This window comes from Tachypleus tridentatus, chromosome 7 (genome assembly GCF_004210375.1).
Source record: "Tachypleus tridentatus isolate NWPU-2018 chromosome 7, ASM421037v1, whole genome shotgun sequence".
NCBI lineage: Eukaryota > Metazoa > Arthropoda > Merostomata > Xiphosura > Limulidae > Tachypleus > Tachypleus tridentatus.
In genome coordinates this window covers 146,344,668-146,488,846 of record NC_134831.1, presented here as the reverse complement: position 1 = coordinate 146,488,846, position 144,179 = coordinate 146,344,668, and the positions used below count along the sequence as shown (strand labels likewise).

At 34.5% G+C, this 144,179-nt stretch overlaps 1 protein-coding gene and 1 long non-coding RNA gene across 4 annotated transcripts; both read right to left on the bottom strand.

Moving 5' to 3' along the window:
• Positions 1–22,471: 22,471 nt before the first annotated feature.
• On the bottom strand, positions 22,472–30,245 carry LOC143258159 (uncharacterized). Its single transcript, XR_013032167.1, has 3 exons — positions 29,916–30,245; positions 27,429–27,532; positions 22,472–22,707 (listed from the first exon to the last, which is right to left on the bottom strand). It is a non-coding gene; the product is annotated as an uncharacterized LOC143258159 (long non-coding RNA).
• A 48,761-nt stretch (positions 30,246–79,006) lies between these two features.
• Positions 79,007–140,340, bottom strand: LOC143256847 (GDP-mannose 4,6 dehydratase-like). 3 transcript variants are annotated; one of them, XM_076514602.1, is made up of 11 exons: positions 140,173–140,312; positions 139,502–139,637; positions 120,075–120,207; positions 116,399–116,508; positions 110,684–110,876; positions 109,928–110,032; positions 108,585–108,712; positions 101,164–101,282; positions 99,179–99,275; positions 95,950–96,018; positions 79,007–81,424 (listed from the first exon to the last, which is right to left on the bottom strand). In XM_076514602.1, exons 4-11 carry the CDS (start codon positions 116,504–116,506, stop codon positions 81,362–81,364), a joined length of 882 nt encoding a protein of 293 aa, XP_076370717.1. In that variant the 5' UTR covers positions 116,507–116,508; positions 120,075–120,207; positions 139,502–139,637; positions 140,173–140,312; the 3' UTR covers positions 79,007–81,361. The 3 variants fall into 3 exon arrangements, with proteins under 3 accessions (XP_076370717.1, XP_076370715.1, XP_076370716.1); XM_076514600.1 differs by lacking the exon at positions 139,502–139,637 and having other exon boundaries at positions 140,173–140,340; XM_076514601.1 differs by lacking the exons at positions 79,007–81,424; positions 139,502–139,637 and adding an exon at positions 94,512–94,633 and having other exon boundaries at positions 140,173–140,340.
• Positions 140,341–144,179: the final 3,839 nt, after the last annotated feature.

Here is a 144,179-nt window from a genome sequence, read left to right as displayed (position 1 = left end):
TACGTCACATGTTTGGTGCTTCTCAGCAAAGTTTAACCGAACTGTTTTGTGGTGTGGAAGGAGGCGTGGCCTTTGAAGACGTTTACGGTTTTTTAAAACCTTTCTTTCGTAGATGTCGTTTTATTGTTCTCGAGCTGCATTCTGCGTCCGAAAGTGTCGACGAGCCGTCGAATCCTCCTGCTCAACGCCGGCGACATTTTCTTGGGCCGACCACTTGAATTTCTCGTTCCGTATTCTTCAGGTTCTTTTAAGAAATTTGCAACAGCAGTTTTACTACGTCAAATCTCACCAGCAATAGCACGTTAAGAGAGACCTTGCTTTTGCAGCTCAACAATTCTGCCAAGTTCAAACTCTGTCAACTTTTTAGCTTTTGCCATGTTTTTACCTAATGTAACGCAGGAGGTGTCAGTGGAAGATGTTGACAACGCTAATGTTAGAACACAAATTACTAAATTTCGTTACGTGTTTACCGATTAACGCTTCGTATCAGTATGGTCTTAAACTTTTTGACCAGCTAGTATTTAGGCTAATTTCATAGTGTTCATATTTTCAACAACGCAAAATGCATTTTTTTCTTTATGTTCATTGGCCTTAAGAATTTGGCCAACAGTGTATATTGAAACACTGCAAATATTTTCGGGAATCAATACTTTACAAAGTTCGAAAACTAGATAAAAACACTATACAGGCTTGAAAATTAACCAAAAGTATAATTTTACGAATGTGGAAAGATACATTTTTTAATTAAGAAACGATATGCAATAAAAATACTTTATATGTTACGGAATGAATATATGGGTAAACAGGTTAGTATTGAGATTCAGATGGTAAAACATGCTGAAGAAAGCTAAAGCTAAAAGAAAACTGTCCAAATACAGTTTTTATCTGAGAATTCTTTAATATTAAGTCATAAAAATGTTTCTACTGAACGGTTAAGAAAATGTTTGAATCGTAATAAAATATTAAGATATAATGGACCAAACTCCTTTGAAAAAAAAAAGAAATAGATTTGTACACTAACAAAAAATAGGCTTAAGAAACTGAGTGTAGACCTCTATATTGCAAGTATACTGTTGTGAAGCAATGAGTCTAAAGTATTTCACAAGACTCGAGCGGCTGACGTGATTTATAGACATTAATGATTTGTATATAATGTTATTTAGCTCCAGGCCTACGGTATGTATGTGTATATATACAATGTTATATAGTTACAGGCCTAAGAGTTAAAGTTTTTAATATAAACATCGCTAAATCTATAATATGCAGTTGTTCATTTTATTGTATTTACTAAAATGATTTTTAAAAGTAGATATTTATATAAATATATTAATTGAAATTATAAAGTAAACATGATTAACTGGTAATTCTAGGAAACGGCATGGAGAAGCAATATATGTATCACAAATACACCCTGTATTCTAAAACCCAAAGTAGTTTAAATATCAATGATTATAAAGCACTCCAATGGTGTTCACTCAGGTTCTGTGTTCTGAGCTGTACAATGTAATCCTCGAACTTAACACATAAAATAATTGTTAAATATGTAAAGAAGAAATTATAGTATTAGTCGTCTTTTGTTTTAGGCAAGGAAAATTTGCTATTTTGAAAAATCAGATTAGTTAGTTACATTTGTTTGTTTGTTTTTGAATTTCGCGTAAAGTTACACAAGGGCTCTCTGCGTTAGCCGTCCGCGATTTAGCAGTATAAGACTAAAGGAAAGGTAGCTAGTCATCAACGTCCACCGCCAACTCTTGAGCTACTCCTTTACCAAAGAATGGTGAGATTGATCGTCACTTTATAACTCCCCCACGGCTGAAAGGGCGAGCATGTTTGGTAGAGGAGGATTCGAACCTGCAACCCTTGGATTACGAGACCCTAACACATGGGCATGCCGGGCCAAATCAGATTAAACGTAAGTTTCATATTACTAACCCTAATATTCTATATCGTCAATTATCAATTTGCACATGTTTAAGTCAGAAGTTATACCTCCTAAACATTTCAATTCTAAATTACTCGTTACATTTTTCCGGTGAGAGATTTATTTTTATGAGTTTGTTCTCATTTTACGTAGTATACTTTTTTACAGATATTCAAGTTTTATTTTATAACATCTTCATCAGGAATAAAATGACAAAAAAAATCATGCCTCAGCTTCATATTTTTTATGTAGGTACTGCGCGTGTCTGAACAAAAACAACGATCGTTTTGGTATTTTGTACAGTTTACACGTTAAAATAAAACCACAAAACAAAGGCGAAAAGGGGCAGAGTACCCCATATCCAAGGGTAACTAACGTTAAGGATTCTGAGCGAGGTCTGTGAACTTGCCCCCATCTCACTAACTCTAAACTTAATTAAATTTGAAACGTATTTAGTTTTGATTTTTTGCGCATATTTTATAATTCTTCTGTCTACGAATTACATTTATTATGGCACTGTTTTTGTGACAGTCAGTCCCACCTCTCCCACTGAGTGTGAATCACATGGAACTTGGAACATATTTAACGTTTATTTTGTGCCTAAACATTTCAGAATTAATGACGCTCTACACCCATTAATTCCTTTTATAAATAGATAGACTCGCATTTCGAGGGTCGCGAGTTCGAAACCCGTCGCCAAACATGCCTGTTCTATATGGTTGCCAATTGGGCTAGCTACTCGGGTGTAACAATTTTTGGCTCGAAAAAAATACCAGCCGACACCAACGAATTGGAATTAAGGTCGTTACGGACATAATTATAATAATAGACTTTTATCATTCTTTAAATAAGTACAGGAATCTAGTACGAATCGATAAGATTATGTGAAACCCATAGGCAAGAAAATATCCAGCATTTTGTAATTTATTTATACAGATTAATTATAAAATGTAAATCAAGAATCAAATTGTAGTATCTTGAATACTTTTATCCGTTTAGTTCTACTCAGATTACTATTCAGACAAGAGGACATTCAAATGTAAAGTTACACAAGGGCTATCTGCGTTAGCCGTCCCTGATTTAGCACTATAAGGCTAAAGGCTAGTCATCACCGCCCACCGCCAACTCTCGGGCTACTTTTTTACTAACTATTAGTGGGATTGATCGACACAATATAACGCCCCCACGGCTGAAAGGGCTAAAATAATGTCTTAAACAATTAAAACGAAAATGTAGCTACTTAGTGCTTTGACGTTGACAGGTATCTGAAGAAAATAAGGTCATATTTTTATAGGTAATGGACATAAGACTCACGGAAAAGTTTGTTTGGAGTTTAAGCACAACGCTACACATTAGGCTATCTGCGCTCTTCCAGTCTCTCGTATCGAAACCAAATTTCTACTATCATAAGCCCTCAGACATACCGCTATGCCATAGGGGAAGTGGAGCTTACGGAAAAAAGAAGTGACACATGTATATCTTGTTTTTTTTCATCTGAAAATGAAAATATTTAACCAACTTGCACGAAATGAGGAACAAATTTACTAAATAGTTTCTACGTCGTTGATCGTGATGTTAGAATAAGTTATCATTTTACAAATAGTTTGGAACAGTTTGATGGATCGGAAGTAAAAGTAATTCCAATATATATACTGTAAATATTTTGATTCCCTATATTTAGCCCTAATTATACCAGATCCATTTAACTTAATCTGGATTAATCAAGTAAAACTTTCCTTAAAAACGCGATTAAGAATTAAAATTGTCACTAGATGAAGGGATATATACAGAAATACACAAAAACAACAGGGGTACCGTCATGCGTCACGTTTCACGTGTAGAGCATGTATGTATGTATGCGTGTGTGTCAATATTTATTTGCTATGCACTTTACCTGTGTGCAATCACAAACTAGTGGTAACGCAGCAAAAATTGATCTATGTTTCACTGGCATAATTTGTTCAAGGTTAAAACGGTGGTCAACGTCTTAATAAAACTGGAATTTATTGACATTTCCTGATATGTCTCTCTTAAAGACCGATATATTTCGCAAAAGTGTAGTTTCTAGTCGTGTTCGCATGTAAAGATATACGACATGTGTTGCCCAAGGTGTGGGTTAAAACTCATGTTCATATGTAGATGTATACGATCTGTCAGAGTTTTGTTGCTTGTAATAAATACCCATTATTTTATATCTTTTACAAAATGTATTAGCTCGAAAAACATAATGAACGTATTTTAAAGAAAAATCTTCTTTAATCCATCCTAAAGATTAATTTGATTGATTGTAAATAAGAACAAAGTTGCATAGATCGCTGTCTGTATTCTGTGCATCACGGGTATCGAAACCAAATTTCTCGCTGTGTAAGTCTGCAAACACACCGCTGTATCACTGGGGAGGGGGGTTAAATATAAGAAACCAAAAGTTTAAAAGATTACATAGTGAAATAATTTGTCATATATTTATTAACATATATACAATGTTAAGATTTAAGATGCTGCAATGATACTATGTGTTACAACTAGTCAAATGCAAATCGAGTAGGAACATTATCTGAGCTATTCATATTTGTTATTTTCCATGACAGGATCTAGTCTGACCGTTCATTCCCCATTGTGAAGAGACGCTATACTTATTTTTGGAAGGGAATATTAGTTAATTTCATGTTGGTATCGACACTGAATATTTTATCTTATTTCTACAAACTAGTCTATCTATATGTCAGTCTATTTATAATTTATATGTTCCACTGCATGTTTCTCACACATGCCTTCAGAACACTATGTACTGCATAGCTGTGCAAGCTTTGAACCTTACAAAGCTCCAAGCTGCCGCTTCCTGCCTTTTTTATGTGTAGTTATTTACGGGTCTCATTGTACAGCCCTTCTTCGTTCAGCCCCATTAAAATTTTGTCTTGGGTAATTCATTAAATCTAAATGGGTAGAATATTAAGTAACATAATCGAAGGTGCCGAATTTCTATTTCTTCTACGTGTACTTGTTGTTAAGGTCTCGAAGTAGAGAAAATATTTAAATATCGAGAACGAGCTACTCACCATATAATACGATAAAATATTGTTGTAAAGCACAAGGTGGGAATTTTAGTTGTGATTTTAACAATGGTTTTTAACGCCTCATCATTTTTCACATAGTTCCTCCACACACAGTGAAAGAAACAGATGTTTTTAAAACCCATTAAATTTTGAAATAACTTTTTGTAAACACGTTAACTCATTTACTTCACATTTCCATGTTAACTTATACCTTAACGTATTATTAGTATTGTAAGAATCAGATACTGTTTTTACGTTTGTTGATAAGTCTAAGATTACATCCAGGGTTTCGAAATAGAAACGTCACAGATAGCGGATGTTAGTTACACTAAAATACATACATTCCGTAAAGCGTCAAAGCGTTCATAAAACTAAAAAATTCTATATTTTCGTTGTTTGGGGGTTGTTAGCCGTCTCCATTAAAGCCTTGCTTGTGTGAAGAACACGTGTTATGTCTGTATTTGTTTTTGTTTTACAAGCTACCAACCGCCGTTTCTATAGTTAAGTATGCAGTTTTATTACCTTCAGTAAACAGTTTCGGTTTCAAATAGGAAGAAAGCTACAGGGTTCAAACCCGAGATTATGTGACAGAATATTAATGCCAGACATGTGCAGGCACCATAAGCAACAAAGCAGAACAAAGTCAACAGTTTATGCTACTTTACTGGTCCTTATTTAGAAATAAAACTTATTTTTGAACCTATACACATCTCAGCGTGTGATAACATTATTCTTCTAACTGAATATAATCCTGGTCTGAGAGCAAATAAGGAAAACAACGTTAGGTTTTCCCAATAAACAATATTTGTCAACTTTATATTGTGTGGTAGACAATCTTGTTTGTTTGTTTGTTTGTTTGTTTGTTTTGAATGTAGCACAAAGCTACTCAATTTTTGTAACCTTGAATGTTAAGTGCTTCCGTTATTCACTAAAGGTTGTTAAGTGTTAGAAGTATCTGTCTCTAATTTTTAATTATTAATGTATAAAAAGAAAGAACCAGCCAACAGAATCCATCACTACAAAGGCTTTGCCTTCAAATCAAATAACTGGAGTTACTGTTTTCACAACTAGCCTCAAACGGCAATGCGATGAGAACACACGACCTTCCGATACACATCCCAACACGTTAACCCCTATGTCACCCAGCCCTTTTTTGTAAGAAACAGCAGGATAGTTTTAAACAAGAAACAATTTGAAAGTGACAACTTGTTTTATGGAGTATTTTTTTCTTAATTGCAAATTTGCCTTAATACTTACCTCACCAGTGTAAGCACAGTTACGTACTTTTACGTTTGAAGAGTGTAATGACCCTTTGTTTCAACATGTTTTTGCCTGCATTTAATGATACAGTTACTGCCCTTTATTTTTTACTTGTCAAATGAATAAATGATTTATATCACGCAAGCTTATAAACATTTCATTTGGAACCTGAGCTAAACGGCCCTTACTGGAGAGTGTTTACATATGCGGTCGGTAACTAAGGGCATTATTTAATACTGCGAGGACGTTAGTTATTACTCAACATTTTTTGTTTATGACAGACATGAGTAGTAGAATCGGTTATAGAAAACTCATGGCAAGTAGTCTCGGCTAAACGGCACCAGTACCGTTGCTTGAACAGCCGGTAGATCACTAGACGACGCCGAAATGACAAACTAGCTCATTTGGTGGAGGTGTCAGAAAAAGAACCGATTGCCTCGATCGTCTTGTCGGCAATTTGTCAGCGGTTACCTCCTTCTACCTTCTGTACCAGCTGTGAGAATTTTGGTCGGCCTCAGTATACTGATATGTATTTCTTAACAGCGATCTTGAGAAAAACTCTTTTGATAAAGGAACATTTTTTATTTACTAATTACTTTTCTTTTGTAAAATACGATTTAATATACACAAAAATATTAATTAGACATGTATATTAAATTCAATCTTTGATTTCCTGTTTCATTAGGAGCAACTACGATCCTACAACCGGTTACAGGCAGTGAGTAATACTTTAAAAAGCGAAACGTTCTCAGCTTCAGCACCTATATCCGCTCCTAATATTTAGGTTTTTCTGTTTCGCATGTGAAGTCTTGATATAGAAACTAAATATAATAGGCAGGTGTTACACATTATAATTTCAAATAGCCTAAAACTGAGTTAAATTGTAATTTAGATTTAAAAATTAAATAAATGTCTATAAGTATCCAATTTAAGATACAGTGGAACCTCGGTTCTCGAACGACTCCCTTCTCGAACAACTCGGTTTTCGAACATATTGTTTGAGAAAAAAATATCTCGGTTGTCGAACATAAACTCGGTTCCGAAATCAAGCTATCGTGGCCCGAACCCTCGAAATAGTCCGACTGATGACCCGAACGACCCTTCGACCATTTTCGGCCCACACCAAGCTTGCCCTAAACATTTTACCCGCACCTGTCGCTCAGTCCACACCCCCACTAAAATCTGCTATGAACGTTCTCGTTTTTCTTTTTTGTTTTGTTTTCTGTTGTTTTCTAAATATTCTGATTAAATAAGCCACTATGGTGTCAAAGAAGGATAATGAAAGCAGCAAACCAAAAAGAAAAGTTAGAGCCACAACAGAGGTGAAAAAAGATCTCATAGCGAAGTATGAGAGTGGTGTTTGCATGTCTGACCTTGCTACACAGTTTGGTTTGGTGAAGTCTATAGTCTGTACCATACTGAAAAATAAAGAGGTCAGCAAAGGAGCTGATGTTGCAAAATGAGTGACAGTGCTTACAAAACAAAGATCACAAACAATGGAAGAGGTAGAAAAACTGTTGTTGATTTGGGTAAACGAAAAACAGTTAGCTGGTGATAACATTTCTGAGACCATCATTTGTAAGAAAGTAAAGCAGTTCCATGCTGACCTCCTGAAAAACACTCCTGTAACGAGTGCTGATACAAGTGATGCCTTTAAGGCTAGTATGGGTGGTTTGAAAAATTTAGGTAGAGAAGTGGCATACATAGTGTGGTGAGACATGGGGAGGGTGCCAGTTCTAACAAAGACGCTGCTGATAAATTTGTTAGGGAATTTAAGGACTATGTAGAATCTGAGGGTTTTATTCCCCAACAAGTGTTCAACTGTGATGAGACAGGCCTCTTTTAGAAGAAAATGCCAAAGAGGACCTACATCACCAAGGAGGAGAAGTCACTGCTCGGACATAAGCCAATGAAGGACAGGCTAACTCTATTGCTATGTAGTAATGCAAGTGGGGACTTTTGCTTGTGTACCATTCTGAGAACCCGAGGGTTTTTAAGAAAACTAAATGTCATGTGGAGGGCTAATAGTAAAGCATGGGTAACCAGGCGATTTTTTATGGAGTGGGTCCATGAAGTGTTTGCCCCAAGTGTAAAGAATTACCTGACGGAAAAACAGTTGCCACTCAAGGCCCTTCTTGTGATGGACAATGCACCTAACCCATCAGACTTGGAGGACGTGTTGGTGGAGGAGTACAGTTTCATTACGGTGAAGCTCTTGCCCCTTAACACGACTCCTCTCATTCAGCCCCTGGACCAGCAGGTCATATCGATCTTTAAGAAACTCTACACCAAAGCACTGTTTCAAAGGTGTTTTAAAGTGACCTCTGACACAGAATTAACCCTAAGAGAGTTATGGAAAAATCACTTTAATATCCTCCATTGCTCGAGAATCATAGAGGGAAGTGTCTTTGAGGACCATGAACTCAGCCTGAAAGAAATTGTGGCCAGACTCAGTAGCAGATATAGACTTTGAAGGCTTTGAGGCTGAGCCTGTTGTCGAGGATATTGTCTCACTAGGCAAGTGTATGGGCTTGAATGTGAGTGGTGATGATGTTGAGGAGTTGGTGGAAGACCACAACACTGAGGTCACCATGGAAGAACTCCAAGACCTTCAGAAGGAGCAGCAACAGAAGGGAACTGAGGAAGTGTCTTCAGATGAGGAGGAGGGAAGGTAGGATGTTTCTAGTTCACTAATCAAGGAAATGTGTGGAAAATTGGAAGAGTTACAAAGTTTTGTGGTAAAATTTCACCGTGACAAAGCTGTAGCAAACCGCAGCATAAACCTTTTCAATGTCAATGCCATGTCTTACTTCAGAAATATTTTTAAAATGCAGGCAGAAACAAACCTCATTGGACAAGTTTTTAGTGAGAAATAGGTCCAGTGAGTCTCAAGCAGGTTGTAGCGGTGCAAAAAGACAGAAAAGAGAAAGAACCCCAGAAGGAGAGTTACCTGATGTTTTATAGAAGGTGACTCCCCTTCCAAACAATAATAACCCTCCTACTCTCCACGTTCTTCACCACCTTTCACTTACGTCATCAGTTCTCCTCAGCACAGGTAAAGTGCAGTTAAATTTTCATTTATTGTTTTTTTATTGTGTTTATAGTTTTTATGGTTGACCTTATGCATGTAAGTATTATTATACAGGTATCAATAAGCAATATTTTTACTTAAAATGTTTCATAATGCGTAATGTTTGGAGGTCTGTAACGGATTAATTTAATTTACAGTATTTCTTATGGGAAAAATTGATTTGGTTTTCAAACAGCCTTCTGGAACGGATTAAGTTTGAGAACCGATATACCACTATATTTGCGAACAAGATTCATACACACGGTTTTTTAATACAAATATATTTTAATATACAAACAATAATACAATTTACAATAACCGTCATTACAAATAATGATTCATGTACAAATGTTTTTACAAATTTACAAACAGTATTGAGTGTTCGTTTTGGTCTGGAACTTCCTCGATGTCTTATCGTGAGTTTACGACAAGCGAATTAATTTCGAGTTGATGTAGATGCAATTCACTTAAAGGGGAGCTAGCCAGCTCTGTATTCTTCTCTTTTCGCCGGTCATACGTCGAGTTTTTCCACCATTTAAGTTATGTAATGTTTGTGTAAAAACACTAATGTCGGTTATGAATTCCCTAAAGTTAAGCGGTTTGTAAAGTTCGAAATTTATAAACGTTCCTGGTCAAAAATATGAAGTTCTCGATTAATAAGCTTTAATCACAATTGTAGCTTCCGAGGTTTATAATACACCAACTATAGCAAACCAATAATATATAATGTCTCTTGCCATGCCGTGTCGGTTACACTTATAGACGTAAGGAGAGTTTACAGACATTTCAGCCTCTGCAACAATATAGACGATACACTAGTGTTTAAATACACACATATGGAGATGCCAACCATTACGATTTGAGCGTAATCATTACGATTTTGGTGTATACATTACGACTATACGCTCATACAGACAAATATTACGACTTGTTGCAACTCCAAAATTATTATATATTATATAGGCCTATACAATAAGGTGACAAATTGTTCCCCCACAGCTTAAAAGGGGTGAAAAAAAAATTTCTAGTGAGATACAAATAAATTTTGATAATAAATAAATCCAAATGGCTACTTGCGATAATCATGTTTGTGCTTGAAATAATAAAAAAATATTTGTATCTCCGACGTCTACCAATAGTTTGAATGCGGTGCTTCTCCATATTGAGTACGTGGTGAATCCATAGTTACGTCATCAGTGCTTGTCAGCCAATCAGCGCTCGCGTAGATTGGCATTTCTCGTTTTCTAAGCGGCATAGAAACACCAATACGATCGTTCACAAGTTGGAAAAAAAAGAGGCCTCGTTCACCAGATTGTCTTGTTTCTGGCGAATCTAAAAGAACTAAAACTGTGAATCAAAAATTTAGGAAAGAGTATAGTGCAAAATATCCGGCCATTGCATCAAAAGTCAGTGACAGTCATGCGTTTTGTGCAGTTTGTCACATCGATTTTTCTGTGGCGCGTGGCGGGATAAACGATTGTTCCAGGCATACAAAATCGGCATCTCACCAACAAAAGGCTGAGGAGAAGACAAAAGGCCCGCCATGGCCAAGCGTGTTAAGGCGTGCGACTCGTAATCTGAAGGTCGCGGGTTCGCATCTCCGTCGCGCTAAACATGCTCGTCCTTTCAGCCGTGGGGGCATTATAATGTGACGGTCAATCCCACTATTTGTTGGTAAAAGAGTAGCCCAAGAGTTGGCGGTGGGTGGTAGTGACTAGCCGCCTTCCCTCTAGTCTTACACTGCTAAATTAGGGACGGCTAGCACAGATAGCCCTCGAGTAGCTTTGTGCGAAATTCAAAAAACAAACAAACGAAGACAAAAACGATGCAGATAACGACATTTATGAGTAAGAATTCAGAATATGAAACAATAAATGCAGAAGTGATGTTCACGCAATTCGTCATTGCTCATAATTTACCCCTAGCTGTAGCCGATCATACAGGACATCTATTCAGAAAAATGATCCCAGACTCTGATATAGTGAAAAAATATTGCTGTGCTAGAACCAAAACTACAGCCATTGTACAAATGTTGGGTTGTGAAGATGAGAAAATGATTTCAAGCATACTTACTAACAGTGCTTTCAGTTTAGCCACAGGTAGATCCACGGATATGGATGACTCGAAATTGTGGTTGTACGATATCTGTACGGGCTCTGTCTACAATCATTACGCTCAATCACTTGAAATAGTTAGCATCTCTGCACATATATTGTTGATTCTTCATTCGAGAATCTTCTACATCTTTAAGGAATAGGCGGGAATTTTGCAATGCAGATTTAACACTATAAGTTATGTACATTTCTAAATATAAAATTAACTTAAACGAACATCGATATTGAAATGGATATATAATAGTAAAATCAGCGCACAGTGTACCCCTACTGTTGCGGGTGTCCGAAGTTGTCAGATACCTATGTTTACTAAGATATTCTTCTTTTATTTGTATTTATTTTTAATGTCATTCAAATTAAGGAGATGTTTGTGTAATTCTGTTTCACTTTGGTGTTATAATTAGAATAATTATTGTATAAAGTAAATATATATTTATCTTTAAATGCGTAGTATATTGTTCGAAATACATATATGTGAATATATATATATATATGAAAGCATTTCTATGTATATATGTACTGATGAAACACAGTACACAGATGTGTAAATCTCCTAAAGTATTTATTTTACTAGCGTATGAACACCGTTTATTACATACCATAAATGCGTAAATACAACTAGGTAGATACATTGGTACTCAACTTGTAATGTTTAAGCACAGATTGGTGCATAACTTGTAATGTGTAAGAACAATTTGGTGCATATTACTGATGTTTAACGTTACAACGGTGTATTTTGTAACACTTTGTAAACACACCGAGAGACACTACAGGTGTACTGTCTGATCACTGACGCACAACCAACTGTTTTTAGCACTGCGCTCTCTGTAATGGTTTTGTTTGGGATTCTTTATAAAAAGTTCTCAAGTTCCAATTAAGAGAAAGAGAGAAAAGTGTTTTTGAGAAGTTTGATTTAGTTTAGTATGAGATGGTCATTTCAAACAGAGATTTTCTGTATTGAACTCGAAAGAGTTTTTGAACCTAGATATTAATCACAGGTTTTTTTTATAAGCTATCAATATTTTGTTGTTTACGATTCTGAATAGTTTGCGAGTTTAGAGCTAAGAATTAGGCTTAGCTTCTGTAAGCTTTATACTTTTTGAGAACTTTTGAAAACCGTTGGTGAAACTATCGACAGGTAGACACTAGAACAGTGAACTTTTGTAACTTTACATCTAACATGAATTTCAACGTTACCACGGTCTAAGTGATCACATTAAATTGGAGACAGTTCTTACGTGGATCTACCAAGAGCAAGTTTTTTTATTGTACACTTTTGTAAATTATTGTATATAACGTAATATTTGACGTTTTTGTTTTTCTTATGTAATAATATATAATATATTTATAGAACTACAAAACTATAGAGTTGTTATTTTTTATACGTATTATACAGTACGGTAATACGGGATAATAGCAGTAAGCACATCCTGACACGTACTTTAAATGCGTAAAAACAAATTGGTTCATACTACTCATGTGTAATTACATATTGGTACAGCCTACTAATGTAAAAGCACAGAGTGGTATACACTGTCGATATGAAACAAAAATGATTGCACACTATTGATGTGTAAATAGTCCGAAACAGTCAGAGGAAAAAAAGTTACTATTTTTACTTGGAAAAATACTCAAAGGTTTTTAATACCCAAATACAATGTAAAGTAATACAACAACAAAAACAGTTTTAAATTATTTATCTATTGTACGAATAGTACATTTCATACACACATTAATAATACAACGTACATAACTGTTGTACAAGGAATATTAATACTGAACAGTCAAGTAAAATAAAACAAAACCAAACGAACGAGCTGCGTTGACAACTGCAAATCCAAACTTCTGACTAGTGATAATTTGTTATAAACAAAAGGGAGCCCAAACAAAAATCAAAAACGCTGCCCCAATCGAAAGGATCCCTAGGGTACAGGCTATAATGTTGGATATAAAATATATCCTAGGTTCTGGAAGTGACTGAAGAAGTAGGGCTCATATTTCGGTGTGGATACGATGTCTATCAGTCTTAACCTCCGTAGAATAACTAAATAGTAAAATAATCAAATGAATAGAAATAGAAATTAGGAGAGCGAGATGTGAGTGCTTAAGCGGACAGTGGACTTAAAGTAAATGAAGAAAAAGGCCACTAGCCTGGCTTACCCCTACTTGAAGAACGTGATACTTAACCTGACATTACAAGAGATCAGTCTGGGTTAATATTCTGGATAGCTTCTCATATGTTTTGAACATTAGATATTGATATTACTAATACATAGTCTAATCCAGGCCCGGCACGGCCAAACTGGTTAAGGTACTCAACTCGTAATCCGAGGGTTGCGAATTCGAATTCCCGTCGCACTAAACATGCTCGCCCTTTCAGCCGTGGAGGCGTTATAATGTGACGTTCAATCCCACTATTCGTTGGTAAACAAGTATTCCAAAAGTTGGCGGTGGGTAATGATGACTAGCTGCCTTCCCTCTAGTCTTACACTGCTAAATTAGAGTTAGCTGACGCAAAGCTACAGAAAATTCAAAACAAACCATACCAAACTAATCTAATGCAAGCACTTCTTGAGGTTCATAGTATTATATTTTTTGATCCAAGAGCACTCTACAATCTGTTAACTTGACACTTTTCAGGCATATATTGGGGTTAATCATTACAAAAATGAGTGGAGTAATTAAATAATTTAACTTCTGTGAACTTAAAAAAAATTGTAAACATAAATATTTAAATTTTAATTTTTTACCTACATTCGATGTGTAAGCGTAACTATCGGCTTCATATATTTTTTAATATATAAACACAGCTTAACATGGCCTATTGATATGTAAAGACAGATTTGTCCATACTATTCATGTTTAAACACAAATTTGTTCACACTTTTCATGAAATATACATATATTTGCATTTTTAATGTATACATAATGTTGGCTTAGTCTCAGTATTAAAATACTAACAAGTCATTGTACAACGTATTCATATTACAAATATGTGTGAGGCATTATTTGTTAGACTTGACATAAAGATACTTGAAGGCTATCTCTGCTAGTCGTCCCCAATTGTGAAGGGATAAAACCCATTGCCAAGTTTTAAGGTACTCTTTTCAGACTGAATAGTCGTATTTGATCATCACTCTTATAACGCACTCACGCCCCTATTGTTTTATTTTGGTAGTAGCGGGACACTAGCCACAGAACTTAAGGTTCCGGCTGGCAAAATAATCAGTGTGCTGCGCTCGGCTATAAATAAACGTAAACACATGCACGGTAATCCGTACATCACAAACTATTATCGGGTAAATATACCATACTTTGATATATCTGTATACTAAAAACATAAATGGAGGCAGACTAGTTTTAGATATACTCTATAGATATACCGGTAAATTACGGTAACACATTACCTGCAGGTGTGTAACTATATGGGATAGTAATTTAGAATCAGACACATCCAAATAATACCCAACATATTAATGGTAAATAACACCAGATGGATCATGAATATACATTGCTGGCCAAAATCTTAAGGCCAGTGAACATAAAGAAAAAATATGCATTTTGCGTTGTTAGACTCAACCACTTATTTGAATAGAGCTTCGAAAGATAACAATAAGAAAAGGAAAAATAAAAATAAAAACCTTTTTAGCATTTAATAGGGAAAACGTAAACACTATCAAATTAGCCGAAATACTAGCTAGTCAAAAGTTTAAGACCATACCAAAAACACATAACAGACATAAAGTCCTAAACAGGGTAGGAAATGCCTAACAAGAGGTCTTAGTAGTGAGTTGCAGGCCGTCATTGTGAATAACTGCAAACATTCGCTTTGGCGTGGTCGGTATAAGCGTTTGCAGAAGACTGGCTGGAATGTTTTTCCAAGTGGTGAAGATGGCTTTACAAAGATCATGCACTGTTTCGAATTTACGTCCATTTCTATAGACTTCCCTTGCCATCCACCCTCAAACATTTTCAATGGGGTTCAGTCCGGGCGAATACGCTGGATGGTCCAAAAGAATCACGTTATTCGCCATGAAAATTCTTTTGTCCTGTGGGCATTGTAGATTGCAGCATTGTCCTGCTAAATGATCCAGTCATTTCCACACAAGCGAGGGCCTTCAGTCAATAAGGATGCTCTCTCCAACATGCCAATGTAGCCAGCTGCTGTTTCACGCCCTTGTATAACCTGAAGCTCCATTGTTCCATGGAAGGAGAAAGCACCCAGATCATGATGGAACCTCCTCCACTGTGTCGTGTAGAAAATGCCTCCGGTGGGATATCCTTATCGTGCCAGTAACGTTGGAAGCCATCTGGACCATCCAGGTTAATTTTTTTCTCATTAGAGAACAAAACCTTCTTCCACTTTTCTACGTCACATGTTTGATGGTTCTCAGCAAAGTTTAACTGAGCTGTTTCGTGGTGTGGAAGGAGGCGTGGCCTTTGAAGACGTTTACGGTTTTTAAAAATCTTTCTCTCGTAGATGCCGTCTTATTGTTCTTGAGCTGCATTCTGCGTCCGTAAGTTTCTTAATCTGGTTTGACGATCGGCTGATGTCTTGCCGGACAACCCGTTGAATCCTCCTGCTCAACGCCGTCGAAATTTTCTTGGGCCGACCACTTGAAATTCTTGTTCCGTATCCCTCAGGGTCTTTTAAGAAATTTGCAACAGCAGTTTTACTACGCCCAATCTCACCAGCAATAGCACGTTCAGTGAGACCTTGCTTTTGCAGCTCAACAATTCTGTCACGTTCAAACTCTGTCAACTTTTTAGCCTTTGCCATGTTTTTACCCAATGTAATACAGGAGATGTCAGTGGAAGATGTTGACAACACAAATGACTAAATTTCGTTACGTGTTTACCGATTAACGCTTCGTTTTAGTATGGTCTTAAACTTTTGACCAGCCGATATTTAGGCTAATTTCATAGTGTTCACATTTTCCCTATTAAATGCTAAATAAGTTTTTATTTTTATTTTTCCTTTTCTTATTTTCATCTTCTTTCGAAGCTCTACTCAAATAAGTGGTTGAGTCTAACAACGCAAAATGCATATTTTTCTTACGATTTTGGCCAGCAGTGTACGTATAAAACTATGTATATCACAGACCATTTTACATATTCTACATCAACAGAAGAAAAGGGTTTTCTCAAGATGATGACGATGACAATGAAAATGATCATAAAAAAGCATATCACAGAGAATTCATTTAATTAACAAGTGAAATGTTTCTAGGGCCCTAATTTTTGTTCTTAAATATTTATGCAAAACGTATCTGTGTAGTGGTCGTTTTCGGTGTTCAATTAATTTTACTGCACAGAATAATGCAGTTTTGGGGGTGACCAAGACTCTCAGAATTAAGTCAAAGAGAATATAATTGATTCTTGTGCAATTAATCAAATGAATATGACTAAACGAAATAAATAAATTACATATTCAGCACTTCTGATTCATTGTGAAAGAAATCTTTCAATGAAATACAAACAGTATATTTACTAAAGGTGATGGCTATGTCAATGCAGTTTTTTTATTTTAACCAGGAAACCGATCCAATAAATCAGTTCCACCGAGAGCCATGTTCAAATATGAAAAAAATGAAGTGGTTCTTCTTACTTTAAAAGTGTACAAACTGCAGGTTACAAATTAGGATGCACCACATGTTTTTGTATTGCTCTGATTATTGTTTGTACTTTTTTTGTCTACCGTTGCAGAAAGATTGTTTTGTTTGTTTGTTTTTGAATTTCGCACAAAGCTCTAGAGGGCTATCTGTGCTAGCCGTCCCTAATTTAGCAGTGTAAGACTAGAAGGAAGGCAGCTAGTCATCACCACCCATCGCCAACTCTTGGGCTATTCTTTTACCAACGAAAAGTGGGATTGACCGTCACATTATAACGCCCCCACGGCTGGGATGGCGAGCATGTTTGGCGCGAACCCGCGACCCTCGGATTACGAGTCGCACGCCTTACGCGCTTGGCCATGCCGGGCCGAATATACAAACAAGGTAGATAAGTAGGGTGCAAAGCTCCGCCAGGGAGCGGTTATTATATTCAGCCTTCATCAGAGGGCGCGACAGTATTATAGAGGAACGACATCATAGTTTGATACTACAGAGCCTGTTACTATAGACGGATAGTCTTACTAGACATAATGTGTGTATTTTATAAAGGCGGAGGGTTTTATCTATAGGCGGACAGTTTTGCTAGGTTTCCGAAAAACTGCATACATATATCAGCTCGACCTGAAACAGTGCGAGTTTTAAAATATTACTTTCTAGGAAATCAAATTAGAGAAAAGGAGAAAATCTTATATTGATAACCTCAAACGTTTTTGTCCCAGTGAAGAAAGCATTACTGCAAGAGAAGAAATAAGTTCAGAAATAGTAATTCTGAATATGCAAAACAAATCTTAACAATTAATCCACCCAAAGAAAAAGTATGCCACTCTGGTCAGATAGAAGAAAAACCATAGCAAAGGCATCAGCAGAAGCCAAGAACGTTCGAAATAGTTATAAGAAACGTACGAAGAAGATAGGCCTAGAGTCCAGTCACTCTTGAAATTTAATATCAAAAATAAAAACACAACAAATTATAAGACAACAGTAAGAATATTCAAATAAAAAGTAAAGTAGAAATGGAAGTACCGAAAGTACGGTAACAAAGTAGAATTCGTTTGGTTTTGAATTTCGCGCAAAGCTACACGAGGGCTAACTGCACTAGCTGTTCCTAATTTAGCAGTGCAAAACAAGAGGGAAAGCAGTTAGTCATCACCACCTACCGCCAACTGTTAAGCTACTCTTTTACCAACGAATAGTGGTAACATTATAACGTTCCCACGACTGAAAGGGCAAGCATGTTTGGTGTGACGGGGATTCGAACCTGCGATCCTCGGATTGCGTTCATCAAAATAATTAACAGTTATTTGAATAATTACCAAGTAACGAAATGCACATGAAGTAGGAATTGGCAGGATGATAATTACACTCACTTTGAGTGTCAATAACCACCATGTTGTAACGTTATCCCGCCCATTCCCATCTTATTATCTCACTTCTTGGTGCTCCCAATCCTGCTCCCCACTCATCTTTTGTTTAAAAATGTTTCACACTTGTACAAGTTACTATCACCCAATGAAATCAACAAAATATAAAAAATATAATATAATATGCTGTGAGTGACCCGTGAAAGTAAGGGGATGTTACGAAAAAAATCAGTATAAACAGAATATAACATGAAGCACCTGTTAGTAGCAATGGGTCTGATAAGCACCTGACCCTTCCTGGTCTTAACAATGGAACAAAGTCCTAAGGCAGAAACGATCGAAAACACAGAACAGAGAAGATGAAAATAGCTTAACACACGCATATACAAACAAAAGGGAATCTTCAATAGACGTGGCATTTAAAATTCGTTCAAGCAGGATTAGAGTAAATTAATCTATGAGACAATTTTAGCTGCGATATAGTGGCTTATAGAATGGCTGAGTTTTTGTTGTTATTGTTGTTGTTTTTAACTCATAGCTCCGTCATCTCTTGATCGATGTAAGATCTAGTTACAATTTTGAACTCTGGAGTTCAAACCCTTTCGACTAATGTATTTGACAACGCTCAAGATCTCATACATTAATTTACTGTAATTCCGACTATAATAATTTGAATTTGAGTGTAGACTGGTAGAGATTCTAATGAGTAATAAAATCGAATCGTGAATACGCGCGTCCTCTGCTTAATATTGCTCGCGCACAAAAATATCGAATATATAAAGCTAAATTTGTGTCTATTTGTTTGCACCTTTCAGTCACAATAATAGTAGACCTATAAAGATATGGAATTAGTGTATTCAGGTATACTTTCTGCAACGTCACCTTCATAGTGTCAATGACAACTTTTGTGATTTAATTTTTCCACAGTAAGAAAAGTAGACACACTGATACAGTACGACATGAGGAGGGTTGGACCACAATTTATATAAGTAAATGTCAGTGTCTATTTTTTCCTTAAACGTTTCCACAATCCTTAATCATCAGCAAACTTGATACAGTAAAACTAAGACACGAGGGGGAGTAAACCCCCATCTAATTCCATATATAATATAGGGAAAAAACTACCCCATCAACCAAACTAGATTCGCATTTTCTAGCTCAAATTTTGAAAACAATCATACAAACAAATGGTTATTATTCAGTGCTATATTTTGAGCACACATTTACTTAGTTCGATGAAATTCTCCTAATTCGCGTTTAGCGTCTCGTGATATTAGCTTAAGCAATGAGAACTAACAATAATGCTTGATAAGGCTGTACGGAGTTGTTGTTTGAATTAAGCACAAAGATACACAATGGGCTATCTGTGCTCTGCCCACCACGTGTATCGAAACCCGGTTTGTAGCGTTGTAAGTCCGCAGACATACCGCTGAGCCACTGGGGCGCTGTACGGAGTGCATGCAGGTGATGATAAAAACTGTTAATCTATATTGCACGCGGTTATTGTAAAGAAAGTTATTGACACTGTTTTAGAAAGGAAAACCAATCACCAAATATTTTTAAAAAGCTGTTTGGTTCTGTAAAATATAGTTTTGTTCTAAATAATAGGATTGCTATCCTAAAGCTAATGTTGGTTGCTTTCGAGTGCAACTTTCTTAATTTGTATACATAATAGTATAGTATTTAGAAGAAAATACACTTTAGCTAATTAATGAATGGATATTTGATATAAAACTCTTATTAAAGCTATAAGTGTAGCTACCAGTTTAGCCGCCAACTTTAACTTCATTCCTTCATGTTTCAGACGCTCAAACAGGCCCGGCTTAGCCAGGTGTTTAAGGCACTCGACTCGCAATCTGCGGGTAGCGGATTTGATTCCCCGTCCCACCAAACATGCTCGTTCTTTCAGCCGTGGGAGCGTCATAATGTAACGGCCCATCCCTTTATTCATTCGTAAAAGATTAGCCCAAGGGTTGGTGGTAGGTGGTGATGACTAGCTGCCTTCCTTTAAGTCTTGCAATGCTAAATTAGGGACGGCTAACGTATATAGCCCTTGTGTAGCTTTGCGCATAATTCATGATAAACAAGAACATATATTAAGAATACGCTGTTACAGACTGCCGAAATGTGTCTCAGATTTTATCGTACTAGTATAACCAATATAATAAGAATAAATTATCATAAATATTTTTACCTGGTGGTTAAGAGCTTGATTCGCAATTTGCGGGTCGCGTGTTCGAATACCATCATCGAAAATGCTCACCCTTTCAGTTGTGAGAGCATTATAATGTGAAGGCCAATCTCATTTTTCGTTGTTAAGAGAATGGCCCAATAGCTGGTAATAGGTAGTGTTGACAGTTGCTTTCTCTCTAGCCTATCACTTAGCACGGATAACCTTCACGATAACCTGCACAAAATTCAGAAATAAAAACAAACGACCCACAAACAACAATGGACCCACTTGAAATGTGTGTTTTGGATACCAGTTTGACCAGCAAGACTAAAATATGTGATATAATTTGCTATACCACTTCAAGATTTATAAGTATTCAGTGAAGTTTTTCATGCTAGTATGAACCCCTTAAGACTAATCTATGTCATATATAATTAGTTATCGCAGTTCATGAAGTGAAAAAGTTGAAACTGTGACTTGAATTTATATACACCTCTAGGAAGCTAAAAACACTGATATTTCTTAGCTTTTATATACTGGTATGAACAAATAATAACTGAATCATGTTTTACATGTTCTGAATTTAGTAAGACGGGGTTGATTCTTGATTGATTCGTTGCCAGTTCAACTTGTTAAAGACTGATCAACGTCATATTATATATTATTCAAGCAGCATGAACCAAGAATGTTCAGATTGTGTTAGACATTTTGTACTAGTATGAACTCATATGACAATAATAAACTGTCTTAAGATTTTTCATATGTAATAATATTGAATTTTAATATTGTTATACCAGTTTGAACTAAATAAGAGTGAAGTTTTCTTAGATTTATCTTATGTTTTAATGAATCTAATAAAACTAAACCCTTAATAGTATATCATTATATTAGACCGTTTCTGAAAAGATATACTGTATAAAGAGTGTGATTACACACATTTTTGGGTGTGAAATACTAACACATATTGAAGGCGCGGCATGGCCAGGTGGTTAGGACACTCGACTTGTAATCCGAGGGTCGCGGGCTGGAATCCCCGTCACAACAAGCATGCTCGTCCTTTCAGCCGTGGGGGCGTTATAAAGTGACGTTCAGTCCCACTATTTGTTGGTAAAAGAATAGCCTAAAAGTTGGCAGTGGGTGGTGATGACTAGCTGCCTTCTCTCTAGTTTTAAACTGCTAAATTAGGGACGGCTAGCAGATAGCCCTCGAGTAGCTTTGTGCGAAATTTAAAACAAACAAACTAAACACATATTGTAAATTCTCACACTTCGTCAGAAAGTTATTTCACACCCATATTAGAAATGTGAAATAGTGATATTTTTAAGGACTTATACTTCATAAAAGTGAGTTTAATTGTAAATGCTATATTGTGAAATGTTACAATAATCGTAAAATTATCTTAATGTAAGTGATTTTTAAGTCTTTTATTTCTGCATACTAATTACATAACTTTCTTTTCTGTTTATAAATTCAAACCTATACATATTCACAGTAGGAAGGTAAAACTTTTGTTTTCTGAATTTACATATTTAAAAAATTAAATACTCGCTTTGCAACTAATTAACATTGTGATGCCAAATAAGTTTAAATACTGGAGTGTAACACAATAAATGTATTTTTAATTAACTCATCCCAAGTGTATAAAATATAGCTACTACGTTGTAAAATAATAGTAAAAAGAAAAATCCTCAGTGTTATTATAGAAAATCGTTCGCGCCTAAATGATAAAAATCAGTCAGTCATTGGGGAAACATTCTCCTCACTCACAAACTGCCAAAAGCCGTCTTTCTGTAATACTTAAACATATGTAGGAGAAACGTCGATCATATAACAGCATCTTTACTGTTATATATATATATATATATACATCTTAATCGAACAAAAGTTTTGTTACTGATAGATGTAATTTGAAAGGTTTTACCTTCATGAACACATAGTATTGAAAGATATTTCTCCTTGTATTTAGTCGTTTATGTAACTCGCAGTAGGTGCTCTGTGAACTAAAGTGATAGTGCTGTATACAGATAATCGAGTACGTTTAGGTGCAGGTTTTCTACAAATGAATAGCGCTAAAATAAATCAGAATCATCTTTCGTAAGATTCTTCTCTGCACAATGAAACTTCTTGGGCATCTTGCAAGTTTCTGGAAACAAACATATCAAAAATTGAAAAAAATTCATTGTTTATAGTTGGAAGTTTAAACAATAATTTGCTGTTCATTTAGTAAACTTACAACAAAAAAGATAAAAAAATCATCCTATGACTAATATTTTTAACTGTCATTTAACGTTGGATTCATAAAATATAATAAACAATAGCAATTAATGATCACAAGACTTAAAATCTATGAAATCTCCCGGTGAGACAGCAGTAGGTTTATAGACTTACGACACTAACGGACACAGCGAACAGTCCAATATGGTTTTGCTTTCAAACAACTCAACTCGTGAAGTTTGTACTTGAACACAAAAGTTGTAACTTAAGTTATATTTAAATACAAAACCAAAAAACATAAGCTTTACCTTAAAAACTTTGTGTTTGTTGCGAGTTCAAACCTTTGAAAAACAAGTAACAAAAAAGTCGTATAAAGTGTTAAAAGTGGTGATTAAGGGAAGTTAAAGACCAATGTCTAAATGAAAACTGTTTATTAGAACTACGTTTTGGTAAATTGTCTAGAACAGTGATGGCGAACCTTTTAGAGATTGCGTGCCTCAATTGTGACCCAAAATTATTTTGTCTATCCGAACGTGCCAGGATTTTCATAAAAATGACAGTTACTTTCCAATAAAAAACCGACTTTTTGATGAGTATCTTTATTTTAAAAAAAAGTCGAATTACAAAAGTTTCAATGAAACTAATAAATAGCCTTGACTTAAAATTTGTATATTTTGTCTTTAATTTCATTAAATCAATGCGATCTCTGCTGTTGTGAACACTCGGATAACTTGTTAATTGATGATTCATATTTTGTTGATTTGAAAGCAACACATGCAGCACTCAGTTCATCTGTAAGCTTGTTTCTTCTGTCTGATTTGATGAAATTCAAAGTTGAAAACAGCTGCTCACAAGCGTAAGATGATCCAAACAAAGGAAGAAGAGCTATTCCAAGTAATTTCATTGACTTAAAATTAATTGGCAAAGAATTCCACACTTTAAGAATTTCATTTTCACAACTCTTTGCAACGTTTTTTTCCAAGATCCCTCCACACTCTATTTTCTCAAGTGTTTTACGCAGGGCACAGAATTTATTAGTCCAAGTATAGTTTTCCTGAAATTCTACATACTTCTTAGCAAAGATGCGGGAATCCTATCACGTGCCAGCAATCGTGGCCTTACGTGCCACCTCTGGCACGCGTGCCATAGGTTCGCCATCACTGGTCTAGTAGAACAATCGTACAATACTTACAGACCCTATTTTATACACGAAATACACGATAATATTCTGGTCCTTTCGCTTGACACAAAAAGAACGTTTTGTTCACTACGTTGAATCTTCTCGCTCATTAAATGAGAATACTACGCTAATATCATGTCCGAGTACAAGGTTTTTTTTAAGACATCAATGTTTACATTTCGAAACGTAAACTCACAACCAACACTCAATACTAGCCTACTGGGAGACATTCCTATTTAAACTACAACTAGTGCCATTCCACCGGTACTAAAACGTAATAGTTTTTCTTTATTTAACCAATGTCACAGAGGGACCACATACATGAAAACGGTTCAGATAAAACAAATAAATATAATACAGTAATATACTTAATTACATCAAACAAATTTAATAATAATAAAGACTAGAAAACAAAAACAAACATCTAAATGACACAAATCACATCCACACACTGAATACTGTTAAGTGAAACGTGGCACAAGATATATCCTTGATATCCACGCTCCACCAATTTACCAACAGTATTAAATAAAAATTAGAAACCACTAAAATTACGTTTTTTGCAAATGTTTACAAATATCAAAATCTATCTTCTTTTTTAATCTAGTCTTAAAATAACATAATTTTAAAAAATAATTCCTTGTGCATTGAAGTTTTAGGCATAAGGAAGTATCTTCTAAAATGACGCGAGTTCATTGTATGTAACCCAACGAAGTATGTGTGTGTCTTTTCTTATAGCAAAGCTTCATCGGGCTATCTGCTGAGTCTACCGATGAGAATCGAACCCCTGATTTTAGCGTTGTAGATCCGTGGATTTACTGTTGTATTAGTGGGGGGAGTAAGGAAGTAAGGCCTAATGACAAAACTCCGTTGGTCGTTCCGCACCACCCACTCAAAGACAGATTTACAGAATTGCCCAATACAACTTTACAGAAACACTCACGTCTTCATTACCTGTTCCCTAAATTCTTTCAAATTCAGAAATAACACGAAAAATTGCTCAATACATTGAAAATTTTAAACTGAACAAGCTTAGAGAAATCAACCTTGTAAATGGAGTTTACGTTTACGTACAACTACATCTCTGGCTGTCTTCGTTACAACTTTGAGTTCATTGATCACATGGCAACCACATCTCTGTTTTCAGTACAACGTTCAAGTCTCATATGAAATATCGTTTCACCAACACTTCGGAATGCAATATATAATGCATTTGTTATATACGACGTTACAAAATTTATACAAGTTAGGTGACACGTTTAAAGAACGCCTTCAACGTATACTGTTATGCAACACTGACCTATATATTCACAATCACTTTAAGTTCATAAATCAAAACTAAATCAAACATGAGTGTACTTTGCCTAAAATGTTACCTTATCATATATCTAAAAATATACGTACATTTAAATTGAATTCTCTGTCAATCCGTGGAGTAAACAAAATATTATTTTCAAGTAATTAAAACTTATTTTTGTAAATATTAACACCCTATCTTCCTTATTCCTTTCTCTTTAATTTTTTGGTTATTATATTTATCTCGGCTCTGTTTCACTTTGCCTTTTCAGCTAATCCTACAGTAAATTTTTTTATTTTTCTTTACCAGGAATTTAGTTTGAAGTACACATTTATTATACTTTTTTTTTGTTTTCTTTTCTTTTATATAATTCTGTTCTCATGTTACACTAATTGTTGACTCACGTCACACTAACATAACAAAGTTTTCTCTCATAGAGTCTAGTTGCTTTGCGCCGTAAAACACCAAATCTTTCATACAGATTTTTAAACGTGGCATAGCGGCTCATAGAATTGCTATGGGTTGTTTTTGTTTTCGCAAGTACAAGCGTTTAGCCCATAGCTTCGTGATGTCTTCATTGATTTGAGATCTAATTAGATTTTTGAACTCATGAGATCAAAAGCTTTGGAGTGATGTATTTGACCAGGCCAAAGATCTCATAGATTAATGTACTCTAATCCTGCCAAAAAGATTTTCAATTTGAGGGTAAGCTGGTAAAGAGCCTGATGAGTAATAAAATCGAATCGGGTCCTACAACTGGTGTTGAAATATAAAACGAATAAAATACGAAACAGGAGGATCCTCGATAGCCACGGCACTTGAAATCATTGTAAGCGGAATTAGAGTAAATTGATCTATGAAATCTCCTCTCCCTCATGGTTTTCATCGTGTCTTTCTGTATTACTGTGTCAAGTTTGGTGCGGATTGATTAAAAACATGGAAACGTATAAGGAACAGAACACTCAAACACACACACAAATATATTTATGTTTATTTTTATATAATAAAAAACACCTTAAGTGTGGAAAAAAAGGATTGAGCGTGTAGTTTGGGTTGTTTTGAATTTCGCGCAAAGCTACACGAGGGCTATCTGCGCTAGCCGTCTCAAATTTTGCAGTTTAAGACAAGTGGGAAAGCATGTAGTCATAACCACCTACCGCCAACTCTTGGGCTACCCTTTTACCAACGAATAGTGGGATTGACCGTCACATTATAACGCCCTCACGGCTGAAAGGGCGAGCATATTTGGTGTGATGGGGAATTGAACTTCCGACCCGCAGATTGCGAGTTGAGCGCCCTGACCACCGGACCATGCAAAGTCTTATATGTTCTTTCATGTGTAAGAAATTCTAACCACAGTTTAGTCTTATTGTATGCTTTCAGACTGGTACAACAAAACCTAAGATATAGCTCTGATTCACTAGGTTTCATACTAATTAATGTTATATGATTTAGACACACCTTACGTTTACAGACTATACTGTATAATATGAGACGTACTTCAGTCTTACTAAACACGTACTGAGATGTGCCATTAATTTAGACTTAGTTTCAACTTTATTGCGCTGATACAGATAGAATTTTATACACAGTTAACAACTAGTACACTCAAACCAATGTGGCTATTGCTTGTTTGTTTCGGATATTTGCGCAGAGCTATCTAAGTGTTACCTGCACTAGCCGTCCCTTCTTTTGAATCGATAGAATAGAAGAAGAACAGCTAGTCAACAGAGCCAACCGCCAACTTTTCCACGCCACAGTTCACCTCATCACTTGCACCTGGCTGTGCTGATTCTTCAGTGCTGAGGTTCTCATTTATGGCACAAAAAGCCCAACAAAAATTCAAAATATCATCAACATGGATGAGACATTATTCTCATTGCAGTCCTCCAAGCATACGTTCCATCAGTCTCTTGAAAGGAAAGGAATGCATTTCACACACAAAATGATATTAATTAAAATTCACACACTCCTTTCCTAGTGCAAAAAGTAGCTTTTGGTCTATTTTAATCACTCGTTTCAAGTGCCAGTAGCTTGAAAATAATTCTGGGATATAGAGCAAATGGGTGCCTCCAAAATGTCCAGGTATTCAATCCAAAAGAAAGACAACAAAACCTATCACTGTATCTACATGCATAACATGTATAATACGTCAGAAAGAGCCGGTACATACCCTTCCGAAAAGCAATCGATTTTCGGTGGCACTACTTTATGTAACTTCAAACAATGAGTTGTGGTTTATGCCGTCCCACCATGGTTGTGATGTCGCGTAGCTTTCTGTTTTGAATATACAAAATCATGATAATATAACGTACTGAACTTTCTGTTTAATCTACACTTTTAATTTCTATGACAAGAATAAGCGTAGCTTACATATTTCAACGAATATAAATTGTTAGCTTCAAAAATAAAAGATATTTGATGCTAATGATGTATTCTTAAGACCTGAAGATGACCTAAGAAGGTTGAAACGTTATTCTGTACTCCATTTTAATACCTATACCAGCCATCTTGAGAATACATTTTGACTTCAAGTGTGTTTCTCGTCATCATGAATTTATTATAATGGGTTGAGTTTGTAAGTTTCAATAAAACCTAACCGACGAGTACAATTCTTACATTTCCTGCGTATACTTTTATTTTAAATAATAAATTTGTTTTTTCTTCTTCTTTAATCGCGTATTTCAACACTATGACTTCAGTGTGCAAGGTAGTGCAAGAACAACTTTAAGTTATGGTATTTATTAAAACATGCAGTGAACTCAATAAACCAAGAGAGCATTCATCTTTGTTCAAACTGACAATAACGGTTCTGGTGATACTCAGTGAGAGTAAAAGGTGCTTTTGACTCATGTTACAAAACAAATGAAATGAGCAACTAAAATATTTGTAAAATATTGGAAAGATATCAGCATACATTTGTGTTGGTGAAAAATAAGTCAACAACTTTCTCATTAGTAGAAAAGTACTTTTTTAACATAATGTCCGATGATTAGTTTTAATTTTCTAGCTTTTATTTTTCCTGTGTGCTAACGATCAACTATAATAGAATCGCATAGTCACTTATAGCTCATCACTAAAATAAATTCCGAAAAAAATTGCGCACGGTTTTAAAGTCTATTTTGTTTATTTGTTTTTGAATTTCGCGCAAAGGTACTCGAGGGCTATCTGCATTAGCCGTCCCTAATTTAGCAGTGTAAGACTAGAGGGAAGGCAGCTAGTCATCACCACCCACCGCCAACTCTTGGATTACTCCTTTACCAACGAAGAGTGGGATTGGTCGAACATTATAACGCCCCCAAGGCTAAAAGGGCGAGCATGTTTGGTGCGACGAGGATTCCAAACCCGCAACCCTCAGATTACCAGTCGAACGCCTTAACCCATCTGGCCATGCCGGGCCTAAAGTCTATTAAGTGACAGTTTTCGTAAAACGTAACCAGTTACGGTAACTACTGGTTAAATAAAAAAAAATAACTGTAATACACTCGTATATTCTATACGTAATAACAGAAGTATACTTTCTAATTTAACTTTCTAACATATCACTGTAACGTTAAAAATGACGATAGGCCAATAGAACTTTTCAAAGGTAACCAAGCGTGCACATGGAAGCTATTTTTATATCATTTCAACTTCATAACTATGTACGAAACGTCATAATTATGTAAGGAGAGAGTCACATATGCACAAAAAAGATGGACCTGAATAAGCGCAAAACCGAATCAACAGAAGCAGCGGAAGTTTCACATATGGCGATAAGTAACCAATTAGTTCACATAACGTTCCGTTAAGTGACATGTTCTCTCAACATCCTACTTGTGCTTAAAAACTTAAACTGCTAAAACTGTAACCTCTGTTTATTACAATATTAGCCAATATGAGCCAATTTGTATTATAGAACACCTTACAGGTTCAACTGAGAAACTTCACGGAGAAACACGCCGCGTTTTGGATTGGCAAAAACGTTAGCGAGCAGTTCCATCAGAAATTCTTTTTCTTTAGTGGAAGAACACATGTTTGAATAAAGGGGTAAAATGCTAGAGAAAAAAATGTTCGTTTTTTTTACTGATTTCTCAAAATATTTTAAGTGCAGAGTGAAAGTTTGCTTTGTCTGTCCCTGGAAAGACTCTTAACTTCACTGCAACTATATAGTACGAAACAGATGATAAACGCTGGTAATATGGTGAGATATATATAAAGTCCCTCTAGAGAAGCCTCTTAGAGCTGTCGTTGGGTCTCTTCCCGTGAGGAATGAAACTTCCCGACAACGTTGAATGAATGGAGTATTCAGTGATCTGGTTATAAAAATGCTAGTGAATAGTGTGAGATTCCCCAAAAGAAATCATAACGATAGAATATATAATATATTGTTAAGAAATCCGGCAATTATCTTTCTCTACGTCTATTTGCCTTCTTTCCTTCATACGGGCATTTAAACAGCCGTTTAAAATACAATATCTTTATGAAAACAAAGCGGTACGTTTAAACACTCAGTTACTTCGGCGTTGAAGGTATATCATATATACTCTAGTTTCATTTATATATGATTTATTTATATATTTTGAGCTCAATTGGCTTATAGAAGGTAATAACAGGCATACGTATAAATTACTAAGTTCAATATGATGGGTATTTTGAAAGTAATAGTATCGCTACTTACAGAGCTCGGTAATTCCTACACCAACCCCATGACTCAGCGGCAAGTCTGTGGACTCGTAATACTAAAACTCAGGTTTTGATACTGGTGGTGGACATCTTTACGTTTAACTACACACAAACAAACAAAGGGCAGTTCTTCTTCGCTGTTGTATACCCTTACTTAAGAATAACTTGATCCTTTTAGTTATAAAAGAACATTAACAAAAATTATATTAGCAATACCAAACACATAATACCGTCCACGTGTAATAGCTGAGGAATTCCCTTTAACTCTTTTTTTTTTTTTTAAGTTAGAGTTTTTCTACCGCGAAACTGATTAGTGGCGGTAAATATAGTGCACGTTGCTTTAGCTGTCACTTGTACGTATATCACGTTTTTGTCTTTATCCGTAGAACTTGTCTATTACGTGTGCACGTGTGAAAGAAATCCCGCCACCTCTCGCTCTATATTTTCACGGGCCTCCTTACGAGTTCGGATAAGAAGGGCAGCCAAGACAGGCTCAGAGGTCATTTTGTGATTACCAGGTGTCGCAGCATGTCAACTTGCCAATAGTTTAAGCTGACACTTGGTGTTTTAAAGCACGTTAAGTTCTATATTACTTGTTACATATACAGCGGCAAATACTTTGAAACCTTTGTCGGTGTTTATGAAAAAATAAAATACAGACCAGCTTGAAAGTGTGCATTTTGACGTTAAAAAAACATTGGAAAAATACGCATTGAATAAGACTCTAAACTTTGATTACATGGTTTGAAAGCGATACAAATAAATAATCTTTAAGGTTACACCCGCTAGGGGAGAACAACTTTTTGCAACTTCAATATAGCGACTGTTTGAAGAGAATATGGAATTATTGTTACCGCTCAATACAAAGTTTAATATTACACATCTACAACATAATTTTAAAAGGTGGTATTGTTAGTTGCCATATTGTAAACACAATCATATAAGTAACTGTGCAATGTTTTAATCCAAATAATGTTATTTCGATATTTACGTGTAATGTTTTGATCCAACTAATATTATGTTTGTGTGTATTTTCCTGGTAACAAAGCCACATCGGGCTATCTGCTGAGTCCACCCAGTAAGGAATCGAACCCCTGATTTTAGCTTTATAAATCCGTGCACTCACCACTGTACCAGCGGGGAAGACTAATACGTACGTTTTAATCCAGGTTATGTTATTTGGATACTTATGTGCAATGTTTGAAATTCAAGTAATGTTATTTGGATACTTATGTGTTGTTGTCGTTTGTCTGGTGTTATGCCCAAAATTACACAATGGGCGATATATTCTGTATCCGTCACGAGTATAGAAACCTGTTTTTATTTTGTTAGAGTTATAAGTCTTTAGACTTACCTTGAGCCACTCGAATTGAGGGCGGATATTTATGGCTCACGGTGCCGTCTATATGCCGTATTGTATTATAGTTCAATTTCTGGTTTGCGATTATTGGCAAATTATGTAGATTGGTTTATAGTTTCAACACTATTATATTTTAGTTTTTAATAGGCGTGACAATAAAAATCAAACCCGCGACCAAGCATGCTCGCCCTTTCAGCCGTGGGGGCGTTATAATTTACGATCAATCCCACTATTCGTTGGTAAAAGAGTAGCTCAAAAGTTGGCGGTGGGTGATGACGACTAGCTGCCCTCCTACCAGTCTTACATAGCGAAATTAGGGACGTTTAGCGCAGATAGCCCTCGTGTAGCTTTGCGCAAAATTAAAAACAAACAAACAAACACTCGCTATACAAATTATTGTACACGAGATACCTTCTTTCTTGGATGTGAAAAAGTTGAAACCACGATAACCAATACGAAGTATTATGTAGACTTTAAATCACAATTTAAATAAAGAAATGACCAAATTAAAGGTGAGCGATTCCTCAGACTTCGAATTAGTAGTCAGAATTTTTTCATAGTATGCTTTGATCTTTACTAGGTTAACTTCAAGCAAATCTAAGCAGATTATTAGGGTTTATTCAATAAATGTGTTTTATTTCTTTAAACTGTATTATTTCGTTTCACATTTCTGCCAGATGTTCGGTGACGACATGTTCAGTATTGAATACTGACCCTGTGTGTTTGTCATTAAGCACAAAGCTACACAATGGGTTATCTGTGCTCTGGTCACTATGAGTAACGAAACCCGGATTCTGTCATTGTAAGTCCGCACTGGGAGGGGCTTGTCTGTTATTAAGAATAAAGCTACACAATAGCCTATCTGTACTGTGCCAACCACGGATATAAAAACTCGATTTTTAGCTTTATGTGTACTGTTTTCGGTGAAATATTTTTGTTGAACAAAAAGAAGCTATGAACTTTTATTTATTTAAATAGGATTGAACGTTTCTCCAAGTATTGACTGGAAAAGAATGTGTGTGTATGTCTGTCAGATGTTAATTTCTCCTAAAATACCTACGCCTGGCATGGCCAGATGGGACTCGTAATCTTACGGTCGCGGGTTCGAATCCCGATTCCACCAAACATGTTCGCCCTTTCAGCCGCGGGGTTGTTATTATGGTACGATCAATCCCACTATTCGTCGGTAAAAGAGTAGCCCAAGAGTTATCGGTGGGTGGTGATGACTAGTCGCCTTCCCTTTAATCTTACACTGCTAAATTAGGGACGGCTAGCGCAGATAGCCCTTGAGTAGCTTTGCGCGAAATTCAAAAAAAAAAAAACAACAAAACTAAAATACCTTAATAGGTATGAATATGTATAAAAATAAGTCTAGATAAATTACTTGTAAGTTTGTGAGATGAAGTATTCATTTACAATTATCGTTTTTCTCTGTAACCCAGGGGAAAAAAATGTTTAATTTAAAATAAAACAACGACATAACATGAAAGACTTAATAGGAAATATTACAGAAATAACTGACATAGACTCCGATACTCCACATAAAACTGAAATTTAGCAGAAGGGAAAAATAATGTAGACATAGAAATATTGAGAGAACTTTTTCTTGACTTAATAAAAATTTACAACTAAAGATTCCGCTGTTGTTGACATATTCCACTAATATTACACCAAGTACTTCACTGGACCTGCAGTAGTTTTGTGGCAAGCGTGCTGGACTGTAGATGTAAAAATTCATGATTACCGCAAAATCGTGTTACAAACTTCGAGACCGTGGGTGCGGTATAAGAGTAACTGTCAGATCTCACTGTTCGATTTGTGTAGCCCAAGAGTTGGCAGTAGGTACCGTCAACTAGCTGCCTACCCTTTACTCTATCAGTTCGTAGTTAGGGACAAAACAAACCAACCCTTTACATCACATTCAACTTCACAGTTCATCACCACCATTGCTGTAGACTTTTAGGCTTGAAACAAACGTTTTTCTGGACGTATGACGGTGATTTTGCTGTTCTTGAATTAAGTTATATTTTACGTAGCATACTATTTTTTATACCTAATTCACTTGCTCTCTCATAACATGTTTGTTCAGTTTACATGACCTTTGGTCTTTAACCTTACTTTCTGTAGTCTTAAATAAACTAGTGAAGCGTGGCATTATACTAGTTTTTCTACTTTATTAGAAGAAATCAAAACCTTTTGTTTGTTTAAAAAACATTTTCCCCTGCACAATGTTGAATTATCGAATAATATTATCTTTATTGTTATTTATCTTGAGTAAACAACCATAGGCTGAAAACGGATAACTATAGATGTAAAGTAGTTCGTTTCGCTTACTCGTGATATTTTTATCCAAAACTAAAACAAAACTATTGAAACATGTAAAACAAACATGATTGTATCTTAAGTTTCATGTAGCATCGACATCAGACCTTGTAAAAAGAACAATAACAAAACAAATGATCGTCCACGGAAAGTAGGAAAAATTAAAGTTAAAGTTTGATTAAAACGTTAGAGGTGCCAAAAAGGGGGAATATTTTGGAGGGAATAATATTTTTCTGAGAACGACGACGAAGAGTTTTGTAATTATATTAAATGTATACTTAGCGAACCTACAACAGATGGCACTATAAGCTTCGCGATCTTGGTACACATGTACAGCACATGTTTGTAACACAACAAAAAACAACAAATAATAAAATCTCTCAACTTAGTAACTAACAGAAACAAGTAAAGATCTTACGCATTCTAAAGTTAGAGATTTTTTTCTACAGAATGAAATAGCTCAAGCAGAACAGTTGTTACAATCGCCCTAGGGAGCACGAAGACAGTCGTTCCAGGCAAAAATGAAATAGAAATACAGATAGTCAGTTCCAGCAATTCTTTATTCTTTTCCTTATTTTATGTTTTGTACACTAGACTATATCTCTATAGTACTCTTTCTGTATTTTATATTTTTGTGTTGGTTCTTCTAAATCGGCTGACTAATCTCCAGTCTCTCTTCACATTTCAGATTGTTTAAAATTTCTTTCCGGTCATCTTTCTGCTTTCAGTCATCTTAATGGGAGCTCTTTCACGGATCACTCATGAGTAACAAATGGCCCACGCGTCACAAACAACGCAAACGCACTAACCATCCTACACGCATGCCAAATCTCGAGGTAAACTCCGGTCAAGACTTCTACTGAATCACAAAACTAAAGTGTTTTGGCGAAATCTAACACCATTTCCTGTCCAAAGTGTACTGTAATCTAAACACAGAGAATCTAAAATAGAAATGTCCTTTGTTTTATGCACAAGTCCCAGATAGACGATGTATTTAATATTACGCAATTCTATAACATATATACGAATAATGGATAAGTACAAAGCTTGTTTAAAATAAATAATTACAGCTGAAAAACGTTATTTTTCAGGTGATTTATCAGCAGAGAGGGTAGACTTTATCAATAGATAAACGGACAGAGGTACAGATGTAAGTATAAAATCAGACATACAATTAAATGATTTCATCATTTCGTGATATTTTGACCCCTGTTCTTGTTAACTTCAATATAATGTTCCATTTGATGGGTGTGAATTTTACTTTAGGATAACACCACCCTGTAATTTGACTAAACGGAAAAAGATGACGCCAGGATATCTTAAGGAATCTCTTCTAATAGGTCTGGAATTTATTATTGCTCTTGTCACGTCTTAATTGGTGTAAGGTAAACAAAGCAGGATACTTCTAATTTCGAAGTAATTAGCTATCTAAAACGAGCACGTGTCGCGCAAAATGTTATATATCAATAGCATCGTTAAAACCATCTGTCACATCAGGAGTAACTCGTAAGGTTGAAACCTGATACAGTAATTGCCAGCTTCAAAGAAAGGCCTATAAATGGGTGTTTAAAGATTGAAAGGAATTTTACTTACTGCCAGTGTATATTAATATATATATATAAATACACATTAAGAAAAAAATACTAAAATCACATTAAAAATTGTAAAACAGAATGAAACATTTATAATTAACTGTTGGAGAATTAAACAAAATAGTGTATTTATGAAATGTGCTGTAATGCTAAACACGTCTGTGTTAATTTCTACAGAGCAAATACAGAGCTCGGATATTGACTTACTTTTTAATCAGAGTAGTGGCTGTAACTCCATTAGTTTAACTAGGTAGGGAAAAAAAAAGAAAAACATGCTAACTAAATCGGAGATTTAAAATAAAAACCTTCGTAAGGTAAAGAAAGCAAAATAATATGTTATAATTACAGTAGTTCAATAACTATTTATTTGGTCGATGCGTAACTTATGCACACATGGAAATTACTAGAATATCTTATTTTTATGTGAAAATCGAAAGATATCGTTTGACCAAATTCCGATACAACCTCATATTTTCTTTTGTTATCAGCCCAGCATGGCCAGGTGGGTTAAGGCGTTCGAATCGTAATCCGAGGGTCGCGGGTTCGAATCCCGGTAGAACCAAACATGCTCGCCCTTTCAGCCGTGGGGGACGATCAACCCCACTATTCGGTGGTAAAAGAGTAGCCCAAGAGTTGACGCTGGGTGGTGATGACCAGCTGCCTTCCAGCTGTCTTACACTGCTAAATTAGGGATGGCTAGCGCAGATAGCCCTCGTGTAGCTTTGCACGAAATTCAAAACAAACAAACAATCTTTCAGTTATTTCGACATGCTTCATGAAACATCGAGTTATTTTAGTTTAGTAACAGTTTTGTTTTGCACTTTTTGGATTGTGGGATTCTAGATTCATTGTCCCACTATGAAGTTAGTCACCTGTACTAAATAGATACATGTGTTTCAAATACCCCTCTTTTTCAAATGTAACTTGGTACAGTTAAGTTTTCCGATTGAAAATTCTCTACTAAAATGTTGTTTTAGAAGTATTACAAAATAACATATAATTTAATGGAAAATAGGCTAGACAAGCATCTAAATTGTGCTCAAAAAGCCTCATAATACCTATTAAAACTTATATGAAAGTTGTTTCACATATTAAGTACAGTTTATATACCTACAAAGACGATGCTTGTTGTAATGGAAATATTTTGCTCGTTAACATTTTAAAGCTGTTGTTATTTGATTGTCAGCTACACACAAATTATTCATGTTTCTAACTATTTGCCTAGTTTTATTTCATTTTATATTGTTTTCACATAACTGTTCAGTAAGCGGTAACTTGGCATGGCCTGATGGTTAGAGAACTCCACTTACAATATGAGCGTCGAAGTTCGAATCACATCCCAAAACATGCTCGACTTTTAGGCGTAAGGGCATTATGATATAACGGTCAATCTTACTCTTCGTTGGCAAAGAGTGGAATAATAATTGAGAGTGGGTGGTGTGAAGTAACTATAGTCTCTCTATTTTATTACTTGAAAAGTCACGTGGTGTGCTAATGGTAAATTTACAGTTGCAACGTTAACACCCGGAGTTCGATTTTGGTGGTAGACAGAATGCAGATAGCCTATTGTGTAATTTTGGGGGGAAATCAGCAAATGAAACAATATAATAATCAAATTAGAGTGAATATCCCATAAATAACAATAAAAAATATTACAATAGATGGTAAGACTTAAACCATTACCTATCCCGATTACTTTGAAATATATTTATTTACGTATACGTGTGTGTTTTACAAGTGGTCAATGTTCCTCTATAAGCAACTGTTTACGAAGGCTATCCATTAAATATTAGGTAGCTTTAGTGGCTAAATTATTTGCATGCCCGAACGGTAAATCCCAAATTTTCGATTCGCGTTTTATTATAACAAAAATGCCCTCCGCACTTCGGGGCCGTGGATACGCTACAAGAGAGACAGTCAGCTCCCACTATTTGTTTGTAATGGGTTGTCGAAGAGTTAACATTTAGTGCTATTACGTAGCTGCCCTCCTTTTAGTCTATCAGTTCAAAATGAGAAATGACTGTATGCAGATAGCCCTAGTGTAGCTTTACGTAAAAACCTGAAATAGACAAACAAATTTTATTTTTCCCCACGTCCATTATTTAATTCTTTACCCAATGTATGGTAAGAAATAGCACTCAGATGGGACTATGATAGTGTTAAACAGAAGCATGTATTTCTTGAGTTCTAGATTATTTCAGTTTGAGATCTGGTGATTTGTACATTTAGAAAATATTAGCGTTTAAATGTCTTCAATATTTCTTTAAACTTTTACTGAACACAGAACTTAGTTCTGACATCTGGAATATGTTTCCGAAACGTTGCCTATACAAAGCTACGTAAATCATACTCTGCATTCAAACTATGTTGACTTTACCAAAGCTTCGCCTTATCCACTGTTCGTAAATTCAACATCGTCAATCTAATAAAACTGCTTCAATCTACTGATTCATTCTTGTTCTTGAATAGTTTAAAATTTAACATTGTCTACGTGTGAGATTCCTTAGGTAGTCGATGTAACCACAACACACACAAATAATAATTATTAAAAATAAATAAATTTTGTGTCACCACTGTAATCAATGAAGGTTACTTCTGCTAGACTCTTGTTGTTGTGATCAACAAATGGATTCCAAATGCCGGCGCCAGATTCGGGATCGTTTCTGAGAAATAAATCTCGTTGGTATAACAGCTTCATTAGCCAGCAAACGTAACTTTTGACTTGAGTAACTACACAAAACCCCTACTAATTCTGAGAAACAAATCTCGTTGGTATACTAACTTCAATAACCAGCATACGTAACTTTTGACTTGAATAACTACACAAAACCCCTACCAATTCTGAGAAACAAATCTCGTTGGTATACCAGCTTTACTAGCCAGCAAACGTAACTTTTGACTTGAATAACTACACAAAACCCCTACTAGTTTATTCTCCCTAATTTTATTTAATCGTTCTTTCTGAAATTAATCTCCCAAAGTATTCAAATCTGAAGCTCCTATTAAGGCCTAGTATCTCTTTCTTCATGATCCATTACTTGTTATCACTGTCATGTCAATGCTACGCCTGCAATATAGGACGGTAACACAAACTGACTCACTTGTTATTATACTTGTATCTAGTGTAGTCGACTGTCCCTTGTATAAACTGTCATAATTTATTTTTAAACAAACATGCTGTGACATGATTTGAAAGCCAAGACTCTGATCAGCTGCAGGTATGTTGCACTGATTATGAAAAAAACAAATATTAAAAATCAAAGGTATGGCTCCTCCGATCTCATCGTTGTAATAGAAAGTATTTAAGTATCTGGAAAACGTGATGTTTTACGTAAATCCGTCCCCTGTTGCTAAAACGAAAATTTACCTTATTTTTCTTTTATTTATAATGTACAATTTTTGTTTGTTTTTTTGGATTTCGCGCGGAGTTATACAAGGGCTATCTGTGCTAGTTGTCCCTAATTTAGTAGGTTAAGACTAGAGGGAAGGTAACTAGTCATCAGTGCCCTTCGCCAACTCTTGGGCTACTCTATTTTACCAACGAATAGTGGGATTGACCGTAACATTTAAAAACGTCCTCGCATGTTTGATGTGACGAGGATTCGAACACGCGACGACATTCAGATAACGAGTCGAGTGCCTTAACCCCCTGGCCAAGTTGGTAAATATACTGATGAGTAATAATATTGAATCCGGTATACTCGCATCCCTTACTTGTTACTGCTGGCACACAAAGGAATAGCTAATAAAAATGAAACAAAGAAGTATAATAAAAACATATTTAATTTTATTAAAACAAGTGATAATCAATGTATACATAACCTAGCTAGCTATCATTATCCCTACTTGTCTCTATAAAAATTAATTATTTTATTGTACTTGATACTAAGATGGTTCATTTACTGGTATAACTTGTGCGGGCCCGGCATGGCCAGATGGGTTAAGGCGTTCGACTGGTAATCTGAAGGTTGCGGGTTGGAATCCTCGTCGCACCAAACATGCTCGCCCTTTCAGCCGTGGGGGCGTTATAATGTTTCGACCAATCCCACTCTTCGTTGGTAAAAGAGTAGCCAAAGAGTTGGCGGTGGGTGGTGATGACTAGCTGCCTTCCCTCTAGTCTTACACTGCAAAATTAGGGACGGCTAGCACAGATAGCCCTTGAGTAGCTTTGTGCGAAATTCAAAACAAACAAACAAACAAACAATGACTTGTGCGTGAAACTGATGGAAATGTGCCACACCATAATTTACTACAAGTGGACCGAGGAAGCTTTTTGTGTTCCCATCTCCACTGTAATTTTAATTTGTTTCATATATTCACGAAAAGTTACACAAGTGCTATCTGTGCTAATTGTCAAATGTTAGACTGACAAAATTGAGGAAAAACAGATAGTCAATGGCATTCACTGTCAATTCTTTAGCTTTTCTAATTAAATAGTTGGACTCACCATCACTCATAACGTATTGAAAGACTCGAAAATCATCATAAAACCTGTAGATGTTCGGTATTTATAGCTCAAGATTTTGCTAGTGACCAAAGTGAAACTGAATTGATGTTGTTGTTAAATGTGTAACAATACGAAATATAAGTGATAACCGACTCATTTTGTCGAAAAAATGTAAAAGTTACATAAAACAATTTGTAGTAAAATAATATTTTAACGAACACTCTAGTTTACAAACGTAGTTTAAAATAAATCGTTGGAAGACATGTACTTCAACCGACTTCCGTAATTTGACACGCATTCTGGACATATATTTCTTAAACGGTCACTTTATGTAAATTCGTTTGCAACGTGGATGTTTGTTTCAGCTGGCAACTTATTTATTCTTTAGTCTCTCAGTAACGTTTTGCCAAGGGATTATTTAATAATGAATAGCAGAGCAACGTCATCAACTGTAAACTTCTATAATTCAGTAAAAGGTGTTACTTTCTGAAAAGTCAAGTTTCCCAAACCAAAGTATTTTGTTTTCTTTTATTTATTCAAATGAATCCTTATAAAGAGTCATACATCTATGAAATGTTAGTTTTATCTTATGTCTTCGTAAAACCGCTCTTGCTGCGAACACTTAATGATAAAGTGTAAGCCATAAGGCTTCTAGTTAAGACAGCAAAATGTCTTTGACTTTCAGCTTCAGATTTTCAACAAGAAGGAAAAGTGCTCTTTGTCAAGAGAATAAAAAAATCCACTAACAAAAAACCTCAGTGATGTGGATATTTTTGTCAGTCGTGTAACACACATCACACACACTTCTGCACCACACAAAAATTCAGCATGTGTTTGTGAAAGTATTGTTCAGTATCCACTGACGATAACAGGTTCAAAATCCTAGAAAATAAAGTTGTGTCTTATTTTGACAGGAGAGGATGCTCTATATGAAATATAGCTTTGTTTTTGAATTTCGCGCAAAACTATACGAGGGCTAGCCGCTCATAATTTAGCAGTGTAAGAGTAGAGGGAAGGCAGCTAGTTATCACCACCCACCGCCAACTCTTGGGCTACTCTTTTACCAACAAATAGTGGGATTGACCGTAACATAATAACGCCCCAATGGCTGAAAAGGAGAGAGTGTTTGGTGCGACTCGAACGCCTTGACCCACCTGGCCATGCCGAGCCATTTCATATAGCATCAATGGAGTATTTATAACATATCAAACAAGTCTTATGATGTTTTTCACCAAGATGACAATTTTGAGGTGAAGGAGGTCGTACTTTACTTTTAATGTACTTATTGCTAAATCTCAGCAGGTGCTATATTACAGATGATGTTCATAGGTGGTTTGTTCAATGAAAAAGGGAAATGGTGACAGTCTCTACAAAATACGCTGGAAACCACGGCAAGAAAGAGTAAACAAAGGTACAGGTTTTGGAACAAACGTGTTTGATTTTCTATTGTGGCTGATCTCTATCTATGGTCAAGAAAGGCAGACATGAAAATAATAAAGGAGTGGTATTTGATTGTAACAATGAAACAGAAGTTGGTCTTGAGAACAAACTTAGAAAAAAGTGCAAGTGAGTTGCCCTGTCAAAAAAATGAATAAATGGTATTTGGGATGTTTGGTAAAACTTGAAGACCCTAAATGAACATTTGTTTTTTGATATAAAAGTTGCAACTAAGAATGTTTGTTCTTTTTAAAATTATCCTGAATCTGATGACAACTTCTAGGATCCATTAGATATCCTGTTTGGTACAAAAGACTACAATACCCTCATCCAGACAGATTTCGTTTTTACTATCCAAAATAATGAAATATTATTTTCTTTTAACGTTGTTGCTACACCAAATGTTTGGCTTATTTAAGACCATTATCCATGTAAACCAGCGATAAAAAAGGACTTGTTTCTTTTAATGCAACTTAACAAAGTTGTGCATCATGTTAAAATTCCAAAACTATAGTCAAGGGCTAATTTCCATAGACTGTTATTGCAATGTACATTTTGAATACCAAAATGAAGCTGTGAGACTTTTAGCAGGATAATTTATAATGTAATTAGTTATACCTCTTATAGAAGTGTAAAAAACATGAATATACTATGTTTATTGCTTTTAAATAGACAAATAATTAATCATATGTCAAACAGCAATGTACCAAATAAATGTCTCCACTGAAATCAACAACATACCTATTTGAACACAGATTTAGAGCAAAGTTAGGTATAAACAAAGTGATAAGTTTGGTTTAAAGTTACCTAGCCTTCCAAATTAAGTCTCATGAGCCGTAGTTTATCAATATTTCGAGTCTTACTGTCTTAAAGCAACTCAGTCATTATGAAGCCTCTCGAAAGACAATCCTAAGAGAGTTGAAGGAATAATATCAAATAGGAACCAAAAAACTCAATGAAACCTGAAAGTTACAGAGAAACAAAGGCTTACTTATATCAGTTAAACAGAAGTTGATTGATTTCCTAACAGGTTGGGACTGGCGTACCAAGATCGGAGATGCACTTTGTGATTGGCCAGCAATAATTATGGTTGGGACATTTTATATAAAGAAAACTGTAACTCTAAGGGTCAACTTCACATGACTGGATGTAAAGATAGATATAGATTTAACATACCATATGGTATTTAGAAAAGAAAGTGCCACTAAACAGTTCCTTTCAATATGATTTATATTTAAAATTACCTTTAAGGCTGGCCCGTCATAGTCAGGTGGTTAAGACACTCAACTCGTAATCTGAGGGTCGCGGATTCGTATCCCTGTCACACTAAACATGCTCGCCCTTTCAGCCGTGGGGGTGTTATATTGTGACGGTCAATCCCACTATTCGCTGGTAAAAGAGTAGCCCAAGAATTGGTCGTGGGTGGTGATAACTAGCTGCCTTCCCTCTAGTCTTACACTGCTAAATTAGGAACAGCTAGCACAGATAGCCCTCGTGTAGCTTTGCGCGAAATTCAAAACAAACAAACTTTAAGGCTCAAGGAAATATTAACATTTTTACTGTGTTGTTTGTCCTATTTCTGTAAACCCTAAATTAAAGAAAATCGTTAATTTATACCTAAGTGTCACTGGGATATAAATGTGAGCCATAAAGGGCTCTATATCTTAAATAGTAAGCGACTCTTCAAAACGAAGAACTTTTCTTAAGTAAGACGCAACCCAAGAAGATCAGACTCTACATCAAAAATGGCAGCCCATACCTTTACAAATTTTGAATAATCATAGAACGTTTAAAAGAAAACAACAATAACAAACAAATAAAACTGACCTCTGTTACTGCTCTTTTTCTTTCCGTCTATTCAACATTCTGAATTTCTCTACATTTGTCTCTTTCAGTATGAAAATACATTATTACTTAATTAATATAAAAATAACGGGGCGCATGACTATTATACTCATTGCTTCAGACATCATGTCCAGTTAAATTGGTTCTTTGTCAATAGATGGCAGTAAAACCACTTTATATTTGTTTTTTACAAAATCATTATCATTGAATTCTATCAAACTGTTTTAATTTCTCATATAATTTATTGTGAAAAAGAAATGATATGAACGACGTTCCTTCGACCAAAATAAAGCATTTATTAAGAGCACTTACAACACTAAAACCGTTAACACAATTCGCAATAAAGTACGAATAAAAAGCTTTAACACAACTTCAATATAAGATGCTATAAAAATAAATTTTAAACAATTATAACAATAACTAAAAAATAGTGAAACATATTTGGAAAAGTTTGAATTTGTATATTTTAACTATTATTTGCGGGTACCCCTTTCGATAGGTGGCGTTAAGATATATGTACAAGCACATTAAAAATAACGGAAGTAACCTTTACATTCAGAAAATTTTCATTTAAATTCATGAGCATTGTTAATCTCTGGTAGTATTATGTGAGTTTGTCATATGCAGTGTACAGCTTTCAAACATTCCGCGCGCGTTTAGAGCAACCGCAATCAATGGGAATAGGTTAAGTGCATACAAAAAACAAAGATAATTTTTTGTTGTTTTAAACATATTTTTATATTTTGCTTTTGGATATACACAAAAGTTGTCAATCCTAACACAGTTCTAAAAATTACAACATTTATTTTTATTTGTTTATTGTATTTTGCGCAAATCAACTTGAGAACTATCTGTGTCAGTTGTTCCTAATTTTATAGACAATAAGTAAACCATCGCTCACCTCCAACTGTTGGACAACTCTTTACCAACAAATAATTAGATTGGTCATTACATTATAACACCCTCATGGCTGAAAGGACAAGCAGATTCACTGAGAGGATTCGGAATTTTTTTTCTTAATGAGATAAACCAAATAACTTTCATAGTTACTGCAGCATATCTAAAGGCTATCTGTGTTATACCCACCACGGGTATCGAAACCCAGTTTATAGCATTGTAAGTATGCAAACTTACCTCTGTGCCACTGGAGACGCCAAACAAACAAAAATAAGCCCTAGATTCGTCACAGAAAAGATAGTCATTGGACATGCTTCATCTTGAATACTTAATTTTACAGTCAGTAAGATTTATCACCCTGGAAAATACGCTATTTGAGTCTTGTAGCAAAAACAAACAAATATTGAAACACACAAGGGCAGGTTCACAAAATTTGAAATGTACGTCAATAATAATCGAATTAGTATTTTTTTCTGGAAATATCGAATAAAGACCACCTTCTCATAAAGACCACCTTTTTTTAAAGACCACCTTCTCATAAAGACCACCTTCTCATTAAGACCACCTTCTCATGAAGACCACCTTCTCATAAAGACCACCTTCTCATGAAGACCACCTCTCATAAAGACCACCTTCTCATATAAAAGCGATGAATGAAAAACTCCATCGAATATTAGCAATAAAGTGATTCAACAGTTTGCAGATCTTAAGTTTTTATCGATTGATATCTTTCACATTCCACGTCGTGTTTCAAAAGTAAATGTGTGTTTTCATAAAGAAGTGAAAAAAATTAAGAAAGAGATGTAAACCAATCGTTTGTTCTGTGTTTACTCCTCTTTATAATTTATGGATGGCTAATCGTTACATCCAAGAAATGTTTCGGCGACTTTTCCTTATTATTTTCGATACTTAACAGCCAACTTGTATTTCACATCTCGAATTCTTATCTGCTAATGTATGTTGCCTTTCTTAATGTTGAGAAATCTACCCTCATGAGAAGATAAATTATGTATAAAATTAGAAAATACATTTAGGGGACTTATGTATCTCTAATGTAAAAGTACATATCTTTGTTTGCAATAAATACTCTTTAGTCTGGCGTGACAGGATAATATATAAACTGTAAAATTCCAACATCTCTAAACTATTTGTAATATACTTCCGATTGTTTAAATAATTTATTTGTAAAAACTCAAAAAAGAACACTAGCGATTCTTTCCGATTGTTATGTCACAGTGCTTGAAGGCACCATTAACTGTACCCTCCTCTATATCCTAGTTTCCAGATGACTTTGCACTATGGTGCTTCTTAAGAATGTTCATTAGAGCAGCTAAATACTTATAACAAATAGAACTTGGAGATTAAGTTGCAGAATCGTACTTAACCCCAACAAAACTCATTTCACATATGTTTGTAGAAAACTACGCAAAGAAAGAAAAAATAAAAGAGGCTCACCTCAAAATATACAACAAAACAAAAGCAATGAAACTGCAAGACTTCTGGGCACTAATACAACAAAACATATGTGGAACAATCATAGCTATGATCATATCTCGAATTAATATATTAAAGGCCTTAAATACTAGTCATAACAGAACTACACAACAAACTCTATACAAAATATATCTCAAAATAACAGTCTAAAAACTTTAAATATGAGTCAAAACAAAACTATCAATATTTGTGCGCTACACCATAATTAGTACAGCTATGTAACGTTACTAAACACATCACATCAAACGTTACTCAAACTAGTGAGAATCCAAAACACGGCAATCTGAATAAACTAACAAGATATAACTTATCAAAGAGTTAAATAGGTACTTCATGCTAAGAAATATTTACTTTTAAAAAGCTGAATATCGAAACGAACTAACCTTTTCACTGAAAAGTGGCACAGAAACGTACCATAAATTATTACTAGTGTGGCAGCTGAGGCTTTCAACTACACCTAAATAAAATCACACTTCCCTGTTTCCAATGCAACATCAATACGTCATAATGCTGAAAGAGATAAAGTAAAACATCACTAATCGAGAAATACTTGATTGTTGTGGAACTACAACAGAAACATGCAAGAAGACGTTAATTTTAAGTATATTACAGCCTGACAAATAATAATAACACAACTACTCTAATGAGAAACTAATTCAAAACTGAGGTTTTAAACTAAAAATTATAAAAAAAATATTAATACATTTTCTCCGGGACTATAAAAGTCATGTCTTTAGCCTCATGAGTAGGTAGTACCCTAACACCAGGGTTGAGCAAAAACTGATGAAGTAATGTCAAATACCTCGACATCATATTATTGTTTTTGAATTTTGCGCAAAGCTACTCGAGAGCTATCTGCGCTAGCCGTCCCTTATCTAGCAGTGTAAGACTAGAGGGAAGGCAGCTAGTCATCATCACCCACCGCCAACTCTTGGGCTACTCTTTTATCAACGAATAGTGGGACTGACCGTCACATTATAACGCCCCTACGGCTGAAAGTGCGAGCATGTTTGATGCGACGGGGATTCGAACCTGCGACCCTCAGATTACGATCTCAACATCATATCACCAGAATTTTGAATAATATCAGTGTCAGAGGTCGCTCTAAATTTACTTCAAATATGTTAAAGAAAAATATAAAATTCGCCAGTCAGCATGGTCATGAAAAGATCATACAAAGGTTGCTCAACAGTCTGTATCGAACACTTCAAGAGAAGAAATAAGACAAGGTTTTTTATACATAAAAGTAACATATATATTCACAATCTCAGTTGATTTTTTAATCAAATTAATAAAACCATGAAGTGTTAAAGGTCAATTAAAAATATTATGTTAATTCTAATCGAGATACAAGTATGAATAAAAACCCTATAACAACAGAGCTTTAGAAAGGTGGACCTTTGATTTTCCAGAGCAATTTGTCAGTTTGGTTTACATTTTTGAAAACGTTCGGATTTTAGGGTTTTAATTCATTTCTATCAAAACTTCTTGAATCTCTGTTTTTTCTAACATCATCAAGACATAAATATAACATATAATACCAGCGAAATAATAGTCATTGATATTTTAATTTTAACCAAATAAACCATTTTTATTGTATGTATATATATTTCCAAAGACCACAGATCAAATCACCAATAATTCAAAGGTTTAATCTCTAGTAATTCGATTTAATAATTGATTACATTAAACATACGACCTTTGGGTGTAATGAATCAACAAAAACTGGAAATTCAATTTAATATTATTAGATGTTAATTATTAAAATTATGCAAATAAACTGATACCATGGTCCATGTCTTTATTACATCAAGTTTTAGCGCAATATAGGCCCCCTAGTGGCATAGCTGTATATCTGCGGACTCGCATCGCTAAAAACTGGATTTCAATTCCCGTAGTGGGTAGAGCACTAGTAACCCATAGTGTAGCTTTGTACTTAATTCCAAACAAACGAAACAAAGAGAGCAATACGGGAACGTTTATATTTGAACTAGCCCCCAGTGGCATAGCGGTATGTCTGCAGACTTACAAAAATTCGATACTTGTAGTGGAAAAAGCACAGATAGCCCATTATGTAACTTGGTGCTAAACTTCGAACACACATATTGATACTAATTTTAACAGCGACCAACTTTTTATAATCATTTTCTAAGCAATTTTATCAAAAACTACAAGTACCAGACACAATGAAAACATTTATTTCTAAAAGAAAACTGGGAAAATTACCATAAAATATTAGAACACAAACTAGCAAGCTGTGATTTGATTCTATATGAAAGTGGATAACAGCCAAACTGATTTTCCATCATAAATAACAGTATAAAGTTCAAGCAGCAAACTCCATTCACAGATATAAACCAAACAAGCTTAAACTGACCTTCACTTTAAAAAAAAATGCCACTTCAACCTTACATGAAAACCTACGTCCTATACACAACATGCTTAATAAACAAAAAAAAGTATAAACATAGTCTCTTAACGAAAAAGAAATAAAGAACTTGACTAGAAAGACATTACTGAAAATTCTTAAAACAAGATCTGAAATTATGTTAATGACAATAAAATAAAATAGTTACCATGAAAACGAATATACTTATAAATGAAAATCTCATAACACCTACTTTCTCTGTTAATATAACAAACAATATAATTATCCAAATACTTATAATCTTCTCATCTTTAACGGGTAAGTAATTACAATTTATGCAGTTAAAAATGCACTAAAATGTCACACTAGACTGTGAAAGGTCCCTATACTATGCTTAAGAAATCCTATGATTTTTACCATCCCATTCATTTTTATCCTTCATGTTGTTTAATTTCCTTATCCTCACAGTAATATTTATTTGTTTGTTTTTGGAATTTCGCGCACAGCTACTTTAGCACTATTTGTGCTAGCCGTCCCTAATTTAGAAATAATAGACTACAGGGAAGGCAACTATTCAACACCACCCACCTCCAATTCTTAGACTGTTCTTTTATAAAAAAGAATAGTGGGATTGACCGTACATGATAACCTTTCAATGATTAAAAGGGCGAGTCATGCGTAGTTACAGTATGTACATGATATATAATAATCTTGAGACCAGGTATTCAAAATAACACAAAATATTCATTTACGTTAACACTGTTTGAATGATGGCGTTAATGAGTAAGATTTATAAATAACCCCTCAAAAATAGTTTATAATTTTTTATACAAAACAAAAACAATACATAACTAATTAAAGGCAATATTAGAAACACAATACCCCGTCGGGACAGCGGTAAGTCTTTGAATTTACAACGGTAAAATCAGACGTTCGATTCCCGTCGGTGAACACAGCAGATAGTCCGATGTGGCTTTGTTATAAACACGCACACCCCAACTTAGAAATAAATAGTCCAATTAAATATATTAATTCAGCATTAATATATCGATATTATAAATTATACTGAAAAAGATTTATAAACATGTTATTTTTGTTTTGTTTTTTCTTGTTGCTAAGCACGAATCTAAACAATTGGATATCTGTGCTCTGCCCACTATGGGCATCAAAAAAGATTTGTAAAGTTACAATCCTTAGACCTATCACTGATCCACTAAAGAGGAAATTTTCTAATAAAAAATTACTTAACCAGAGTGACTGCTATTTGGAAAATTTCATTGAAATGTAGTGTATGTACCAGTATAACTATTTTAAAAGTATGTATAAGATTACATCATGTAACACAAGTTTTGTTCCTGGATAGTATGTGTTATTTCTTAATTGCTTATGTTGTAAAAGTACAGAAAATGACCATTATTCCCTTCAAACTGTGCTTTTGTAGCTTGGATAATAAAATTTAGAAAGTAACCTATTTTCTATGTAAAAAATGGGTAAATTTGCACATTTTCACTCACATAAGTTCTGAATAAAACAACATATGAATCAAGATTTACATGAATTTATACTAAAGTTATACAAAAATGTTTAGAAGTGAGTAGTTTTTCGAGATTTGCGACTGTAATGTAAATCACTTTCACGTATCAGCCCCCAAATATAGTATCCCATCATGTTTTCGTTATACGCTCCCAGGTCACAAAAGCAGAGTTCGAAGAAAAAAATAGGTCTTTTCCATTTACTTTAGGCATAAGAAATTGGGAAATAACACTTTCTGTCCAGGAACAAGAAAAAGTAAAAACTTTGTTACATAGTGTTATTTCTGTATACGCAGCAGCTATTGACCCCACACTTCAATACAGCCCTTAATTTTTAAGTTACTCAAAATACTGTTCTAAAACTAGTCGCAAAATGTTTATGCGATCCTCATGAAAATTCTACATTCAGGGAAACCAAAGCCATTTACAAAATATTTTTCAAAATGTAATTCGTCTTTCGATACATATCAGCAGGAGAACATAAACTTTGTGTTTATTTTATGTATAAAATATAACAATAAATTTTAAACCTTATCTCAAGTTATTACATAATCAGCATAATATAGAACATCATTTACGAATACAAATGAATTTACTAGAGTTAACTCCTGGAAACGTTTTAAAAATGTTTTCAGTTTCTCTTACTTTGTTTCCTTGGATATTTTCTTCATTTTTCGTATTTGTTATAAATAGGCAAACAGGTTAAATAAAATCAATCAATCATAAAGTACATATAATGATATTCATGTTTATGGTTTTCTCTGATGTATTATTTATTTGTTATATTTCAGTATTTTCATATATAGTACGTTTGTATCAATCTGTCACATTACCTTATTAAATAATATGAATTGATTCTATTTAAACGTTACAATTTCGATCTCTATCTAAATATTTTAAGGTTCGACTTTTTATTAAGGAAAGCGTGTATCAAAGTCTACATCTTTCATTCATTTTAAAATTTTAAGACTGCTGCTGCTCCAACCCATGACGTTGTTTAAAAACGTTGTGATTTTTATCGACATTACTACATTTCAGGATCACAAAGTCGCGAGGTGAAAGTTTTTTGGTTTTTTTTTCATCCACTGAAACGTCATCACGACGAAAAATAAACATTTCACATCTCTTGGATCGAAATTTCCTTGCAAAGAATAAATCAACAGCTATGTGGTTTTAAATTTGAGACTTTAGAGAGTGAGTTTGTTCTCGAGTCTGTTTAGTTGTTAGAATTGCGGTTTAGTTGACAGTTTTCATAAGAAAAGCTTTATTGTTTTTTAGAAAAAATGTAGACCCATCATTTTGCTCTCTCTCCTCTGTTTTGTTAAGAATTGTCAGAGTGTTCGGTGTTGATGGCCTCAACTGATCTAGTTCTTTACCTACTTATTAATTTGTTGATCTACTGTAACGTTTCTTTGTATACAGAGAAACAAATGAAGCTCTAAGAAGTTGAATATGGATAGACTGGTTGGAAGAAGACTACACACACTCAGAAGAAACGTAAAACATAAAACGTGAAGATCTTTTGATCACACATCACCAAAAAGAAACCGATCTTTTCCAATTGAGACCAACTGGTCGTCATGTTTTCCAAAAATTGCTATAGTGGTCAGTTTTGCCTCAAAACGGCCTCTGACGCCGCGACCACGCAGCCCATGTTACCTTCCGTACAAAGTTACATCTTTACCCCGAGTTTGGAGTTTGTTGCTTTAAAGATATGGCCGTGCATAACGAAGAAATGTACAGAGTTTGTTTGTTTGTAATTAAACACAAAGGGCTATATGTGCTCTGCCCACCATGGGTATCGAAACTGGGTTTGTAGGGTTGTAAGTCTGCAGACATGCTACTGTGCCAGTGAGAAAGAGGCCTTCGTCCTAATATATATAGTGTTTTTTCTTCAGGTACTTATAGAAGACTTAGTTTTTAAATGTAAACCTTTTGTTAAGAATTGATCCCTAAGTAGATTGTTAGATGCGTTTTTGGTTAAGTGTTTATAATGAACTGATAAGTTGATATTGGTATTGTCCATTTAGCGCAAGTACGCATACACAATAAACAATCTATGCTTTGCTCAACGCTATAAATCAGACCCCAGGTTTTACGTACGTCCTATAAATAAACAAAATGTTTATGATGTTTTTATCTGAACATGGGATCAAAATCTCTGACTTGAGGTTGAATAGCATTAACGAATGTAAAAAAGTATAATAATTACCAAACTGAAGCCAATCTTAAATGAGCAAGATTTGGTGATATAATTTAAACTGTAAGCTTCTTATAGTTTTCATTACTACAAAGTAACAGAATTGTGAGTTAAATCATTTTTGGCAGACTATGTCATATACTTTAAGGTTCAAAATAACCCATAACGAAGACAAATACAGTATTAAAAACCCAGAAGATAGCAACACAACAAAATATGCAATGTTTAATACACCTTTAAATGTTGGTAACTAAGGAATGTCTTTTTTTGTCAATCATTAGGCGAATCTGGTTTATATCTTGATGATGTTACCGCACTAAGTATTTACAGAATGCTCCTTTTCACACTTATAACGTAGAGTCATCACAGTGGAACTTTGTAGGTATAAGGAAAGTGAGTCCGAAATGATTATGTTTAGAACACATAACATGTACGAAAGAAAGTAAATTATATTTACTCAGCTGATGTCACTTGAAAGGTATATTAAGCTCGGTAAAAATACGACTACAATAAACTTCAATAGCAGATCTCTGTGTATCACGTTTATTTGTCTGTCTCAGCATTCTGAAGAACAAAGGTTTACCTTGATCTCTAAAGAAAGACAGACTGCGTTACTATTGTCCGACAAACTAGGAATATTCAAGTCTATAAACCTACAGCATTGTGGATAATGATCAGAACTCTTCACCGTGTTTTCACACACCTCACGTAACTGAAATAAATTACTCAGAGGTAAGCATCGAACATTGCTTTCAAAATCTTCACTTCTCATTATTACGAATACTAAGTAACTGAGTACCTTTAATAAAGTTTACCAGTATTCACCAAAACTATTGTACTTTTATCTAACCTTATTTAAAACTCACGGTCTTCAAAAGATCAAAAGTGTTACTTTACATTTAGAGAAGATACTTTCAGGAAAAACGTTTACTGAAACATGAACAACAGTTCCCTAAATTTTATAGTGGTGAGAGACTTAGATCGTAGCAGATGATATAAGTTTAATAGTGAAAGTGCTAGGTAAATAAACGTTATTTAACTTGCAATCAAACGCATCTCAAATTCAGTTAGAGACAGTGTGATTTAATTTGTTTTGAATTTCAAGCAAAGCTACAGAAGCGTCATCTGCGCTAGTTGTCCCTAATTTAGCAGTGTAAGGCTAGAGGGAAGACAGCTAGTCATCACCACTCACTGCTAACTCTTTGACTACTCTTTTACCAACGAATAATGGGATTAACTGTCACGTTATAACGCCCCCACGGCTGAAAAAACGAGCATGTTTAGTGCGACGGGGATTCAAACCCGTGACACTCAGATTAGGAGTCGAGCGCCTTAAGCACCTGGCCGTGTCGGGCCCCTAACAATGCTGACTTTAAAATGGTGTACAGCGCTATAAAGTCTAGTTACACATACAGTGAAGTAGAATAAGCTTTAAATTAATATGTTTCTATTAATACGGATTTAACATCCCTCTCGATCTGCTACCGATAGTCCTCTAATATATATATATTTATGTTTACATAAAGAAGACATACTGATAAATGACGAATATCGTGATTTGTTTTTTACTGGCAACTGACATAATTTCCAACAAACATGTCTTTCAAAATGGCAAGTTCTTACTTAATATTCTTCCCTGAGCTTAATCATGTACCAATATTTTAGTTTTTCTTGACAGTGGTGCGGTCAAAACAAATATAAGGCCGTAAACAGTTTTGAATACAAATTTCACATCATACATTTTAAAATGTTGCTTTAATTCCACTCACAAGCAATGTTATATGTACTACCATATAATAATACATAGATCTCAGGTGTGTGTTTGTGTTTTTCTTTCAGCAAAGCCACAAAGGCTATCTGCTCAGCCCACCGAGGGGAATCGAACCCCTGATTTTAGCGTTGTAAATCCGGAGACATACCGCTGTACTAGCGGGGGGCAGATCTCAAGGTAGGCCAGCAATACATTTCCGAAATTATGATGCTAAAATCCGGGGTTTGAGTCTCCGGGGTGGATAACCTATTATGTAGCTTTGCGTTAAATAAACAATAATACCTATAAAATGCAAATTACTCAATCTATATAAATCATTATGATCCCACTAGGGATCCCTTGGCGGGTCAGAAATAATAACTAACAACACTAAAATCTGGTGTCAGATTCTCCGTGGTGGACATAGCAGATAACCTGATGTGTCTGTGCGCTAATAAAAAAACTATATGTGTAAGCTGTTTGTACTTTCGAAGTGATGATGTAAGGAAAAGCAGTTAGTAAACACCGCCCACCGACAGCTCTTGGTCTATTCTTTAACAACGAATAGTGAAACTGAAAGAACATTATTATTCCCACAGCTGATCCAGAAGTTGCGAGTGGAGTGCCCTGACACCAAGCCGTAATTTGATTTGCCCTAGGTTTTGTCTGCTGTTGAGAGACAAATCGGAGCACGAAGGAGCAGGGAACCTTTACTAGGGTGGCATAACTAGTGGCGCTGCGCCTGTATTAAACAAATACTTGAGTAAAATTCCCTAAATAAGTACATAATAATTCATGTGAAATCATGTTACTCAAAATATTTTATCCGAGATTTATTGACCACAATACTTCCTTCGTTTCAGACGTTATTATATTTTATATCAAATTGTCTGTTTCAACACACATAATGTAAATAAAATGAAAACAAATAAATGGCACGTAACTAGAAAGTTAAAAAGAGACGGTCGTGTCATCATATCGATAACTTTAATTGGAAAGTACGCGTGTATCAAACCTTGATTATTACTTTTGAAGAAATTGATTGTTTATTTCCATAATCGACCTTTACCACAATATTTTCAAATGTACATGTTTCGGTAATAGACTGAAAGTCTATGAGATTCCTTTGAAGTGTATAATATACTTTTAAAGCGATATTGTAATTCAACGATTACACTCATAAATTATCGAAACTGTCTATAAATTTTAACTAGGTTTGTTTGGAATTTTGCGCAAAGCTACACGAGGGATATCTTCGCAAACTGTCCCTAATTTAGCAGTGTAAGACTAGAGGGAAGGCAGCTAGTCGTCGCCACCCACCACCAACTCTTGGGCTACTCTTTTACCAATATTTGTTTGTTTGTTTGTTTTGAAATTTCGCACAAAGCTACTCGAGGGCTATCTGTACTAGCCGTCCCTAATTTAGCAGTGCAGGACTAGAGGGAAGGCAGCTAGTCATCACCACCCGCCGTCAACTCTTGGACTACTCTTTTACCAATGAATAGTGGGATTGACCGTACCATAATAACGCCCCCGCGGCTGAAAGGGCGAGCATGTTTGGTGCGACCGGGATTCAAACCCGCGACTCTCAGATTGCGAGTCGAACGCCTTAACCCACCTGGCCATGCCAAGCCACTTTTACCAATGAAAAGTGGGATTAACCGCCACTTTATAACGCCCCCACAGCTGAAAGAGCGAGCATGTTTGGTGTAACGAGGATTCGAACTCGCGACCCTCGGATTACGAGTCCAGTGCCTTAACCACCTGGTCATACCGGATCGAATTTTAACTAAATAAATCATCATCAATAGGCCATACGTACGAACTAGACATTTTTATTTAATGTAATCACACGATTAAAATTTTTCAATTGACGTTTTTCTATAATGATTTACCGAAAACAGGACAATAATTTTTATTATATCATAAGAAAGAAAACAAATAATATAATTATAGGATGAAATACCACATTTATATCCATATACATAACTTAGCTAACTTGGCAAGAACGTTCTAGCGAAAGTACATATAGTATGCTTATTCTCTGAAAATGTTAACATTTTAACATTCACAACAAAGTTTATTACTCTGTTAAATCCATGCATACAATGTTCAAAACTCTCTAAAGCAATCACATTGGTAATCGAAATGTCTTTATTATTCTTAATAGTAAACTTTTTAAATTCTGATTGAAAGTGTGTTTGTTTGTTATCAAGCACACAGCTACACAAACGGATATCTTTGCTCTTCTCATCACGGGTATTGAAACCTGGTTTCTAGTGATGGAAGTCTGTAGACATACCGCTATGCCACTGAGGGGCCCGATCAAAAGAGTTAAGAGCTTTAATCAAATAGTTTTGTTCTCAGGTTTACGCCTATTTCCCTTATGATTGTAGCATTTCAATAACTACAGGATATATTTCAAGTGGTAATATCAAATAGACTTATAAACAAACTTTGTGAAATACGTGCAATAAAATTTATTGGACAAATGAAGGTGATACTTATTTGAAGCAAGCTTAATTTGTAACTTGATAAAGTAAATATTATACAAAAAATAAACGTATATATATATGTATAGATAAACATTTGTGTCCAAAAACACAAACAGGCCAAGCTCTCGTCATCTGAGAAAAATCCTCTCTGTTAATAATGTTTATAGATCCAATCCATTGTTCCAGTATTCGAAAGAAGGCACGGCTTGAGAGAGAAAGAGACGATCTTCTCAGTGATGAACATGCTAATGGATTATCTTTCAAACCTCTCAGAAGTTGATAACTCCCATGTTAAGGTAGATGCGAATTGTAGTTTAATAGGTATGGTAGAAACTCTGTTTAAGCTGATTCATGCAGATATTTCTGGAGAGAACAAAAGACTGGAGTCGAAGAATTCAATGCTTAGTGGTGCGAAACGAAAGGTGTGGGTAATGAACAATCTATATTATACGTTGCCTGAGACCTGATCGAAACAGTCATCACTCAAAATTCTTTCAATAGTGAAATAATTTTTCATATAATTGATTTTCGTAGAATTCGAAACTATACTTAAAACGTTGGAATTAGGCGCTTCTGTGCTTGTCACAATAGTGTCACATGATTCAGGCTTAGTTAAAGGACCGTCACAAGATACTCTTAACTAAATTTTCATATCTAATTTCTTGTTTGATAGCATCTTGTTTGCATCTTTTTCACGAATTGTTTTCACTTTTTATATGCTAATTTCTCTATTTCTTTGAACATTTTATCTTCCAATATTTTGTTCCATGGTAGATTCGTCTGAATTATGTCATTCTTCGGGCAACTACCAGTGGGTTTATAATAATTTTTTGTCTTTCGCTTACTCTTCCATAAATTCCTATTCATAAACATTTCATTGAAGGCTGGGTCAAGGGTCCAGTAGTTTCCCTTTCCAGGATTGTCTCTCTCTCGTGGGACTTTCATGAAATATTTATTGAGACTCAGATTGTGTCGAATACTGTACTGCCATTCTTGCTTGTTTTTATTGTAAAAGGGAAATCTATCCATGATAAACTTGTATATTTTATTGACAGTAACCTTGAGCTCTGGGGCACTCCGAATAGCCATTATTATTAAAGCAGTGTAGGAATAAGGAGGTTTTCGAGGTTGATCTTCCGTGTGGTAACTAAAGTTGGGAGGTATTACAGCCTGATTTACGGATGCGTTAAGTCCGAGACCAAAAGCGCTATTAGTAACGTATTCGGACCAAGACTGAAACACTACAAGTGAGAGCAGATGAGTATAAAAATCTCCAAAAATAGGGAAAATGTTATTCATTATCAGTATGAAACTTAGTTCAAACCAACGAATATTGTTTGTTAGATACTGGTATATATATATATATATATCTATGTGTGTAACTGTATAAATTAGACCACGATAAAAAAAACGTACTGACGAATCTGTAATGTCCAAGTTCCTCGAGTGTAGCACGTGTTATTACTGGTTGAAACGTTTTGGCTACTCTTCCTGAAATACTATAAAATCGGAAAGATAAAACACGTATGGAAAATAGGTATTCACAATTTTTTTTTTTTTTGTATATTCTGGAACTACAGGATAAAGTTCTAGTAGCAACATGTCCACGCGATCAGAAACAGAGAATACAGAAAATGTGTTGCAGAGTTCGACGCTACTGAGAAAGCTGAGCTAACAAGTGGAAGGCCTGACGTGAACTGCGCAAGTACTTGTTTTCCTCACTATCCACTGAGCAAATAATATAATATAATATTCAAGTATTCTCAGCTTCAGTTGAATAAATAAAAAGAACACTATTTAGTTTTTGTGACTATTCACTCTCTCCCTTCTATTTTGAAAGGATATACTGTTTATATTTTTCAAAGTCATCAAAACAATTGTGGTTTGACAAACAATCGACAAGTCAACATAAGCACCAATCTACTCCACTCTGATGTTTCACAAGTCATCTCGTCTAACGTAATTTATTTGTTTTCTTACAGCTTCTTAAACTCAAAATGGTCCTCTGTTCTCCTACCGGTAGCTTAAATGGAGAAAACTGACCGGAATAACCAACATGTAATATATCGACTCATTAACTTTCATTTGTTTCAAACTAAGAGTACCTTTCATGAATAGGTGGTTAGAACACTTGACACGCAATATAAGGGTATCGGGTTTGAATCCCTGTCACACTAAACATGCTCGACCTTTCAGCCGTAAATAAGTTATATGTGATGGTCAATCCCACTATTCGTTGGTAACAGAGTAACCCAAGAGTTGACGGTGGGTACTAATTACTAGTTGCCTTCTCTCTAATCTTAAACTGCTAAATTAGGGTCGAACAGCGAAATTCAACAAACAAATCAATTTAAACGCCAGTCACTGGAGGAAGGTTTATTCAAATGAATATAAAGTTTTAATGAAATAATTACCCACAAAAACGTAAAACTTTGAAATAAAAACAAAATAATAACGCCTTCTTAAAGCGAGTGCCTCAAACTAGGGAGCTGAATGAGAAGAATGGGTGCATCCACGAATGTATAACCTCCTCCTGAGGACGAAAACCAAACTGTGTCACGTAAGGACGTTGTACTGTTATCAGCACCAGGAAACTTCTAGAATTTGCCTGTTATTCATTCTTTTTAGTAGTTTATCATGTCTTTACAAAAGACATGCTGTTTTCCTATTGTTTCTTCCTCTTCCAAACACTTTTAATTAAGCTTCATTCTCGGGGGATTAACTTGAAACTTGAAAACTTTGGTCGAATATACATAGATATCTTTTCTCTTTAAGCTAGTTCCCTTTAAGGATTTTAAATGGTGAAAGGTCAAATGACTCAAAATGTATATTTTGGGCTCCTGTGCGATCATATTTAAGGCGTTCAAGATAAAAATTTGTGCAAATATAAATGTTCATGAGCCCAACACGTTGACATAGAAAAATACTGAATTTGAAGATTTAAAATCTTTTAAGAGGGTCAGATGTTACAAAAAAGCATAATTTGATCAATTTCTCGATGGCATTTTACATGGAATTTCGTACAACGATGCTCCTCTACAGATGTCATACGTACACATGCAAAATTATTATTTTATAGTAAGTAGGCAAAAGTTACAAAAAACATTATTTTAGAAGGTTTGACCCATTTTTGGCCATATTTTGACCAATTTATGTATAATTTAGTAGAAAGGTCCTAAACACAGTTATAGACAGTTTTGTAATTTTTGTTTTTTGCTTAACGTTTCAGCGAGGAAAGAAATATTTGGGATTTTCGTGAACTATTCATGGGTATGTCAGCCAACGTACATGGAATTTGGTACAAAGATACCTTCTTGCAGGTCCCAAAACGATTTTCGATTTTTCTGTGTTTTACACGATTTTGTCTGATCTCAGAATTGACAATGTTGGGATTGCCTGGCAGAAGCACGTAGCTAACCTCTTTAACATAAGCAATGAAATCCTACTGAAAACAGATTTGTTTTTGAAACGTTTAAATCTTTTGCAGCATATAATAATCTGGCCGGGTTTATTTTACACATTTTAAACTAAAGTTTTTTTTCATTCTGTTCTTCCTTTCTCTCTCTATTCTCTTACTTTCCCAAGCTTTTCATACCCGTACATACTATCTCACCACAACTTCAATTAAACATAAAAATGAACAAAGTAAGAAATTATCCATATACATTTAACACTCGCCCCCAGAATACGATCTCTAAGCATTTGTGTTACAAACTTATACAAAGACAAATAACGGTCTAAAAACACTATTAAACACTTGAAACTGTTAGGCTTAATGGCTCACCTGATATTCATGTAACTTCACCTTGTTTGTAACTTTGAATTCAGTTAAGAGTTAACTGTTTTAATCAACACATTTAGAATACAAAGTAAATAATGTAGTATGCAATCGTGCACCAAGAACTTGTACAATACTTCAGAAGTCTACAAATTTCAAAATTTACTTTGTCACTTCTTTTAAATGGTTAATTTAACACAGTGCGTACGCAAATCAATCACGGACCTTTTCCTAATAATCTATCATACATAGACAAAGGCTAACCATTTCTTATCTGCTTTACTTCCAGACACCAGGTCTTTCAACAATATTCTTACCAACTTTGAAGTAAAAATATAATTTGTATCTACCTTCAAGGAACACGTCTAACCAAAATTATAAAAACCGTTTACGTATCAAAAGCAACAATGCCTAAGATAATGGTAGCACAGACTGTGGGTGATAAAACATCAAGTGCAGAGACCAGCAGTTCCACAAGGATCACCATGAGTGCTCAGGACTGCCAAACATCGAGTCGCATTTTGATAGAGAAACAAGAATATAAGAAGTATATACAATATTATATACACACTAAGTCATATTTCAGTAAAGAAATAAAACATTGACCACTGCCAGAAAACAAAAGTATGACCCGGACGTAATCATATAAAATATCACCGTATATCTCTTAAATACAAACCATACGTCACTCAGAGAAACGTGAGTTTCTATATGTGCTGGAATAACAACCAGCAAATGTTGAAACAGTGGTGAGAGGCAAACCAGTCAAATGATTCGACATTCATCCTTTCCCAGTCAAACTGGAACTTGTTTATATATATCTAAGTCTGGAGAACTTTATATACATGTATCCTGACTCGGCTCCATTTCATGGTGAGCAACATTTTGTCATTGTGGACGTGATTGAGTCACTGAATTAAAAGGCAGTTACTGTAAAAAATTCTGAGGCTCGAGATTAACTTTTAAGGTAGCAGTTTTATCTAAATGTCATTATACATTTCCAAATGACAATTTGCCTTTTCACATTGCAAGAGCGGTTTCAATCTGTTTTGATGTTTTCTATCTTCTATACCTATATTACCAACTCCCAGATATTAGTTCCTTTGAAACTAAATTTTGAATTCAGTATCACTTTTTTACTCCGAAATGTTTGAAAAACTTAAGGAATGATAAATCTCTGTTAAAACATAGTAACTGTTATTTCATTACAAAGTCCAAGCCTCGAGTCCTACGTTATATCGATTGTTGTTTTAAGAAAATGTTAACTTTCCCCCAGCCCTGAAGATGTATCTTTGCAATGTCCTTTACTATAATAAAAACAATAAGCAGTATTTACTAAGAATTCAGTTAAAACAACGTTTAAAGGCATATAATAATATAAAATTGTTGAAGTTATTAGGCCTCATTAAAAATCTACGTTTCGGTGTATAGACTTGTCATTATCAGGAAGGTTAAATTTAGATTCTTAAATATTTCTGACGACTATATTCTATTTATTCCATATTTGTTATTAATAGATTTAATCAATTTGATATTATTCTAAACGACGCTACTGGAGTCTTATTCTTAGTTATATATTCTGCTAACGACGATTCGTTTATTTTTTGTTTTTCTATAGCTGATTTATGTACTTAGTTTAAATGTTAAATGTCTACATGTTCATCCTTCAGAGCAGAGTTACAAGGAGTTTTGTAATTGCCACACTTGTCTATCAATGTGATTTTATCTTTAAGACTAGCTTGAAAGTGATTATTAACTCGAAGTGAACACGCTACCTGATAATTAATATATTTCTTAAACACATTATCTTATATGGGATAGTCGTTTTAACATATGGTAGACAGACATTATTGCTGTCAAACTTAATAACCGTGAATCTAATAAACAGCAGAAATTTTAAATTGTCTGCCAATAGCGGCAAGTCTTGCAAACATTTAATTCTGATATGATCTCTTATGTTGAGGTAGAGCAACGGAAAACTGTGTTCTTTATAAACTAAAGTAACAATTACATTATTTTCTTTTAGATTAACATTTTTAAGAAATTTTAATTCTGTTCCATTTGTAACATAAACTGTATTACAGGATTTAACGAATTCACATACTTGTTGAATTCTAACATGTCACTGTCATGATGCCACACAAGGAAAGTACCATTAACGTTCCATATCCACACATCGGTTTGACCAAAGCAATGGTTCTAGCTTTGTTTAAATTCAAATATAAAATACCCACAAAAAAGTAATGTTTTGTTTTCTGTATATTTTTATTTCGCGCAGAGCTACACGAGGGCTATCTGCGCTAGCCTTCCTTAATTTAGCAAAGTAAGACTAGAGGGAAGGCAACTAGTCAGTACCACCCACCGCCAACTCTTGGGCTACTCTTTTACCAACAAATAGTGGGATTGACGGTCACATTATAACGCCCCTACAGCTGAAAGGGTGAGCATGTTTGGTGTGACGGGAATTCGAACCCGCGACCTTCGGATTACAAGTCGAGTGCCTTAACCGCCTGGCCATGCCAGGCTTAAAAGGTAATATAATGGGTCAGATGTTGTACCAGTGGTTAGTGTGGTTAGAATTCATAGTGTGTTATAAATATGGTTGTCAGATTCCGCTGTTATATTCAAGTAACTCAAGAATTATCAATGGATGTCTTTCCTCTACTTTTTCAGCTAAAAAGTAGACATGGTTACTACAAATATCTCTTGTACAGCTATGCGCGAATATAAAAAAATCAAATTTTTAGTATTGATGAGTTAATGTCCCTGCATCTGCATCGTGACAGTTTTATGTGGTGTTGCGGCTTTAGGAAGTTGTTTCGCTTCTTGAGTCAAACAAAAATCAAACACTTTTGAATGTTACGCCTCACTTTTTAGGACTTTCTATGTAAATGTTTTGTATTGGCTCAACCAGCTGTAAAGTATTTATTTAAAATGTCATTTATTTAGTATGAGAAATTTTTTGTCAGTTTGCTAAAGTTTTAAAGGAGATGTTCCTTATATCAACACGATATTTTGACTGCAAAGTTTAAGTAAGTCTGTCAACAGAAGATACTTATTTTCAGCTAGTTTAGACAATAAAAACTAAATTAGAGGCAAATGTTATGACAAGCTATCTTATAATCAAACACTCTGATTGGCCATTTAATATCGAGATGGATCACCATTCTCCACATCGTGCACTCAGGATTATGTATCCTTTGTCAGATGTCAGGAGGTATTTTGTTCGATTGTAGCTCATTCCCTAAGGAGTATGGTTTTGTAACTATTTCACAATCAGCATAAGAAGAAAATAAAGATGGTGAAAATGTCGTCCCAGAGATGTTCAGTTGGAACGAGCACGACTAATTTTAATGACTAAAAGAGGTGATCAAAATTAGTACCATGCTCTTTGAATCAATTACAAAAACACAAACGTTGTGGTTGATTGTTGCGTTACCATTTTGGAAGCGTTCTTATCCATCACCATGTACAATTTTGGGTTTAATAATCTTCATCAGTCATTCTGAAAGTTATTTTCCCATCTGAAGAAGTTAAAAACAAAATTCTTTTTATAAGATTGCTCACCTCACCATGACCTCACCTCATAAAGCTCACATTGACCACATTGACAAAACAACACAAACAGAAATAGGTGTCCCGTTAAAGTTTACTTCATCATTGCAGAAAACAACTTAAGTGACTAGACAACATCGAAATATCCCAGCCATTCAATGTCCGCAGTTAGCGCTTCTGTGAAGATGCACTTTTTGTCTTTATCTGATATAAATGCTTCTAAATTAGTTGCTGGCCGCCATGATTTAGGCTTTTATTTTATTTTTATAATGAATATAGCGTAAATTTCAGCACTAACACAAACATTTACGCCATCTATTAAAAAGCACCAGAAACAAATATCCATAAAAATTTCACACTTTGGATATTTAAGATTCTGACAATTAGAAAAACAACTGTAGTATGTGTAACAATAATTTTTAGTGATACAACTGAATTTTAAATAAAATTATTCTCCTCACAACAAGATCATGACTTGCAGTAGGATTGTATGTAAGGATATGATTATATCTTTATAGGTGTAACTTTTAAATGTAGTACTGAGAAACAGTTCTTAAAACTGTTATTTTTGTCAATAAATTATAACACTTTTAATTTATAACCAAATTATGGTTTATATCAGTAAAATTTATAAAAATTTTGAGCTCTATACATTAAATCATGTTGAGCCAATGAGTTGAAAATGACTAAACACTTTTTCTGTCGAGCACTTCCCAGAAAAAAAAAAAAATCCTTTTTTTAATAAAATGTTCACTTTTTCTAAATTTTTTCAATGAGTTATGAATACTACTATTAGTAATTACTTACACGAAAAGCTGCCTATTGGGCGGCATTTCTGCTAATTACCTCAATTCACCCATGATTACTCAAGATTTGTAATTAATCTTTCCTCAAACAATGAAAACAATGTATCTAAACGCACTGTTAATACATACGCAATCTACAATGGTGTAGGAAGGAGTTGCAAAATTGGGGTGTTTGGATAGACTTGCACAATTTATAATGAAAGATCGGAAGTACAAGGAGCTGCTAAAAGTTTCTGTATAGGTTTAATATGTAAACGTGGTGGCGCTACAACACTTCCGATTTTGTTAAACACGTGTGTTTTACTAATTTTTAAATACTTTTCTCAATAAATATATTCAACGAGGTTTGTTACGTTTACTTGTAATGTATTTTTACAACAATATGTTATGGTGGTAAAAACCAATAATAGTAAACCAAACAATTAAGAATAAGTGCGCTCTTACATGTTTTTAGAGTTTGTTACTGTAGTAACATATTTGTCCAAGTTATTAATCATTATTGACGGTTTTTATCTGGCTGTTTGTCTAAAATCACGAAAATGCAGATATCAACAAAATTATGAGTATTAGGAAAAAAAGAAAGACAATTAAACAAGGAATCCTGAAATGGTCTAAAAGTTCGAGATGTTTTTCTTGCTGGTAAGATATTTTGAATCAGTTTGTACATACTTAATAATAATTATTAAAAGTGTTCGTATTTAAAATAATTAAAGTGAAGCTAAAATTATAAGGTAGTAGAAAGTATATCTTAGAATTAATTTTCGTTTTATTGAGTTTCTTTTTTTCGCAAAAGAAGTACGAATGCAAAAAAAACGCTAACAATTATAATAAAAATTACGATTTTCTAATGCACGTTTCAAGTTTCACATCAGCTAGTGAAGAGAGTTTGCCTGTGGGGGATGTTCAACAAGAATATCAGTTAGCGAACAACACGTGTGTTACATCAGAAACTGAATGTTTATCGCAGGAGAATTTGCTTTTAGAAACCACGTGTAATCTTCCAGGAGAGGTAGAAAATACGCAATCTGATACTGAACAAGAAGAGGATTTCCCAATTAATTTAGAAGTTCATCAGTTTACGCAATATTCTACTAATAAATTTACACTGCCATCAGAGAGGACACCAGTATTTTTTGAGAACCCAAACCCTGAAGGGGAATACGTTATCTTTCCTGTGTGGTTTATAAGGAATGGCTTCGATGACCATTTGGAGTGAGTATATGGCTTCTTCACACAAAATGCGTGGCAACGATACATGTTGTTGCCACGTTAAAATGTGAAACTATAGTTACAGTCTGTACAAGTCGTTTAATTAAGGACTTTTGTTTTTTAGTGGGATTTTTTAAGCGCAATGGTACACAATAGTCTGTTTGTGCTCTGTCCACCTCCCTCGGTTTTTAACATTGGTTACAGATACCTTTAAACTCTAGCTAGTTATTTCATATCATAAATTTCCGTGTTTCGCAGAATTGTCAACTAGTCTTTACTTCCAATATACAAAAAAAAAAAAAACACAAACAAACTAGAATTGAAAGCCGAAGGAAACCTTTCATGCGTATTTTAACATAAAATGGTTTGTCTTACCTAACTAACAACTTGACTACAAAAAAATTGCATGTTGATCGCTTAGCAATACCAGACAGATAAAATGAAAACTAATAGAAACACCGAAAACAATTTGTTTTGTAAATATCTAATGTATATAAAAGCAAGTTTGAATCGATTAGGAATAAAACTAAGACCTTATATTATTGTCTTAAATATACATATAATACTTCTACTTTTCACGAAGACTGGCTTGAGTTCCAGTTCTTTAAATGGTATTATGTTTAAGTTTATGAATAGACTAAAGCATAATACGATCTAAAGAAATACGCCTAAAGTTTGTAATAAAAATTCCACCACAAAGTTTAAACCTAAAAATTAATTTAAAGTACCATCGTTACTTGAAACTAATGACAATAAGTTTGAGACAAAGAAAGAAGGTTTACTCAAAAATTAACAAGGAAAGTTTTAAAAATTTGTAAGTTAGTGACAACGATTCTCATGTTTTAATTTTTGAATAAACCTTCTTTCTTTGTCCCAAACTCATTGTCATTACTCTTAAGTAACAATGGTACTTTAAATTAAGTTTTAGGTTTAAATTTGTTATAGAATTTTTATGACAAACCTTAGGCTTATTTCTTGTATATGTTACATCTTCTTTCGGCGTTCAAACCATGATTTTTATACATGTGTGTATGGGTGTCACGCTGATATTATGAACCTTTTTTTTCATTTAAGTTACACCATTCTTACCAATTTTTAGCGTTCTTGAAAATATTTATTTTATCAACGTGTGATGTTTTTACGTTAAGCACAAAGCTACATAATGGGCTATCGGTGCTCTTCTCACCACAGGTATCGAAATCCGCTTTCTAGCATTGTAAGTCCACATACGTACCGCTGTGCCACTAGGGAGCTATTTTTATGATGAAAAGGAAAGCTTGGTGAATAAATCTTGCAAAAGGAAGGTCGGGATCCACTGATTGTTTTTTTTCAAAACACATACACATACACACACACACACATATATATATACACGACTGTAATTTTTATTACCTTCAAAGTCAAGTTCATTATTAAAACAGATGGACATCAGTAATACCGTGTTTCTCCAAAAATAAGACAGGGCTTATATTAATTTTCACTCCAAAATATGACACTAGGGCTTATTTTCGGGGGATGTCTTATTTTGATATATTAAAAAAATGAAGTTACAAAGTAAAACTATTAAACTAACCATTTAAAATAAACTATTATTAAACTATTAAACTAACTGATTAATACTTAAACAAAATAATTAACTAACTATTAAACTAATTAATAAATTAATTTTTTTTATTTCTTTCCTCTTCCTGCCACTCTTAACTAGGGCTTATTTTAAGGGTAGGGCTTATATTAAAACTATCCCCAAAAATCACACTAGGTCTTATTTTATGGGTAGGTCTTATTATCGGAGAAATACGGTATACTTCTGATAATTTGTACTGTGCAAAAATATTGGTATTTTTATTAAATAAGACAGCCAGCTAATTCAACTATTAATATTCGATGTCAAGATAATGCCATAAATAAGTAAATTTTGGCTTACATTTAGATACCAGTTCCTGAAAATATTTATAAAAACGTCATAAACTCACAATAAAAAACTCCATCTGCACCTATCCTCAAAACAAGCTTTTCATTTTTAAAGCAATTGTAGCCCTACCATGTTTGTTTTGTTTTTGAAATTCGCGCAAAGCTACAGGAGGGCTATCCGTACTAGCCGTCCCTAATTTAGCAATGTAAGACAAGAAAGAAGGCAGCTAGTCATCACCACCCACCGCCAACTCTTGGGCTACTCTTTTACCAACGAATAGTGGATTGATCATCACATTATACCGCCCCTACCCCGGCTAAAAGGGCGAACGTGTTTGATATGACGGAGGTTCGAACCCGCCGACCCTCGAATTATGAGTCGAGTACCTTAACCATCGGACCATGTCGGGCCCAGCCCTACCATATCGTGTTTATGTGCTTTTTACGTTAATTGAATCACATAATAATGTCCTTATCCCAACTAAAACTCATTAAAAGAGATCAAATATTTATAAACTTACTAACTAATTATCAATAAATAGATAATTTTTTCGTTTTTACACGCACACGGAGCTAATAAATTATTTATATTTCATTTTTTAGATATAACCATGTTTAAAATATGTTTTCACTCCTAATAGAAAGCTTGATACTAATAGTTAGCATATAAGTGTATTCAAAAATAGGCACAAGAGCTAAATATATCAGTTACTGTTAGAAATATAAGTTATAATATACGGACAACTTCTACTTATTATAATATTTCTTCTGTAACGGTGTACTTTCTGCTTCCTCAGAGACCCAAATGAAGAGCCCCGACAAGAAAACGATTTTCGTGATGGTCCTTTTATAGAAAGTGAAGACGAAACTGACGATAGAACTTTCCTCAAATCGTTTTTTGTGCTACTATTTGGAGAGCTTTTACTATTATGCTTATGGTTGTTTTTCTTATACATTTGAACAAACTGCTACAGTGACGCGTTTATTTTAAGACTGGCATGATACAGGTCAGAAAAAAATTAGAAAGTTGGAGACAAAAAATATCAGTATGTTTATAACTTTTCTTCTTATCCCCTTTACCTAAACGTTCTTCATATAAATAAATTCTCATTTCAAACGCTTTTAATACTTGGAAGTAATGAATGAAAGTTGAGACGAGCGACAATGATTTCGTATCAGAGTATTAATAAAAGCAAGGAGAGCAGTTTTGATAATTATCACGTGTATAACTCAATCTGTGTGTTTTTTATTTTGAAATTACGGTGTGGAGTTCACATTTAACGTTTACATTATCGACAGTTTTTGATATTTGTCAATTATCAGAATTACAAAACATATTTGTGTCAGCATTCTTGGTCGACTGAAAAACAAAATCCTTGTCTGGTCATTAGCACATAAAAATCTCTTAAAATGCATCCATAGAAAACAAATTATTATACTTAGTTCATCATGTATCGCTTGTGATGTTCTCCTTAAATGTGTTAATTCGGTTTCTTCGATAGGACCATCACACAAGCGGAGTTCTTCACAAGGAAGTAAATTGTCCTGGCAATTAGCTAATAAAATAAAGGTTATCAATTAGACGAACGTTATTTAGATTTATCATTTCCATTTTTGTGCTTTTAAATTTTGTCGACGAATTCGCTAAAAAATCTGTTAAGACATATTCGCTGTAAAACGTATGAAGAAACTTATTACTTTCTCTAGACTGCTAAAATCAAACCTTTCTCCATGAGAACGTCAAGCACTAAATCTGTTTCAAAAGTAATGGAAGTATAATTTTGCTGAAATCTGACAAAAATAATGAATGAACACACTCCTCGATGATCCATTTAATTTCCAAAAAATGTAAATTAATTTAACCCATTCCAAACAAAATAAATTAAAATAATTTCTTTTACCATTATAAATAACTTTTCAACTTTATATTATTCTGTATCAATTTATTTGACTCTCAGATTCCCGAACTTCTTAAACTTATGGCCTCGTAAACCTGGTATCCTCTTACATTCCTCTCATTCCAAAACCATGGGCATTAATATGGAGTTGGTCCCATATTAGCTTCTATAACAGCCTCCATTCTTCTGGGAAGTCTTTTCACTAGATTTTGGAACATGGCTGCGTGGATTCGCGCTTATTCATTCACAAAAGCATTAATGAGGTCAGGCACTGACTTCGGGCGAGAAGGCCTGACTCGCAGTCTGCGTTCCAGTTCATCCCAAAGGTGTTCGATGGGGTTGAGGTCATGACTCTGTGTAGGCCAGTCAAGTTCTTCCAGACAAACCTCGGCAAACCAAGTCTTTATAGACCTCGCTTTGTGCATGGGGGGATTATCATGTTGAAACAATAAAGGACCTTCCCCAAACTGTTGCCACAAAGTTGGAAGCATAAAATTCTCTAGAATGTCATTGTGTACTGTAGCATTAAGATTTCCCTTCAATGGAACTAAAGAGCCTCGCCTAAACCATGAAAAACAGCCTCAGACGATGCATTCAGGCAGGTAGCGTTCTTCTGGTATTCGCTAAACCAAGATTCGTCTGTCAGACTGCCAGATAGTGACGCGTGATTCATCAGTCCAGAGAACGCGTTTCCACTGCTTCAGAGTCCAATGGCTATGTGCTTTACACCACCCCAGCCGACGCTTGGCAATGCGCATGGTGATCTTAGGCTTGTATGCAGCTGCTTGGCCATGGAAACCCATTTCATGAAGCTCCCGACGAATAGTTCCTGTGCTAACGTTGCTTCCAGAAGCAGTTCGGAACTCGGCAGTGAGTGTCGCGACTGTAAACAGACGATTTTTACGCGCTTCAGCACTCGGCGGTCCCGTTCTGTGAGCTTGTATGGCCTATCGCTTCATGGCTGAGCTGTTGTTGCTCCTACACGTTTCCATTTAACAATAACAGGACTTACAGTTGACTGGAACAGCTCCAGCAGGGCGGAAATTTGACAATTTGACTTGTTGGAAAGGTGGCATCCTATGACAGTGCCATATTGAAAGTCACTGAGCTCTTCAGTATGACCCATTCTACTGTCAATGTTTGTCTATGGAGATTGCATGGTTGTGTGGTTGATTTTATGTACCTATTAGCAATGGGTGTGACTGAAATAGCAGAACCCACTAAGTAGAAGGGGTGTCCACATACTTTTGGCCATGTAGTATATACTAAAAGGTGTCATCCATACGAATAAAAGCGTAAGTTTCAGTACCGAATATTTCGAAAAAGGAAAATGAAAACTTTAGCTTTCAATTTTGTGTACACAACAATTTCCTTCCCGAAAATATGTAAACAATTGAATAATGTACAAATTTAAAAAGCTGTGATATTGATGAGGTAAACAAATAACTTTCTAATCGTTTAAGGGAATATTTAAAATATTCATCTAATATTTTTGAACGTATGCCTAAAAAAATCATTCTTTTGATTCTTCCCACGTAAAATATTCAGCAGAGAAGACAACGTCATTAGGCGAAAAACAAAAAATGCCTTATTAATTAAAGACATGTCCATATTCTTAATCAATACACTAGTGTTCTTTTGTATCTATTTTAACTCCCTTTTCTGTTGTACGTAGATTCGGGTCTAAATATTTTATATATTATACTTAAATTTGACAATTTATTGTTAAATTATTTTATTCTTTGCAATTAATCAATCGTATCCGTGTAAATTATTATTGTTGTAGCCTCTCATGTGTTCCTATTTAAAATTAAATTCTGTTGTTAGATATAATTAACACTAGATTGAAAGTTACGTGATTTTTGGTAAGCGCGAGCAGCCGCCATTGCTACGTGTTGAACTTTCAAAGCCTGCCAGACGAACTAGACATTTGGATAATTTTGTTACTTTATTTTGATACATTTGTCAAGCCAAGTTGATCTAAACATCATTCACAAAACAAACATATTTAGTCTGTAATGTGAAGAACGCGTTGGGCTTTAGCCCAGAAGAAAAATCTTAAGATTTAAACATGATCTTTGTCTTTGATGTTTATTATGTGTCACATAAAAATATACTTCTCAAATATTGTTCCAAGTGAACAAAAGGGGGCGCGTTATGTCCTTTCCTTGAGAGTAAGGGTTAGAGAAGGATGTTATTTATATATATGGACCTCCAAGTATCGAACATTATTATTTGAAGTGTATGGTAATAGTTAAGAAAGGTTGTGATATGAATATAACAAAATTCATTCGGAATTATTTGATAATTTGTAGCAAAAATTGATACAAATGCTTAATATATATATATACACTCATACACAACATGAATTTCGAAACAAGTAACACAAACCATTACATCTAATTCATCAATGATGTATTACATATCCTGTACCAGATCTAAAGACAATAACTCTAACAATGATATTCTTTTAACCCTACCATTAAGGGTAGGATGGAATACACCCAGCTCGTAACCACGAAAGTATTCCTGAGTTTGGTTTAAATTTCGCGCAAACCTACACAAGGGCTATCTGCGCTAGTCATCCCTAATTTAGCAGTGTAAAATTAGAGGGAAGGCGGTTAGTTTTCGCCACTCATAGCCAACGTTTGGGCTACTCTTTTACCAACGAATAGTGGGATTGGCCGTCGTATTATAACTCCCCCACGGCTGAAAAGGGGAGCATGTTTGGTGTAATGGGGATTCGAACCCGTGACCTTCAGAGTACGAGTCGAGTGCCTTCATTAACCACCTGGCCATGTCGGGCTGTATTCCTGAGAGCAATTATACTATGATTTTTGGTAGTGTATGCATTTATTTACAAAATTTTGCAGGTTATTGGAAAACATTACAAGGCTTTCGTATAGAAAATATAAGGTTTTTGGATTAAATATTAAGATTTTTTAATTAAGGATTTCCTTGTAATTTTTTCTTTCAGTGTTTGTTTTTTTTTTTTGAATTTCGCGCAAAGCTACACGAGGGCTATCTGCGCTAGCCATCCATAATTTAGCAGTGTAAGACTAGAGAGAAGGCAGCTAGTCATCACCACCCACCGCCAACTCTTGAGCTGCTCTTTTACCAACGAATAGTAGGATTGACCGTCACATTATAATGCCCTCACAGCTGAAAAGGAGAGCATGCTTGGTGCAACGGGGATTCGAACCTGCGACCCTCAGAGTACGAGTCGAACTCCTTAACTCACCTAGCCATGCCGGGCACTTTTCTTCCAGAATGTTGACTATCCAACATGTAGAATAATTTTCATTTTAATATTAAAAATACTTTAATGCATCAGAAAACGTTCAACTTTCACTTATGAAATCTTTATAATATTCAGATAATTATCAAGTGTTTTTAAGTAAAAACTTTGTATTTTATCTATTATTTTCAGTATCGAATCGAAATCTCTGTACATGTTCCATAGATTAATAATCTCTTAACCACCATAAAAATTTGGAAATAAATATAAATTATGCTTTTATCTTTCTACAATGACCACAGATTATAACACAAGAACACAAATGTTTAGTTTAACTGGCTTAAATTTTATAACATTGAACACTAATATATATTTGTTGTTTTTATTATATTGGCCTTTCAGCGATTGCTGACTAACACCACAGAAGTTATAATAACGCGGCGCACATGTTCTCATTTTACAGTATCCAAGAGTATAAAATTGTGTGTGTGTGTGTGTGTGTACGTGCGTGTGGAATTACAAATAATATAAACGTTCATTTGCAAATAAAGTAATTAAAAACAAATAAGACAGGCCACTTTTCATTACCATTTCATCAGTCTGACATTGTCTAATCTGCATACCAGAATATTTGCTGTAAATACCTATGTGTCTCACTCTACCATGTAGAAACGTAAATTTTTATGACCAGTACACTTTTCCATTACGGACATTTCAACAATGCATAATGGTCCTTTTTCAACTTGTTTAAATTTACAATTGTGTATTAATTTTAGTCTACCAGTATTTATAATAGCATATCAAAAATTAAAATGTATGCCACAAAGCAATTTCACAAATCTTACAAACATTATTAAGTTTAGAAATACCAAACAAATAGGCCTAACTTTTTCAACTGAGTACTGTACACCACAGTGAATTAGTTTCAAGAAAACATCAGAAATACACTTATTTATAGCGTAATCAACAACTTTCTTCAATAAATGTACTATTTATAATTATATGCTAGTCAAATTCTGCTATTTCATTTGAGAATCATTTTCGCAGTACTGTGTTTTATGTGAGCATGCAACTACACAGTCAGAATTGTGCGAAACATTTAATACAAATATACTTACCTGATATTTCATATATACATTACAATTAAATGTAACAAAATGGAAATGAATTAACATATATACAGTAATAAAACTAAGCTCACTCTATTATAAGCACTCTTCTACATATATCATAGTTACATTGATATGTTGTTTTTGTTGACGCAACATAAAATCTTTTAAGTCACTTGTATTGCATACTGATTATTCATCATAATAACCCTGACAGCTGAAGGATTTTGGACAGGAAGGGACAACCTGCAAATATATAATCTGTCGTGCAATTCTGAGAACGAGTCTATCGATAGTATTAGGTCTATGTTTGAATATTTTCCCGGACAACCTGTAACTTCACTGATCAGACTAGATTTGTCTTAAGCATAAAAATTAGTCCAGATTTCCGGTCTCATCCGTTAATCGAAATACTATATTTAATAAACTTCTACCTTGACACTCAGTGACACAATAACAAGTAAATGTACAAAGAACTTTCATCTCAGACAATGTGTGTTTTGGCGGTTTATATGTACAGCTTGAATTGCCAGCAAGTGATATTAGAATGTCTCAGATGATTATTTCAACTTATAAAAGATGTCAGCATTTCAAATCAAAAGCTGACAAACTGTGATGCCGACTTGTGCGAATAAAATACTTTTCAAAAAAGTATTGGCATATATACTTTGAAATTAGATGTAAATATCCACTCCAGTTCGATGTCACTATCGTGTCCAAGCGATGTCGCACACTGTAACTGAATATATTACAGAAAAAAGAATTTTTTACTTATTTATGGAATGTAATGCTTCCCGCCTTCGACTTTTGATTACGGTATGCGTGATTGTTAATTGAATAGCACTGTGTTTCTTCTTTCGGGTTGTAACTCGTGTCACTCTCAACCACTTAATATTTTATTTGCAATTTGAGCTTCAACACATAACAATGGCGATCGCATGGGCACATTCCCCTCAGCGTTAAGAATTACTGTTTGTTTGTTTGTTTTTGAATTTTGCGCAAAGCTAGCTATCTGTGCTAGCCCTCGAGTAGCTTTGTGCGAAATTAAAAAATAAAATACAAACAAACTAGCCAGCCTAGTATTATTTACATATATGATCCTATTAGCCTCAGTTCTTGTAAATGCCACCTGATGGTGAAACGTTGCGAATAAAATAAATAGAAGTTTTATTATATACGACCGATAAAAACTTGTGTGAGTTTTTGATCTGTTTTATTAATGTTGTTTGTAAAAATACAGTACATTAACCATTGGCTAATAATTAGGCCTGATGCTTTTTCCAATTTGTTTTTAAATTTTTATTGTAATATTTAATCCCACAATAGTATATGAAAGGTGACAATATATATTAAGAGTGCCGAAGACAAATTACTAGCTTTTAAAAGTTTATTGATTATTTTTGATTTATGATTGATACTATTTGATAAATGAAGACGTAACCTAAGTGATTTTTCTTTTAGTTAAGTAACGACGCCATACAACAACAAAATGATGCATCAATACAGTTCCGTTCACTGTCGTAAAACCTTAATCATATCCTCTCTAGCTCTGTGTTTTGTTTTTTAAACAAAAGATTCAGTGATCTTAACCTATCATCATATGGCAATCATTTCATTCCACGTATAATTTTCGTAGCTTCATGTGAAGCCTTTCCAACAATTCAATGTTATTTATAAGGTAAGAAGCCAAAAAGTAAACACGGTACCCCATCTGTGGCCTATCAATGACTTATTCAAGATAACATAATCTCTTTAGACTTGTAATTCTATTTGCTCTGCCATTAGCAATAGCAGATTGCTTGAATGCATTGTTTATATAACACCTGGAAATACTCTAGTTTTATTTTTGTAAAGTATTGTTTGTTTGTTTTTTGAATTTCGCGCAAAGTTACTCGAGGGCTATCTGCGCTAGCCGTCCCTAATTTAGCAGTGTAAGACTAGAGGGAAGGCAGCTAGTATCACTACTCACCGCCAACTCTTGGGCTACTCTTTTACCAACGAATAGTGGGATTGACCGTCACATTATAATGCCCCCACGGCTGAAAGGGCGAGCATGTTTGGTGCGACGGAGATGCGTACCCGCGACTCTCAAATTACGAGTCACACGCCTTAACCCACCTGGCCATAGCGAGGTAAAAACTGAAAATCAATTCAAAATCACATTCATTTACAGTGATAACAATATTAATAGAGTTGTAGCTTTCATCATCACTATTTTTTATTTTATTCCAGAGCCTTTTAATGCTTGATACACTACATCTGTGGTTGCACCTCCAGCATGTAAACTCGTATACTACTAAGGAAGTATTGAAATGCGTGTCGCTTATTTTTACATTGGGAAAAACAACGACAAACACTCTTAACATAAACAGATTTGAACTGAACTTCTAGTTATATGTGGTTTCATACTTTTCTCCATAATATACGAAATAGCCTCAAGTAAGGTATGACTAAAGTAAAAGATTTATTTGGAATATCGAACATCACAGCAAGAGGGGTGTCCAGTTTATTTCAGTGTGTTTATTATAAAGTTTAATGATAAGTATACCATGATTATTTAATAAGAATGAGAAATTATAATACTGTCAATGTCCAATAATAAATTTTATGTTGGGATGTTTACCATTTATAAACTAGAAACATTCATTAAGCGACTGTTGTCAAAGATGAGTATCGTCAAAACTCTCTCCTGCAATATGCAGGCTTAATTAAAACATTCAGAACAAGACTGTAATAAAACTTTTTCGTACAATGAAAGGATAGCAATGTGAAAAGCAAAGCTAAAGTCCATCGCTTGTCCATAAATATTTTCATAGATTTTTCTATTAAATATCAAAGGATATTATTTTTCGCGAAACGTAAAGGTTTTTTTTAATTAGTGGTATCAGGAAAACACTTAGGTTCTTGATACAAAATTATAAAAAAATTATAACCTGAGCACTTTGGAAAGGTGGACCTTTCTTCTTCAGTTCGCCTCTGAAGAAGAAAAATCCATCTTTCGAAAGCTTTCAAGTTATAGTAGTTTTATCATTTAAAAATATCTTTATTTATACCCTATCCAATTTCCTTATTAACAAACACAATTTTAGGACAAAGATAAATGATTTCGTCTGCATGTACTTTTGTAAACAATGGCTTTCTATCATAACTAGTGCTATGAATAATATTATTAAATTGTTTGCTCTAGGCCATTAACAAGTTCGAATGCATATTTAACAGAATAATTTGTTTTGTACAGATCCGTTCGCAACAGGGACAAAAGTGTTTTCAATGGTTAATTATACGTGTCAATGCTAAATATAATTGATCTAGCTGGACATCCCATCTATGAACCCACCCACCACCAGTGGCGCAACGATATGTCTTCGGACTCGGAGCGCGAGAAACCGAGTTTCAATACCCGTGTAGAACAGAACACAGATAACACATTATGTGGCTTTGTGATTAATTTCAAGCAATCAATCAATCAAACCCATCTATGAGACTCAGAGTCCATGTAAAACTTTACAATATAGTCCCCTGGTGTGAGTGTTACGTCCACACAGATAGAAAGACATTGTCTTTTCTGTTGTTTCTTCTTCTTCTTCCTAATATTTTTCAATCGACTGCCATTTATCGGCAGATTAACTTGAATTTTTTACTTTGATATATATGCCCAGACGCCTTTTGTTTTTTGGGTTTGAACATTTTAAAATATTGAAGAATCAAGTAACTCCAAAACGTATATTTTGAGTCCTTAGGCAGTCATATTAAAAGCCCTAAAGATGAAAACTGGCACAAACATAAATATTCATGCATCCAATACACTGCTTAAACAAAAAGTTAAATTTGCCATCTTCGAGTCTTTTTTTTTAGGGGATAAAAGCTAACAAAAAGCATAATTTTGGTATCTTGGGGAAATCACTTGGCAAAATTCTGACTATTTAAATGTGGCTTGGTACTAACATACTTTTCTGCAGATCCCAAAAATGTGGGATATATTCAATTTTGTTCACTTAAAATGGGTCAAAAAGTCACAAAAAGATGATTTTAGGGGTTTTGGTCCATTTCTTGGCTATATTTCGTTCAGTTTACGTGGGATTCAACATAAAGATACTTTTTGCAGGTCCCAAACGGACAGTTTTGAAATTTTTTGTTTGTTCACTTTTTCAGCGAGGAATGTACAATTTGGGGTTTTCGTGAACTCTTCATGGGTGCGTCAGCCAACTCACATGACACTTGATACAAAAATACTTTCTTGCAGGTTCCAAGCAGTGACATAGACAGTTTACGGTTTGTTTGTTTTTTCACGATTTTCCCAATGTCAAAACATCTGGCATATTGGGATTGTGTGGCGTATACTTGTTGCATCCCACCACAAATATTCACCTTTTTAATTTGATAACTTTCTTCCAATTTATTTTTAACTTTTAGAAGGTAAGTTGTAAATTTCTCTTCTCATTGGATAATCCGTACTTTCTATAAACTTATCTACATTATTTAGAATAGCTCTCACTTAACTGATGAAATATATTTTATTTAAAATTACGTCTCCACTATCCTTATTCGTACTCGAGGTGAAACCAGCAGTATATTAGAAAGTTCACTTCTGTAGTCGAATATATGAAAAATGTGATGCTTAACCACCAGTAATAATACCAATCGTTGCCTAAACAAAAGTGAAATTATGACGTGTCATTCTTCATTCACACGAGCAATTACTTCTTAGAATACTATAATCATTTTATTATAGTAAGAAAATCATTCTCAACCACGCCATGAACGTGCTCTCACATCTTCATGTATGAAAAATTAAAATAAAACACGAATTTCGATCGTTCAGTTTCACATGTACCAAAAACTTGAATGAAGAAGTCAAAGGTTGGAAGGTCATTCTAGAAAGTGTTGCATAATTTCTAGTTCAAATATTTTACTTCAGCACGGTCCTGATTCAATCAAAAAATACTAAAATATTTGTATAATACTGACAAACGATGCCAATTTAATATACTTCATATATGAAACATTTCAAAAATTCGGAAGTAAGCTGTGCCTTAAGCTCAGGCACAAAATCATGGAAGTTTTTATTACTAATTATCACTTGAATAAGGCTGTGAAAATTACTGCGTGTTTTACACTGTATTACAGGCAAGTTTATTCTGCTTTCTTAAGAATATCTAACAATAAGAGTTTGTCACTATGTTAATATTAATATTTAAGAAGAAACTTTATACTGGTTTGCTTATAAGGCAATGGAGCTCATATTTATAACAAGGCTACTTAGGCTATCTGCCATTGTCCTCAATTTTGAATGTTAGTACTAAGCGAGGTAAAGCAGACAGCTAGCTGCAGAAGAGGCCACGGAACCGTTCACAATATTTATTACAAAAATCATTACTGCAACACGACATCAGTAATTCCAAACAGAATACTTACGGTAACAGTTTATTACAACTATATACTTGAACATACCAAGAGGATGCAAGAGGATAAACAATAAACCATCTAAAGTTTAGTACCAACATCCTTTTACTCATATTTTCAACGTTTTTTTCACATTCCCAAATGTATTAAACCCTGAACCATTGATTTTCAACCTAAAACAAATTTGCTTGTTGAAGCAAAATTGTATAAAGTTAATACTGTATCATTGTAAATACTTACACATGTGCACATTATAAGTCATCAAATCTGATAGAAAGAATTATGTATTTAAGTCTTGAAACCATACATAGTGTAATATATAATATATATCATTGTTTAATAAATCCTGTAACAAACGAGTTCATGATATTTTCATTTAACTCAGGGTTTTAATGGTTTCTATATCTGTCTTATTAATAAAATGCCACTTAAAATGTATATATGTGTAAAACCATTTTAACACACTTTATTTCTCCAAATTGTTTGTGCTAAACACAGGATACAGTAAAAATCATAGGCAACATCTGGTGTTTACACTGTATATTATATAAGGCACTCAAATAGTATTATCAACAAGAAATACAGTATAGTGTATAACAGCAATGCACACTCACACAGAGAAGGATATTGTTATTTGACTCATAAATTTTCTGCCTTGTTATAAAACTAAAAATCCCAAATATTAAAATTACAGAAAAAGAAACTAAATTTCAAAGTCTCAAAATTCTTACTTTTCTTTCAACTTTACAGGTAAACTTAAAATCAAATTAACCAAATCACATGCAGTCAGAAGGCAATTACACACTACATTATTGTCTTATTCTTGTACACTGTTTAATTCTGTTCTCATTCCCTTTTATTACACATGCTTAAACTTTCAAAAGTTTGAATGAAAATCATCTTTATAAAATATATTAAATACTAGTTGCAAAAAGCAATGAACCAATATGATTGTTACTTTATAAAATCTATAATTAGTCAAATACTTTATTTTAAATTTGTAGAATATTGCCATTACAAAGGTATATCTAATGAAACTTTAAAAATCCACTTCCAAATACTTATTGAGTGTAACCTACTTCCTTAAGAAATTTTATTTTAAATGTAGTTTTTAATTTTTTTCCAAGACTAGTAATGACAGGCAGCAGAAAATCATGATGATTTGCTCCCAAGAGAATGCAACTAAAACTATAAGAAACTTGATTCAGTGGAAATGGCTGTTTTATATAGAATTTATGAATATCACATTTGACAGACAGTCAAGTACCAGGTCACATGCCATATATAACTATACAAAATGTCTAATGCCCCATTTACAACATGTAAATTGTCTTTAAAACTGATTTCATATTCAATCAAGATGAACCAAAAATAAATATATAAACACTGAAAGAAACGACCATACATGGTACTTGTAACATGTTTAACACTATCACAGTTTAACAAAAATGTTTACTTTTGACAAGTTTTGAATAATAATACATGTAAAGTTTAAGGGATACATATATTCATGTTTCTAGTACATTGTCATTTGTCTTTTACAATGCAAAATAATACCATATACAGTATATGACCCCAAGGAAAAAATACAAACCATTGATAGAAAAATTAAACATATATATGTATGTATATGTATATATTAATTTGTTATAACTTAAAAAAAGAAGCCAAAACAAAAATAAATTTTAAAAAATGCTACACTAATCACTTTAAGTTATAACAAACTAATATAATTAGCCAGAGGTTGGACTTGCTGTTTTTAATGCACTCCTTTCTTGTGATTTTGTTTATCAAAATGTATTAATTTTCATTAATATATATATATATATTAATTTGAAGGACTATTTTCACAACTGCAACATAATTCACTAACAATGTAATCATCTGGACTAGTTTTGACTAGAAAATCATTTCTTTTCTTCATTCACTACTGATACACTAACTCATTATATTTAACTAATAACAGATACAAAATCCTTTTTAAATAAATCTTAATCTTTAACCTTTGCAGAAATTTAATACGTGTCTGTTGTAGCCACAAAAAGGAAACATATGCTGAAACTTCTTTTATATAAAATATAATAATTCCACTGTTGTCTTGTAATTTTATAATATGTACTTATTCATTTAAGCTATATAAAAAGAAAAACAGAAATGGTTATGTTTGAAAAGTAAACACAATACTCTTCCTTCTTTTTGACAGATTTTTAATATACAAATTTATATAAATATAGTTTACTTAAGTATCTTAATGAATCAGATAATTTTAATCCTTTAAGCTATGGACAAACTTGTAAATCTTGTAAATCCATAAAAACTTATCCCACACACCTGATTAGGTACAACGAGAACAAATAAATGCCACTGTTTGCCAATCTTATTGACAGCAACAAGTTTGTTTTTTCACAGTCCTGTACTAATCTCTTATAAAATGTTTGAAATCAACATAGTTGAAAACACAGTTACCTTAAATGTATAGTCATAAGTATAAAAACTATGAAATTCTAAATCATTAAAATTGTACATACAAAAACAGCCATTTAAGACAAATAAAACAGTTTATCAAAACATCCTTTTGCAAACACAATGAATGGGTTTCTCATGCATCTGCCAAAGATAAAGTAACTTGAAAAATCAATACAAGTAATTACCCTCAATGTGCTTACCAATCACTAAGTTATGCAACTACAATGCATATTGTAAATTAATGGTCCCAAATTAAAATAACTGTTAATAGATAGAGGTACTTTGGTAAGAAGTTAATCTTCAGGTTACCATCATACTTTCTGCATCTACTAGGCAGAGGGATTCTTCTTCATCAACTTGATATCTGCATCAACCATCTCATGCACCAGTTTCTGTGAAAAGGATAAAACATTTTTTTATAAAAAATGTTTGGCAAAATTTGTATTATGAAAAACAAAGTTTATCTTTTCTACCTCAGTTACTTCTGTATCACTTTCAAAAGTATCACTGTTAGACAGAGGGCAGTATTTCAAAAAGATGTTAGAAAGCCAAGTTTTCATCACATTGTATATTTTTTAACGTTATTTGGTTTTATTACTTTCATATTTACAAATTAGAGTTGAATAACAAAAAAATAACTAGATTTAATATGCTTGGGGATTAAAACAGTAGGTGTAAGTTTTATATCTTAGTAGTGTAGCATGCAGTATAATGATAGATTAGGCTTAGTTTGTGTAATGATTTTTTAGGTTGTGTTATAATTCAATTTGCAGTGAAAGTGTAAGACAAATTAAGTACTTTGTTTTATTTAATAAATACAGTTTAAAACAAGTTAACTGTCAAACCTATGCTTAACAGTGTTAACAACAGGCTACTGGTATTTAATCATAGTATCATGTGTTTATTTTAATTCTAAAAATAATACAATGGTTAAGGCTTGCTTAGAGGTTAAAGGTTCCCAGTTTGTTAGATGTGATAGGTAACAATGAATAGGTTTTACCTGTGAACTCTTGATCTACTATGTACTTTTAAAAAAGCTAGTAGTGAAGATGTTCAATCTATATGCAAAGTTTGCAGGTTGGAAGAAAAGCTGGAGGCTATCCTAACTAAAGTTGAGGAAATATATAAAGTATAAACTGTGAGAAATTACAGCAGGACATCAAAAAGATTACATTTTCACATGCAAGGGAGGCATCAGCTATGATTAACAATGACATTAAGAATGTTAGAAATGGTAGTATTGGGGTTAAAAGTAGTGAACTAAAAAAACCCTATTCTATTGAGCAATATATTACAGCCCTTGACTTGAGTAGATGAGGAACTACTGGAAGGAGGGAAAGCAAAAGGAATAGACAAGTATATGGATTACGAACTTAGAGGATATAGATTTAGGTGATTCCTTGGCACAGCATGTGGATAAATAATCTGTGGAGTAAATAGAGAAAAATAATTAAATTATGCTACCCTGGGGCAAAAGAGAAATACATAACTGACAGCATTATAGCTATAATGAAGGTAACTGATAACAATACAGTCTTTGTTGTGCATGTAGAGGTTAATGATACAAGGAAGATAAGTCAGAGGAGCTAATTAATAAAGTTAAACAAGACAATTGCATAAATTTTGAGCTTGTTAAAATAAAACTGGGAAGTTTAAAGAATAATAAGGCTCCTGAGGGTTTTAAAGGATGTCAAGGACTGGATATATGAACCATTTACCACAATTTTGTAAGTCCTTGAACAGTGGATAAGTACCAACAAATTGGAAATTAGCTTATGTTACTCCTACCTTCGAAATAGGTAATAGAAGTCATCCCAGTAAGTATTGGCCTCAGTCTTACATCAGTTGTGGATAGGTAGGTATTTCATGTTTATTGGCACAAAGCTACTAGGCTATCTGTGCCAAACAAGATGTAGTATACTATAATGGTATTGTAGTATACTATAATGGTATATGGAAATTAAGGTAAAAATATGTGAACGTAAGACCTGCCAATCACCTGAAATTGGCCTTTCTAGACCTGGGTTCAGGTAAAAATAAAAATTAAAATGACCAATGGCTCTTAAAAATGTAAAAACATGAGTGAGGTGGGCAGTATCATCTATGACATAGGCTAATGTCAAGGGCAAACCTACCTTTAAAATATGTTTAAAATGGTGTCCTTGTTCTTGGTTGTAACGATGGGATGATTGTGACCTGAGTGCCACATACACTACACATTGGTGCATCAGTACCAGATTAAAGGAACTGGTGAGTTAAAAAACTGTGACCAATGTGTAGCCTAGCCAAAACAACTTCCTCCCTTCAATCTTTACAGAAACAAGATGACCAAAGAGCTAAAGAAGGTTTGATTTGAAAAACTTATTATTTTGTTGCTCACTCCAGGTTGACTGCCAACTGGTGTACAGTTGGGTTTTGATAACTGGACCATAGACTTTACTGCTCTGTCAGCTAGCTCATTCTCATGAATACCAACATGACCTGGTATCCAAAACAAACTGGCCCATCTCTCTCTATCATCTATCTCTGTCCAGAGTGAATCAGCATAGATCATACAGTTCATGTATTGCATAGTTTCAACATGATTCAGGGCAAGAGAAATGGCATACAATTTGGCAGTGAACACAAAAAATGTAGAGAAGGTTCCATGTACTATACCTGAACTGTAACAAACCATGGCAAAGCATACAGAGTCACCTGATTTTGAACTATCTGTATATATGGGAATGGGTGGACTGTTTGAAAGATGTTCAGCAAATAAAGAGTGATATTTCCAATCATGAGTATCTGACTTCTTCAGATGACTCAAAGATAGGTCACAATTAGGGATAGTAATTAGCCATGGTGGAAGAGGCCGATCTGTGGATACTACTATGCTATTCAGAGATAAATCCAATTTTTCTGATTGTGCTTGGATATGAAGGCTAAAAGGAACAATGACAGATTTTCCATTATAAAAAAAAAGTGTGGCTCACTGAGGATGGAAAACACAACCCCAAGTAGGATGCTGTGGTCAAGAGCAAAGTTTAGAAACATACATAAGAGACAGTTGCAAACAGTAAATATACAGAGGAGGTTCATGGTACTCCAGAAACAAACTTTGGACTGGAGAAGTACAAAAGGCCCCAGTGCAAAGCCAAAGCCCCTGATGGTGGATAGGATCCAACATTTTCAGTGCTGAGGTTCTGGCAGAACCATAAACCATAGTCAAGTTTGGATCAGATAAGGGCACAATAAATTTTAAGCATGGAGTATCAATCTGCTCCCCAAGAGGTGGAAGAGAGGACACAGAGGATGTTCAATGCCCTTATACATTTGACACAAAGTTGCTTGCTACGTGAAATAAAGTTTAATTTACAATCAAATATAAGACCTAAGAACTTTGCCTCAAGGACGAAAGGAAGTATAACATCATCAATACAAAGTTCTGGATCTGGATGAATACCCCCGTTGGCAGCAGAAATGTATACAAACAGTTTTAAGGAAAGTTGAAAACTGTTTGCTGTGGTCCACTTAAGTATATGATTGATTGCAGTTTGTAGCTGCCACTCAATAAACCTCACGTTTTGGTGACTGACATGAGATGTGAAAGTCATCAACAAAAAGACTATTTGCAACTGTAGGGGTAGCTGTTCATTGATGGCATTAATCTTTATAATAAAAAGTGTGACACTCAGAACACAGCCCTGAGGGACTCCAAGTTCCTGTGGGAAAAATGGGAAAGTGTTGAGCCCACATGGACCTGGAATGGGTGGTTCATCAAAAATGCTTAATAAAAAGTGGCAAATTGCCACACAATCCATATGAGGTCTCACAAGATGCCATATCTCCATGTTGTATCATAATCTTTCTCTAAATAAAAAAAATAGATACAAGATGTTGTCACTTCAAAAAGACTACTCTGACTGATATTTCAAGGCAAATTAAGTGGCCTATCATGGAGCTTTGTTTTCAAAACTCATACTGAGTGGGTGAGAGAAGGTTGTTTGATTCCTTGAATCAAACAAGATGAGCATTAATCATCCACTCTAAGATCTTACTGAGACAACTCAAAGTAACTGAACAGTAATTCGAAGGAATCTTTGGATCCTTCCCAGGTTTAAGAATAGGGAGTACAATAGCTTGGTGCCAAGCATCAGGAAAGACATTCTCCTGCCATACCCAGTTAAAGACAGCCAGGAATAGTAAGAGAGGCAAGTGGTATAGCATCTCATAATGTATATCATCAGGTCTAACTGAGGTGTTACCAGCCTGATGAAGTGCCAGTTTGAGTTCCACCAGTGTAAGAGGGGATTGTAGTCATAGGAATAATCAGCTGAAAATGAGAGAGGCAGATGTTCAACTTATGTTTTAATAGCTAAGAAGGAAGAAGATGAGTTTGAAGATCTAGATACATGAGAGAAACATTTACCAAGAGTATCAGCAATGCTCTGAGCATCAGCAACTTCATGACCATTGGATATTAAGATAGAGAGGGGGCAGAAGTACACCATCCACTCACCTTCTGGATCTTGTCCCATATGACTTTTGAACTGGTGGTTGAAGAAATGTTGGAGGTATATTAAATCCAAGATTCCTTCTGGCTTTGACATCTAAATTTGCAGAGCCTGAGCATGAGCTTGCTGAAATGCAATGCAATTTGAAAGCGTGGGATATCTATGAAATTTATCCCAAGCACGTTTGAGATTTTCGTGTTATATAACAAGCAGAATCCTACCAAGGGCGGGAATGCCGTGGGAACGATGTCAAGGTTTTGGGAATGCACTGAGCAGCTACTTGGACAATACAGTTAGTAACTGCTGCTACACAATCATCTATCAATGATTTACATAAGATGGCAGGATCAAGTTCCGAGAGAGCAGTAAAAGAGGGCCAGTTTGCCTGGTCCAATTTCCACTGAGGCACACAGGTCAAGTGGCACTGATCATGGCAAATCTCTCTTAATATGATAGAAGAATGATCACTATTCCATGGACTGATTCCAACTTCTCCAAGAAAAGCAAGTGAAATGTGAAGGGGAGCAGAAAGAAAGATTTATAGCAGTATATGACTGACTGGGTGCATAAAAATAAGTGTAAGAGCTGGTATTGAAGAGAGACAGGTTGTGATTCAAGAGCATATGTTCTATAGCATAACCACTCACATCAATACAAGAACTACCCCAGAAGGGATTATGCCAATGATTCTCAACCTTTTCTGACTTGCAGCACACTACAACAATCTGAAAATTTTTGCAGCACACCTGGAAAGCCTTAATTTTTTAGGTACACATTATACAGGAAGTGTTAAAAGCCTTAGAACGAAAATCATGGCCAAAGCAAGTAATATTAATGTCACCTGCACATTGATAATACTATCACTTGCTTTGGCCTTGAGTGTCATTCTAAGGCTTTTTAACAATATTGTGGTATAGCAGAAAAATCAAAACTTTTGTTTTTACATGTGTTTTCAATGTGATGTTTGTGCCTGCTTCTGAAAGCAAATCAGATCAAATTGAGCAAGGCTCTAACGTAGACAAACCAGCTCGCATTTTATCATAGACTGTAAGAAGCCTCTTTCTCTTTCTGGCTTTAATTTCAGTCAATGCTGAAAATCCAATTTTGCAAAACCACGAAGATACAAATGAGAGCAGAACTGTTTTGAATTGATTGCAGGATATGAAATTTAATGGAAATCTAAAACTCATACAAGCTCTTTTTGGGAAACAATGACTGATAAAACTTGTCATTTCATAAATCAATGAGCTATTCTTCCTCCTCAGTTCTAAGATTTGTCTCGTTGATTACGAATGGATAGGTCACCCAGTTATATTCGTCAACAGCAAGTGACGGGAAGTAATGTTTTAGTGCAGACTGTAGGTTGCTTAATGTGTTCAAAATTTGAGAGACAATTTTCTTCTTTGACGGGCATTCATTAACAGAAGGAAAACAATCAAGGACTCCTTTTGAGATCTTATTCTTCCACAGCATCACATTTTCATCAAAGGCCTTCAGTTTGAACACTGCAGTAATAATGTTTTCAGATGGTCCTTGGAGACTTAAGTTTAGAGAATTTGTCAAACAAGTCAGAGAGAAATTGAACATTCAGCCACCAAATCTCATCATGAAAAGAAAATTCAAAACCTGCTTCCTTAACCTCCAAGAAAGAAATTACTTCAGTTTTTAGTTGGACAAGATGCTTTAACACTTTTCCTTTTGAAAGCCATCAAACTTCAGTGTGATACAGTTGCTTTTTGTAGTGAGAATCCATCGCCTCATAGAAAAAAAAGAAAAGTCGAGATTGAAGTGGCCAAGACTTGATTAAATTCGCCACTTGAATAACTTGATTCATTAACAGACTGCAAACCTTTCGGGAAAGATTTGGAGGCGAGTGCCTCTATGTGAATCATGCAGTGAACAATCCTAATGTTTGGATTTTGTTGGTGCACCAGAGTGATGAATCATTTCTTTTTTCCTTGCATTGAAGGACAGCCATTGGTGCACAGTTATTCCAATGTAATTTGAAGAGCAAAATGTTTTCATTCACCAACTCGAAAATGTCTTGGCTTTTCGCTGTACTTTTTAAATCTTTGCAAAATAAGTATTTGTTTATGATTTTTCCATCTTTTATGAATCAAACAAAAGCCAGAACTTGAGCTTTTCCACAACATCACTAGATTCATCAACTTGAAGAGACCATAGCAGACACAATTCATCTTCAGGCGCTTTGTAGTGTTTGCAAACTTGATCCTTCAAATCTGACAACAAGTCTACAATTCTGCACGAAATTGTGTCATTGGACAGTGGAACTTGCTTAACCTTTTTGGCAGCATCCATTCCAGGCATAGTTTCAATGATGATTGCTAATGCTGGTGCAATGACTGATTCAGCCTCCATATGCACTTTCTTGCATTTTGCCAACAATTGAACAACCAAGGAATCAATCCTTTTGAGCTTCACAATGTGAAGCTGCTTGGTTGTTCATGTTGTTGAAAAAGGATTGATTGCAAGTTATAAGGAATTGCTTCCAAGTGTCTCTTCAGTTTGTTAGGAACAAGCGCTTCGTTCGATAAAGCTGCATTGCAGAGTAAGCAGAATGGTAATTGAGAATGTTTCGATTCCAAAGCAATAAAACTGTATTTGATATATTCGTTTTGTACTTTCGTTTGATTCCTTGCTTTTCATTCAACACATTCTCCTTTGCAGCACCAGACTTACTTAAATATTTTTCCATGGATAAATGATAAAGCTAATTCATACACAATAAGCCCAAAGTTCTGCAGTTGATATAAAATTCCTACTTATAGCATAGTAGCTGTAGCTTACCTCAGAATGAGAATGTGTTCCAGAAAGCAGTTTGATTGTTTGATGCATCATTTATGAAGTATGAAGCACTTGTTGCACCCCAGATAAATTAACAGTCGAACCGTTGCAGTTGAGAATGAAATTTAAGTATGAAATTCTCAGTGCTCGAGTTCAATGAAAATCATTGAATGTTTTTGAAGGTTTCAGAGTGTCTCTATAGTAGCTTTTATTAACTGATGTGTTCGACTTGCTTGTAAAATCCCAATAAAGTTGAATGTGTTTCGAAAACATCGCGGGACACCTGCCAATCTCTCGTGGCACACTGGTTGAAAATCACTGGAGTATGCCCATTAAGATCCCCCAAAATTAAAAGGAGGTTGGAAGTTGCTCATTGAGAGCATCAAGGTCTGATGGATTATAATTTTTAAGGGGTGAGGTACAGAGAGCAAACAATGATGGTACGACCCAAGGAGATATGGATGGCTACAGCCTCCAAGGGTGTATTCAGTGACAAGGACCAGGTGGGCACATGCTGATCAACCAGCAGTGCTACTCCCATGTCCTACACATGACCTGTCATTTCAGTATAAGGAGTATTGTCAAAGTGTGACTGTATTAGTAGGTTTTAAAAATGTTTCCTTCAAAGAAAGATATTTGGGATGATAAGTCAATCAAATTCTTGATGTCATTCACATTTGATTGAAAACCTCAATAGTTCCATTGGATTAGTGCTTACAACTGCATTATTTTTCTTTACTGGATGTGGGTCTCTCACCCTCTATTGATCCTGCTCTAAATCGAGTAGACAGGTCAGTGTTTGTAGGCATATGTTCCAGTGACTGAGGGTGTGAATGAATGGTTTGCTTTTCTTTGAGGTGTCAAGAGAGAAAACCCCATGGAAACAACTGGGCTTGAACAAGGTGAAGTTGGGCAATAACTGGAAGATGTGGTAGGGACAGAGACAGAAGTAGATACTGATTTGTTAACTTTCTTATTTTGGAGGGTACTAGATTAAGATGTGCTATTAAGGATTCTGTAGGAGGCATGGAAAGGTCTGTATGGACTCCCACTGTTATAGTGGAACGGATTACAGCAGGATAAGTTCAAGATGGAATTAAGAAGAGTAATTTCCAAGCATCTGGGTAAGTAATATTATGAACTGTCTTTAGACATTGTACTTTCTTTTCTACCCATATGGGGCAAGAAGTAAAATAGGAAGGATGTGGACCATTGCATTTAATACAATGAGGTTCTAGTTGGCATTCAAAAGCATCATGATCTTTACCAAAATAACAGGCACACGTCAAGGAACCATGGCAAGATGTTTTCAGATGACCAAATCATTCGCAATGAAAATATCTAACAGGGTTAGGAATATAAGGCCTTACCTTACAATTCAGATATTCTGCCTTGATTATTGTGGGAGGATGTGATATTGTAAATGTTAATATCAGAACATTTGTTGGCTCCATAATCCTGTCTTCAGGAGTAAAAATTCGGCACACAGCTGTAACACCTTGGCTGGTGAAACCTGCGAGGATCTCTGACTCAGGAATGGTGTTTAAATCCCTCTCAATTATAACTCCTCTGGAAGAATTTGAAGTAGAATGAGAAGTAACCTCAATGGATATATACCAATGGCCTTCGATTTCAAGAGGTGTTTGGAATGTTGTGATGAAGATGTTTCCATTAAAATGTCCAAGACCAACTTTTTTACTGATTCAGGAGAACCAGCAAGCCCTTCCAAACCTTCTGAATAAAAAAATGGAGACATCTGCCCCATGGATTTTTCAGTTAAAGAATGTATAATTAAAAATCACAGGACAGATTCAAGTTGCGAGTTTGACCATACAATCATCAATGCGTGGTTGTTTACCAGTAGTCGGATTTTTCTCTATGCTGTCATGTTTTTTTGTTTTATTTATTTGAGGGGTATCCATAATAAATAAATAAAAAAAAGAAAATTCTGGTGCCCACTGACCCCACCCACCATGGAGCCCTACGAGGTGATGCAATACAGTGCCATATAAGGTCACTGCAGCCACACCAGGTTTTCATGAGCACTATACCCAAACACCAGTATCACACATAATGCCCACTACACCGTTTGAGGACATCCTATGCTGGCACTCAATTGACCCTGGCCCAAATGGACTAGCCAATTGATCTTGGTGGGGCCACCCCAAGACTGCCCATCTACAGGAATTCAAGGCCAAAGTGGTGTGTTGGAGTTGGACCCATCAACCATTAGGATCCTCTTCTCCCCTTTTCTCACAACTGATGCCCCTGAATGTGGATTCCTTTATGTTGTGAGGGGACCTCCCAGAGGTCCAGAGTTGATCAGTCTCTTAAGCCATCCAAGCAGTGTGCTGTTGCTAGTGGTTGGGCAAAATAGGATTTTAGGGTTTATCTACAGAAATACTGAATACAAGTCTAAAGTGGTTATAATTCTTTAAGCCACATCTGGAGTACTGTGTTCAGTCTTGGGCTCCTTACCTTATGAAAGACATTGAATTATTGGAAATGGTTCACAGAAGGGTTATTAAAATGGTATCTGGAATGGAGTTGTGATATGAGGAGGGGTTAAGATCCTTAAAATTGTTTTCTCTTGATAAAGTTAGATTGAAGTGTTTAAGATTGTAAAAGAAATTGATAATATTGAGGCATCAACATTTTTCATATTTAACAGCAAGAATTATAGAACTACAGAACACAAATATTGATTTAGGCAAGGTAGGTGTCTTCAGCTAAAACAATTTTATTTTTCTTATAAGATAGTTGGCCTATGGAATGGGTTGCCTTTGGATGTCATAGAGGCAGAAAATGAGTGAATTTAAAAAGAAAGCTTGACAGATATATGAAAGATAGTTTTAATTTTTTAAAAAAAGATTATAGGATGAAGCAGCCAAGACTGACCAATAGGTCCCTTGTTGTCTCTAAACACTGCTATGTTAACTAGACAGTTGCTACTCATTTCATCTTTGTTTATTAATTAAAAAATAATTTCATTCTCAATACAAATATATAAAACTGAATATATCTGATATTTTATTACTATATTAGAAACCTCTTAATTGAAGATTTATATATACAAGTATATTATGAAAAATGAACAAATCTCAGAGAGGTTGCATTCATTTCAAATAGTGTCCCTAACTGTACAACCAGGCAATGTTATGGATTTTGCATGTACAACACAATGAAATTTCTACTTTTCCTCATAATTTAATTAACACCACTAACTTGTAATTTAGTTATAAAGAATTCCAAAACTTTAAAACACACCTATAGATCTAGATTGAATTTGATTACTTTTATGACTGTGTGTGGAAATTACTTTGAAAGTAACATTGCTATATGGCATATAGGTTGTGCATGAAACAAAAATTCCACATCTGTCCATCACGTGATGTATACTTCACTTCCATTTGGAAACTGCTGACCAACTACATTATTAACATATACAAGCTAGTCTAAAATATTTCCAAGTTTTTCCAAAGTTACATATTGATAAATGTTCATCTGAATGTTTAAAAGCAAGCAAACATTTGTAGTAGCCATTTGTCCAGTAGCTTTGGGTCATGAAATTAAGATGTTAGATTTTTTGCTTCACAAACTTCATTTTTAATTCAGAGAAATCCATCCTGAGACAGAACTCTGCCTTCCTGGAATGAAGGTTATTTTATACAATAACAGAGGGTGATATACCAAAGTTATATTAAGTTATATGAATATTTGGCTTGGTTGAGCAGTATACTTAATGCGAGTGCATACTAAAAGTAGAACAATTTTTCCTAAGTTTTCCAGTCTTTGGGATTAATTATTTTCCTGACTTTCTGATCTGTCTTTTCCAAGAGCAGATTTATCAGGATGATATTTGGCTCAAAAAGGTTGTCATATGAGGATGTTACTAATCTCCAAAACTAAAAAAAACATAGAGCTCCAGGAGATCTAACTGAGGTGTTTGAAATTAAGGAAATTATAGTGTTGATGCATCTTCCTGTACTTAATGCTGAGAATGGTAGAATATGTGGAAACAAATATAAATTTTGGCAGAATAGAAGTTATCTTCAACTACAATGACTATTTTTAAAACGAGGTGGTTGGCCTTTGGAATGGGTTAGATACAGTTAGTTTAAAGGAAAGATTGATAAATACTTAAATGATAATGACTGGCTTTTACTATATATTTTTTTTTTCATTTTTAGAGTTTAGTTCAGAAGAATGGATGGCCAAGATGTACCAACAAGTCCTTTGCTGTCCTAAAATAATGCACATATAGTTTTCTGCTTTCACAATTTTTAAAGGATTTTGACATCCTTTGACTTGTTTCTGTAACAGTCAAACTGTACAGAAAAATTGTCATGTCATTCACACTACCTAGAAATATATTTTCAGTCAAACTAATAGACAGGTGCATTTAATGAAGATAGTTATGGATCTACTTTTAACAAAATATTGGTCACATCACTGGTAAGAACACTTATCTAATTGAAACATACTTTATTTTAAACCAAAATATTAACAAAACTAATTTACTTAATACTATAATAATTTACAAAGTTTATGAAATATTTATCAGATTTACTTTAAACCAATGTTTTCACAAAAATGGACTCAGAAATGAAATAGTGTATACCAGCAAAACTGTAAAAGCTTCAAAGTAAAATCAATTAATAATTTTGATGTTATTAAAAATTATAAACCCAATTCTGATATTTAATAACTTAGGTAGATCTTAGTAAAAGTTAACACTTCACCAACTTATTCTAGTTAATGAATGAAAAGGTTACGGTTCAAGTAATTGATATCAGTAGTATCACAAACACTTATGTGTGTCATATTGCAGTCCACTGTATGAGCTCTGGTATCAGTTGAAAGAAAACACTGGATATAACAATTACAGTTTAGCTTACATATCTTTATATTCTTTTTTACTTTCACTCATACGTTCTAACAATAACAAAAGCATTAATAATACTACAGGCTATGAAAATTCAAACTTCTTTCTGAGATCGCTCATAAAAATGCTGAATATGTATATATTTTTTGTAAGAAGCAATGTATTTCTACAATATTTTAATTATAAATTAAATCCTTTTTAGAACAATAAAGATAGTATTCTTCAATTGCAATAAAAAAATTTGTAAATTAATATTTTACTACTTATTAATGCATGCATAAGATCATATCTTTTGAAACAGTCTGGTATCCTATTATACTATATTCCAGGATTGTGTAGAAGTTCCGAGTTGTTTGATCTTATTGTTTCAGTGTGCACATCAACCTTTTATAGAGTTACATTCAAACTGTAATTAAACTATTTATTAACTTTGTATATAAACTTGGCAACAAAATGTGGTTAATAAACCAAGTTTTAATATTATATAGTTTTGAACTTATAAAGAAATATTTTTAAAAATCCTCAATCTCCCTTATGATAAGGATTGTGAGATTTGTTCTCTAGGTCTTCCTCTTCTTCAATTTAGTTATCAACCCTCTGAGAAATACAATTTCATGCAAGTTACTCATTGTAATATACATGTTACTAAGGTAAAACATAATTTTCAGCCTTACTTGTTTACAAAACCGTAGACTAAAAAATTAGACCCAATTGTGGCTTTCACAAATTGCCCATAATTTTCTCTCACACTTTATACTATATTATTTATAATCAATACAAAGCCAAAGATTTAATCTATCAAGTGAAATATAATATTAAATTGTTTTCTTTAATTTTTGCCTCCTGTGTGAAATTTCTCTGAGTACTCACCTTGACAATCATAGCTAAAATTTTTGAAGAATCTTATCATGCAGTTAGAAAGTTAAACATTTTAATTGTAGGATGTTATCTGATTTGTGTTTTATTATTCTGTGTTCTTAGGTGCCTTATTTAATTAAATAAAAATTATTCAGTGTACAAGTACCATTAGCATGAAAAAGTAAGCTTAATTCTCATCAACAGTTGACAGAAAAGAAGTTCAAGAGTACACAGATAAATACCATATTTCTTGATTTTCACATATGTTGTTTATTATAAGAACGTATTTGGCTGGGTAAAATTAGATTAAGTAAGAAATGAAAAATAATTTGTCACAATGTATGCTCTCAAGCAGCTCATTTGTTACATAATTCAATACAGTAACTGGAGCTAAACATTCACCATGTGATTTACAACTTGTGATGGGATTATTAGTTAAACAAGGTTAAAGGGCAATAAAACAATAAGATTTTAGTATAAACACATGTACACTGTTGCAAGCTTTAAGCTCTATTGGATAAACAATTGTAGTTTCTTCCTTACAATTTGCAGTCATTCTAGAAAGAAAAGAAAGGGTAATGTAGATTTGTTTTTATGGTTTTTACAAGGTTGGACAAGTTGACCAAATACAGAGTTAGGGTAGAGAAAATAAAAGAACAGTTTCACTGAAAAGTATTTGATGTTCATTTGGAAGGTTTTTAGAAATTATACAAATGAAATTTGACAGTTTTTAGGTGAATAAAGAATTTTTCATCTTAATTTAAAAATAATTTTGCACTTGAACAGTTTACACTAATTCCATACACTCACAGGCAAATATTAGTAAACTTACTTAGTTGGAAAAAAATAAGTTCTTGTCTACAAAAGACCTTTAACATTTACTGATAGTTTACCATATTTCATGAAGATACACAAAAAATGGCAAAAGTTATAGTACTACAACTCCCACAATAACTTTAGGGTTATAAAGTCAATTGGATTGTCCAAAACCACAGCAGAAAGAGTCAAAGTGACTTATAATTACTAGTGTTTTTAACCCTTTTGGTAGAGTACTTGCCTGACATGCAACAGGTTCTTGATTTAATCTTGCTTGCAAGAGACTCAAAAATGGAATAATTTATAACTTGCATTTAAACATGGGATGTTTAAACATGATCTATATATCATGACCTTGACTGTTTAGATGGAATAAAAATGTTATTCATATAATAAGGACCCTGTAAAAAAATATTTAAAATCCAGGTTGTTATTAGCTTTGTGTATTGGGCAATGACTTCAAAGCTTTTATCAAGTCTTTGTTATTGCAAATAAAGTAAAATATGAAAACTTTAAAACAAAACAAAAATATCATGTAACAAATGTGTCAGCATGTGAAATACTATAATCAAGCTCACTTTTTTACTACTATATTTATGTTTAACATTATACATTAAGACAAAAAGAAATTATCACTTCACTTTCCTTGGCAGCCACAGTTAATATCACATGATAAAATTAATCAATATTTACCAAAGTGTACCATTATCAATATAGTGTTGTTATTAATAAACCAATAAAACACACACATCAAAATTAAAATAAGCATAAATATTCAGAATCCAAAATTATTTTGTTTTTACATGTAAAAAACTAATTTTAATAAAAAAAATAACCATTTATAAAAATAGTTTGACAAGTGACATAATTAGATGTTTTTGTCCGTGAAAAAAAGGGAGAGAAAACTAGAACACCACAATATTAATTGATAATTTTTAGAAATAACTGGTTAAAAAATTACATACTTAGGTTGTTGGTTTTACTGTTTCTTAATATGATACAAATGTTTCACTCATTTGGAAAGAAAAACTAATTTACTTATAAAAACATTACCTACCTCAAATGTGATGTTTGGTTTCCATCCCAGCTTCGTCTTAGCCTTAGAGGCATCTCCAAGCAAAAAGTCCTTAAAGAAATAGATATATCAATAGTCAGTGATTCTATACAAGATGGACTCTATACATAAATAAACAACTAAGAGATCTCGTCTAAATGTGCGACTTTTCTATCTTTTTTTTCATACTCACAAGACTATCACCTAAGGGAGGTTACATTTGTAATATCAGAACACTGAAATGGAAAGAAATTGTCATATTGTCAGTGACAAAAATAATCTTTTTACTTTCTTTTTCAATCCAATGGGGTAACTTAATTTGCTCTATACACAGGATTTAGTTTTGCATTGATCAATAATAATATTGAGACTTATATTTTTTACTGGTCAATGGTCACTGGCAGCACTCAGTCCTACTATAGGCAGAAAGTGTGAAAGCAAACTTAGAAGCCTAGGCATCCCAGATATAATTAAGCATAATGAAAAATTTATTAGTTAAGCATCCCAAATCAGCTTTTCTACTTTCTGGTGTAGATGACAGTAAAAATTTTTGTTTTCATACATAAAATCAATGTTTTTATTGACTTTATGCTGGATAATACAATGTTACTAAACATGCAAACTGTAATTTGCTATACTTTATATACAGTGTTAAAAATAATTATGGAAATAAGATATAGAGTGGGTATATAAAGAAATTACACACGACAAAATATCTCATGTAAAAATGTAATGTTGCCTATTAATGTGTTGATGTAGACTAATCTAAAGTGCCAAACCAGCACAATGCCCATACAAGTACAGGCAATGATAGAGTTTTACAGTTTGAAACTTTTGCTGAACACAGTGGTTCCTGAAAAAGAAATTACATATGACAAGCATACACTAATGAAAGTTTTTACTGAAGAAGGTTACTCCTACCAATAGATTCCAACTTCATATTCCACTTAGTGCCATATGCACAATCATGAAAAGAGTTTTTAAAACTGGTGCCATTAACATTACAAATGGTTGAGAAAGAAAACTCAAGCTATATAAAAGTGATGTACATTTCCTTAGAAAAAAATCCTCTACCTGATAGGTGATGATGCAGTATAAATTTTGTGAATGACCTAGTTGCAAGTATAGAAAAATATTTCTTCAAGAACATTAAAATAAGCATTGGCCCAAAATGGTCTCAGTGAGTGTAGCTACTGAGAAACCTTTGCAGAGAAGAGACAACAAAAGAAAAATACTAAAATTAGTAACAGAAATTAAACAGTAAGAGGATCAAACCAAAAAAAAATCCTCTTTACAAATATGTCTACATTTTAGCCATTTGACAATAATGAACAGCTGTTTGTTCAAAGGCAGGCAGGAAAGCAGTATAACAGTTTACCACAGCTAAAGTAATGCATGAAGATAGATAAACACAACTATGGGGCTGTATTTCATCCATGGGTATCAGGGACTTAAATAAATTTGAAGATACCTGACTGCTGATAGATACAGACAGGTTCTGATCCAACACATTTCCTCAGAAACAAATATCTCTGGACATAGTTTAATATCTTAAATGACAATGACCCTAAACATAGAGTCAATGTATTGAAAACATTTGGAATATATAAAGGTGGATGGAATACCACAGACATTGTGACCTTCACAAAGTCCTGATATGAACAACACTGGGGCAAAATGGAGTTATATGAATGTTAAGAAAGTTAAATGGCAACAAAACAACTTGAATGAATTTTGGAAAGTGTTACATGATACTTAAAACAACATTCCACAGTTCTTCATTGATAAACTGTATGGAAGAATGAAAGCAGTTGTCAAGCTCTATATAAAACAAGCCCACAAACCAAATATCAATGTTTTGAACAATATATTAATTTTAATTTGTATATTTTCTGCCATAATGCACTGTGCTTATTTATGCATACTTGCTTAATATAATTTACATTATATACTCACTTTGCCCTCCATTTCTATATCTGATTTCCAACAGTAGATATATACAGTTAGCAGTATGAGAAGACAAGAGCTTGACAGTATTTCATATGCACTAATACAAAATCACTATTAGGGAAATATTTAACACTTGTTTTTCCAAATGATCTGCCCAGTGTCAAAAATTCTGCAGCAATGAAAATATAGTAAAGATGAGGATATGTAGTTCAATTTAACCTTTTATAACATCCTGGTGTAACTTGTTTTATTGCAAGTTAAAATGCAAACAAAAAAGAAAAAAAGAGAGAGCATTGCACATGAAAGAACAATTGTCACATTTAAATGTCCACTTAGAATTTTGATGTACATAGGGTTTTGAGGAAAATACAGTTTAATTTTAGTCTTTTAAAATTTATTTACAATTGAGTACTTTCAGGCTATTTTGAAACATCTTTTCACTATTATGATGCTACATTTCATCTAAAATTCTAAACTGACTCTTTTGAACATCCAGTAACTGTTAAGATTTTTAAAATGATACTCATGAGTAGGTGGCACAAAGAATTTACATAATTATAACCTATGGATGCATTTTTTCCAGATATAGCCTTTTATCACAATGCAGGATAATTTTACAGAATCAGTTTAAAGGTACCCAGCATTCACTTGCAAAATAACATTCTTAGAGTTAATGCTTATTAGTCTGTTGTAGACCCTGTACTACTGTAAACACTGGATTCTTTAAGCCCTGCTTCATTATCTTACAGCCAGAAATAAATAGGCAGATACTAAGCATGTAACAATACAGGGATTTGCTTTGCCCCTATTATGTAGATTAAGGTCTAGCTTATTTTGATGGTTATATCTAACAGGAGATGATTTAAACAGTTGTAGATCCACTTGCACATTGTGGTATGTTTCTCTTATCTTTAATAATATTTTAACATTAGGGACCTAATATATAATGGTGTCACTAATTTTACCTCAGTAGTGTAGTTTTTATATTAATATTTTGAAAAGCTGAACAGATTTAAGTGTTTAGTTTGTGTAATAGGAATTTCAGAATTGTAAACTTTTACAAACACATTACTCAAATACATAGAAAACAAAGGGTTATACTAACAAAAATGAACAGATGCTATATTTTAAACACCACATATACATACTGATTGCACATCACTGAAAGTGTGGTTTATACATAACCTATCCAAAATTTTATAATTCCAAGTACTAAATATAATAATATAATAAATATAATAATGTACTATAAATAATGGAACTCCTCAAGAAATATACTTACTACTTCTACAGGACGAAAATATTTTGGATTAACTCGAATTCGAACAGTTCCAGTTTCCTTTTCTTTTCCAACTTCTTCCAATCCTGAGCCTTCCCACCTACAAAAATGGTTTTTACATTAAAATTAACAAGGTCATAAATAATCTACCACTTTTAAATGTACTGTTCAATACCAAATGTCTAAACCATACATATTTTGGTTAAAAGGGTCCTGTTTTTAAATTTTTCTTGTCTCAAAGATAAAATTTCACAAAACAATGTTTAAAGTTTACTTCTGCACATGAGAGATTCACTTTTTCACTTTATAAACATAGAATGATTACTTTTCTAGCCTGATAGTTCGCCCCATTTATATTCTTACCTAACAAAAAAAACCGGCCAATAAGATGTGCTCTTTGTAAATGTTCCTTTGAAACTTAAATCGAAATGCTGATACTCTGAATACTCCACCTTTTCCCCTGTTTATGCACTTATAAACAGCAGAATGACTTTAACACTTCTTCTTCAAACGTTTTAATCAGTCAGCCATGTTTTTGCATTTGTTAGCAAAATCCTCAGAACTCAACATACTGAATTTATAAACAAAATTTTAGAAAATTACAATTCAAACCCATTTAAAAGTCAAATAAAAACAAAACATTCCAATATGCATATTCTTTCAAATATTAAAATATAATATTTTTGTTAACATAAAATGACAAAAATATGCTGAAAGTTTACTTTTAAAAATTTTGATGCTTGAACCTTACAAGAAAAAAAGATTTAAAAATTTTGCAAAGTAAAAGGATTTATTATTTAATTTTAACATGTGCACACAGAAATCAACATAAATCCATATGAATCACTTTTAGTAGGCCTTATAACTATACATCTAATTATTTTTATCTATTTTTATTTTCATACATGGAGACTTATGTTTCCCAAATTATATTATTAGAATGTCTCAAAATTTGACAAAATAGAGAGTTGTAGTATTTCAAGCCATGGTCTAAAACTAATGACTATCAAATTCATGTTGAAAGAGTTTACAAAACTTCCTTTTAAACAACACTTTCAATATTTGCATTTTTGGAGACATGAAATTATAGGTGAATGAATAACCACACCCTGGATTAGTTACATGGAGCTAAACACAAGAAAAACCTGGTTCAGCTAAAATGCAATCCTAACAGACAGACACCTATCATTGTAAGATTAGATGTTTCAAGTTATTTTCTCAAACTGTATGAATGCTATTTGTAATTTTCTTTTAATTTATAAACATTTTTTAAGCCATTATACTAAATTATTTGTAAACCTACTCTTAATTATTTAAATATTTATTACATCTAACCACTGTTTCAGTAATACAAATGTTATTTTTAATATTTCATTCCAATATCTTTATATAAATGTAAATTACATAATTTTTCTTTCAATTGCACACAAAAGCACTTGAAACCCATCTGTCATTTGTACAAATGTCTCACTTAAAACATTTATAGATCTCTGCATAAAAGTACTACTATAAGAATTATGGATACAGTTTGAATTTCTTATACCTATTGTTTTACATGCAATTTTCTAAATATATTTAACCCTTTTTCTTACCTGTACAATTAATATTACTTATGAACTTCTAAACTGCCCCAAATTATAGCACTTAGTTGCAAGATATATGTAAGAGCTTAATTTTAATAACTCACTCATTGGTTAAATAAAACAGCTTAACAAAGAAAGTTAATATTTTAAGTGTGAATTTCAGGTGTAAAAAAAATGTCAGTTTCTTGTTTTTTGTAAAAATAATTATTCTCTATGAACTACATTGGAAAATTTTGCCCAACACTTTTGGATTTCTTTATCTCAAAGGTGTGGCCAATATTGCATATACTTTCTCCACAAGATTTATTTATATATGGCCACTACACATCAAGACAACATACAACCAAGCCAGTAAAATTAATAAAATCCTATCAAATGTTACAAAAATAACACCAAAAATCTTACACAATTTCCATTTTAACGTGTTGAAAAGCAGTTTCTACAAATTCTCGCACACTATGTGCCTCTCCTGTAGCTACAACAAAATCCTCGGGTTTCTCTTCTTGCAGCATCAACCACATGGCCTAAGGATATCATAATGAATCTACATTACAGATTTTTAAAATTACATTGGTTTACTTAGTTTGTAATGAAAACTGGATGAAACATCATTCTAACTTCTTAAATTAAAAACATTTTAGTATGATTCCTCCAGGTGTCTAGTGCATCTTAAATAATATTTCAGTAATAATGATGTGAGAAAACTATGAGAAGCATATCGAATGGTTATTATATAGTGCTCATTATATTTAGAACTTAGAATAAATCTACTGATTCACTAAAAAAAAAGAAATTTTTCAGCCAAGCAATTATTACTCAAAGAATAAAGTTTGCTTGTTTTTGAATTGTGCACAAAGCTATACAAGGGCTATCTGCATTAGCCATTACTAATTCAGTAGTGTAAGACTAGAGGGAAAGCAGCTAGTCAACACCACCCACCACCAGCTCTTTGGCTACTTTTTTACCAATGTATAGTGGGATTGAACATCACATTATAATGCCCCCATGGTTGAAAGGGCAAGTATGTTTGGTGTGATAGGGATTTGAACCCGCCAAAGAATAAGGAGATTCCAGGTCAATTTCAGCATACCACAACACAAAGAAATAATATTTTATAAATACAATAATATAATCATAATTCTGTTATTAACTGCACCATTGTAAAAGAAATAAAAATCTAAATAAATTTTCAGCAACACAAGAAAATGTACTGTGAAACTATCCAAATCAGCCAATCAAAAGGATGGCTTAACTGCCCATGATTAACATGAAACTCCAATACAAAAACTCAAAAATTTTCAAATTTCTTAATCAAAAGAAACTTGACCTGTTCCATTTAAGAAAACACACTCAATGTCAATTTATTTTCAAAAAAATTAAATTAAAAGCAAGCTTGTCTGTTCCAGTGCAAAATTATTAAGCAATTTTATAATTATAATAAATCCTCATGCATACTTCTGTTGGTTTATTATAAAATACATTCATTTTGATGTGCTAGTCACAGAAATAGCATTACAATGCATATATTATGCTCAAAATAAATGGCCAGCTTTAGTTATGCAAACTTTTCTGTTACTTGTGAAACTGTTACTGCACAAAAACTGAAAACTTTTTCATTTCAAAAAATTTGTGAAAAGTTAGTGTTATTTGTGTATTACATCCCTAATTTTGAAATATGATTCAAGAAAAGCAGCCGGTCAAAAGCATAGAATAAACTCTTCAGCTATTTTATAAGATCAAATAATGGGATATGACAGTGTTTCTGCAGTTATGGAACACATGTCATGAAACTCTGATTCACAGTCCAGGCACACTAATTCCCAAGACATTCCTGACCATCAACCTGTGTCATATAATCGTAACTTGATCAGTTGTTTGCATTAAATTTTCCAGCTACGATAAATTGCCTGACACTTGTTTAGATAAGGTCTAAAGAGCATTGCCAAGTAGCAAAATGAAAAATAAGCAGATGTAAAAAACATATCTGAAGCCAACAGGATAAATAATGAAATTGTCTGTTATGACCTGCTGTCATTCTACAAAAAAAAAAAGTTATTGATTCTATTGCATACTTTAACATATCACTTCTCCCTACACTAAAGATTTCACAGTTAGTGTTATAGTTAAGGAAATAATTGGTAAAATAGTCTTACCAACAATATAACTAATATTCTTTTTTATATACCTCTAGGATGAATAAAAGCTTTTATTTTTCTTGTGAAAATCACCTTTAACTCAGGTGGATTCAGTAAATATTTAGATAACTAACAGATAAATCTTCAGCAGAAACACTATTAAAAAAGTCTTCCTAATGTATAAAATCATATTTATAATATTTACTAAAGTTCCCAAATTATGCTGAGATACATATAGTGAATTCAGACTTATAATAAACATTACTACGCATATCATACTAAACTACTCAAAATAAGTAAAGGAACAAGTACATTTCCTTACACGATTCATCTCAGTGTTCCAAAAGTGATAATTTTTATTTTTTAGGTAATTTGCCTCATTTCAGTTCCACCTGTATCCATTTTTTAATGTGTAATAAATAGTAAAATATGGAGAAATACATTTTTTAAAAATGACCAATATCACCAAAACTGATATCCCATATGAAACAATACTTTAAACAGTTTACATGCATTTATTCAAGAAATGTTTGAAACATTCAATATCCAGTACGACCACCACAGGCTGTGACACACTCCTGACACCTATTTGGCACACTTTGAATCAGTCTATCAATGTTATCTTGGGGTATGGCAACCCACTCTTCTACCAGGGCTTGTCAGAGTTCATGTACATTCTGAGGAGGGTGCTGGTATTCACTAACATGCCTCAACAACATATCTCATCAGTGTTCAATTGGATTTAAATCTGGAGATCTGGCAGGTAACTCAAGTCTTTATTCCTTCCTCATCAAGGACAACCACACACAGTCTGGTGATGTGGGCTCACGTGTTAACCTGCATGAGAATGAAGCCATCCCCGACAGCACCAACAGAAGGCCTCACAATGGGTTCCAGAATTTGTCTCTATATGATTGTGAGTTCAGAACACCTCTGTCAAATTTGAGTAAGTTCATGAGGCCACCCCAGTATATGCCTGCCCAAATAATTACAGAACCTCCTCCATAAGCATTGACTTGCACAATGTTACAGGCAGAAAATTGCTCTCCTCAGCATCTCCGCACTCTCACTCCTCCATCATCACGAGATACAGTGAACCTGCTCTCATCTGTCCACAACACGGTGGCCCATTGAAGAAGTTCCCAGTCAAGGTGATAACAAGTAAACCCCAACCTGGCTGCATGGTGTCATGCTGTTAGAATAACACCTCTTGCAGGCTGTCTGGCCTTAAGGCATCCTTCGTGTAGATGACTGTGAAATGTTTGGGTCGATACACAGGTTCCAGTAGAATGCTGAAGGTCATTTTGCAGTGACCAAGCCATAGCTAATCTGTCCTGCAGAGCAGTAGTCACAATGTAGTGATCCTCTCTGACTTTTGTGCAGCAATGACAGCCATGACCTGGTCTCCTGCCATAAAAATTTGTCTCCTGGTAGTGTCACCAAAGTCGACTGATGACGCTTGGTGACACACCAACTTGCTGTGCCAACCTCCTTTGAGTCTGGCCATTCACCAGCATCTGGACTGCCCTGGTCACCTTGTTTTCTGTCAGATAGCAACTGATTGCTTGGGTACACAAGATGAAGGTACACACTGACAAAACAATCTGCAAAGATCCATGTTGGTGTTTGTTTCGAGAATTAATGAGGAATGTATATAGTTTATGTATATGTACATAACAGCCTTATATATGGTACCTTCAGTTGTATTCTCGAGTGAGGTGAGTTTCGTTTGAGTTGCGTGAAACTTCACTCGCAAGCTTAAAAAATACACTTGCAGATGAACAGATATGTTTTTCATACATAAATTTAGTTATGACAAATATATACTGAAACATGTACTTATTCCTTTAATTTTTTTGAACAGTATATTATAAAATTCTTGCTTATGTAACATGAGAAAAACCTTATTACACAATCTGCAATCCCTAACTTTGCAAAATTTTTATCCTGTGTGCATATAGATTTTCAATGGGGGGAGGGTCATGATTTATATTTCACTTCCATTTCCAGTGACAGAGAACTTTGTTTTTCTCCATTCTCAGGGTGCAGGTATGACATCATGAATACATCACACGTGGATCTAATGCAGTGGTTCTTAACCTTGTTGGAGGTACTGAACCCCGGAAGTTTCATACTTGCATTCACTGAACCCTTCGTAATTTGAAAAATAAAATATGATTTTTTTCAAATTCAAAACATAAGTAGACATTTTATTATTGCACAAAATGAACAAAGCATCAGTTGCACACAATATCACTGTATTCAAAGAACAAAACCAACAGAACATAAATTTTACACAAAAACAAAAACATAACTCAATGAATATTTACTGCAAATCAATGTGACTTTTGCTGTTGCCTTTCAGAGACAAGTTCAGAAATGTGCAGCTTCACCTTGGCAAGTGCCACTCTCATATCATTTTCGCAACAAAGTTGTTCCTTTTCTTGTTTTTATGTCTACCACCCTCGAAAAGGATTGCTTGCAAAGATACTTTGTAACAAACGGTATGAGTATCTCAAGGGCTTTCTTAGCAATAAAAGGGTACGCTACGATTTGATGACACCAAAACGTTGAGGGAATTGTTGTTCTGAAAAGGTGCTGTTGAATCTGGCTCTGCTAAAGTTCAATGATTTCGTCAAGGTATTCATCATTGGCATCTGCTGTCGCAACACTAAACATGAACGGCTGTCTCACCCAGGCTGGATATGACTCTCTGGTGAGGAAGTATCCATCGAGAGACCTTGCAAGCTCATCTAAGAGCATGGCAATTGCTTGCTTCAGTTCCCCGGGAACAAAAATGTCTCCGATTTCAGACACATCTTCAATATTACTTACACAGTCATCCAGCAGAGGAAAGTTTGCAAAGTTATCATTCTGTTTGCTGTTTCCTTAACAGTAGCTTTTTTTTTTAAAAGCCTTCAGGTTTTCTTCTCCTTTGATGATGTTGACTCCACTGCCCTGCATCTGTTGATTGAGAGCATTGAAGATATTGGCCATGTTCCCCAAAATGAGAATGAACTCAGATTTTTCGAAGCAATCTGCCAGACAATGTTGGTGCTCTTGCAAAAACAGGGCTAATTCCACACACATGGCAAAAACATGATTCAGCACCTTTTCCCGGGATAACCACCGAGCGTTAGAATGGTACAAAAGTACCTCGAATTCAGAGCCCATTTCATTACACAGCTCTTTGAAGATACGGTGCTTCAGGGCACTATTTTGCACAAAGTTCACACATTCCATTGCAATTTTTATACTTCTGCCAGTTTTGAAGGCAAGGTTTTTGTTGCCAACACATGCCTGTGCAGAACACAGTGCATTACAATGATGTGTGGTGCATCGGATTTCACCAGCGCACCAAAACCACAGTTTCATCCCAGCATGACTGGAGCTCTGTCAAACAAACTGCAGAAACAATATCCCACGAAAGATTGTCTCTGAAGAAGTCATCCACAAGTTTCTTCATGCCTTAGTTGTTGTTGTTGTTGTTGTAAGAGGCTTACAAAATAAAAAATCTTCTTTTATCTCGTCGATCTTCACATAGCACATGAATACAAGCTGGCGTAGATTGGAAACGTCAGTGGTCAAGTCGAGTTGAAGGCTGAATTTTGCTGGGTTTGAAATCAGATCTGCAACTACTTGAGCCAGGATGTCATTACTCATGTCATCTATTCTGCTTCTAATGATGTCATTTGAAAGAGGAATTTGGGATAACTTATTTTTAGCAGCTTTTCCCAGCATGATGTTTGCCATCTTTAACGTAGCTGGTTTTACGAGTGCTTCACCAATGGTGTTTAGTTTGCTCTGCTTTGCGATCAAGTGCGCAACTTCGTACAATGCTATGAGGATCTGTTTGTCGATGGGTGCAAAGCCGAGAACAGGCAAAGTGGCCTTTTCATTGAACCTGGCTCTCTTTACCTTGAATTCAGCAAGCGTTGTGTTCTTGTATTTCCCATCTCCATGCAGCTTTAGGGAGTGTTCTCTTAGTTTTGCCAGTGCTAGACTAGAATTGGTCAACTTGGCATTGCAAATCATGCATTGAGGATGCTGACTTTCATCATGTTCCATTATATACATGAATCCATATTGTATGTATTCGTCCAACCACTTTGTTTTTGCTCGACATAGTTAGTATAAAGGGATTGAAAGATCAGGAAAAAATCACAAATGACACATGATTACTACAGTCACAAGTCGACTGCTAAGCACACAAAGTTCTCTGCAGCACAGATATTAAGGCCAAGTGTTGTGATGTGATCAGCCCCAGCCAATGATGGCCAAGTGGAGCATGAAGTCACGAATCATACGAATGGGGTGAACGGAACGGACACACATAGTATGTGTGTCTTGATCTCAGCCTAACCCCTGAGACTGACTCACAGAAACCCTGGGGTTCGACTGAATGCAGGTTAAGAACCACTGATCTAATGCATTGGCACCATGAGCGTCATACTATTTATGATACTTGTACATTTAATCTTTATGAAATATTAAAAATCAAACCATGAATGTTTGAGCAATTACTCTAGTCACAAAAAGCTAAATCAAGCAAAATACATGTACATATTTTAAGTCGCATTCAGCCACTCAGTATGAATAAAAATTCAACAAAAAAGAAATGCAATGTTCCTGAATTTTAACTAATTCATATGCAGCTAAGTACATATTACATTTACACAATATTTTTAAATTTTACAGGGAAAAGTGCAATCCCTGATAGTACAATTGGGAATGGAGAGACAGACCCCACATGGTTTCACTCTTGGACACTAAAAGTAGTTTACGTACGACTTAGAGAACATATTCAGATTGTTAAGTACATTATATTAAAATAGTTTTGAATACACAAATAATAAAATGTATAACAACCACTGGCAACAAAGTCTCAATGGAAGGGCATGTATCAGAAATACAATTTTACAGTTTGGCACTACGTAGGTAATGTAATAACCTGTTTCAGAACAAATTATTCATGCACTCATACCACACAGATGTGTTCAGGTTAGCAATATCCTTATACTTGATGGGATTTAATAACAAAGTATTTAGATCAACATGCACCATCAGGACAATTGAAAAAAAAAAAAAGACCTACAACAAATACTACAGCCATAGTATTCAAAGCACATCATGACCATAAAAATAAATTATAGAATATTCCTCTAGAGCAGTAAAGAAGTGAGATATCCTTAACATAAAGCAATAAATTATGTGAAATATTATCATCATATAATGATATCTAACAATCCATCCATTGATGTTATTCATTTAATAACCGAGTTTTGTCAATGATTCATTCATTTATAGAAACTGGATAGTAACACACAAGAGGCAAGACTAAAAGCTTTTGCAATGCAGAACTTACAAGTGTATGTATTTCTTTATTTTGATTTGTATGAAATAACGTCCAAAAAATGTATTAAAATCCATTCGTTGACAATATTCCAAAAACACAACTTTATTAATATTTATTTAATTTCAATGTGCATAATAAGAAGAAATTTATCAGCCTGAATAATGCTTTGAAAATTATAAAAGAACAGATAATATTTTCTTAAAACTAAATAATCTAGATAGCAACTGATTTTGAGAGTCTTATACAAAATAAAGCCAAATTTCAAAACTTCTAGAAAAAAAATATTATGGTGATATAATTCTAAACTTGTTTTCATATTAACATATTCTTCATACCTCCACATAGTCCTTAGCATGCCCCCAGTCACGCTTTGAGTCCAGATTACCAAGTTCAAAGCATTCTTGTTCTCCAAGCACAATTTTAGCCACAGACCTGGTGATTTTCCTAGTCACAAATGTCTCTCCTACAATATTCATGTTGAAAGTCATGGTTTTTAGTAGTGATTGGTGTACCTGAATTTCATTTTTCACAATTTCTTTCAAACAGTTAAGAACTAATTTCAAACTTTATGGTGACTTTGTACTGCTGAGTTAAATTTTCAGCACAAAAACAAACATTTTTCACTGAGTACAAAGTAATACTTAAATACTTAAATAATGATGTCTAAGATACTAATGCAAAAAAAAATTTTTTAATCTTATATATGTGTGAAAACGTAGTTCCTGCTTTACATCATATGTACATTTTATCTGAATTAACAATATGCTGTGTAAGTAACACATCAAAAGCTCTAACTAAATACATCTAACAAACTTAAAACATACATCAGGAGTTGTGGGAACTTATAAACTAAAGAAAACTATTTTCACATTGAATAACAATAAAGAAATCCCTAGTATAAAGTATGATGTTTTAGTATCAAAAATTAGTTTGTTTCTTTCAGGATTACTATTTGGCCCAAAACTACACATTGCCATCCCCAAATTTGAAGCAATGGACTAGAATAAAAGCAGCTAGTCAACAGCACCTACTGCAATCTATTGTGCTACTTGTCTAAGTGAATAGTGGAATTTTTATCATTCTTGTAGCACATCTATGTCCCAAAAATGCAGAGCACTTTCACAGCAAACATCCACAAACCAAGAACACTTAGGTTCATTTCAGTATGCTAAACACTAAATAAATGAATTATATGCATCATATTACATGTAGTCATATTTTGATATATGACCAACCTATTACGAGTCCCTAGACTTAATCATGCTATCGAAAAAACATGCTCTTAAGAAAATGTTTTTTAAAATTCCATGTATAACTTATATTTTTTATTTTATATCTAGATACATTGTAATGAATTAACAAAACTTATGTGATAGTATAATTCTATGGCCTTGCTTTAAACCAAATCAAAGTTGTATAAATATATTTTTCCTTATCAATTATCATGTAAAATAGCCATCAACAATCATTTCTCTTACAAAATTTATATCAATGTTATCCATATGCTTAACAATTACCTTGCAAATATATCTATGAAAGCTATTTTTAACCTACTATCTTTATGGTTCATTTGCCCACAGAAACACTTAAACAATTAATATTGTTTTAACTATTAATGAATCAAAATGTGATACATGACTTGTGAAATAAGAAAAACAACTTTTTCAATAAATAATACCTCTTCTAGGACTTTCATGATTGAACAGAATTCCATTTACAGCAAACATGTTGTAAGCTTCACGATAATTGACCACTATCCAATAGCCATATAGTTTGGCCACACCTGGAATTAGTTGAAATACATTAAAAATTGTTTTAATTACAATTCTTTTTAATAATAAAAACACAAATAAATATTGAAACTTATAAAGTAAATGTTCAAAAACAAATGTAATGAAAATTAGTTGCTTAATCAAGATAAATGCATAATTCTCATGAATTTGTTATAAAAATGTTTTGCAAACACTAACAGAGAAAAAAAAATGCTTTAAATAATTTAATAAAATAACCAAGGAATCATTTCTTTACATCCAAAATACATATTCAAAATTGGCTTCTCAGTCACTTTCCATAATGATACAAGACCTTAGAGTTCCATAATGTTCTAATCTTGTGAACAAAACAGGTCTTATATTTGGAATAAAGTTCTTTAACAAAACAATTATCAAAAACAAAACTTAATTATTACTTTGCATAAGAAACTAAATAAGAACAGTATCCACATTCAACTATTTAGAAAAAATACACATCTTTAAGGATCGATTTGACCAACATTAGATAATTTTATAGTCTTCACTTCATAAAAATATTATGATGAGTTGTTTGAATCAAGAAGAGTTAAAAAATTTAAGAAATGACATTAATACCACTTTTCTCTTTATAAAAAATAAAATATGACATTTCTAAATGAGTTGTGTCTAGAGGTAGGTATTACCATATGGAGAACGAGGATAAAATGGTGTTGTTTCCTTCTGAGGGATTTCCTGTACTTTTCCATAAAGTTCACTAGTAGCAGCTTGATAAAATTTCGTGGTACTCTCCAACCCACATGTTCGTATAGCATCTAAGATTCGGAGAGTACCAACAGCATCAACATTTGCTGTGTATTCACTTAAATCAAAAGACACCTAAAAAGAGGAATCTACAGTTAACAAAAATCTCTGCCTCCAACAAGAGAAAACAGCATGGTGAAACCAGTAAGTAATAAAGAAACAAAGAAAAACATGTTTGGTTTAAGTTTAATTATTTAATAGCTTTTTTGTTACTTTCCAAAACCTTTTCTTTGTGTAATTAAGAAATGTTTTTAGAAAATTTCCTGATCAATGAGAAACAAAATTTTATACATGTAGTCAACTTTTATTTTCAGACTGATTTGTGCTTGCAAAGTGAAATGATTTAACCATCTAAACTTGAACTAGATCTGTACACAAAGTATCTAGAACAAAAGTTTGAAAACTGAATTATTTTACTCAAAAACTTGTAGGAATTTTAGCAATTTAAAATATTTCATATTGGGTATTCAGGTTTGAAAGCTACTTTTTATACTTTAACACAATCAAACTCAGTATTTGTTTTTAACCTTAAAATTGTGAGTTGATTATCCTTTGAACAATAGAAAATCAAAAAATGCAAAGAAATGCTCTAAATGTTGTTTTGGTGTTAATAAAAGGTATTCTCAAAGCAAAGCTGTTTTTTTGCTTAGTTTCATTCCATGTGCAAGGAATTCACAAACTACATAAAAATAACCAAAACAATGTTAAAACTATATTTAATTAAAGCAGTGGTTGAAAAAGTTACAAAACTAGCATACAGAGACAGGAATTTGTAGGGGCCATATACTAATTGATTTGTTTAATTTAATCAATTAACAAGCCTGTTGACTTATCAACTAGTAACTAGCACTAATCACATGAACCTGTTGACTAATCATATAGCTCTATTTTTGAAGAAGCAAGAGAGACACACCAGAAGTGAGTAAGAGTGCAGATGGTTCTGTGGAGAAGTGTCTACCTATCTAAAACAAATTGTCAGGTAAAGGAAAATGTTAACTTCTTAAACATTATTCATCTCTGGAACTGAAAACTAGAATTCCACATTGACAAGATCGTAAAAGCATAAAATACAGATAAAACAAATTGAAAAGGTGAGCTCCTTTCTCAGAATATAATGATAAATGAAAAACTCGTGGAGTGTGTCATCCATGAAAGAGGAGGTCTAGTGGGGCTTCCCTCAGTAGAAGACTACATCTCTAATGCAGGGAAGTACTCTTTATCCAGAAAGGATGGTAGATCAAAAGGTACCATCAAATATCCTTGCATGGTGCTAAAATCTCACATTGAAGACTGAAATGTAATGAGTACTCAACCAGCCTCTATATCTTAGTCAGAACAGATAAGCCAGGCAGTACAATATGCAATAAATACTCATATGAAATAGCAGAGTAAACAGGTACATGGATGAATCATACCCTAACTCTATCCAAAAGGAAATACAAGACCCATCCAGTTGGTTACAACTATCAGGAATGACCTGGATAGTAGTGTAGGGTTGGTGTATACTATACATCCAGTTAAATGCCCCAGCCATACTTCCAATCAGGGGATGTGCCACTTGCTCTCACACCAGTGGGATTACACTGACTTAAAGAATTATTCCTACTGATCTTTCAAGCAGCTTGGGACTAGAAAAGTTCACAATCTTCTTACCAGAAAATGTATTTCTGATAGATAATTATCTCTTCACACTGAATAATATCATCTGCTTATGAGACTTACTAACTCCTACATAAAAACAACACTTAACAAACTGTGCATGACACCATCATGCAACAATAGCTCTTCACCAACAGAGAAATGAAAAACCTTCTTTCACAATAACTACCCCTAATCAGTTGTATTCAAAATAAATTCTTTCTTAAATGGGAGGAGTAAGTAGGAAGGTGTGAAGACATGTTTATTGGAATAAATTTTCAGATAAGGAAAATTTCAACTTTTGAACAATACTTCACCCTCTTCTCAAATCTCACAACAAAATGGTGTAGGAACTAACAAATATTAAACCTACGGGACTTCCCTTCAGAAAGCACTCAAAAGAAAACCTCCATGGAATGTGACACTCAATGGTAAAGGTATACCCATGGGAGCACTCTTCACACCTCAGTGGAGGTTGCCTAGAAGAAAAAAAGAGCTCCAAGTGTCATAGGGATGGGTGGAATTTTATTTGCATAACCAACTGAGAGCAAACCCAAAAGTGGTCAGCACGTCCATGAGTGTGGTGAGGCAGGGTACAATCTGACAGTACAATGTATCCCACCTTGACATAACTGAGCACAGACACAGGTTTTTACACCCATCCTTTGGCCAAAAAAGGGCACATTAGCTGTTTAAAGGGTCTCCTATACTACACAGGTAGTGCCACCATTGCCATACTTTCAACTAAATTATACTGTACATAATCAGTGTGAAAATCTCCAAGGTGCATCAACCCAGCAACTAGGTACTGATAAGTGGCAAGTGACTCCCATGCTACACTTGAAGAAGGGGGGTGGGAATTTGCACTGGGGAGATCCAGAGAAGTATTCAGATCCCCACAAGTTGCCTTCCAGAAAAGACTTTACTACAAACAGTGTAAAAATCTCCAAGGTGCATCAACCCCAACTAGGTACTGATAAGTGGCAAGTGACTCCCATGCTACACTTGAAGAAGGGGGGTGGGAATTTGCACTGGGGAGATCCAGAGAAGTATTCAGATCCCCACAAGTTGCCTTCCAGAAAAAGACTTTACTACAAACAGTGCAATAAATGACCACAAGGTATTATTTTTAAAAGTTTACAAGTAAGAGCTAAAGAAGTAGGCAGTCACTTTCTTGGTGCCAACTTTTTCCATGATTGTCCATGGAACAGTACCATCTAGATGAAGCAGTTAACTAATATTAATAGTAGGCACTGGTAGAGCCAGAGAAAATGGTTTGAGCACTTTCTATTTATCATGCCCTGATGCAGATTTTGAAAAATAAACATATCCTGAGAGAAAACACCAGCCACCTGGCAAGATTCCATAAGGCAGGAAAGAGCAGTGAAAATGAAAATATACTTACATTATGTAAGTTTATGAGTAGCAATTGAATAAAATCAAAAACACATAGAAGATGAAATATCCAAAAAATAATAAAGTTAACTAGATATAAACATTTGCAGATTTTTTAACATGCCAGCCTGAAAGATCTTATCCAAGGGTCAGTAAAACTGAAACACAAGTAAATGAGATATGTGATGAACTTGTTGTGACAAAATGTGAAAATGACTGCAAGCATCAATATTCAGGAAAGAATACACCAACCACAGGAGATGGCAAAGAAGTCCCTGGATAAAGAGGATGTATCAAGGCAGAAATAAACAAAGAGAGAAATCCTGAAAATGAGACATTCTGCTAAATAACACCAAACATCCAGAACCAGAAAACAATCTGGGTTTGAATGTGCATAAAGGTGAAATAAATATATGTACAAAGTATTTCAGAAAACTCCATCTAAACATCAAAACCTCAGCAGGGGCAGTTGGCATAGGTCTTTCTTATCTCTCACTCAATGCATATTTTAAGAGAGAAGTATTCCCTGTGAGGCAAAACTATTTCCATGATGGGTTCCATTGTTTCCAACACACCACACACACACACACACACACACATATATATATATAGATAGATAGATAGATAGATAAATTTTTCATTTTGACAGGTTAAAGATTTTCAATTTTTGTGACATCTGCAAGAAAAGAAGAACTAATTAACAGTTTACCTCTTTTAGCCTTTAACAATGGTAAGTGGAAGGAAACAAATCTTAGGGTTGGAAGAAATAGCGGTGCAATGCAGATGTGACAAAAACATTGACTGTCCACATCTCTCCTGCAATATCACATTCAGTAAATCTGGATAGCCAGCTTCAGTTTAAACCATCAGATGACTAACTTTCTGTGAGGTTACTTGACAATAAAACAAAAGAATCACTTCTTATAAAGGAACAGATACACCAGAGATGAGTCATAAGAAAAGGAGGAAGAAGAAATCAATAATAAAAAAAGAAATATGTTGAGAGCTACAAGTTATCAAATGATCAGGTAGTTGAGGAAATGCAGACTGACCCAACAAGCAGATTTAATATGAATGCACTCAGAACTCAGGCAGATGTGAGCCCTGAATGACAAAATAAGCTCCTAAGAAAAACCCTGCTAGACTTAAGAGTTTCTTGCAAAGTGATTGCACAGGTGTACAGAGTGTAAGAACCAATTTTTCTACATAGTACCAAAGCTAAGAGGTAGTTCCAGAAACAACTAATCACAGAGCCCCAGGATGGCTGTGTCTTAAACTATTTATAATTATTTTTGTTGATTGAGGCCTGTCAACCATGAAAGTGATTTAAGACAATGAAAATAGTTAGGATAAGAATAACAAAGTATGTTTTTCATACTATTCATTCTGATTCACAATTTTTTATCTTGTATTCTTTCATTGAATTCTGACCTTTGTAAGAACCTTTCTTGCAGTTGAGTCTAAAGTAAATATGGCTTTTGGACATTCTTACAATTTATGCTAATTGTTCTGGCACTAAAACACTATTTTGTTTATAACTAAGCACAAAGCTACACAATGGGCTCTCTGTGCTCTGCCCACCACAGGTATCAAAACTTGGCTTCTACCACTGTAAATCTGCAGACATAGCACTTTGGTAAGCAAAAACAAGTCTACAGATAATATGCAAAAGACAGTGAACCTTGACCTAATTCTTGGCACAAATATAAGGAAATAACTCATTTCAAACAAAGATTTCTCTGCAAGAGGCAAACCAATCAGCAAACTACTTTTAGTGTTTGAAAGCTATAACACTAAATTATTGTTGAAAGGAAGTTATAGTGGTTTGTCATTTGCCATATATTCTGATGAGTAAAACAACTAATTTTTGTATGATCAACCAACTCCTAATTTTATGATTAAAAAACTAATATATCACCCTTGTCTGCATCTATAGAAAAAAACAAATATGGTATCATAATATTTAAAGAACCTTACTGAAAACTATGCACTTTTAAAATAAATATTTTCTTATATTTGAGGAAAATCAAAGTAAAGATATCACAACATTAGTCAAAATACACACTTAAGTTGGAAACATATAATACATTCAATTAAACTGACATACAGCAGACTTTCTCCATATATTTAGAAGTATTTGAGTACTTAGATGAAATATCAGTGTTTGCTAATATTTTCCTGCATCTCTTTTAACTCAAACTGCAATAATATGCAGGTAAAAAGCTTTTTGTGGTAAATAAATGAAATCAGCACCACATAATGTTTTTAACATTAGAGTAACAAGCAATAAATACATAATCAAATAAATATAGTAAAAGCCCTAAACAAAGCAACAGCAGTATTTAATGCAGACAATGACTCTCTTTAAAACAATTACTTTTGTTCACATCATTAAAATTAAACTGTTAAAAATCATAGTTTTCATATATTTCCAATAGGGTGAAAAAACAATTTTAGTTAGATTCAATTTCCAAAATGCATTTAAAAATTCCAAATAAAAATATAAATAAGTAAGATTACATAATATCTCTTTCTTTTAATGAGTTTTGAAACCTAATTCCTACCTTCACATGACTCTGAGCTGCCAGGTTATATATTTCTGTAGGGCGAATCTGGCTGATTAATCTTAGCAAACATGTTCCATCTGTCATATCACCATAGTGTAACTTCATTGCTACAACAAAAAATAAATTAACACATTCCTGAAATAATATTTTAATATAAAAAACCTTAAATGCAAGACAAAAATATATAAACAGGAATATTTACTGTGCTTGAGTTTATGTTAAATTTTGTCAGATACATGTATGAATAAATACAGACCGTAATGACAACTAGTTTCATAAGTATAATATCCTTAAAGATAAGGACAGTGAACTTGGATAATAAGACATTTTACCACAAGCATAGTATATATGTTACTGATGGTTTTTATGTTGTTATTATAAATGTTAAGTTAATTTTAGAACAAACAAAATACAGATAATTGTTTCATAATAATAATATTTAGATGAAATAGAAATAACTTTTGAAAGATCTTGCATACATGTAAATGCTCAACTTGGAGTTTTAATGCAATTCTGATACCATCATATACATGTAAAAGCTATTGTATGATCTAAAAATACAACTATCTATAAAATCTAGTGTGTCTTCATACACATGTACACTTTATGTTGTTTCATCCCAAAATACTTTTTAGCTATTCAAATTTCAAGCTAAAATTAGCACTAAGCATACAACAGCTTGTATGTTTTCATGTACAGCATATTCTAGAACCTCTCTTTCAATAACGTAACAACTTGCATCTAATAACATTTCTCAACTGGTGTGCTATCAGACATGAACACCTGTGTTGCAGTTTTGCATAAATTACAAATGAGAAAAATAAGTAAATGAGCAAATGAACTGTATTTATGTAAATCAATTTTGTTTATGGAACCAAGTGTATTCTGTTTCCTTGTTCTTTTGGTGAACACATAGCTTTATAGTTTATGTGGTAATATGAACTAATTTTTGGACCAAGTTGTTTGGTGTTTCATGTAGCATTTTGATTTAAGTAAGTGTGCCTTGGATGGGAAATGATTGGGAAACACTAGTATTTTAAAATAGCTACCAAGCATTAACACATAAAATAAGGCATTTTTTTCCTCACATTTACACACTTGTTATAACGCATGTACATGTCTGTAATGTGTAGCATTTATAGTTCTTACCAACTAAATGTTTTAAAATGTTAACTGAATGAAATTAAATTAATAAATTGCATATTAAAAATAAAAGCAGAAATTTCATCTTAAATGTTCTATGTAATTTCTATGCAATTAATCTAAATGATAGTTTTAAAACTTTTTTTATAACAAGTATTTGAAAATAAATGTATTAAACAGTAACCTAATTCTATTGATGGAATCAAAACCTAAAAGTGTTAATAAATTTATACTTAAATAATTTGAATACAGAGTAATGTTGATAAATGAGAATTGATGCATGCCACAAAATGAGAAGTTAATGTAACAACTGTTATGCAAAACAATGCTAGAAGTGAAGAAAGTTTTTTATCCCTTTAAACTGAAACTCCTAAAATCTACAGAATGATAGAAACCTAAGTTTGTTTGAAGAAGATATTAGAAAATCAAAGAAGCCTTATGAGAAACATAATGTTAAAACTAATAACAATGATTTTTTTCATGTATGTTATACAATGTTAAAATTGGGATTGGACCTCTAAATAATTGTGAAGGCTTGTGATAACGACTATGTGAGAGCTGAACTTGTAAATATTCTTCTTTTTAGTATTTTGCAAAACAGAATATTAGCAATAATTTTGACCCTCAGCATATGAAATATTGGAAATAACCTGAATCACATAAATTCATTCTTTGCTTATTAATTAAAAAGATTTAAGAGATTAAAAATAAAATAACAGGGCCAAACATAGTTTACACCCAGGATTTTAAAGGAGGTTAAAAATCAGATATGTAAGCCTCTCATTTCTTTAAGTCACTTGATAGTGTGCTGGTGCCTCATAGTAAAAGAATTACCAAAATTATTCCTATTCTTCAAATAGATGACAAAAGTCACCCTGGGAAGTATATGCCAGTTTATCTTACTTCTTTAGTAAGAAAAATTTGTGTATCTGATAAAGATTACAATATCATTTAAAAAATATAAATGTGTGTTGACACTGATTCAATGAAGGGATATCTTACTTTACTAATTTACTTACTTTTTTTGTTTTTTTCCAGATATTACTTATCTGGCTGATAGAAAGTGTGTGAACTAGGTGAACTTTGATTTTTAAAAACCTTCAGATAAGGTGCCAAACAAAAAGATTAGCTAAGAAATTCACATCAATACAAAAACACTAGTTAAGTGGACTGAAGAGTGGCTGGATGAAAGAAAGGAATAGTTTTATTATAGTTATTAGTTATGTGCTTCAGGGGTCAGAGCTTTAGCTTTTTTTTTTTTATTTACATTAATGATAATACTAGAAACATAATTATTAAATTTGCAAAGTTTACTGAGGAATTTTTAGTTACTATATGATAAAATAACTTTGAACAATTGGTAAGTTAAACAAATAGTTGGCACATGCCCTTATACTAAAATTAAGATCATGATAGTACACTTGAATTATTATAAATTCATCCAGTGCTTAATGAAGATAACCACTTATTAAAGTGGTTAAAGAACAAAAACTTAGCATAAGGCTCGAGTTAATCTAGCCATTGAAGTAGTGCTCTGTTGCTACTAGTAAAGCTGATAGAATTTTAGGATGTATTTATGAACACATTGTTTGCAAGTTAGAAAAAAAAAAGAAAAAAGATAATTATTTCTTTATACAAGTCACTAGTTACCCCTACTATAATCTGATTTATTGTGTATAGATTTGATGTCATTATGTAATAAAATATATTTAAACTTATCAGAAGGAGTTTAGAGAAAGACGACTAGTATTAAAGCTGGACAGTTTTTAGCCATTTTTTGATAATAATTAATGAGTTCAATCAATCAATGAGCCAGACAATCTATTAAGCAAATTCCACCAAGTGTCCAAGTATACTGCCATCAGCAATAGTGGATAGAGCACTTAAACATTTACCAGGGAAATTTGTTTCACAAAATTAAAGGTTGGTCTGATTACTGATTTTCTTTTCTTTGGGATGAATAAGCAGAGACAACCTTAAAGGACTACTTGGTTCTTTGATGTCTGTAACATGTTTAACAGTTTGTTTTATTCATATTTATTCTGAAATACATAGTACAAAAATAACGTGCTGTCATTATCTAAATGGTGATCCTAATGTTAATCCATAGTTTTTATATTATTAGTTGCAGAAATGTAAAACAATAACAGTGCATAGGTGATGTCACAATTCACTTTTGAACACACCAGGAGGTTCATCCAATAACTACTCTCAATATTTCTTGTACATTACTACTACCAAATGCTGACAAATTTTTCACACACAAGTGATTATAACAAAAATTTGTATAATACCAGTTATAAAACAATAATTGCTATAAGCTTGTATTAATAACTTTTTTATGGAGTAGTTAGAATAAAATTGGCTTTTCTAGTATAAATAATTATTTTTATAATTAGGAAATTAACTTGTTCTAGTACAGTATGTGCTAAATTTTGGGAAGAAATGGATATTATCTATTTTTTTTGTTAAATGTATTACAAATATTGAGATACTTTGTAAAACAATTAAACAAAAGAGATACACCTACAGCCTTGCGTATGAGTGAGAGGATCTTTGTAAAGATGTTGTATTCTACCAGTGTTAAAAGAACTAGAACGTCTTATGACTCCATGAACTTCATACCCTTTCTCTAACAGAAACTGTGCTAGATAAGATCCATCCTATGAGTAAGAGAAAAAAGGTTGAAAAAATACATAATACATGTAAAATTACATTTTCACCCATGATACTTTATAAAAGTACACATTTTCAAAAAATCTCAATTTTAAACATTAAATTTGTTTCCCTGTTATACTCATTTAATATTTTACTTCATTATCATACTTGATTTCTTCTTTAAGAATTTAAATGTACAATGCACACATTTATACATAAAGGGTTAAATTTTCTTTGAGTTTGGCTACAAAACATTGCCTGTTACATTGTGTGTTGATCAACAATTTAGAATGTTGACTGGCAGCTTTAAATATGTATAAATGACTTAAAACTCACTCATGCCTCATTGTGTCTATTTAAAATGAAGCAATGTTTTCTTCAGAGAGGATATGAAACAAAATTAAACATTTAAATAAAGGGGTAAGAAAAATGCATTTTTTTCAAAGCATTTACTCAGGTATACCTAACTGTTGACTTTTCTGGTTAACAGCATCACTGTTTGAGAACTGAGTCACTTTGCCATCACAAATATTAATAAAACAAGTTACATTTCACTCAAGAATATCTTTTAATTTTCATCATCCTAAAATATTCTTAGGATCCATTGTGTCTACCTTGCACTTGCTGGTGCTGTTATTGTATGTCTCTTTTCTTGATATTTCACCATCTAATTACAGAAGGAGGTTTTGAAAACTCAAAAACAAGCTACACAGCTACAAATTCTTTAATACTTCTTTACTTTTGTCCATGAAAGTGCTTTGGCATTAAATTATACCTTTTTGAAAGTTACAGAAATTCTCTTTGATAAGAAAATATCAAACTTAGTTAGGTCTATTAAAATATTCTGATGACTAAAATCATTATTTATTGAATGTTATCTTCGTTTCTTGTACTGTGACAATGCAAAAAAGTAATGAACTGATAGCTTAATTATATCTAATTGAAATAAAAACATTACAACTATCAGTAATGCAAAAACAACTTTTCATTAGTTGATTTACCAGAAAGAAAGGAAAAATTACTGCATATTTTTTAAAACAAATAAAATAGCTACATTTTGGTCATATACATACACATACATTTGAATAATGGATATGGCATAGTGCTACAACCAAAATCTGGTAGCAACAGATGTTGTACATCAGGTCTGCAGCAGTAGGAAATGCTGTATGCTGTCAACATCCCCAGAATGACACACACCAACTCTCAGCTGAGTGGTACGATTCTACATTCAGGAGGAAACAGCTCTATAGCCCAACACCCCAGTGGCTAGGAACTGGTAATTACTCCTATACTCCACTAGAAGAAAGGAGAGAAAACACAATGGAGAGTTTGGAATATCACATTACCAGAGACAACACAAGTGACTGTGATACCCTATTTTGAACATAGTCAATCAACCAACACTTGAAAGCATCTGGAATTGTACATCAGAGATGGACAACAGTCCATATCTACTTTGATCATGTGTATCCATGACTGTAGAGTGTGGGACAAACATCTATGAAGCAAAAGAGAACTACTAGCAGTCCTATGGAACAACCCATCTTTATGGTGTGTATAACCCAATCCATCCTGCAACATAACTTTTTTTTTGATAGAGGACAATTGAATAGAAACACAACTGACACCTGGTAGCATCTGGAACTGTACATTAGGTCCACTTTAGGAAGAATGCTAATGCAATTGACATTGAGCACAGTTACAGGATGGTTAGTGCATATTTTGAAAAACAATTGTATACCTGGTAAGACATCACTCACCACAGAGTGGGATCCATAATACATGAGCAAAAATAGCCCCTATTAATAAAGAAATAACAAAAACAATATTCACCAGTTATAATAGCAATGCAGTGTGCAAGATGGCAACTGGAGGTGAATGAAAACTCATCAAGCAAAAAAGAGTCATATAATGTAAATAATGTGAAATAAAATACAGTCCACAAACCAGTCCTGATGCTGACATCCAAAGAAAGATGGAAATGGTCAGCACTCAGGGACAATGCTAGGTGATGGATTTGAAGATACTCTACAAAGGGGTACTCCTCATGGGAAAAGGAAGAATACATCAGCCTAATTAACTGATGAATCCAACTTGAAAGAGTAATGGAAGAGAGCTCCTGGGACATGGAGGAATTTCACAGAATAAACAAATGGTTACTAGAAATATGGAAGAGAACACTGCAAGTAAAATACCAAAGTAGGCCTAGACCAAACATAAAATGTAATCAGGATTGGAATGATCATAAATGTAGGAAATGAAAAAAAATGAAATGGGAGTAAAAGTAGAATTACCCTTAGTAGACTTGGGCAAAAAGTTATGTAAGAGAAGAACATAAGAACTATGGACCAGCACATGAAGATCAATCTAAAAAATTTCAGATTGTCATTAGCCATAAGACAATAAAAATTGTCAGATGCAGGTCACCAAGAATATGGCATGCTAACAATATGATGTAATGATTATGAACCCAGTAGAGGAGAAAACCCGATCTTAACTATGGGCACTGAGAAGGGATGGATGAGTTTAATGTTTTGCATCCAAGTGAGGTAACAACAAACAGCCCACAGAAGGCAACTGGTATCAGAATGATTATATAATAAGAAAATAAAGAGGAGGAGAACAAGAGTTGGGAGAAAATATCCAACTGCCCCCCAAGCAGCCCACATCACTGGAAGAAAGGAACAGTCTGGAAAAACATCAACCAGTGTATACGATAGAGAAAGAGAGGTGTCCAAGATGTAAATTTCTGAATAATGCTAACCATAACAAAGGTATGGTTTAAGAGACATTGATAAAAAAATAGGGAAATCAGAGGTTGAAATAAAACATACAAGAACACAAAGAACCACATACAAAGTCCCAATCAAGAGAAAAGTTTGGAGGAGGGAAGTGGTGGACAAGGGCTTTAATGAGGTCTTAAAACATATAAATGAAATGGATTACACAGAAAGAGGTGAAAGGTTAGGGATAATACTGCCTGTTAATCCACAATGTTTAAGACAAACATATCCTAACTGAAACGACAACTAAAAGGAAATAAGACATGGAAAAGTAGGATGATCTGGTCAAAGAATGACAGGGAGAACAAAGGCAGTAAACAGCACATTTTCATTGGCAGAGGAGAGAACATTATCTTTTACCTTTTTTGAAGTTAATCAAAAGACAACACAATGGGCTATCTGTGCTCAGCCCACCACAAATACAGAAACCCAGATTCTAGAAACATACCACTGTGCCATTGTGGAACAGGAAAAGAAAGTAGTAGGTAAGAAAACAATTTACACTGTGGAAAAATCCCATACATTTAACAAGGGATCCAACAAATCTCATATATGAAGACAAAGGCATAACACTGACCTGAAAAATGAACAGAGATCAACTTAAGAAAAATCTCCAAAGTGGGAGTCATAAATGCATCATTCTGAGAGATTCTGATTTGAAAACAAATTGAATGAAAAACTAAAACACAAAAGGGTCATTCCATTCAAGAGATCCCATCAAAGAAAAGTAATGTCACCATATTTAACCCCAGAAACATTACATACTGTAAGATATATATACAACAAATATAGGCTCAAGAAAAGAAATCCAGAGCAAGAAATCACAGATCCTAAGAACAAATGTCTACATGATGAACTACTGAAATAGCAACTGTGGAGTTATTCAAGTGGAGCATCACAAGATAAGCAGACAATGTTAACCAAGAGATTTATCTGCTCTTCAAGAAGTTGATATATTAGAAAATGTGCCTTTAGAGACCAGTCTCTGCAGAAAAAGTGATATATATGGTGTTGAAAATCCCCCACCACCATAATAGAATAATCTTGATATAAAGGTAAAGACAGAATGACAATTAAGGGGTTGGGATGTCATGTTCCAATCATGCACAAGAGCCCACTGAAAGAGTCATGTACACACAAGAGAAATAAAAGCCCATATGCAAGAGAGGTGCATTTAATACAAAATCTCCATTCTGTGAATAAACAAGAAAAATGGTTAAGGTCAGCTTGTACAGAAGGTCAGAAAAACCCTTATGTTGACAGGAAACTGAGTGGGAGTCAAACAAAATTTGAGAGTTAGATCACCCAGCCCAAGCAAGAGGCCTGCCAAAGAAGAGTGGGGATAGCAATTACCAAATCCTGTCAAGATGAGACCAGAAGAAGCCAAACAGCAACATAATAATGGAAACAATGAAAGACACCTGAAAATCCTTCCTTGGTTAAAAACAGCCCAGAACAGAGGGCCTAATGCTGACTGAGGAGGTTATCCAACCAGAATCAAAGAACAATGAGAAAAGTATTCAGATCCAAAAAGTCAATGACAGGAAAACAAATCCCAAAGTGTGTATGGATGAAAAAAAGACAGTAATAAAGACTGGGTGAGATGGGAAATAAGTAAAAATATTAAAGTGTACAGCATAAATCCACAACTACAGAGTTGGGAACACTCCCAAAGACAAATTCTATAAGCATGTGAGCAAGATGTGAATTCTAAATAAAAAAACAGATATGGACAACTGACTGAACAGATCCCAAAAACAAGAAAACTAGGTCAAAATACAAGAAAGAATAAAATAAAGAAGTGGACACCACAGTTGTTACCTCTAAAATTACTGGGGATGTACAGAGAAGAGCCTCAGGAAGGAGATGTAAGGTGGAAATAGACCATAACAAACAAAAAGATGGAAAGAATAAACAATGACAGTAAAAGGGGAAAACCCCAAGCAAAAGGAAAGGAAAACACAGACCAGAAGTCCAGAACCATAATGCAACAAAAACCTGCAGCCATATTAAAGTAATTACAAAGATGACTAGGAAAAGAAAGATGTGGGACATGCACAAAGTACAAAACCAAGAAAACATTTCAATATACAGGGAGAGAAAAGACAGAATAACACTTATCTCATTCATGAGCAACAAAGATAAAAGGAAGGAAGTACCCATTCCTCAGCAGAAAGTGAGCAACCAGAAACAAAAGTTTGAGATGAAAAAGCTGGCCAAAATCATTCACAAGTGAGGCAGGCTCCACAGAATGCAAATAAAACAACTAGGACCTGAACTGGAGAAGAATTGGGCATAAGGTTGGTTGGTTGATTTGGTGTTTTGTGGCACAAAGCAGCTAGGCTATCTCTGCCAAACATCCAGTAAAAAGTTAAAATTAAATTTAGTAAAATTCATAAAAGGAAATAATGTGAAAACAAAGTTTACAAAAAACAGTATAAAATCAATGTTTACATCTAATCTACAATGTTAAGAGAAAAACTACAGTAATACAAGTTGTAAAGGACTTTCTGTAGCATAATTGTAATTATAACAACTCACCAGGAAGACCAACAGGTAAGTACAAAAACCACCATCAGTCACCTGAAATTTGCCTTTCCAGTCCTGGTTCTGAGTTATTTCACATTAAAGCCATTTATGCTGAAAAAGCTTTTTATGTTTATTTTCCCATTTCTTATTTTCATCTTTTCAAAGCTCTACAAAAATAAGTGGTTGAGTCTAACAATGCTAAATGTGTATTTTTCTTTATGGTCATTGGCCTTAAGATTTTGGTCAGCAGTGTATATGGAGGTCTTGCAAAATGCCACATCTCCATGTTGTATCATAAGCCTTTTCAATGTCAGAGAATATTGATACAAGATGTTGTCATTTGAGAAAGGCTTCTCTGACTGATTTTTTAAGTCAAATCAGGTGGTCCACAGCAAAGCGCTGTTGTCAGAATCCACACTGGGTGGGCAAGAGGAGGTTGTTTGATTCAAGGAACCAAACAAAATGAGCATTAACCATCTTCTCTGAGGTCTTACAGAGACAGCTCATCAAAACAATTGGATGGTAGTTTGAAAGAATCATGAGATCCTTCCAAGGCTTAGAGAAAGGTAGGACAATAACCTGGCACCAGCATCAGTAAAAACATTCTCCTGCTAGATCTGGTTAAAAACCATCAGATGAACAGCAAGAGAAGCAAGAGATAGAAAGTGCAGCATTTTGCAGAGTACATCATCAGGTCCAACAGATCTACTACCAAAACAATGAAGGGCCAGTTTAAGTTCCACCAGTGTAAAGAGACGATTATAGTCATAGAAACAATCAGCTCAAAAGGAAAGAGGTGATCACTCTGCCCAACTCTTGATGGCTAAGAAGGTAAAGGAAGAAGCAGAAGTGCTAGATATCTGGCAAAAGCTTTCACCTAGAGTATCGGCGATGCTCCGAGTATCAGCTACTTCCTGGCCATCAGAGAGCAAGATCAAGAGGGGACTTAATTACATTGCCCACTGACCTTTTGAATCTTGTCCCATATGACTTTGGAACAGGTGATAGATGATATGCTGGTTGTAAACTTAATCCAAGATTCCTTCTAGGCTTTGACATCTTACCCACCGAGCATGTGCATGGGCCTGCTGGAAAGCAATAGGGTTTGAGAGTGTGGGATATCTACAGAAAGTATCCCAGGCTCATTTTTGAGCCTTCCATGCCATGTGGCAGGCAGGATTCCACCATGGATGAGGATATAGTTGAAAATGTGTCAAGATTTTAGAAATACATTCAGCAGATGCTTGTATAATACAGTCAGTTACTGCTGCCACACAGTCATCTATTTATGGCATACAAACAATGGCAGGATTATGTTCTGCAAGAGCAGTGAAAGAAGGCCAGTTTCTGTGATCCAGCTTTCACCTGGGCATGTGGGTCAAGTGGCATCGACCATGGCCAGTCTCTCTCAAAATTATAGTAAAATGATCACTGCCTCATGGGTTATTGTCAACCCACCATGAAAATTGGAAGAATAATGAAGGGGATCAAATTGAGAGATATATAGCAATAAAGGACTGACTAGATGCATGAAAATAAGTAGAAGAATCACTATTGAAAAAGAAAGATTGTGATCAGAGGGTATACACTCTACAGGGCAACCCCTCCTATCAACATTAGCACTTCTCCAGAGGGGATGATGTACATTGAAGTCTCATAGGATTAAAAAGGGAGGTCAAAAGACTTTTCATTTGTTTTGAGAACGATTCTTTAGGAGGCACAGAGATCTCTGTCTGCACTCCCACTGTAGTTGTGGAATGAAGTGCTGCAGAATACATCTGAGATGAAGTGGTGGATAGCAACTTTTGAGCCTCAGAATAAGTAATGTTTAGAATCATTTTAAAACACTGCATTTCTTTTTCTTCTAACCATTTAGGGTAAGAACAAAAGTAGAGCATGTGAGAGCCATTGCTATTGATGCAATGAGGGTCCATTTCACACTCATAAGTATCATGGTCCTTGCCACCTCAACGAGCATACGTCAAGGAACCACAACATGATGCCTTTGAGTGACCAAATTTCTAACACTGGAAACATCGGAGAGGGTTTGGAATGCATGGCCGTACCCTGCAATTGAAATAGCCTGCCTTGATGGTGGCAGGTGGACATGGTGATGTACATGTCAGAATGAGGATATTGGTCAGCATCATAATTCCATCTTTGCGAATGGACATACATCTCACTGCTGAAACTCCTTGAGTGGAGAAACCAGCAAGAATCTCTGACTCAGGGATATTTTCTTCAAATCCCTCTCAACAATAACTTCTTGTCATGAATTTAAAGTAGCATGAGGTGTAACCTCAATAGGTATATCCCTAATTGCCTTTGAATGCAAGAGAAGTTCACTGTGTTGAGATGTGGATGTTTCCACCAATGTGTCACCAGATTGAAGCGTCTTTACTGACTTTGGAGAGCCAACAAGTCCCTTGTGAATGAAAAAGGGAGACATTTGCCCTTAAGGTTTGTCTGAAAGAGAATGTAGGATTAGAAAATGAGGAACAACAGATATTACAGATGTTGAAGATTTCTGCTCAGAATCTTCAAGACATGGTCATTTACCTATGGACTGTTTCTCACTACTTAATTTAAGTTTTTATTTGGAGGATCTATAATGAAAAAAAGGAAAATTTTGGTGCATTTTGATCCCACCCATCATCAAGCTCTACAAGGGGATGCATTACAATGTGAAACAAGGACACTGCAGCAACATTAAAGTTTCGTGAGCACTGTACCCAAACACCAGCATCAGATACAATGTTTACAACACTTGTTGAGAATATCCAACACTGGTACTTGGTAACTCTAGCCCAAATGAACCAGGCGACTGACCCAAAAGGACTCACCCCAAGTCTACCCATCTACAGGGATTCAAGGCCAAAGTGGTGTGTTAGGGTTGAACCTCTCAACCACCAGGATCCTCTCCTCCCCTTCACGGGTCGCCATGCACGGCAAACATCCGGATTGATGTTTAGATCCCAGAACAGGTAAACTGAAGGAGCAGAACCTTCCCTGAGAGGTTCCCTCACCATGTACAGGAATCCACACTGAGGATGGGGAGGGGCAGAAGAAACCAATCAAGAAATTGAGAATCAGTAAATTTATCAGTATGTTTTGGTTCATTACAACTCAATAAAGTCGTTGGAGCTAAAACAACAGAAATACCCCACCATGGAGTAAAATCCAAGACTTACTGAATGAGCTGAAGAGATAACATCTGAATGTAAGATCAATAGACAGATAAAGTTCCTCCAAACATCACTGAATTAGTTGAAAAAATATTTGAAAATCAATGCCTCTTGACTTTTTTCTCTTTTTACCATTTGTCATGGAATATGTTGTTGAAAGAAGTCTAAGTAGAAGTGTGATAGGTAAAGAAAAGGAAGTTGTAATCAAATGGATGGAACAGAACTGCAACATGGACAAAAATGATACAGCACTAAAGAAAGAAAATCAATTACAAATTCACAAAGTGCATGAAAAACAGGTATGTAACAAGGAAAGAAAGTCTGTAATCATGAGTTTGTGAGTACTACCATGCATGGAGGTTGTGTCCCACTTGCTTTTCAAATTTCTTGGTATGTAATTTTTTTACCTGTTGTTAAGATGATATAAATTATCAAACATATGTCAAAAAAATAATAATGGTTAACCTTTTTAGGGGATATTATTTGGATGATGTTACATGGATTTGGGGTATGCAGATTTTCGAAAAAAAAGTTAGCAAAATATTTCACAAAATCAGTTAAAAAATTACTTCTATAGGGGTTGGAAAAAGACTGGTTAACTGAACTATAACATGTCTAAAAAGAAAAAAAAAAGCTGTCATTAATAGTGTCCATTGGCACCACACCTTTGTTACCAGTGGAATGCTTAGTTGTTTGCTTTGACTTGAATTAGTTGATTGAGCTTCTATATTATCTTTTATTCTGCTAATTAACACTGAATAATTAATTATGATAAAATCACATGTTATTCACACCCCTGAAGAATTTTGTTTTGAGTGGTGAGTAAAGAACTACACATCAAGATAAAGATTACCCCCTTTAATGAATCTATAGTATGCTGGCTCTCTTAATATATATTTCACTAAATTATTTTGCAAACTTCAACACAGCATATGGATAACAGAGGATCATTCGATCCTTCAAAATTGTCCTATCCCACCTGACATTTGATAAAAAAAAATTCATACCTATCCTTTATTTTTGTAAAAAATCATAAATCACCCTCCCTTAAACTCTTGTAAAATGCTAGTCTCTATTACTGCCAATGGCAAACTCACTCCACAAGCCAATTGACCAGCTAGAAAAATAAATGTCTTTACTAGAAGACACCTGCTTTTTCCAAATCTTAAGTTTGTGCCCACTAATCCTGTTACCTTTAGAATCTACTATGTAAAGATGAAAAGCCGTTCACCTGTCACGCCAATATCTTGGCCATTACAGTACCAATCAACATGCAACTTGCACAAAATGACACAGACTTCTGTCATAACAAGCAAGTTTGTCATTTTAAAATTCTTCCAGCCAATGAACATTGTGCTATTTTGAGCATATAATTAGATAGGGTGGTATACCTGGCACAAAAAATTATAATCATTGTCTGAAATTCTCCATTACATTAGATAGGTTGTTGAGGAGACAGACTGATGAAACATCACTCCCAGCTAAAACTATAATAACCAACATTATACATACAGCACATTTCTATTTTAAAAATGCCCAAATTAAAGCATACTTTTCAGCTCAGCAAGCTAACAAAACCAGCATGACAGTCTAAAGAGAATATCTCAAAATTCATAACAAAATTCACTGCTTTTACCATCACAACTAATTAGTTGTAGGGTTATTCAGTTAACCAAACAGGAATATGTCTTTGAGAACCAATTCTGTTCTTCTCCCTGTTTCAATCCATAAGGATTTATCAAGAACATAACTTCAAAATACACAGAAAAAATATCCAAGTTTAATGTCATCAATAATTTAATAATTATGACTATCAATGTCATTAATGTACATAAGAAAAAACAAAGGTAAACAAAGCCCTAAGCACTGATTAAACAAGCAGTCTATTAGTAACAAAGATCCAGTTTCATTAAACACCATTAACAACCTCATGTTTTCAGAAATATCACCTAATCATCTTACAATAGATTAACTAGTCTTTTACTGACCTCTATTGATGTACTTTTTTAACTTACCTTTTTTTGTTGGGTCTGGCATAGCTTGGTGGTTAGGGTACTTAACTCCCAATATGAACGTTGCAAGTTAAAATCCCTATTCCTAAATAGGGAATCCTAAATATGCTCACCCTTTCATCCATGGGGGAGTTATAATGTGGTGACCAATCATACTATTCTTTAGTAAAAGAGTAGCACAAGTGTTGATGGTGGATAGGAATACTATCTGCTTTCTTTCTGGTCTTCTGCTGCTAAATTAGGGATGGCTAGTGCAGATAGCCCATGTAACTTTGCACAAAATTCAAAACAAATCAGTCTTATTTGTGGGAGTTATCAAACAGCATATACAAAAATACAGAAAGTTGAAGCTTTTAAAAACCACTTACAGGATATATTCAAAACACACAATGCCCCAGACATAAACCAATAACTTTAGTGACACAAATGTGAAAATATCACACAAAATCAAATGATACACATCCCCTCCTTCTCAGTATGTACATACAAGTCTAAATATACAAGACCAAAACAATGAAACAACCTTTATAACTCATTACATTACCAAAACAAAAATCATTATGGCAATTAAACTAACAAACAAACATCTCCAGGAGACAATGGCATACAATATTGTTTTGACCACCTAATTCAATTTTTTAATCTAACTCTTAAATCAGGATCCATTTAAGTCTCTTGGAAAGATGCAAATATTTTCATGTTGCTTAAAAAAGGAAAACCAACAAATCAAACAGAATATTACCAACTGACCTTTGAATGAATAAAATAACAGACAAATACATTGATGAAAAATAGCTCACAATTACCTGAAATGCAAAATAGCTTTAAGTCTCAGCAAACAAGTGATCATTTAGTCAGATTGATTGATTTAGTGTTTTATGGCACAAAGCAGCGAGGCTATCTGCACCAGACATTCGGTAAAAATGTAAAAAAAATAAATAAATAAATAAATGTAGTAATAGACATAAATGGAAATGAAGGTAAAACAAAAAAAGTATAAAACCAATGTTGACACCTAGTCTACAATGTTAAGATAGAAGGCAGAGTATAAGAAGTTGTAAGGTATTTACTCAAGCAAAAAGGTAATGATCATAACCCGCCAGGAAGATTAACAGGTAAGTTCAAGAACCACCGTCAATCACCTGAAGTTGGCCTTTCCAGTCCTGGTTCCGGGTTATGTGCCATAGCAGCTATTATCAAAATGTAAAAGAATAAAAGTTTTAAAAGATACATAGCAAAATTGTAACAATGAGTAGCCAAATGTCCAGTAAAAAGATAAAAGTCAAGTAAATGGAGTAAAATTTGTAAAAGTAATTGAAGATAAAAACAAAACAGCAATCAAAACAGAAAATGGCGTAAAAACCAATGTTGACATCCAGTCAACAAAGTTGTAAAAATGAACTACCTGTAGCAGAATGGTAATGATCAAGAACCACCGTCAATCACCTGGAAGACTAACAGGTAAGTATAAAAACCACCATCAGTCACCTGAAGTTGGTCTTTCCAGTCCTAGTTCTGGGTTATGAGTCAATATGGCCAGTACTAAAAAGTTAAGTAGTAAAAGTGTGAAATGATATGCAGCAAAAGTATAATAACAACTCGCCAGGATGACTAACGAGTAGTTCAAACGGATAGTTCAAACAGGAGCATTAGTCACCTGAAGTTGGCCTTTCCAGTCCTGGTGTCGAGTTATTTAATGTTCTGGCCATTGTCCAATGTCAAATTGAAGGAGAGAGATTAAAACTGTAAAAAAGGAACCACAATTAAAAAGGTGTAATGAATAAATATGCAACACTTAAATGAGATTAAAAGGTTAATGGCCATTAAAAAATTAAAAACATTATCAAGGTGGACAGAGTCACCATCACCAATAACTCTGTCCAATGTTACAGATTGACCCTGGGAAAAAATATGTTTAAAATATTGCCGTCGTTGAGAATTGTAACAATGGCAAGAAAGTAAAACGTGGCTGATAGTGATTTGAGTGTTACACAAACTACACATTGGTGCATCAGTTCCAGATAAAAGAAAATGATGAGTTAAAATGTGACCAATGGGTAGCCTAGTGTGAACAACTTCCTCCTTCCGAACTTTACGGAAGCTAGATGGCCAAAGTCCAATTTTGGGTTTGATTTGAAAAAGTTTGTTGCCACGTTGCTCATTCCAAGTGGACTGCCAGCTGGCACGGAGCCGAGCCTTGAAGACAACACCAAAGTCCATGTACGGAATAGGCATAGGAGTGATGGTGCTGAAGCAGACATATTTAGCTGCCATATCTGCAAGCTCGTTCCCTTGAATACCAACATGGCCTGGTATCCAGAAAACTGGATTGAAGTAGCTGCTAATGAGAAATGGGCCAGTCGGGTTTGAATATCAGCGAGAATAGGATGTGAGCTAGCGTGTAGCGATTCCAAGGCAAGTATAGAACTAAGAGAATCAGTATAAATAGTGCAGTTGGAGTACTGCTCAGCTGCAATATGATCCAGGGCAAGAGATATGGCATACAGTTCAGCAGTGAACACAGAAGCTGTAGAAGGGATTCTGCATGCAACTACTGACCCATAGCAAACCATAGCAGAGCCCACTGAATTACCTGATTTGGAACCATCTGTATAAATGGGAACTGAATAATTGTTTGAAAGATATTCATTGAATAAAGATGGTACTTCCAATCTGGAGTATCTGCCTTTTTAGGTGACTGAAAGAAAGGTCACATTTGGGGCTGTAATAAGCCATGGTGGGATGGGCCGGCCTGTGGAATCTGCAATGTTATCCAAGGACAGACCCAATTCATCCAATTGCTCCCGGATGCGAAGGCCAAACGGAGCAATGACAGATCGTCTGTTCTGAAAAATTACTGCCCACCGAGGAAGGAAAACACATTTCCAGGTGGGATGCTTTGATAAGGAATGAAGTTTCGAAGTATATTTTAAAGATAGTTTCAAACGGCGAAGGTGTAGAGAAGGTTCATGAGATTCAATATATATACTTTGAACTGGAGAGGTGCGGAAAGCCCCAGTGCAGAGTCGAAGTCCTTGGTGATGAACGGGGTCCAGCATCTTTAAGGCGAGGGTCTGGCAGAGCCATAGACCATTGATCCATAATTGAGTTTCGATCTAATAAGAGCACGATATACCTTTAACATTGAACAGCGATCTGCCCCAACTGGTAGAAGAGAGAACACGGAGGATGTTCAGTGCTCTTGTGCATTTGACCCGAAGCTGCTTTAAGTGTGGTATACGATCAAAGATAAGCCCCAAGAACTTGGTCTCCGGGACCACTGGCAGCAAAACTTCACCGATATGAAGTTCAGGATCAGGGTGAATACCCCATCGGCAAAAGTGCAGGCATACAGTTTTGGAGAGAGAGAAATTAAAGCCGTTCGCCAGAGTCCACTTCCATTACACAATTGAGGCGGTTTGTAGTTGCCGCTCAATATATCTCATGTTTGATGACTGACATGAGATGTGAAAGTCGTCGACATACAGCCCATTCGTAACAGTGAGAGGGAGTTGTTCAGTGATGGCATTTATCTTTATACTGAAGAATGTAACACTCAATACACAGCCTTGAGGGACTCCAAGTTCCTGTACAAAAGAACGGAAAGTGTCGAACCCACACAAACTTGGAATCTCCTGTCCATTAAAAATTTTTTAATAAACATGGGTAGATGGCCATGTAACCCATATGTATGGAGGTCTCGCAAAACGCCATACCTCCATGTTGTGTCGTAAGCCTTCTCTATGTCAAAGAATATTGATACAAGATGTTGGCAGTTGAGAAAGGCTTCTCTGATAGATGTTTCAAGACGAATTAGGTGGTCTGTGGTGGAGTGCTGTCGACGGAACCCACACTGGGTGGGCGAGAGGAGGTTGTTTGATTCAAGGAACCAAACAAGACGAGCATTAACCATCCTTTCTAATGTCTTACAGAGACAGCTCGTCAAAGCAATTGGACGGTAGTTTGAAGGAATCTTGGGATCTTTCCCTGGCTTAGAAAAGGTAAAATAATAGCCTGGCGCCAGGCATCAGGAAAAACATTCTCCTGCCAGATCCGGTTGAAAACAATCAGAAGGACATCAAGAGAAGCAGGATATAGATGGTGCAGCATGTCATAATGAATATCATCAGGTCCAACAGACGTACTGGCAGACCGATGAAGGGACATAGTTCCACCAGGGTAAAGGGACAATTATAGTCAAAGAAACAGTCAGTTCGAAAGGAAAGAGGTGATCGCTCTGCCCGAGTCTTGATAGCCAGGAAGGTGGAGGAACAAGTAGAAGTGCTAGATACCCGGCAAAAGCTTTCACCTCGAGTGTTAGCGATGTTCCGAACATCAGTCACCTCCTGACCAGAGAGTAAGATCGAGAGAGGGATAGAATTGTAGTGTCCATTAACCTTTCGAATCCTGTCCCATATGATCTTGGAACTGGTGGTAGAAGATATACTGGTTGTGAACTTAATCCAAGATTCCTTCTGGCTGTGACGTCTTACCCACCTAGCATGTGCACGGGCCCGTTGGAAAGCAACCCGGTTTGAAAGTGTGGGATATCTAATAAAAGTATCCCAGGCCCACTTTTGAGCCTTCCGTGCTAAGTGGCAAGCAGGATTCCACCACGGACGAGGATATCGTGGAAAACGTGTCGAGGTTTTAGGAATACACTGAGCAGCTGCATGTGTAATAAAGTCAGTTACCGCTGCTACACAGTCGTCTATTGATGGCTGATTTACGATGGCAGGATCAAGTTCTGCGAGAGCAGTGAAAGTGGACCAGTCTGCCTGATCCAGCTTCCACGGGGCACGCGTAGGGTGGCACTGACCACGGCCAGTCTCTCTCAAAGGATCGGAAAATGATCACTGCCTAGTGGATTACTGTCAACCCTCCATGAAAAATGGGAGAATAATGAAGGGGAGCAAACTGAGAGATCAATAGCGGTAAAGGACTGACTAGATGCATGAAAGTAAGTGGAAGAACCAGTATTGAAAAGAGAAAGATTGTGATCAGAGAGCATCCGCTCTACAGATGGGCCCCTCCCATCAATAATAGCACTTCCCAGAGGGATGATGTCCATTAAAATCCCTAGGATTAGAAATAGAGATGGCAATGGCAAGCATCAAGATCTGATTGATCATATGTCTCTCCAGGGGACAGGTACAGAGAACAAACAGTGATGGTATGACCCAAGGAAACATGGATGGCTACAGCCTCCAAGGGTGTGTTGAGTGACAAAGACAGGGTGGGCACGTGTTGATCAACCAACAGTGCCACCCTCCATGTACTCGACCATCACACAACCTGTCATTTCTGTACAGAGAAAACTGCGAATGGAGACAGTATCAGCAGTTTTGAGAAATGTTTCTTGTAAAGAAAGACAAACAGGATGGTAGGAAGCAATCAGTGTTTTGATATCATCCAGATTAGAGCGTAAACCTCGACAGTTCCATTGTATCAAGGTGGCTATTTTAAGAACGGGTAGGTGAAGTGGCTGGAGAACCCTTCGGTTTACGACCACGTCTTTTTTTCTTTACTGTCTTTAGTCGGAGGAGGTCTATCAACCTCCATGGATCCTTCTCTGTGTCGGGTGGGCAAGTTTTTGTTATTGGAAGGGAATCCAGTGACTGAAGGACACGAACGAATAATTGTTTTGTCTCTTGTGGTGGGAGAAAAAGATGTATCAGAAGAAATGCCTGTATTTGAAACTGAAGGACGTGGATCTTGAGGTTTGTTGGAAGGTATGGGAGGAACAGAGATGGGTGTGGAAGTCGATTCATCAACCTTTTTAACCACGGAGGTCAAAAGGCTTTTCATTTATTTTGAAAACGATTCTCTTGGAGGCACAGAGAGATCTGTCTGCACTCCCACTGTAGTTGTGGAATGAAGTGCAGCAGCATATGTCGAGATGGAGTTGTGGACAGCAATTTCGAGTCTCAGGATAACTAATGTTATGTGTCGTTTTCAAACGCTGCACCTCTTTTTCCTCCAACCATTTTGGGCAAGAATGAAAGTAAGAGGGGTGAGAACCATTGCAGTTTACGCAATGTGGGTTCATGTCACAGTCATAGGCATCGTGGTCCTTGCCTCCACAACGAGCACATGTCAGGGAACCACAACAGGATGTCTTTGAGTGGCCGAATCTCTGACATTGGAAACATCGAAGAGGGTTTGGTATGTATGGCGAACCCTGCAAATGAGATAACCTGCCTTGATGGTGGCAGGTGCACGGTGAAGTAAATGTTAAAACGAGGGTATTTGTTGGCAGTGTAATTCCATCTTTGCAGTGGAGATCGCCTCACTGCAGAAACTCCTTGAGTGGAGAGACCAGCGAGAATCTCTGACTGGAAGCGTTCTTCAAATCCCTTTCAACAATAACTCCTCGTGAAGAATTCAAGGTAGCATGGGGTGTAACCTCAATGGGTATATCCCCAATTGCCTTTGAATTCAAGAGGAGTTCACTGTGTTGGGATGTGGATGTTTCAACCAATATGTCACCAGATCGAAGTTTCTTTACTGATTTTGGAGAGCCAGCAAGTCCCTCTAGTCCCTTTTGAATAAAAAAAGGGGACATTTGCCCTAAAGGTTTTCCGAAAGAGAATGTAATATAAGAAAATGAGGTAATGCGTGTGTTACTGATGTTGAAGATTGCTGTTCTGAGTATTCAAGGCGTGGTCACTTACCCATTGACTGTTTTTTACAATTTTATTTAAATTTTTTAGAGGATCCATAGGAAAAGAAAAATTTCGGTACCCACTGACCCCACCCACCATGGAGCCCTACAAGGGGATGCACTACAAAGTCACGCAAGGACAATGCAGCAACGCCAGGGTTTCGTGAGCACTATACCCAAACACCAGCATCAGGCACAATGTCCACAACACCCGTTGAGAACTTCCAACACTGGTACTTGGTTGACTCTAGCCCAAGTGGACCAGTCGATTGACCCAAGGGGGGCCACCCAAAGACCGCCCGTCTACAGGAATTCAAGGCCAAAGTGGTGTGTTAGGGTTGGACCCCTCAACCACCAGGATCCTCTCCTCCCCTTCACGGGTCGCCACGCACGGCAAACACGTGGGTGGATGTTTAGATCCCAGAGAAGGTAACCAGATAGGACAGAACCTTCCCTGGGAGGTCCCCTCACCACGTACAGGAATCCACACCAAGGGGCATTTAGTCAGATTAATTAACAGAAAAATAATTGAAAAATTGAATATAAATAAACTTTCACATACATTCTCACTATAGAAAATATTAAGAAACCATTTGGCACTGTATGGCACAATAATCTCAGATTCTGTATGTATCAAGTGGACTACTGAAATATACTATTTGCTGGCTATCTAACTTCTTACACAATAGAAAATGTAGAATTAATGTGGAGAGTACAGTATGTACCCCAGAATACCTTACTCCACAGGTAGGTATCTCCCATGGAGTGAGGGTTAGCCTCATTCTATTCACCATGTATGCCAGAAACATAACATTAACAGATAAATTTCTACCACAGTTTGCCATTTGCAGATGATGTGGCAATTTAGAAGAGTGTCCCAACACCACCAATAGTAGCCACAAACTTAAAATCCCAAATTAAATCAAAGAGTAGAGTACTGCTAATAACAAAGAATTAAAATAACATCCCTAAAATACAGTCTTATTTTCAAAAAGCACAAGTGTTAAGAAACTCACCAAAAATGTATATGAGCATAACTCTCCTACAAACTTACACTTCAGGTATCATGTTTGACTCTAAATCAAATTTGAAAACCCACATTAATCAGAATCAGATCAAGATGTGGAGACATGCAAGTTACATCACGAGCCTGTCAGATAACTCAGAAACTTCATCATAGAATATTATTAAAATTTAGAAGCAATACAATAATTGAATAAGGCAATCCAACACAGAAATATTTCAACAACCCTAATCAAAATAATATTACAACCAACACAGTACTCAATACTCTCTGCAGCATACAAGTATCAGGAAGCACAAGTTCAGATTTCTTATGGAAATATACAAATAAATGACAGGGTCTTACATTGCTCAAATAATTATTTAAAGAAACAAACTGAATAAATTACTGACTTCACTGTTTTGCTATACTATACCTGATGAAAATATGTAAAGAATACCTAGAAGTAGCTAATACTAGACTTGAAATACTAATATAATTTAACTAATTTATAATGAATGATTAATTATGGTATTTATTCTTAATACTATAGTCATGAATTAGAAAAATGAATGTGCCATGACATACAGAACTGTGTGATGTGTAGGGCAAAACAAACACAAGTGAAGAACTGTATGTTCCAAAAGTGCCATACAAAATGCTAAACATGTCATATATCAACAGATATGACTTTGAAAGGGGTTGTTGTAACTAAAGAATGTATACATATAATTTGTTTAGCATTTAGCAGATACAATGGTGTATCTTGCATGATGATTCCAACAAATGTGCTGGAAGGAGAGGTCTTTGAAACACTTGACCCTCCTAAATCCTAACAAAAGGATCTAAATCCTGATTCAGTGATCCAGGTAGTTATATAAATTCACCAAGTAAGTATGCTTATTACTAATACTAGCTAAAACTTTTAGTTCTAAATGGAATAAGTTACTACAGGCAAGGTTGAGGCTATATTACATATATACTAATAGTAACACTAAATAACACCAAGAAATATCACAAATCATAAATAAACATCACAAAAAGTGCAAAAAATGTCAAAATGTAATTCGTAAGTATATAAAAAATAACTTAAATTTCTTATTGGAATGATGTATTTTACCTTGAAATGAATCTAGTGACGGCACCTTTGCTTCACTACCTCTAGTAGCAGTATACTAGTAACACCCTCGTTATCACATCCTTGTACTATTTAAACTATTGTTGTCTGCCTTCACTTCATAACTTTTCTGTGCCATCTACCAACGACAAATATCATACACTACAAATGTTTCAGGACACGATACATTAGTCTTTTAATGTGCAAGTTGCTTTAGTAATACTGATACTAACATTAACACCTAAAGTCAGTAACAGTAACATTATTATACAGTAATAATACAGTTTTTCTCAGCTTTTGATACCATTATTCAATTTCTTGGTATTATCAGGGACCAGCTCGCTGCCTCCCTAAACTGTTGCGGACTACCAAACATAAAATGCAAGTAACAAAACAAAAAAAAAAACTTTTCAAGTAATATATGAGTATTCTATCGCAGTAACAGTGTTTGTTTGTTTTTGTGAAATCTTTCATACCGGCAACATTGTTGTGAAGTTAACAATTTGCCGCAGATCCAAGTACCCATAGTTGAGAAACACCGGTTTAATGTTAACATTACTAGTACTCTGGTATCATTGTAGTGATAATACTAAACTTTACAAATTATAACATTATTTCAGTTTTCACTGAACACAATAACTATTAGTAGTAATATTATGTTATCGTAAACCTACCTGCCCAGTAATGCCTGTAATTAAAGCAATATTGCGTTTGTTATTCAAATTATTATTCATTCTTGTTTGCAGCGTAAGACAACAACTAAGAAAAAGGAGTACAAACAAACCCGGACACCAAATAGATGTCTCATCTGCCGTTCAAACGCAATTCACTCACCAGATTGACAAATCACCTGCCGGTTATGACGTTAGACATAAAAAAAAACCTGGTAGCAGCGTTATATTATTCAAACATTTAAAAATAAAAAGATAATTAGTCTAACATGAATAGTACGTTATTTATTATCAACCTAAAATAAATCAGTATATTTTATTTTCAAGTAGGCTTTGTGAAATAATGTTTATAGAGTGTTATATACAAGGAAAACGTGATTTTATATAATGTAATCTAAAGAATTCCAGCACTGAGCAGAAATTATTTGGTGTTTATTTCCGTATATTCTCGTGAAACTTATCAAAGGCTTTCTGTGCAAGCCGTCCCTAAATTAGCAGTGATATGGGCAAAAAGGAAGACAACTAGTCAACATCACACACCGCTAACTCTTTTATCAACAAATAATGGATTGATCATAATATTATAACGCCTCCACACCTGGAATGGCAAGCATGTTTAATGTGATGTAGATTCAAACCCACAATCCGCAAATTGAGAGTCGAACGGCCTAACTATCAGGGCGTGGTAACACAGGCAATTTTGCTCCTTGTTTGGTTCCTTAAAAACTTTCAAGTATCCCATAATATTATTTCTGCTCTCCCTATTCCCATGTTAAATATAGCTTGGAAATTTTATCTAGGGTAATAGTTCTCACTAAGCTCACCCTCATTTTAATCGCTGTGATTTGGTGAGTTTTCTTCCTGTATTAATTATTGTTCACTTTCGATCAAAGCAAGTTATACACCGGGAAAATACAAATTAATTTGGTAATCAATTTAGCGAATCAACTATATATTTATTACTCTTCTACTTATAAGGATTAAAATATCTTAGAAAAATAAACTCTAATTTTTTAACATGTTTTAAGTACACGTACGTTTATCTTAAAAAGATAAACTCTAATTTTTTAACATGTTTTAAGTACACGTGCGACTGAAGCACATGAAAGTTTTCACATATAGGGAAATCTGCTTTGCATAGTAATTACTTCATATACCTGTTAGGGAAGTGTAAGTTTATGGGCTTTCAACACTAAATTACAAGATTTGATTCCTTAGAGTAGACATAACAGATAGCTTAATATGGCTTTGATCTGAAACAAAGAGTAATGACTTTATTTCATATGTTAATGTACTATTCTCAGGTACATTGATGATTTTCAAGAATAATACGTAGGATCCGTAGAATAACAGGAACTTTGATTAGGGTTCCAAAAAGAAAGAGACTGGATACAATGTAGGACATGTAAAAAATATTTATATTTTTCCCTCCAAACACAATCAAATTGAATGTATGGACTGGATACAGTATCTTTGCTGAAGCTTGAAATCATTTAGTGACTATGTTGACTTTCAGGTTTCTAATTCTCAAATCTGGACCAGACGAAAATAACATAGGTTATAAACTACCTTATCTAGAATGCATCTTCTAACTACGTCACTGTTTGTCACTTACATTGAAAAATATGGAAGATTATATCCTCAAGATACCGCCTGATCCGCTAATGAAAAACGTTTCTGTCTGTTTCAATGGGATATTTGCAATGGTTCAAAATGTTTCTTGTGAGAAGATGCACGTGATATGTAGGTGAAAGAATGATTCAGAATAATGCGTAACTTAGATAAATGATGCTTAGCCACTTCCATGATAAACATCCTTTTGTTAAAACTGTATACATGTTTATTCATGAAACTTTTGAAAGTATTTTATGTAACTTAACAGTAACATAAAAGAGCAGAAAGATATATAACGGTGGACTCAGCAGATAGCCCGATGTGGCTTTGCTATAAAGCACACAAACATATATGATATGCCTATATACTACACCTTTTCTTGCTTCTTTGTCTTCAAACTATCGCGACTATTCCTACCTTTAAAATTTAAAATCCAATTGAATAAATTTGTCTTTTTCTCAAAAAATCGGTGTTACTTTAGTTCATTTTTATAAATCACTTATTCCGTTACACAGACAAGTATAACAAAGGATACAACTTCGCAGAATAACATTAGCATGTAAAATTAAATTTGCTAAAACGAGCTTTTTTTTAAAAAAAAAAAGTTTACAGTACTAAAATCGGTTTTCAATACCCTTGATAGAGAGAACCCAACCCACTGAATAGCTTTGTTCTTACCAACAAACTTCCCGCTAGTACAGCTGTACGTTTACCGATTTACAACCCTAAAATCAGAGGTTTGATTCCCCTCGGTGGGCTCAGCAGATAGCCCGATGTGGCTTTGCTATAAGAAAACACACACGCACACACCTTTCTTACCAATAAATTAACCAAACAAATTATTATTAATAATAACATTATAGAAAATACAAGATCGGTCTCTTCAAATTTAAAATTTATAACAACAATTTAAAAGCTCTTGTAGATAACATCAACATCTATGTCATACAACAAAGACAACACAGAAAGTGTTGAAACACAAATTAAATACATAAAAGAATTTGTTTGTTTTGTTGGAATTTCGCACAAAGCTACTTGAGGGACATCTGTGCTAGCCGTCCGTTGTAAATCCGGAGACATACCGCTGTACTAGCAGGGAGCACACATCAAAACCAAATTTACAATAATAATCTGCAGTGTTAGTATTACAATGCCCGCGTCGCGCTAAACATGCTCGCCCTCCCAGCCGTGGGGGCGTATAATGTGACGGTAAATCCCACTATTCGTTGGTAAAAGAGTAGCCCAAGAGTTGGCGGTGGGTGGTGATGACTAGCTACCTTCCCTCTAGTCTTACACTGCTAAATTAGGGACGGCTAGCACAAATAGCCCTCGAGTAGCTTTGTGCGAAATTCCAAAAACAAACAAACAAACTAGTATTACAATACAGAATTGCATAAAGGCTTTTGTACAGTGTGGTTTGGTCTGTTTTGAATTTCGAGGGCTATTTGCGCTAGTCGTCCCTTGTTTAGCAGTGTAAGACTAGGTGGAAAGCAGCTAGCCACCTCCACCCACCGCCAACTCTTGGGTTACTCTTACCAATGAATAATGGGTTTGACCGAACATTGTTACACCCCCACGGTTGAAAGGTCGAGCATGTTTGGTGTGACAGGTATTCAAACCCGCGGCCTTCAGATTACGAGTCGAGTACCTTAGTCACCTTGAACAGCAAAATATACTTTAACAAAAAGAAAATCTATAACATCTAAATTACATGTCTGCTATGCAAGCATACCATATGTTTGCAACTCTCTTTTAATATACTTTTTTTAAATTCTTATTTATGCAAGTGTATACAGTTCTATTTTTGAACGTCAGTCATAAAACTAGATAAGTGTTTTTCTGCTCTAGTTATCTGGTTCTGAGTCACTCATCTAAGGTGTCATTTATATGACCTTTTTGTGGAAAATATTTTTTTAAAGTTGGACATGGACCTCGCATGGTCTGTGGTTAAAGTGCTCGACTCACAGTCTGAGGGTTGTGAGTTCAAATCACCTTCACTGACACATGCTTGCCCTTTCTCGGATGGGGTGTTATATGTTATGGCCAATTCCATTATTTATTGGTAAAAGGATTGTCCAAGAGCTGGCGGTGGATGTTGTTGACCAGTTGCTTTTCCACTAGTTTATTACTCCTATATTAGAGATGGATATCACACATAGTCCTCGTGCAGCCTTGTGCAAAACTCCAAACAAACCAAACCAAAGTTGTACATAGCACGCAAAAGTTGACAACGATATTTTTCATTAGGAGGTTAAGTGACCCCTTGAGAATATAACATCTCTTACTTTCAATGTGAATGCCTTACGGCCATGTATATAGTAAACGTATTCCGATAACAATAGCATTACAGTTCTATATACATGTAATGCTGTGTTTTCTAAGTCTGGAACGGCTTC

What these genes read in the sequence shown, in the direction of transcription:
- LOC143256847 (XM_076514600.1), bottom strand. Translation starts at nt 140,232, where the DNA reads ATGAATAATAATTTGAATAACAAACGCAATATTGCTTTAATTACAGGC. An exon ending in TCTCACTCATACGCAAGGCT is followed by an intron (nt 116,509 to 120,074) that starts GTAGGTGTATCT and finishes TTTTTGTTGTAG; the next exon opens with CAATGAAGTTACACTATGGT. An exon ending in CACGTTAAAATGGAAATTGT is followed by an intron (nt 99,276 to 101,163) that starts GTAAGATTTTTG and finishes CCATTTTTGTAG; the next exon opens with GTGGGAAGGCTCAGGATTGG.